The 144,179-nt window shown below is 49.5% G+C and overlaps 3 protein-coding genes across 3 annotated transcripts in view; 2 read left to right on the top strand and 1 right to left on the bottom strand.

Moving 5' to 3' along the window:
• LOC140404110 (glycogen [starch] synthase, muscle-like) overlaps positions 1 to 33,393 on the bottom strand; it is a 122,336-nt gene extending 88,943 nt beyond the window's left edge. The window contains exons 1-8 of the mRNA XM_072492530.1: positions 33,348 to 33,393; positions 33,086 to 33,267; positions 28,101 to 28,292; positions 27,263 to 27,451; positions 8,189 to 8,333; positions 6,112 to 6,229; positions 4,313 to 4,433; positions 1 to 4 (exon numbers count right to left, since the gene is read on the bottom strand). The exon at positions 1 to 4 is cut by the window's left edge and continues 103 nt beyond it. Coding sequence (XP_072348631.1) covers positions 1 to 4; positions 4,313 to 4,433; positions 6,112 to 6,229; positions 8,189 to 8,333; positions 27,263 to 27,451; positions 28,101 to 28,292; positions 33,086 to 33,196 — 880 coding nt within the window. The 5' untranslated portion in view covers positions 33,197 to 33,267; positions 33,348 to 33,393. The remainder of the gene's footprint in view (positions 5 to 4,312; positions 4,434 to 6,111; positions 6,230 to 8,188; positions 8,334 to 27,262; positions 27,452 to 28,100; positions 28,293 to 33,085; positions 33,268 to 33,347) is intronic.
• Positions 33,394 to 60,379: 26,986 nt separating this feature from the next.
• pth2 (parathyroid hormone 2) lies at positions 60,380 to 118,031 on the top strand. Its single transcript, XM_072491962.1, has 4 exons — positions 60,380 to 60,400; positions 77,161 to 77,394; positions 112,921 to 113,030; positions 117,471 to 118,031. Exons 2-4 carry the CDS (start codon positions 77,173 to 77,175, stop codon positions 117,934 to 117,936), a joined length of 798 nt encoding a protein of 265 aa, XP_072348063.1. The 5' UTR covers positions 60,380 to 60,400; positions 77,161 to 77,172; the 3' UTR covers positions 117,937 to 118,031.
• Positions 72,530 to 76,593, top strand: LOC140404158 (uncharacterized). Its single transcript, XM_072492575.1, has 2 exons — positions 72,530 to 72,653; positions 75,449 to 76,593. Exons 1-2 carry the CDS (start codon positions 72,530 to 72,532, stop codon positions 76,591 to 76,593), a joined length of 1,269 nt encoding a protein of 422 aa, XP_072348676.1.
• Positions 118,032 to 144,179: the final 26,148 nt, after the last annotated feature.

The raw sequence follows: 144,179 nt of genomic DNA, 5'->3' as shown, positions 1-144,179 counted from the left end.
GAACCTGCAACAAAAAAGATATTTTTAAAGTGCGTCATCCTCATAAAACTAACAAGAGATGAAGAGATATCATTGCTAGAAATTAGGACAAATTTCACATACAAATCAGCAGTCTCACTCTTACTGAGGTGCCAGCTACAACAAAATAAAAGATAAATGCACTGGGAGGTATGGACAGGTGACATTTATTTCTCTGGGGTCTCCATGAACAAGAACACTTGGCAGACGGAACAGAGCTCACAATTTATCAGCAGGTTCATTTTATTTCACCTTTTGCAAAATGTATTCATGGGATGATGTCAGTACCAGTGGCTAGGCCTGTACCTATTACCCATCTGTAATTGTCCATTCAGTGAATGGTGATAAGCTGCTTTCTTGAAACACTGCATTCCATTTGGTGTAGGTACACCCATAGAGCTATTAGGAAGAGAGTTCTGAGACTTTGACCCAGGGACAATGAAATAACAGTGATATTGATGAATGTGATATTAAATAGTTACTTTAGAGATATTAGTTACTGTAATGTAGATAGGCTGGTCTGATTTTATTAGTTTACAGACAAAGGATTTCAGAATGCATGGCAAAGCAAGGGGGAGGGGTGTCCAGCTATGGAGGAGAAAAGGATGCTGGGTAATAGGGGGCCAGAGGAAGGGAGGGGAAGTGAGCCAATGAGGATGTATGGCCAGGTCAGGAGGGGTATAGGATGACCTATGGGAATCATGTATGTGAAACTTGATGCCATTTGAATGTATCAGTAGAGATTTCTTTGTTCTACAGACTCACTCGATTCCAGAGGTACAGAAAGCAGGATGTGTTTTGTACCGCTGTGAACTGAGTCAGGCTTGCAAGTCAAATGAAATAACTAATGCTATACCTGCAAATCCATCTCGACTTTCATTGAGGCCAGACTGACGGGTAAAGAAATTTATATTTGTCAATATATTCTCAGTCATGATGGTGTTTGAGGGGAATTTTCAGGTGATGATGTTCTCATGTAACTGTTGTCCTTGTAGGTGGTAAAGGTTGTGGGTTTGGAAGGAGCTGTCGAAAAATCTTTGGAGAGTTATTAAGTGCATCTTATGGATCAACAAAATAAAGATGGAAGGTGATGTGTTGCAGCTGTAGCATGAGGACTGGTGGACAGCAGTGTGACCCAAAGCAACTATATCTGCAATAAGAGTGTGAAAGCTCACAAACTTTGACTCAGAGTTAGAGTTCCCCATTCCCTCTTGACCCTTGGTTTTCTAGTATTTCTGGGAGGTTTTCTTGTATCTTTCCCAGTGACAACAGACGTAAAGTAATTGTTTAGTTTCTCTGCCATTCTTTATTCCCCATTATAAATTCTCCTCTCTGTCAGTGATGGGCCCACATTTGTCTCTGCTAATCTTTTCCTGTTTACAAACCTAGAAAAACTTTCACAAGCACTTTTTATGTCTCACTAGCTTACTCTCATTATGTTTTCTCTTTTTTTATTACTTTCTTGGTTCTTTGGTGATTTACAAATTACGACTTGTTTGGGCAACTTTATCTAAATCTTCCATTTCCCTTGCTAGTTCCTCAATAAACTAATCTCTAAAACCAGACTGTATACATTCAGGAATTTGTTTTTCACAGTATTAGTAATAATTTGTTTTTCACAGCCTGTACATAAAGTCCTCAAAGATGACTGTATTGACCTTGTCACATGCAACCTCAATTTCCTGGGGGTCATGTGGGTCCCAACGACATAGGTAGGACTAAGAAAGAGGCTCTGCTGAGTTTGAACAAATACACTAATGAACAGAATCACAAAGGTAATAATTTCTGGATTACTTCCTGGGCCATGAGCAAATTGAAATTGGGTAAATAAGATCAGAAATTTAAACTTGTGGCTCTGTGTGGGAGAACTAGGTTGCAACACATAGAGTGCTGTCATCAGTACTGGGAAAAGAGGGAGCTGTACCATCAGAGCAGACTTCACTACAACTGCATAGGGGCCAGTTTACCAACAAGTCACATAACTAGGACTGCAGAGATTCTTTTCAGCTAAATAGTGAGGGGGAGGTTTCATCGAATGAGAAAGGGCAAGGCATAGGTTTTAACTGCTAATGCCTATCTAGTTAAGGGTAGCAACATGGGGAATGATAACCACAACATAGTGGCACAGTGGTTAGCACTGCAGCCTCACAGCACAGGGACCCGGGTTCAGTTCCAGTCTTGGGTCACTGCCTGTGCGGAGTCTGCACGTTCTCCCCGTGTGTGCGTGGGTTTCCTCCGGGTGCTCCGGTTTCCTCCCACAGTCCAAAGATGAGCAGGTTAGGTGCGCTGGCCGTGCTCAATTGCCCTTAGTGTCCAGGAATGTGCAGGTTAGGTTACGGGAACATGGTGGGGCAATGGGCCTCGATGGGGCGCTCTTTCAGAACATTGGTACAAACTTGATGAGCCGAATGGCCCCCTTCTGCACTGCAGGAATTCTTTGAGAGGAAGGGACAGAGTATTGTAGTCGGCTATTTACAGCCTGATACAAAATGGCCACGCAAAGAAAGGACACTACTGTGGCCTGATGGGAAATGTGACTAACTTGCAGCAGGAAGAAGTGACCCATGTGATTTACCACAAATGTCTTTGACTTTACAACCGGCCATAAAGAGTCAACTGGATACTGGACAATAAATGTCTTCATGAGAAAGGCTGACCATGATGAATTAGCAGGATGGAAAGCAACATATGTCCCCGATACTAAACATATCCTAATCGATCAAATGGACAGGGAAAAGGAAGGAATTACTAAAGTAATCAAAGACAATGGGTGGGATTCTCCCGCACTTGGCGGGACGGCCCGACGCCGGCTCCAAGAGCAGCGCGACCCACTCCGGCGTCCGGGGCTAGGCGGGCACCGGAGGGGTTGGCACCGTGCCAAAGGGCCGGCGTGTTCCTGCGCATGTGAAGGGGGGTTACTCTCCGCGCCGGCCATGGCGGAGCCCGATAGAGGCCAGCACGGAGGGAAAGAGTGACCCCACGGCCCAGGCCTGCCCGCAGATCGATGCACCCCGATCGCAGGCAAGGCCACCGTCGCCCCCCCCCCCCTCCCCCGGGCCGAATCCCCGTGCACCCCCCCGAAGACCCCGCTAGACAGCCGACAAGCCAGGTCCTGCCGTGATGGAGAATCGGCGGGGGTTCGGTGAATCCCGCCCAATGGCTCTAAGGGCAGGAATCCTGCAATAAACCAATTTGAACACAGACTCTTGCCTGTCGTGCTGCAAAGAAGAAATACGACCCGAGTGAGTCACAACTCTTTGAACATTCCGACCAGAACAAACAGTGATTGGTTAGTGTTGTTCTGTGAGTGCATAACTGGGAGTGCCAGCGAAATCTGGATGAGGAGAGACAAAATGATTTCATCAGCGAATCTTCGGGGAACAACATTACAGAAAAAATCTCAAGCTAAAGATTGATGAAGTCCCAACCCTCTCTATGTCCAGCCAGTGCAAGCAGGTAGTGGAGCCCCGACAGGTCAACTAGATAACCATTAGTAGTTAAAATCTATGCTTGCTGGTAGACTGGTAGACTTGGACTTAAAGGGGAAATAGAAGCACTTACGTGTGTGACACAGTGTAACAGAATCAGTCTTGTAACAGTCATAAGTCTTGAAGTTTTTACATTTTCTGAATAAAGAGGTGATTTGATTTGAAGATGAAGTTATTGTGTCTATCAATTGACTGGAGTAAGGATCCTGGTCAACAGCATAGAAAAACTGGGAACTGAATATTCAAGGACATATTCAAAAGTTAGGAAGAAAGGAGGTGCAAAATTAAAGATGACAATTTCTTATATTCATCACACATGATCACCCTGAAGGAGATTATTAAATACTTGAATTTAAATATCACCAGCTGCCCTGGTGGAATTTGAACTTTGCCTCTGATGCATTAATCTCGGCCCCTAGTCTCATGATTTGTACGAGGGGCCACTAAGTACTGCTACACCTCACTGGCTGTTCATTCTTCACACTGACGTCTCTCAAGAGCTTCAGAGGCAATCATGATACTGTCCTCAATGTTTTGATACTCAACACAGACTAAAGATCCAACTATGGACTTTCCTGCTCTGTACGGTTCAGCATCTGTTGGTCTTGACCCAGGGCCTATCCCTGAGTTTTTGTTTCATTGAGTGGTAACTTCAAGAACAAAACTTCCTAAAATTACACAATTAATTCCAGGACAGAATGAGCCACACAACCCAAACCAGCCAACAGAGCTCCTTCATTCCTCAATCGTCATATTAATACATTCGGATCCAAGGATAAAATTTGAAAGCAGAAAGATGCCTTTACCCGGAGGAGATAGTTGAGACGTGCTAATGCTTCCAGAAACACATCTGCACCTTTGTTGGTAAATTCGTAACGGCCAGCAATGAAGAAAAAGACGGTTTTATCCAGATCAAAATCCAAATGACTAGAAAGAATCAAGATAAAAACATTTTAAAGTTAATGCCGAATACTTAGGCAGTACAAATATAAGGTGGGAAGTCCCTCATGCCAAGGTCAGGACATGACTATACTTAAATAGCTGAAATAAAAACAATATGTGCTGAAAGTACAGAGATGAGTTCGCACAGGTGAGGAGCTTCAGTCCTTCATTAGGATAGAATTATGAATAGAATTAGAAAAGGGGCAGGCGACATAGAACAGCCATTTCTGATAAGGTAAAGTGCGTCCAACACCAACAGATGATGTCACATCAGACAATGAGAAGGTAGACTGGAGGTTGGAGATCAGGCAGCTCCAGTGGGAGTCATTGTGCGAGATTCCCAGTCCTCCAGCCGTATGTTCTCGGGGAGGCGCCGTTCTCTGACAGCGGCAATCTATCTTCCCGCCGCTTGTCAATGGGATTTCCCATTGAAACCATCCCAAGCCGCCGGGAAACCCAATGATGGGGATGCACTGCCATTACCTTTGCCTCTGCTAGCTTCATTTTCTTCTCTGCGTCAATGTCTCCGGATTTTCCGGATATTCCCATTTTAATTTGAGGCCCATATTTCACCGTTCAAAATCTACCTTTCCAATTTTGGACAATACAATACAGCAAGGATATTAGAGCCATGAGATGAGTACATTCACTCGAATGATACCAACAATGACAGAGAGACACAGAGAGAAAGAGAGAGGGGGGAGAGAGAGAGAGAGAGGGAGGGAGAGAGAGGGAGGGAGAGAGAGAGAGGGGGAGGGAGAGAGAGAGGGGGAGAGAGAGAGGGAGAGAGAGGGGGGGAGAGAGAGAGAGAGAAAGAGAAAGGGAAGGAGAGAGAGGGAGAGAGAGGGAGAGAGAGAGAGAGGGAGGGAGATAGAGGGAGGGAGAGAGCGAGAGAGGCAGGGAGAGAGAGAGAGGGAGGGAGAGAGAGACAGTGAGAGGGAGGGAGAGAGAGAGAGGGGGAAGAGAGAGAGAGAGGGGGGGAGAGAGAGAGAGGGGGAAGAGAGAGAGAGAGAGAGGGGGGGAGAGAGAGAGAAAGAGAGAGGGAGGGAGAGAGAGAGAGGGGAAGAGAGAGAGGGAGAGAGAGAGGGGGGGGAGAGAGATAGAGAGAGAGGGGGGGGAGAGCGAGAAAGAGAGAGGGAGGGGGAGGGAGGGAGAGAGAGAGGGGAGAGAGAGAGAGGGAGGGAGAGAGAGGGAGAGAGAGGGAGGGAGAGGGAGGGAGGGGAGAGAGAGAGAGAGAGTAGCAGATAGAGATAGAGGGAGGGGGGAGAGAGCGAGAGAGATAGAGAGAGGAGAGAGGGGAGAGAGAGAGAGAGAGGGAAGGAGAGAGAGAGAGAGAGTAATTAAGGCATTGAGGAGGGTACGAGGATATAACAGAAGTTTTCAAAATTGTGAGAGTTTGATAGATTAAAAAGTGAGAGGTTATTTAATACGGGTCACAAACCTGCATCAATACTCAAAGCCTAATTAAATTTGGAATTTTTCACATAATGAGTTATTGGAATATAGAGTATCGTATCAATCATGACATTGCACAAAACTAGATAAATACAAAGAGAAAAATCTTACCAGATATGATAAATATCTGCCATTTAGTGGGAGCATAGCAGAGAGGGCACAGTGTCACATTACACATAAAACTGACTAAAGAAATTCCTTGTCCTACCCATAAAAATGACCCCTGATAAACTCCTGAATTCGCATCTTGTTCTTTGAATGTAAATTCTGAAATTCATGCATTGCGGAAAATTTCTTCAAATTCAGTCCATTTGGTGTCACTACATCTATGGAAAGAAAATTGAAACTGCATATTGAGCGATTAGACACTCTGAGGGATAATTAACTGGAAGCGTCACTGTGACCTTAGCAATCCTGTGAAGGTACTTCACAATTGAGCTATTCTGTACCTGAATTTACACCATTTGCTACATAACTTATTGGACACTAGAGCCAACAAACACCCAGGGAGCCAATCACAAGGCTCTTACATATCACATGAGCAAGAGTAGAACCAAATGAAGCCATTCCAGAGATGTACGATGGGGGAATCGGATTTAAAGTGGGTGATCAGGTTGTCAATGTCTAATCAACTGTTACAGGCAAAAAAAACCCACACCACAATCATAAAGAACATGGTTTGTGGCTGCACAGTGTCACAGTGGCTGCTCGCCACAACTCCCCAGTGCAGCGAGAAAGCGGGACGCCATTTTTAAATGTCGTCCCAATCTCTGAGGCCCCACAAGCAATCCCAGACCCCCCCCCCCCAATCACATTATGTGAGGGTCTCTAACTCCCCCCCAAAAAAAAAATACAGGGCACACCAGCCCGATCGCACCCACAGAAAAAAATGCCAGCTTGGCACTTTGGCAGGGTCCATGCCAGCTGACAGTTCCAGGGTGCCAGGCTGACAATGTCTGGGTGTCCAACTGGCACCAGCAGTCCCAGGGTACCACCCTGCTCAAAGGGCATGCACCTGGGGGCCTCCAATCCCCTGGGAGACCCCCATGAGTACCATTCCGTCTGGTTCCTGTTTTTGGAGACCAGGACCGAACGGCGCTCATGTGTGGTCTCCGAGGCCAAGGAGATAAATCCCAAAGCTTCAGATACTTCGGAAATCTACACATTAAAGTCAGGCTAGCTGCTCACTTTAATATGCAGATTTGCCAAAATGTGATCCGCCCACAATGGCTCGAGCAGTTACTAACGGGGTAGATCTTGGGAGCAGTCTCCTGGCTTCTATCGGCCATGCTGCTTTTTGGGAGCAGCGTGGCTACTGGCTCACACCCCAAGTGTCATTTTGGGCGGGTTTAGCTGAGATCCACACCCGCTTTACACCCACACTTGGAAAGTTTTTCTGTCACTGGGGAGCTGCTCAGAGATCGGGCAGCTATTGCGAAAGGATTCCCGATCTCGGAGTGAGTTTGTGGCTCTCCCACGCCCCCCCACCCACTGGCAATGTCACCCCCCACACATATGGCCATTAGCCCCCCCCCACCAAATGAGGACATCCCATTATGGGCTCGCTGAGGGCCCCCTTTTCCAGGTCTCCCAACCCCGCCCTTTCAAGTTTCCACCTTTAACCCCCCAACCTTTATGAGGCCCCTTCATACCCACTCTTCATCCCTCTCAGCCTTCATAACCTTCCTTTTTCCCCTTTCATGGACATGGCCCCCCGTAGGCCCAGAGCTACCAGTCACTGCCACCCAGGAAGTGCCCCAGCCAGCCTGACAGTCTGACCTGGGCACCTTGGCAGTGGCAGGTGGCAGTGCCAAAGTACCCAGGAGACAGAGGGCTCCCTTTCCTGTCGCTGACCACACAGGTCTCCAATGGCCTGGGAGAGCTCCTCAGATGCCGTTACCCTGGTCCATGTTTGGTTCATTTAAACATGCTGCTGGATCTCGCTCAGCAAGGGTGAGATCCATATTGTGACATCTCACGAGTTTCAGTTCAATCTGGCGAGACGTTTCAAGTGTCACAAATCTCGTGAGAAGCCTTTCGCAAGATCCAACGGCCTTGGCCTGTCACCACGGAGGGCACCGAGAGGCCGGTAAATTGCAGCCAATGTATTATCGGCATTTGATACAGTGAAAGTTAAAGACCTGAGTTAGCGAGGCCGTGACTGGGTGCTGTTTGATACGAGAGCGATATATCCTTTCCTCAGTCTAACATTAAAATGAAATATTGATGTTTCATCCAGTATCCGAGCCACTGTTGGCTGTGTGCTGGGACAGGAACACACTCACCAGGTTTGCATTTGAGTAGATGTTCTGCCTCCACAGCTGTGATTTGTGACACTGTGGTGAAGACATGAGTGCAATGGACAGCTGCCCGCTCCATGCAGTACCGATGATAGATCTGCCTCTCTCCCGCCTCGCGATCTACATCAAACTGAAACAAGACCATCAGTATCACATCACAGGTTCCTGCAGCGTTCCAATGTTCAATAACTGAAATCAGTTACTTTCAGAGTTGAAGAAATACAACCTCAGCAACTCTGCTGGGAATCCGGAATTGTTTCCTTCAGTCAACAGGAGAAAGTGAAGGAAATCTTCCAAATTGCTAATAAAGCACCAGAAATATCTCCAACAAATAAATTAAGAGTTGAATCTCACAATGTTGACTGATAAACAACTGATAAAACTCCAAAACCATTTAGCACACACCCCTGATCGTCCTCATGAGCAAAACAGAGAGACGCCATTTTTAGTAACATATAACTAAAGAAAGACAAATGTTTCACATTTGTTCAACAAACAATAAAATCAGACAGCAACTGACAGGGTGTGGTAGTATGCATTAGGGGTCATGTGGGACTGTGAAGCCATGATGTCATTGGCTGACAGATCCCGGGTCCTGGTTGGACGTTGACCTCTAGCTCCGCCCTGAAGGCGGAGTATAAGTACCTGGAGCCCTCCCCCGCAGGTAGTCTACTACTGAACTACGGGGGAAACAGTCACGCTTAATAAAGCCTCATCGACTTCACTCTATTCGTCTCTCGGAGTCTTTGTGCGCTACAATTTATTAAGCGTGACTGTTTCCCCCACAGTTCAGTAGTAGACTACCTGCGGGGGAGGGCTCCAGGTACTTATACTCCGCCTTCAGGGCGGAAACGACAAGATCTTAAGGTGGAGGATCGAGCTCTCCACCTTCAACTACGAGATCTTGTATCGCCCCGGAAAGCTGAACGAGCCGTCCGATGCCCTATCCCGCGGCACATGTGCCAACGCACAAATTAACCGCCTCCAAACCCTCCACGAGGACCTCTGCCACCCGGGGGTCACTCGGTTTTTCCACTTTATCAAGTCCCGCAACCTCCCATACTCCTTAGAGGAGGTCCGTACAGTCACAAGGAACTGCCACATCTGCGCAGGGTGCAAACCGCATTTTTTCAGGACGGATGGTGCACACCTGATTAAGGCTTCCCGCCCCTTTGAACGCCTTAGTCTGGATTTCAAAGGACCCCTCCCCTCCACCGACCGCAACATATACTTCCTTAATGTGGTGGACGAGTACTCCCGCTTCCCATTCGCCATCCCCTGTTCTGACATGACCGCGGCCACAGTCATTAAAGCCCTGAACACCATATTCACACTGTTCGGTTGCCCCGCATACGTCCACAGCGACAGGGGGTCCTCTTTCATGAGCGACGAGCTGCGCCAGTTCCTGCTCAGCAACGGGATAGCCTCGAGCAGGACGACCAGCTACAACCCCCGGGGGAACGGGCAAGTAGAGAGGGAGAACGGCACGGTCTGGAAGACCGTCCTACTGGCCCTACGGTCCAGGGACCTGCCAGTTTCCCGGTGGCAGGAGGTCCTTCCGGACGCCCTCCACTCCATCCGGTCACTACTGTGTACTAGCACTAATCAAACGCCTCATGAGCGCCTCCTTGTCTTCCCCAGGAAGTCCTCCTCTGGAACGTCGCTGCCGACCTGGCTGGCGGCCCCAGGACCCATCTTGCTCCAAAAGCACGTGCGGGCGCACAAGTCGGACCTGTTGGTTGAAAGGGTTCACCTCCTTCACGCGAACCTGCAGTACGCTTACGTGGAGTACCCCGACGGCCGACAGGACACGGTCTCTCTGCGAGATCTGGCGCCCGCCGGCAACACACACACCCCCCCGACACCATTCACCCAACCCCCCCCTTCCTGCCACCGCCGCACCCCGCGACAGCCCCCTTCCCAGGAGGATCGGTCCTCCTCCCAGGCCCGACCAGGAATAAAGCCCAAGCTGAAACCGTAAGGCTCCCGGAGACGACAACACCGGAACAAGCACCACCACCACCGGGGCCGAGGCGATCGACACGGATGACCAGACCGCCCGACCGACTCGTGGCGTCGATCTAACAGTATAATGTGGACTTTTAACGAGAACATTTTGTCTTTTCCTGACGATTACTGTAAATAGTTTGAAACAAAAAAAAAACCTTGTACATACTGTTATAACATGTGAAAGTTTTCCTCCCAGGACCAGCCTTGTAAACCCTTACCACCATGCGAAGCATCACCCCGCCGGGTTCATTTTTAACAAGGGGTGAATGTGGTAGTATGCATTAGGGGTCATGTGGGACTGTGAAGCCATGATGTCATTGGCTGACAGATCCCGGGTCCTGGTTGGACGTTGACCTCTAGCTCCACCCTGAAGGCGGAGTATAAGTACCTGGAGCCCTCCCCCGCAGGTAGTCTACTACTGAACTGCGGGGGAAACAGTCACGCTTAATAAAGCCTCATCGACTTCACTCTATTCGTCTCTCGGAGTCTTTGTGCGCTACACAGGGTTAATAAGAAAATATCTAAACTGTAAATAGACAGAAGAAAGAATACATTGGCCATAACCTATTCAGAATGGTAAGCTCCGATAGACTGTCCCTCTGGACTGACTGGTCCATATTGCCATTTCAAAGCCCCAGTCTCGTCCAACTTTCCTCACTCAGGCTGGGTGAAACAGGAGCAAAGTGCCCCCCCCCCCCAACCCCATTCCCTCCGGCTACATCAGCGAGGGTTAACTGGGGCACAGAGGTAAGAAACGCCCCTTTTGTACAGCACCACCTGTCATAAAGGAGGGGCTTTATGGGACAATTAAAAGGTAAGTGTTTCAGACAACGAGGTTGGAGAGCGGACAGGGAAGGGGGGGGGGTCATGTGGGGAGCCTGTGTGAGGTTGGATCTGGGTCTTTTTAAATGGTTACTATGGAGGTCAAAGGTGGGCGGCACGGTAGCACAGTGGTTAGCACTGTTGCTTCACAGCACCAGGGTCCCAGGTTTGATTCCCCGCTGGGTCACTGTCTGTGCGGAGTTCTCCCCGTGTCTGCGTGGGTTTGTACCATGTGCTCCGGTTTCCCCCCACAACCGAAAGACGTGCTTAGATGAATTGGACATTCTTAATTTTCCCTCAGTGTACCTGAACAGGTGCCGGAATGTGGCGACTAGGGGATTTTCACAATAACTAAAGATCATTAAAAAAATTCCAAGTGTTTTTTTCCTTTTAACATCAGGGTAAATTCTGGCAGAACCATCCAAAGTTAAGGATGTAAATCGCAATTCATTGCATAATGTTATTTGAAATCACAATAACAGCTGTTAACCATTTCCTGCGTAGTTCTTGGGTTCAAGTACCGACCATTACCATCTGTTTGTCGTCCTGATTCTCAAATGGGCTAATACTGTGACAATCTTCACATTACCTCCATTCTTGGCAAGACTAGAATTGCCTATATTTGATTTGAAAGTAGCTAAAAACTGCTTCCTCAGAACCATTTTAGGGCAGCAGCCTTTTGGTTCAGGAGAGGTTTTTTTCCATGAAATTGAACCATTGTCAATACTCAACGTCCATATATATGTGACATCTGTGCAGAATCCAGTAACTATAATAGAAGCACAGACCCAGGCTACCTAGGTCAAACTTTGGCAATCCCTTATACAACCTGACAAAGTCTATAATCTACTCCTCCATCAGCTGATTATCTTAAAATTGGTCAAAAATAGACCATACTTTGCAAGCTTCCAACAAATCACCTTTCTTGTAAACCCTATCCATAAATTATAATTGAAGCGTTAATGCCTCTGCAGTATCCAAGTCATCCGTATTCAGCTGCAAAAATACTTTACCTCTAATTTTACTTTCTCCTGATAATAATAAATTTCTATCTTGCAATTTATGATCCATCATCACTGAGACCAGCTTTAAATTCCAGATTTGCTGAATTAAATTCAAATTCTACCAGCTGCTGTGAGATTTGAACCCACATCCAGACCATTCACTTGGGTCTCTGGATTATTAGTCCAGTGACATTATCATCTCCTCCCAAGCTTTAAATGAATACCTACAAAGGCAAGGAGCTGATCAGAAATCTCTGACAGTTGTACCAGGAGAGTAGTCATGTGATTACAAACATAATAGAATATTTCGAGAGAATAAAATGTGAAGCCAAAGGAACTGTTCCATCTGGATTTCCAACAGGCATTTCAGAAACTGGTTGAAAATGACATGTGGTGGAACAGACGGAGAAATGGTTGAAGGGAGACTGCAAATGGATTGGATTAATGAATGTCTCATAAATATACAGGTAGGTATTCGGTGCAGGGACCATTTTTACTTCAGTAAATATAAATCAAAATAAACGCGCTGGAGATATAGGGCTGGATATCAACTTGATCATGATATCATGTTTTAAGTAGCAAACTGCACGTTGAGATGAAGTAAATGACTGGAGGATATAAATTGTCTGATAGTCTCTGTTTCCAATCACAAACTATTTCTTCACCGTTGTCTGAGGCCAAACAAAATCACAAGGAACTTTGGTGTGTTGATCCCAAGGTGACCCTCATATACTCTCTTCATCCTTCTGGGCTCTGTGGAAGGCCAATTTTTATCACATCAGCTTTGAGCTGCTAGGCTGTAAGCTCTGGGATTCACTCCCTAAACCTCTTTGCTTTCTCTCTTTTGCATTCAGACACTCTTCAAAATCCATTTTTATTTTTACCAAGCTGGTCACCTAACCCAATATTTCCTCTGTGGTTCCATTTGCAATGTCCATACCTGGTATTGCTCCAATGAAGCATCTCAACGCATTTTAGTTTTGTTAAAGTCACTTTATAAAGTTTCAAACTAGAACATGCTTGGTAATACATTTTATGAAAAAGATTAATGAATGCAAATATATTTAAACGGTAAATAGTCAATGGAATAGCTAATCAGTTGGGTCCAAGTTACAGAAACGTGAATCTCGGAGATTTGGTCACTGGTTCAAAAATGGTCATGAAGGAGGAAAATGAGATTTGGAGATGTTCATGGAGATGGGGCAGATAGAAAAGAAACGTCACAATGACCATTCCATGGCCAGCTGTGGACTCCTTATTGTGGCAGGAATGTAACAAGATTGGGCCTCCATTCACTGAGATCATCATTGATCGCAATCGAGCTGCATGTACCTCCTTTGTCTTTATATCCCTTAAAATCTGTGGTTAACAAATATAGTTTGAATATCCTTTACCAGGAAATCCAAAAACTGAACATCTGCAAAACCTCCGTGTGAATTTTGGACCTCATCGATCTTTAATGTGGGAAATCTCTGAGCCAACCTTCAGAGAATCTCTGACACGAGCTCCACACAGCCCAAATGCACAACACCCATCTCCTAAAAGCAGGATCGCAACTGGCAACCAACCCAAGCTTCTGAGCGGAATCACAAATGGAGCCACAGATTAGGAGGTATTACAGGTATTACCCTGTATTTATTATTTAATTGTACACCTTACTTTCCCAGCCATTGTATTGACTTTAACTGATAGCCAGCCTACCCTTCACCCATGGGGGTCTTAGCTTACATGAGATATTCAAAAAACAAAATCACCTGAAATCCAAACGCATTCAGCCCGAGGATAACGGGCATTCTGCTTATAAATATCAATTTCAATTTTAAAATTGGCAACTTATGCAGCATCGTGAGACGGTTATTAAATCTAACATGATATCCCCTCTAGTTGGTTCAAGGACGTATTGTTGCAACAGACTAACTTGGACACATAGAATTCCTACAGTGCAGGAAGCCATTTGGCCCATCGAGTCAGCACTGACCCCCCTTAAAGTGCCCCCTACCTTGGCCCACTTTCCCGCTCTATTCCCATAACCCCAACTAACCTGCCAAGAGGCAATTTATCATGGCCAATCCACTTCACCTGCACATCTTTGGACTGTGGGAGGAAACCGGAGCACCCGGAGGAAACCCATGCAGACATGGGGAGAACGTGTGAACTCCACACAGAGGGTGACCCAAGCCGGGAATCGAGTCCGGGTCCCTGGCATTGTGAGGCAGCAGTGCTAACCACTGTGCCACCTTGCTGCCCAGAAATTCACCAGAATTGTATGTTCTAATCTGTTTGTTTCGGTCTATGTGAAAGTTAACATCTCATTAAAACAAGAGAATATTTGCGCCATGCTTGTCTAATCTTTATTTATTTGCAATCTACCATCTCACAACTGCTATCTGGAGACGGTCACTTCAGTTTGAAATCGTTTCCTGTTTCTGAATTCTACCGCCTCTCGGTTGAAATGATTTCATCCTTAGTGATCAATGATTAAGTTTACTCATTCCCTCTCCATTTCCTGCAGACTTTATAATCTGTGTATATCATGTTTCTAATTTTATGTTTCCATCGACACCTATTTAGAGGCCACCATCTTTTTGCTGTCAGTAAATCTGGGTGTGCCTATCCATCCCGTCATCTAACTTGTTCATGAATATAGTGAATGGGTCACCCTACCAATTATAGCATTGACCAATTATCCCTATTTTGTGTCTATTATCAATCGGCTAATTTCCTACAGAGTTATTTGAACAGATGAAAGTTGTTCAAATATTTAAGAAAAAGTACAGTGAATTCAATGTTTAAACAGGACACTGAATCATCTGCTGTATCTTCTACAGAGATTGTAGAGCTCCCAGAACACCTGTGGGACTGGCTGCTTCATGTCCTTTCTCCTGGGATTCACCATGTCCCTTTGTAGAATTCCTGACAAATCCCAGAGGAGATTGAAGGAAGCAGAGTTGTGGAACCTCATTGAAATTGAAAGTAAATCATTGACCAGGACAGCACGAATGTGACCAAATCAAATATCGAGACTGTTGACAAATGGATTTTAAAACTCATTTAATGTAGACTCACTCAATTTTGTTTCAATTTAACACCATTTGCCAGAGACATCCTCTTCTCCGACCTGTCTGTTCATGACTTTTCCTGTAGTGCTTCCACCCTCACCCTCACCCCCTCTGCCTCCCACCCCTGACCTTGTCAACTCATGCCTTGGCCAACTCCCAGTGTTCCCAACCTCAGTAATTCCCACCCTTGTCTCCTGGCCTCTATTCTTCCCCAAGTCCTCATGGTCTGTTCTTCAGTGGTTCCCAACTTCTGGCTTCGCTCCAGAACTCACACTGATGTCCTGGGCTCCATCATGGGGCTGAGAGGTGAGACAGTGCAGAAATTCGCAGAACTTCAGTCGCATCAACCAACCTTTGCCACTAGATGGGGCCTGTGTCCAGCTTTTCCATGTGGGGCTCAGTCAGATTTCTCTCACCTTCGGGGTAGGGGGAGAGCAGCAAATTTCGCAGGAATCACGTTTAACACATTTCCCATGAAGCTCAGAAAGGAAACAGAACAATTTACTCATCAACACAAAAAGAATTGACAACTGAAAAACTGAGGAACAAGACGAACAAGATAGTGTGAAAGAGACCAGCTCACTGAGTGCTACCTCCCTCCCTCCCACACTCACTCACTCCCCCCATCCCTCCCTCACTCACTCCCTCCATCCCTTGCTCCCTCTGTCACTCCCTCACTCATTCCCTCCCTCACTCACACCATCCCTCCCTCCCTTACTCCTCCTTCTCCCCTCCCTCCCTCACTCCTCACTTCCTCCCCCTCACTCCCTCCGTCACCCCCGCCCTCACTCCCTTCGTCCCTCACTCACTCACTCGGCAAGCCTGTTGGTGAGTCAGGGGTGAGCGTGAATGAGACCCCGAGACTGATAGTGAGCCAGACACACACACACACACACCCACACATATACACACACACACCCACACATATACACACAAACCCACTCACATATACACACACACACCCACACATATACACACAGACCCACCCACACATATACACACAAACCCTCTCACATATACACACAAACCCAGCCACACATATACACACAACCCCACTTACATATACAAACAAACACACTCACATATACACACAAACCCACTCTCCCCTCACATATACACACAGACCCATTCTCCCCTCACATATACACACAAACCCACTCACATATACACACAAATCCACTCACCCCTCACATATACACACAGACCCACTCACCCCTCACATATATACACAAACCCACTCACCCCGCACATATATATATTTTTTTAAAATATATTTTATTGAAATTTTTTTTCCCTGAGCAACATTTTTCCCGCTTACAAAACAAGCGAAACGATAACAGTAACAAAACAGAAATGTTAAAACTTTTTAACAATTATAATAATAATATACAAGTAACAAAACCTCGTACTCTATTGCCCTATACTCAACTGCCTCCCCCCCTCTCCCCCCACCCCCCCCCCCCCCCCCTGCCCCCCGGGTTGCTGCTGCTGGTCATCCGTCTTCCCTCTAACGTTCCCCTAGGTAGTCGAGAAATGGCTGCCACCGCCTGGTGAACCCTTGAGCCGATCCTCTCAGGGCAAACTTTATCTGCTCCAGTATTATGAACCCCGCCATATCGTTTACCCAGGTCTCCAGTCCGGGGAGTTTCGCCTCCTTCCGCATAAGTAGGATCCTGCGCCGGGCTACTAGGGACGCAAAGGCCACGACATCGGCCTCTTTCGCCTCCTGCACTCCCGGCTCTTCCGCAACTCCAAATAGAGCTAACCCCCAGCCTGGTTTGACCCGGGCCTTCACCACCTGCGAAATCACTCCCGTCACTCCCTTCCAATACCCTTCCAGTGCCGGGCACGCCCAAAACTTATGTGCGTGGTTTGCCGGGCTCCCACCACACCTCCCACATTTGTCCTCCACTCCAAAGAACCTGCTCAATCTTGCCCCCGTTATGTGTGCTCGATGTAGCACCTTAAATTGAATCAGGCTAAGCCTGGCGCATGAGGAAGAGGAATTTACCCTGCTTAGGGCATCAGCCCACATACCCTCCTCTATCTCCTCCCCTAATTCTTCTTCCCACTTTCTTTTTAGTTCGCCCACCGACTCCTCCCCCTCTTCCCTCATCTCTCTATAAATCTCTGACACCCTCACCCCACACATATACACACAGACCCACTCACCCCTCACATATACAGACCCACTCACCCCTCACATATACACACAGACCCACTCACCCCTCATATACACACACACCCACTCACATATACACACAAACCCACTCACATATACACACAAACCCACTCACATATACACACAAACCCACTCACATATACACACAAACCCACTCACCCCTCACATATACACACAGACCCACTCATCCTTCACATATACACACACACCCACTCACATATACACACAAACCCACTCTCCCCTCACATATACACACAGACACACTCACCCCTCACATATACACACAGACCCACTCACCCCTCACATATATACACTGTGGTAGTCGGTATTAGAGGTATTACGGTACACTGTAATGCTGTAAGACCATTGGTGTAGAAGGTACTGTTTTCATTGGTTAAGTCTGCCTGCTGGTTCCGCCCAGTAAGGCGGAGTATAAGAGCCTGTGTCACCCCAGCAGCTGCCTTCTGTACCTGCGCTGCTGGGGAAACATCTAGTGCAATAAAGCGTTCAATTGTCTCCAATCTCGCTTCTGGAGTTATTGATCGAGCATCAATTTATTACACTAGATTTTAAAGAATGGAGCTCCGAATCAAGCTGGAGTGTCTGCAACTCAGCCCCCACGTGGCAAACTCAGCGGCAACCTTCACGCACTGGCTGGTGTGTTTTAATGGATATCTCAGGACGGCCACAATTCACCCATGGAGGACCAGAAAATACAAGTTCTGCACTCGAGAGTGAGCCCAGAGATCTACACTCTCACCGAGGTCGTGGACGATTTCGAGGCCGCAATGAATCTGCTAAAAGGACACTATATTCGCCCTGTAAACCAGGTCTACGCCCGACATCTACTAGCGACGAGGCGACAAATCCCTGGGGAATCGCTGGAGGAGTTCTACCATGCGTTCCTGGTGTTGGGGAGGAACTATAACTGCCTGCAAGTTTCGGCCAGCGATCATACAGACCTTCTGATCCGGGACGCATTTGTTGCAGGTATGCTGTCCTCCCAAATCTGCCAGCGATTGCTGGAGAAAGAGACACTAGGCCTCAAGGAGGCATGGGCCCTTGCTAGCTCCCTGAATGTGGCCTCCTGAAACACCCGCGCTTACGTCCCTGACCGCATGGCAGCCCCTTGGGCAGTGTGGAACGCCCCCCCCCCCCCCCCCCCCCGCGACCGACTCCGATGCATCCCCCCACAAGCTTGTACTGCGAGACTGTCAGGCAACCGCGGGGGGCCCGCTGCTATTTTTGCGGGCAAGCCAAGCACCCCGACAGTGCTGTCCAGCTCACTCATCCCTCTGCAAAGGATGCGGCAAAAAGGGCCACTTTGTGGCGGTATGCCAGGCCCGGGTGGTCGCTGCGGTCTCCGGAGGCGAATCGGGACCGCCAACCCAACCCTCTCCATGGGCCACGTGCGGCCAGCGGGCACCACCATCTTCCTCCTTCAGGGCCACGTGTGGCCTCCGGGTGCCGCCATCTTGTCTCTCGGACACCACGTGTGATGGATGGGCGCCGCCAGCCATGTGTGACCAGTGGACGCCACCATCTTGGCTGGACTCTCAGGACCCTGACTCGGATGACCACACACCGCCCGAGGAGAATATCCAACTGCTGCCACGACTTGCCTCGGTGACCCTGGACCAGTCTCGGCCCCGAACATTCCCGACTGCAACGACGACCGTGCTCATCAATGGACATCCTGTCTGATCGACTCTGGGAGCACGGAGAGCTTCATACACCCCAACACGGTAAGGCGCTGTTCTCTCCCCGTCCACCCCGTTAATCAAAAAATCTCCTTGGCCTCCGGGTCTCATTCAGTGGAGATCAAGGGGTTTTGTACAGCGAACCTCACGGTCCAGGGAAGGGAGTTTAAGAATTACCGGCCTTATGTCCTTCCCCACCTCTGTGCTGCCACACTCCTAGGGTTAGATTTTCAATGCAACCTCCAAAGCTTAACCTTCCCATTCGGCGGCCCTATACCCCCCTCACTGTCTGCAGCCTTCCCTGTTTGCGAACCTCACCCCGGATTGCAAACCCGTCGCCACCAGGAGCAGACGGTACAGTGCCCAGGACCGGATCTTTATTAGGTCAGAGGTCCAGCGATTACGGAGGGAAGGTGTAATTGGGGCCAGCAACAGTCCCTGGAGAGCTCAAGTAGTGGTTGTAAAGACCGGGGAGAAGCATAGGATGGTCATCGATTATAGCCAGACCATCAACAGGTATACGCAGCTTGATGCGTACCCTCTCCTCCGCATATCCGATCTGGTCAACAGGATCGCAAAATACAAGGTCTTTTCCACGGTGGATCTAAAGTCCACCGACCACCAGCTCCCCATCCGCCCTAGCGACCGCAAATACACTGCTCTTGAAGCAGATGGACGGCTCTATCAGTTCCTAAGGATTCCCTTCGGTGTCACTAATGGAGTCTCGATCTTCCAACGAGAGATGGACCGAATAGTTGACCGGTACGGTTTGCGGGCCATGTTTCCGTACCTCGATAATGTCACCATCTGGGGCCACGACCAGCAGGATCACAACAGCAACCTCCGAAAATTCCTCCATACCGCAAAAATCCTTAATCTCACCTACAACGAGGAAAAATGCGTGTTCAGCACCGACCGTCTAGCCATCCTCGGCTACGTAGTGTATGATGGAGTTATAGGCCCAGACCCTGAACGGATGCGCCCCCTCATGGAGTTCCCCCTCCCTCACTGCTCCAAGGCCCTGAAACGCTGCCTGGGATTTTTCTCTTATTTTGCCCAGTGGGTCCCCAACTATGCGGACAAGGCCCGCCCGCTGATCCAATCCATGGTTTTCCCCCTGTCGACAGAGGCCCGCCATCAGAGCGACATCGGAAAGGCCACGATGCACACCATCGACGGGTCCCTTCCCTTCCAAGTCGAGAGTGACACGTCCGATGTAGCTCTGGCGGCCACCCTCAACCAAGCGGGCAGACCCCTGGCCTTCTTCTCACTCACCCTCCACGCCTCCGAAATCCGCCATTCCTCAGTGGAAAAGGAGGTCTAGGCCATAGTAGAAGCTGTGCAGCACTGGAGGCATTACCTGGCCAGCAGGAGATTCACTTTCCTCACTGACCAACAGTTGGTGGCCTTCATGTTCGATAATGCACAGCGGGGCAAGATTAAAAAATGACAAGATCTTGCGGTGGAGGATCGAACTCTCCACCTACAACTATGAAATCTTGTAAGGTCCGGGAAGCTAAATGAGCCTCCTGACGCCCTGTCCCGCGGCACATGTGCCACCGCACAAGTGGACCGCCTCCGAGCCCTCCACGAGGACCTCTGCCACCCGGGGGTCACTCATTTCTTCCACTTCATCAAGACCCGCAACCTGCCCTTCTCCATCGAGGAGGTCAGGACAGTCGCCAGGGACTGCCAAATCTGCGCGGAGTGCAAGCCGCACTTCTACCGGCCAGAGAAAGCGCACCTGATAAAGGCTTCCCGTCCCTTTGAGCGCCTCAGTATGGACTTCAAAGGGCCCCTCCCCGCCACCGACCGCAACACGTACTTCCTGAACGTGATTGACGAGTACTTCCGGTTCCCATTCACCATCCCCTGCCCCGACATGACCGCAACCACCGTCATCAAGGCCCTCCATAGTATCTTTACGCTGTTCGGTTTCCCCACCTACATACACAGCGATAGGGAGTCCTCCTTTATAAGCAACGAACTGCGTCAATTCCTGCTCAGCAAGGGCATTGCCTCGAGCATGATGACCAGTTACAACCCCCGGGGAAACAGACAGGTAGAGAGGGAGAACGGAATAGTCTGGAACACCGTCCTACTGGCAGGAGGTCCTCCCAGATGCCCTCCACTGCATCCGGTCACTGCTGTGTACCACGACCAACCAAACACCTCCCGAACGTCTCCTTGTCTTCCCTAGGAAGTCCTCCTCCGGGACCTCGCTCCCAACCTGGCTGGCAGCTCCTGGACACATCCTGCTCCGCAAACACGTGCGGGCACACAAGTCGGATCCATGGTCGAGAGGGTCCATCTCCTCCACGCTAACCCTCAGTACGCCTACGTGGCGTACCCCGACGGCCGACAGGATACGGTCTCCCTACAGGACCTGGTGCCTGCTGGATCCCCACACATACCCCCACCACCAATCCCACCTTCCCTCCCACCGGCGCACCCCACAGCCGCCCCCTTCCCAGGTGGATCGGTCCTCCCACCGATCCCGTCTAGGGGTGATGAAGCTGCCGATGAAGCCGAAGTCACGCTCCCGGAGCCAGGGATGCCCGAGCCGGCGCCTGCATCACCACCGAAGCTACGACGATCGCAGAGGACGACCATGGCTCCCGATCGACTAATTGCTTCATTCTGAACTGTAAATAAATTTTGTAAATAGTTGCGATGTAACGAGGCAAAACCACTGGACTGATGTATACCGGGTACCTCCATAACCTTAACCTCTACCACTGTGTAATGCGAGGCCACCACCCCCGCCGGACTCTTTTTTTTAAACAGGGGTGAATGTGGTAGTCGGTATTAGAGGTATTATGGTACACTGCAATGCTGTAAGACCATTGGTGTAGAAGGTACTGTTTTCATTGGTTAAGCCTGCCTGCTGGTTCCGTCCAGTAAGGCGGTGTATAAGAGCCCTTGTCACCCCAGCAGCTGCCTTCTGTCCCTGCGCTGCTGGGGAAACATCTAGTGTAATAAAGCCTTCAATTGTCTCCAATCTCGCTTCTGGAGTTATTGATCGAGCATCATACACAGACCCACTAAAGCAGTCGAAACACTTGTCAAGAGGAAGAAGGAGGCTTATGTAAAGATGAGACATGAAGGTTCAGTTAGGGCGCTCGAGAGTTTCAAGTTAGCTTGGAAGGACCTAAAGAGAGAGCTAAGAAGAGCCAGGAGGGGACATGAGAAGTCTTTGGCAGGTAGGATCAAGGATATCCCTAAGGCTTTCTATAGATATGTCAAGAATAAAAGAATGACTCGGGTAAGAGTAGGGTCAGTCAAGGACAATAGTGGGAAGTTGTGCGTGGATGTATACCAGGTACCTCTATAACCTTAACCTCTACCACTGTGTAATGCGAGGCCACCTCCCTGCCGGACTCTTTTTTTGAAACAGGGGGTGAATGTGGTAGTCGGTCTTTGAGGTATTATGGTACACTGCAATGCTGTAAGACCATTGGTGTAGAAGGTACTGTTTTCATTGGTTAAGCCTGCCTGCTGGTTCCGTCCAGTAAGGCAGAGTATAAGAGCCCTTGTCGCCCCAGCAGCTGCCTTCTGTCCCTGCACTGCTGGGGAAACATCTAGTGTTATAAAGCCTTCAATTGTCTCCAATCTCGCTTCTGGAGTTATTGATCGAGCATCATACACAGACCCACTAAAGCAGTCGAAACACTTGTCAAGAGGAAGAAGGAGACTTATGTAAAGATGAGACATGAAGGTTCAGTTAGGGCGCTCGAGAGTTTCAAGTTAGCTAGGAAGGACCTAAAGAGAGAGCTAAGAAGAGCCAGGAGGGGACATGAGAAGTCTTTGGCAGGTAGGATCAAGGATATCCCTAAGGCTTTCTATAGATATGTCAAGAATAAAAGAATGACTCGGGTAAGAGTAGGGTCAGTCAAGGACAGTAGTGGGAAGTTGTGCTTGGAGTCCAAGGAGATAGGAGAGGTGCTAAATGAATATTTTTCATCAGTATTCACACAGGAAAAAGACAATGTTGTCGAGGAGAATACTGAGATTCAGGCTACTAGACTAGAAGGGCTTGAGGTTCATAAGGAGGAGGTGTTAGCAATTCCTTCAGCCCGGAATGCCACATCGAACTCCTTCTTGGAAGCACCCAGCTCAGTCTTGGAGTTCCAATGCGGCAGAGAACAGTATCAGTGCCCGGCGCCAACCTGTTTCCAATGTCCCATCCCCCGCTGGCGGCAGCATCTTTTTTTTAATAAAATATTTTATTGAAGCATCCTCACTCCCCACACTCCTCATCTTTAACTGCTAAATCTGAATCTTCCCACTCTTTTGTGAAGATAGTTATGAAGTATTCCCAATTCTACTGCCCATTCGATATGTTCATTTTTTGGTCTTTTTAAGTCCTATTCTTTCCTTAGTTACCCTCTATCTTTTTTTGAAAATATGTTATTGAAGCATTTGTAATTTTCACAATTTAACCTATTGACATTTCTAAAACAACCGCATGGGTCGACGTGGGGGGGGGGGGGGAATGACCGAAATCATGGAGACTTTGGGTGATTTTCAGGCTGTAAGTTAAACATGGGAAAAAGCGAGATGTTTGTGATTCAGGCACGGGGGCAGGAAAGGAGGCTGAAGGAGCTACCTTTTTAAGTGGTTGGGAAGAGTTTTAGGTATCTGGGGATTCAAGTGGCCAAGGATTGGGGGCAGCTTCACATGTTAAATTTGGGCAAAGCAGTGGATCAAATGAGAAGGGATTTTTGTAGATGGGACATGCTCCCACTAACGCTGGCGGGGAGGGTTCAGACGGTGAAGATGACGGTCGTTCCGAGACTGCTTTTCTTTTTTCAGTGTCTCCCGATTTTTGTCCCAAAGATTTTTTCAGAAGTATGAATGTGGCGATATCGAGGTTTATATTGGGCAGCACGGTAGCATTGTGGTTAGCACAGTTGCTTCACAGCTTCAGGGTCCCAGGTTCGATTCCCGGCTTGGGTCACTGTCCGTGCGAAGTCTGCACGGTCTCCCGGTGTGTGCATGGCTTTCCCCCCGAGTGCTCCGGTTTCCTCCCACAGTCCAAAGATATGCAGGTTAGGTGGATTGGCCATGATAAATTGCCCTTAGTGTCCACAATTGCCCATAGTGTTGGGTGGGGTTACTGGGTTATGGGGATAGGGTGGAGGTGTGGGCCTGAGTAGGGTGCTCGTTCCAAGAGCCGGTGTAGACTCGATGGGCCGAATGGCCTCCATCTGTACTGTAAATTCTATGATTCTATATGGGCGGGTAAAACCCCGAGAGTAAAGAGGACACTCCTGGAACGGGCCCGCGGGGAAGGGGGATTGGCTCTCCCGAGCTTTATTAACTATTACTGGGCTGCCAACATATCGCTAGTCAGGAAGTGGGTAGTGGGGGAGGGGTCGGTCTGGGAGTGGATGGAGGCAGCATCCTGCAAAGGTACGAGTCTGGAGTCTTTACTGACGGTGCCCCTGCCATTATCGCCGGCTCGGTACTCCTCAAGCCCTGTGGTGGTGGCAGCCCTGAGGGTGTGGGGGCAATGGAGGCAGCATATGTGACTGGAGGGGGCATCGGTGTGGTCACCGATCTGTTCCAATCACCGGTTTGTCCCGGGGGGGGATGGATGGGGGCTTTAAGGTATGGCAGCGGGCAGGGATTGTACGGAGACAGGTCCCAAGCTTTCCTCGCCTCCCCCCTGAGGGGACTACAGGATAAAGGGTTGGACGTGGGAAGGTTTCAGACATATACAGGGAATTGTTAGAGTGGGAAGGGGCCCCCTGTCAGAGAGCTGAAGAGGAGTTGGGAGGGGAGCTGGAAACTGAACTGTGGGAAAAGCCTTGAAAAGGGTAAATGCATCCTCGTCCTGTGCTAGGCCCAGCTTGATTCAGTTCAAGGTGGTCCACAGGGCCCACATGGCGGTAGTTCGGATGAGTAGGTTCTTCGAGGAGATGGAGGACAGATGTGGGCGGTGTGGGGGTAGCCCGGCCAACCATGTTCATATGTTGTGGGCATGTCCGAAACTGAGGGAATTCTGGCAGGGATTCGCAGGTGTTATGTCGGAAGTCCTGGAAGGTAGGGTAACTCCGAGTCCAGAATTAGCAATATTTGGGGTGTCGGAAGATCCGTGGGGCAAAGTGGGGGAGGGAGGCCGATATCCTGGCCTTCTCCCTGGTGGCCCGGAGACGGATCTTGCTGAGATGGAGGGACTCGGAGCCCCCAAAATCAGGAGTGTGGGTCAGCGATATGGTAGAGTTTCTCAGTCTGGAGAAAATCAAGTTCGCTCTAAGAGGATCAGTCCAGGGATTCGCCCGGAGTTGGCGGCCGTTCATCGATTTCTTTGACAAAAACTGAACGTCAGCAGTAAGGGGGGAAAGGGAAAGGGTGGGGGAGGAAAATAGGAAGCATGGTAATGTTAAATAAGGACAGGGAATCTAGTATACGGGTAATTGGGGATAGGGTGGGAGAAGTGGGGTACGTGGTTTATTGTTTGTTGTTATTTTAGGGGGTATTTTGTGCGTCAACCTGCGCGGTTGTTTTGGAAATGTCAACATGTTAAATTGTGAAAATTACAAATGCTTCAATAAAATATTTTTTTTTAAAGAAAGAGGACTGAAAACACTCAGGTGATGAACTTGCGAAACACATTAAACAAACAGAGATCTTCAATTAAAACTTACGCATCAGAAGTCGCTAATAAGCATTGGTCAAGAACAAGAGAAAGAATTGCCAATGCATCAGAATGATTGCTTCGAAGCAGAATTAACAACCAAAACTCATTAACTTCTTGAACTTCATTCCATTCTCAACAACATGAAGGTTGAGATGTAAAATATCAAAAAGAAAAATAAATTCTACAAGCAGACTGATAATCTAACAAGTGAATTGAAAGAGTCCAAGGAGCAGTCAGTGACAATGGAAGACACATTCCAGGGCTTCGTGCCCAGGTTACGTTCTCAAATGTCTATAAGAGTTCGCAGGTATCTCCGAAAGACATCGCATCTTACCAGAGAGCAACTGCAGAGCTGAATGAAGATTCATCAGCTCCAAAAAAAATACTCAAAAGGTTTGGGTAAAATTGTGGAAACAAGGGATGCGATTTTGAAACATAACTTCCACTTACATCAAGATGACCCAAACGACAACAGAAGAAGCAAAATAAATGACAAGTAGATGACTAGAAAGACAAGATATCCAGAATGGTCGCCCACTCCACAAGAAAGGACTTAGCATAGCTGCCACCAACTAGTACAACAGCCACACCAACCAAGTGCAGTACAACACGAAAGAATGGAAGAAAAGGATGAAAACATACCCAAATACCAGAACAACCTCCAAACCTACTGAAAAAAAGCAGTGAAAGAGCCTCCTCCTCCAACAGGAGTGCAAAAGAGATATGAAAGGGTTTTCAGACCTCCAGACCACCTAAACCTTTGAATTCAACAACTTGAAGGGGAAAATGGGGTAGTGATAATGTAGGAATGACAATGTAAATGTATGATGGTAATAACAATGTGAAACATAACGTAAACTATTATCACTTAAAATACACTGGATAAGGGGGGCGGCACGGTGTCGCAGTGGTTAGCACTGCTGCCTCACAACACTGAGGACCCGGGTTCGGTCCCGGCCCACTGTCCGTGTGGAGTTTGCACATTCTCCCCGGTCTGCGTGGGTTTCACCCCCACAACCCAAAGATGTGCAGGGTAGGTGAATTGGCCACGCTAAATTGCCCCTTAATTGGAAAAAAATAATTGGGCACTGTAAAAAAAATTTTAAAGAAAAAAAACATTGGATAAGGACTTGGGGTGGGGGGGGGGGGGCGTGGAGGTGTAGTATAAGGGTCTGGCAATAAAGGGCTAATGTGGCACTGAGGACAATGGTACCCGTACACTGAAGTAAAAGAGCACATATCCAGGGTCAGTGAGCTGTTAACAGAGCTCTGTATATCAGCAAGCACGGAGATAGCTGCTAGCTCATACACCTGACTGTACATTCGTAAATGCTTCTAAGAATCAAAACAGACTTACAGTTAACCAATATCTTCAGACCAATCAAACTGTGACCAACACCTACAAGTCTCAATAATTACTTACAGAATGTGTAACTGCATGAACAAAAGGTGGAAACTTGGAATTCTAAGAATCTGTCCTCCAGAGCAGACAACAAAGTTCTGAGTGACCGCGTCCTCTGCTCCAGCAGATATAGTGAAGATATATATTTGTACCTTTAACTGAAGAAGCATTGTGAGCATGAGGATATTTGGAAAAGTTTCGAAATGTCCCTAACTTAATGAACTAGTTACGCACATTGGCAAGGTTGTTGTAGAAGTCGACGTTTCCAGCACATAGGTAGCGTCCCAGTAAGGTTGCATGTGTGGTAAAGATCGTGGCGACAGGAATCTTGCGGGTTCGACACATGATCAGACCAACGCCAGACAGCCATTCATGGAAGTGGGTGATGATAAACGGACATTTCCCCCCACACTGAGAAACAAACTAAACAGAAAAGAAACCAGATTAGTCAGGCACGGGGGAATAACAGCTCTCCAAATATTTAATTTCATGCATCATGTTTTTCTGGGTCAGCACTAAGCAGGTAAAAGGGATCATTTATTCATATTTGGGATTGTGTGCTTCATAAACGTCTCAGAATTATTTCCAAAACAGTAAATAGAATCAGAGAAGGCAGACTCGCCGGAGTCAGTTTCGGCTCACACTGAATTCAGTATCTAAATTATCAACTCTTATTTCCTGCTCTTTCCCTGAACCCTTCATTATTTTTGCAACTGTTCATCCAGTCCTGTAAAATATAGGGATTGCTTTTCAATACAGTCCTGTATTCCAGGTCCTAATACATAAACTCGATGATATTTGACCTGGATTCATCACCATTGGGCACCTCCATATACAGATCCTGCAGCCCCGATTTCTTATCTGGAATGCAAGCAAGCAATAGCAACAATCATTGCCAATCCTGGATCCTGGAACCAGAATCCTGGAACAGAGTGGGTTATTCAGCCTCTCGATCCTGTCCCAATCATTCGATTAGATCATGACTGACCAGTATGTCAACTCAATTTATCCTTCTGTTTTAGTAGCATGTAGTTAGGATCTAGATAAATAATCCCACGTGGGTTTCACTGACCTCTTCCAGGAACCAGCTGATGAGAAAACCAAAGACAACGGCATCGTTCGCTTCTCGATCGTACCAGGGAATCCCAATGGAACAACAATCCCACAATTCTGCTTTCCAGCGATCCAGGCTCCAAGCCGTAGCTCCCACATCGAACAGGATGACACACGGATTGCCCTCAATCAGCCATCGGCCAAAGTAAACCTGGAGAGACAGAGAAAGATACAAATTGGAAAACAGATTTGATTATTGTGGGACTGTGAAGATCAAGCAGCTCCCTCCCGATGTGACTTTCAGCCATTGGGTCACATCAGCTTTTGTTCCTGAGCGAGAAGGTTGTAAATCCTAGTCCAGGATATAAATTCTTTTTAAAAATATTTTTATTGAAATTTTTACATTTTACACTCTGTACATTCGGAGAGAATAAATGTGACAGCTGTCCAAAACCGGACAACTCTGGGACACACCGAACGCTGAGTGTGGTTTCCCGGGCCTCCCTGGCACTGTTCACATTTGTCCTCCACCTCCGAGAAGAACCTGCTCATTCCGGTTCTTTCAGCTGCACGAGGCTTAGCCCAGAGCATGAGGAGGCGGAGTTGTCCCTGCTCAGTGCTTCGCTCCAGAGTCTTCACCCTATTACCAACCCTGCATCCATCTCTCCTGTGCCCTGTTGTCGATTGTTGTTAAACCCCTTCAAGTTCACTAATGCCCTTTAGGGAAGGAAATCTGCCATCCTGTCCTGGTCTGGCCTACATGTGACTAAATTGGAGAGACTAAACGCAGACCGGGTGACCGCTTTGCAGAACACCTCCGGTCCGTCCGCAAGCCAGAACCAGACCTTCCTGTCACTGCCATTTCTACTCCCCGTCCTGCCCTCACATGTCCGTCCTTGGCCTGCTGCAACGTTCCAGTGAAGCCCAACGCAAACTGGGGGAACAGCACCTCATCTTCCGATTGGGAACGTTACAGCCTTCCGGACTTAAACATTGAGTTCAACAACATCAGACTGTGAACTCTCTCCTCCACCTTCACCCCATTTTTATTTCTATCAATTTATCTTCATTTCTTCCATTGATCTGTTTTTCCCTCACCATTGCCCCCCCCCCCCTCCCCCCACTCCACTTGGGCCAACTGTTGGGCAAATAGATAGTAAAAGTTTCTACAAATACAGAAAACAAAAAAGAGTGGCTAAGGTAAATATTGGTCCTTTAGAGGATGAGAAGGAAGATTTAATAATGGGAGATGAGGAAATGGCTGAGGAGTTGAACAGGTTTTTTGGGTCGGTCTTCACAGTGGAAGACACAAATAACATGCCAGTGACTGATGGAAATGAGGCTATGACAGGTGAGGACCTTGAGAGGATTGTTATCACCAAGGAGGTAGTGATGGACAAGCTAATGGGGCTAAAGGTAGACAAGTCTCCTGGCCCTGATGGAATGCATCCCAGAGTGCTAAAAGAGATGGCTAGGGAAATTGCAAATGCACTAGTGATAATTTACCAAAATTCATTAGACTCTGGGGTGGTCCCGGCGCATTGGAAATTAGCAAACGTGACACCACTGTTTAAAAAAGGAGGTAGGCAGAAAGCGGGTAATTATAGGCCAGTGAGCTTAACTTCGGTAGTAGGGAAGATGCTGGAATCTATCATCAAGGAAGAAATAGCGAGGCATCTGGATGGAAATTTTCCCATTGGGCAGACGCAGCATGGGTTCATAATGGGCAGGTCATGCCTAACTAATTTAGTGGAATTTTTTGAGGACATTAACAGTGCGGTAGATAACGGGGAGCCAATGGATGTGGTAGATCTGGATTTCCAGAAAGCCTTTGACAAGGTGCCACACAAAAGGTTGCTGCATAAGATAAAGATGCATGGCATTAAGGGGAAAGTAGTAGCATGGATAGAGGATTGGTTAATTAATAGAAAGCAAAGAGTGGGGATTAATGGGTGTTTCTCTGGTTGGCAATCAATAGCTAGTGGTGTCCCTCAGGGGTCAGTGTTGGGCCCACAACTGTTCACAATTTACATAGATGATTTGGAGTTGGGGACCAAGAGCAATGTGTCCAAGTTTGCAGACGACACTAAGATAAGTGGTAAAGCAAAAAGTGCAGAGGATACTGGAAGTCTGCAGAGGGATTTGGATAGGCTAAGTGAATGGGCTAGGGTCTGGCAGATAGAATACAATGTTGACAAATGTGAGGTTATCCATTTTGGTAGGAATAACAGCAAAAGGGATTATTATTTAAATGATAAAATATTAAAACATGCTGCTGTGCAGAGAGACCTGGGTGTGCTGGTGCACGAGTCGCAAAAAGTTGGTTTACAGGTGCAACAGGTGATTAAGGTGGCAAATGGAATTTTGTCCTTCATTGCTAGAGGGATGGAGTTTAAGACTAGGGAGGTTCTGCTGCAATTGTATAAGGTGTTAGTGAGGCCACACCTGGAGTATTGTGTTCAGTTTTGGTCTCCTTACTTGAGAAAGGACGTACTGGCACTGGAGGGTGTGCAGAGGAGATTCACTAGGTTAATCCCAGAGCTGAAGGGGTTGGATTACGAGGAGAGGTTGAGTAGACTGGGACTGTACTCGTTGGAATTTAGAAGGATGAGGGGGGATCTTATAGAAACATATAAGATTATGAGGATAACAAACTGGCTAACCGATAGAAGTCAGAGAGTGGTAGTGGATGGCAAATATTCAGCCTGGATCCCAGTTACCAGTGGCGTACCGCAGGGATCAGTTCTGGGTCCTCTGCTGTTTGTGATTTTCATTAATGACTTGGATGAGGGAGTTGAAGGGTGGGTTAGTAAATTTGCAGACGATACGAAGATTGGTGGAGATGTGGATAGTGAGGAGGGCTGTTGTCGGCTGCAAAGAGACATAGATAGGATGTAGAGCTGGGCTGAGAAGTGGCAGATGGAGTTTAACCCTGAAAAGTGTGAGGTTGTCCATTTTGGAAGGACAAATATGAATGTGGAATACAGGGTTAACGGTAGAGTTCTTGGCAATGTGGAGGAGCAGAGAGATCTTGGGGTCTATGGTCAAACATAGAATCATAGAATTTACAGTACAGAAGGAGGCCATTCGGCCCATCGAGTCTGCACCGGCTCTTTGAAAGAGCAAATCTTTGAAAGTTGCCACTCAAGTGGATAGAGCTGTGAAGAAGGCCTATGGTGTGCTCGCGTTCATTAACAGAGGGATTGAATTTAAGAGCCGTGAGGTGATGATGCAGCTGTACAAAACTTTGGTGAGGCCACATTTGGAGTACTGTGTACAGTTCTGGTCGCCTCATTTTAGGAAGGATGTGGAAGCTTTGGAAAAGGTGCAAAGGAGATTTACCAGGATGTTGCCTGGAATGGAGAGTAGGTCTTACGAGGAAAGGTTGAGGGTGCAAGGCCTTTTCTCATTAGAACGGAGAAGGATGAGGGGCGACTTGATAGAGGTTTATAAGATGATCAGGGGAATAGATAGAGTAGACAGTCAGAGACTTTTTCCCCGGGTGGAACAAACCATTACAAGGGGACATAAATTTAAGGTGAATGGTGGAAGATATAGGGGGGATGTCAGAGGTAGGTTCTTTACCCAGAGAGTAGTGGGGGCATGGAATGCACTGCCTGTGGAAGTAGTTGAGTCGGAAACATTAGGGACCTTCAAGCAGCTATTGGATAGGTACATGGATTACGGTAGAATGATATAGTGTAGATTAATTTGTTCTTAAGGGCAGCACGGTAGAATTGTGGATAGCACAATTGCTTCACAACTCCAGGGTTCCAAGTTTGATTCTGGCTTGGGTCACTGTCTGTGTGGAGTCTGCACATCCTCCCGGTGTGCGCGTGGGTTTCCTCTGGGTGCTCCGGTTTCCTCCCACAGTCCAAAGATGTGCAGGTTAGGTGGACTGGCCATGATAAATTGGCCTTCATGTCCAAAATTGCCCTTAGTGTTGGGTGGAGGTGTTGACCTTGGGTAGGGTGCTCTTTCCAAGAGCCAGTGCAGACTCAATGGGCCGAATGGCCTCCTTCTGCACTGTAAATTCAATGATAATCTATGATTAATCTAGGACAAAGGTTCGGCACAACATCGTGGGCTGAAGGGCCTGTTCTGTGCTGTATTTTTCTATGTTCTGTGTTCTATGTTCTATGTCTTTAGTTAAAGCTAGTATCGTGTTGACCCACAGGCAGAGTATGTTACAACAGTTACTGACTCAATAAAATAGTGTTGCACTATTTCAAGTGTTGGTGACCTGTATGTGTTCCACGGATCCAGAGCACCCAACACAACAGTCATTTTCTCCTCCACCTGGTCAACCACCACCTTAATCGAGGCTTACATCTGGGTTACATCTTCTGTACGCTCCTTGCGATGCCGGGTGAACATCTCATCCAGGTACTCGCCCCATTGCTCCATCGGCCAGTGAGCGGGCGTGGACACGCTTTGTCTTGTTACCATTGAGCTCGATGACCTCTGATTCTTGCTTTCACTCATCTTTTGGTATCTCCTTTTTCGACTCTTATTTGGACACAATTCCATAAATTGAGGGTCACCTCCTTTTCCTCTCCCTTCGATCAACTTATGTTGAGAAATTTTCTGAAAAATCCGGCTTAAACACCATTAAAAAATCACTAAGGGTGAGAGCTGCTGAATGTGCGACCGTTTACTCCCTGGCCGCCACCGGAAGTCGTTACCCTCTATTTTAACAGATTGATAAAGTGTTGTTGGATTCTCCCTGATTGGGCTTCCTGATATTGTTTTAAATTCCCTCTTTGCTTTCCGAATTTTCTTTTTGATTTCACCTCCCGCTCGCTTGCTGTCTATTTTACCCTGTAACTTATTGACATCCAGGGGTCTCCAGACTACACCCCTGCCCCTATTTCTACTGTATGTTGAATAGTGAATCAATTCTTTTGTATATATTTTTTACGTTAGTATTGTTGAAGTTATCAATCTCAATGTCTCATGGATTAAGCTTGATGTGAGTTAGTTTCACAGCTGTTAGTGTCATACCTTACAGCCTTTCGAGTTCATTGAATCAATGGTCCGCTTGATAGCTGCATTCTGTGGTTCAACCAGCTCCACCTGTGATCTTACGTTATGCTCAAAGTAGGGCCCCATCATCACGTAATTCTCGCCCCATTCGTCAATTGTTATCTTTGCCTTGGTTTGAATCACAGTGTAGATACCTCCAACTATTGAAAGAGATAAAACTGTCTGTGAGACTGCCAGAGCAGTGAGACTGTTTCTGACACAGAGCTGGACAATTCCTTACCTTTGTTGGTCACTTCCCAGGCCACTTCAATCAGGATGATATCGTCATGGGACACTGTCACTGAGTCATCCAGCTGACCGCTGGGCCTTCTCCCAGGATTGGACATCTCCGGACCACTGGAAAAAGTCATCAAAATGCATCAGAATTATAATGTGATAGAATTGAAGGGGTGCTGAGTCAAATTTCATGAGGAGGGGTTGCCCCTACACAGTGTGATGCCAGGTCTTGGGCAAGGTTATGAGCCAGGATAGGTGCCAGGTCCTGGACAGTGTTACACTGTAACCCAGGACAGTGTTACACTATAACCCAGGACAATGTTACACTGTAACCCTGGATAATGTTACACTGTAACCCTGGACAATGTTACACTGTAACCCTGCATAATGTTACACTGTAACCCTGGACAATGTTACACTATAACCCAGGACAATGTTACACTGTAACCCTGGATAATGTTACACTGTAACCCTGGACAATGTTACACTATAACCCAGGACAATGTTACACTGTAACCCTGGATAATGTTACACTGTAACCCTGGATAATGTTACACTGTAACCCTGCATAATGTTACACTGTAACCCTGCATAATGTTACACTGTAACCCTGCATAATGTTACACTGTAACCCTGGACAATGTTACACTGTAACCCTGGACAATGCGACACTGTAACCCTGGACGATGTTACACTGTAACCCTGGATGATGTTACACTGTAACCCTGGCAATGTTACACTGTAAACCTGGACAATGTTACACTGTAACCCTGGACAGTGTTACACTGTAACCCTGGATAATGTTACACTGTAACTCTGGACAATGTTACACTGTAACCCTGGACAATGTTACACTGTAACCCTGGACAATGTTACACTGTAACCCTGGATAATGTTACACTGTAACCCTGGACAATGTTACACTGTAACCCTGCATAATGTTACACTGTAACCCTGGACAATGTTACACTGTAACCCTGGACAATGTTACACTGTAACCCTGGACAATGTTACACTGTAACCCTGGACAGTGTTACACTATAACCCAGGACAATGTTACACTGTAACCCTGGATAATGTTACACTGTAACCCTGGATAATGTTACACTGTAACCCTGCATAATGTTACACTGTAACCCTGGACAATGTTACACTGTAACCCTGGAGAGTGTTACACTGTAACCCTGGATAATGTTACACTGTAACTCTGGACAATGTTACACTGTAACCCTGGACAATGTTACACTGTAACCCTGGACAGTGTTACACTGTAACCCTGGATAATGTTACACTGTAACCCTGGACAATGTTACACTGTAACCCTGGAGAGTGTTACACTGTAACCCTGGATAATGTTACACTGTAACTCTGGACAATGTTACACTGTAACCCTGGACAATGTTACACTGTAACCCTGGACAGTGTTACACTGTAACCCTGGATAATGTTACACTGTAACCCTGGACAATGTTACACTGTAACCCTGCATAATGTTACACTGTAACCCTGGACAATGTTACACTGTAACCCTGGACAATGTTACACTGTAACCCTGGACAATGTTACACTGTAACTCTGGACAATGTTACACTGTAACCCTGGACAATGTTACACTGTAACCCTGGATAATGTTACACTGTAACCCTGGACAATGTTACACTGTAACCCTGCATAATGTTACACTGTAACCCTGGACAATGTTACACTGTAACCCTGGACAATGTTACACTGTAACCCTGGACAATGTTACACTGTAACCCTGGACAGTGTTACACTATAACCCAGGACAATGTTACACTGTAACCCTGGATAATGTTACATTGTAACCCTGGATAATGTTACACTGTAACCCTGCATAATGTTACACTGTAACCCTGCATAATGTTACACTGTAACCCTGGACAATGTTACACTGTAACCCTGGAGAGTGTTACACTGTAACGCTGGATAATGTTACACTGTAACTCTGGACAATGTTACACTGTAACCCTGGACAATGTTACACTGTAACCCTGGACAGTGTTACACTGTAACCCTGGATAATGTTACACTGTAACCCTGGACAATGTTACACTGTAACCCTGCATAATGTTACACTGTAACCCTGGACAATGTTACACTGTAACCCTGGACAATGTTACACTGTAACCCTGGACAATGTTACACTGTAACCCTGGACAGTGTTACACTATAACCCAGGACAATGTTACACTGTAACCCTGGATAATGTTACACTGTAACCCTGGACAATGTTACACTGTAACCCTGCATAATGTTACACTGTAACCCTGGACAATGTTACACTGTAACCCTGGACAATGTTACACTGTAACGCTGGATGATGTTACACTGTAACCCTGGCAATGTTACACTGTAAACCTGGACAATGTTACACTGTAACCCTGGACAGTGTTACACTGTAACCCTGGATAATGTTACACTGTAACCCTGGACAATGTTACACTGTAACCCTGGACAATGTTACACTGTAACCCTGGACAGTGTTACACTGTAACCCTGGACAATGTTACACTGTATCCCTGGACAATGTTTCACTGTAACCCTGGATGGTGTTACACTGTAACCCAGGATAATGTTACACTGTAGCCCTGGACAATGTTTCACTGTAACCCAGGACAATGTTGCACTGTAACCCAGGACAGTGTTACACTGTAACCCTGGATAATGTTACACTGTAACCCTGGATAATGTTACACTGTAACCCTGGACAATGTTACACTGTAACCCTGGATGGTGTTACACTGTAACCCAGGACAATGTTACACTGTAGCCCTGGACAACCTTTCACTGTAACCCAGGACAGTGTTGCACTGTAACTCTGGACAATGTTACACTGTAACCCTGGACAATGTTACACTGTAACCCTGGACAGTGTTACACTGTAACCCTGGATAATGTTACACTGTAACCCTGGACAATGTTACACTGTAACCCTGCATAATGTTACACTGTAACCCTGGACAATGTTACACTGTAACCCTGGATAATGTTACACTGCAACCCTGCATAATGTTACACTGTATCCCTGCATAATGTTACACTGTAACCCTGGACAATGTTACACTGTAACCCTGGAGAGTGTTACACTGTAACGCTGGATAATGTTACACTGTAACTCTGGACAATGTTACACTGTAACCCTGGACAATGTTACACTGTAACCCTGGACAGTGTTACACTGTAACCCTGGATAATGTTACACTGTAACCCTGGACAATGTTACACTGTAACCCTGCATAATGCTACACTGTAACCCTGGACAATGTTACACTGTAACCCAGGACAATGTTACACTGTAACCCTGGATAATGTTACATTGTAACCCTGGATAATGTTACACTGTAACCCTGCATAATGTTACACTGTAACCCTGCATAATGTTACACTGTAACCCTGGACAATGTTACACTGTAACCCTGGAGAGTGTTACACTGTAACGCTGGATAATGTTACACTGTAACTCTGGACAATGTTACACTGTAACCCTGGACAATGTTACACTGTAACCCTGGACAGTGTTACACTGTAACCCTGGATAATGTTACACTGTAACCCTGGACAATGTTACACTGTAACCCTGCATAATGTTACACTGTAACCCTGGACAATGTTACACTGTAACCCTGGACAATGTTACACTGTAACCCTGGACAATGTTACACTGTAACCCTGGACAGTGTTACACTATAACCCAGGACAATGTTACACTGTAACCCTGGATAATGTTACACTGTAACCCTGGACAATGTTACACTGTAACCCTGCATAATGTTACACTGTAACCCTGGACAATGTTACACTGTAACCCTGGACAATGTTACACTGTAACGCTGGATGATGTTACACTGTAACCCTGGCAATGTTACACTGTAAACCTGGACAATGTTACACTGTAACCCTGGACAGTGTTACACTGTAACCCTGGATAATGTTACACTGTAACCCTGGACAATGTTACACTGTAACCCTGGACAATGTTACACTGTAACCCTGGACAGTGTTACACTGTAACCCTGGACAATGTTACACTGTATCCCTGGACAATGTTTCACTGTAACCCTGGATGGTGTTACACTGTAACCCAGGATAATGTTACACTGTAGCCCTGGACAATGTTTCACTGTAACCCAGGACAATGTTGCACTGTAACCCAGGACAGTGTTACACTGTAACCCTGGATAATGTTACACTGTAACCCTGGATAATGTTACACTGTAACCCTGGACAATGTTACACTGTAACCCTGGATGGTGTTACACTGTAACCCAGGACAATGTTACACTGTAGCCCTGGACAACCTTTCACTGTAACCCAGGACAGTGTTGCACTGTAACTCTGGACAATGTTACACTGTAACCCTGGACAATGTTACACTGTAACCCTGGACAGTGTTACACTGTAACCCTGGATAATGTTACACTGTAACCCTGGACAATGTTACACTGTAACCCTGCATAATGTTACACTGTAACCCTGGACAATGTTACACTGTAACCCTGGATAATGTTACACTGCAACCCTGCATAATGTTACACTGTAACCCTGCATAATGTTACACTGTAACCCTGGACAATGTTACACTGTAACCCTGGAGAGTGTTACACTGTAACGCTGGATAATGTTACACTGTAACTCTGGACAATGTTACACTGTAACCCTGGACAATGTTACACTGTAACCCTGGACAGTGTTACACTGTAACCCTGGATAATGTTACACTGTAACCCTGGACAATGTTACACTGTAACCCTGCATAATGCTACACTGTAACCCTGGACAATGTTACACTGTAACCCTGGACAATGTTACACTGTAACCCTGGACAATGTTACACTGTAACCCTGGACAGTGTTACACTATAACCCAGGACAATGTTACACTGTAACCCTGGATAATGTTACACTGTAACCCTGGATAATGTTACACTGTAACCCTGCATAATGTTACACTGTAACCCTGGACAATGTTACACTGTAACCCTGGACAATGTTACACTGTAACCCTGGATGATGTTACACTGTAACCCTGGCAATGTTACACTGTAAACCTGGACAATGTTACACTGTAACCCTGGACAGTGTTACACTGTAACCCTGGATAATGTTACACTGTAACTCTGGACAATGTTACACTGTAACCCTGGACAATGTTACACTGTAACCCTGGACAATGTTACACTGTAACCCTGGACAGTGTTACACTGTAACCCTGGACAATGTTACACTGTATCCCTGGACAATGTTTCACTGTAACCCTGGATGGTGTTACACTGTAACCCAGGATAATGTTACACTGTAGCCCTGGACAATGTTTCACTGTAACCCAGGACAGTGTTGCACTGTAACCCAGGACAGTGTTACACTGTAACCCTGGATAATGTTACACTGTAACCCTGGATAATGTTACACTGTAACCCTGGACAATGTTACACTGTAACCCTGGATGGTGTTACACTGTAACCCAGGATAATGGTACACTGTAGCCCTGGACAACCTTTCACTGTAACCCAGGACAGTGTTGCACTGTAACTCTGGACAATGTTACACTGTAACCCTGGACAATGTTACACTGTATCCCTGGACAGTGTTACACTGTAACCCTGGATAATGTTACACTGTAACCCTGGACAATGTTACACTGTAACCCTGCATAATGTTACACTGTAACCCTGGACGATGTTACACTGTAACCCTGGATGATGTTACACTGTAACCCTGGCAATGTTACACTGTAAACCTGGACAATGTTACACTGTAACCCTGGACAGTGTTACACTGTAACCCTGGATAATGTTACACTGTAATCCTGGATAATGTTACACTGTAACCCTGGACAGTGTTACACTGTAACCCTGGATAATGTTACACTGTAACCCTGGACAATGTTGCACTGTAACCCTGCATAATGTTACACTGTAACCCTGGACAATGTTACACTGTAACCCTGGACAATGTTACACTGTAACCCTGGACAATGTTACACTGTAACTCTGGATAATGTTACACTGTAACCCTGGACAATGTTACACTGTAACCCTGGATAATGTTACACTGTAACCCTGGACAATGTTACACTGTAACCCTGCATAATGTTACACTGTAACCCTGGACAATGTTACACTGTAACCCTGGACGATGTTACACTGTAACCCTGGATGATGTTACACTGTAACCCTGGCAATGTTACACTGTAAACCAGGACAATGTTACACTGTAACCCTGGATAATGTTACACTGTAACCCTGGATAATGTTACACTGTAACCCTGCATAATGTTACACTGTAACCCTGCATAATGTTACACTGTAACCCTGGACAATGTTACACTGTAACCCTGGAGAGTGTTACACTGTAACGCTGGATAATGTTACACTGTAACTCTGGACAATGTTACACTGTAACCCTGGACAATGTTACGCTGTAACCCTGGACAGTGTTACACTGTAACCCTGGATAATGTTACACTGTAACCCTGGACAATGTTACACTGTAAACCTGGACAATGTTACACTGTAACCCTGGACAGTGTTACACTGTAACCCTGGATAATGTTACACTGTAACTCTGGACAATGTTACACTGTAACCCTGGACAATGTTACACTGTAACCCTGGACAATGTTATACTGTAACCCTGGACAGTGTTACACTGTAACCCTGGACAATGTTACACTGTATCCCTGGACAATGTTTCACTGTAACCCTGGATGGTGTTACACTGTAACCCAGGATAATCTTACACTGTAGCCCTGGACAATGTTTCACTGTAACCCAGGACAGTGTTGCACTCTAACCCAGGACAGTGTTACACTGTAACCCTGGATAATGTTACACTGTAACCCTGGATAATGTTACACTGTAACCCTGGACAATGTTACACTGTAACCCTGGACAGTGTTACACTGTAACCCTGGACAATGTTTCACAGTACCCCTGGATGGTGTTACACTGTAACCCAGGATAATGTTACACTGTAGCCCTGGACAACCTTTCACTGTAACCCAGGACAGTGTTGCACTGTAACCTGGACAATGTTACACTGTAACCCTGGACAATGTTACACTGTAACCCTGGATGGTGTTACACTGTAACCCAGGATAATGGTACACTGTAGCCCTGGACAACCTTTCACTGTAACCCAGGACAGTGTTGCACTGTAACTCTGGACAATGTTACACTGTAACCCTGGACAATGTTACACTGTAACCCTGGACAGTGTTACACTGTAACCCTGGATAATGTTACACTGTAACCCTGGACAATGTTACACTGTAACCCTGCATAATGTTACACTGTAACCCTGGACAATGTTACACTGTAACCCTGGATGATGTTACACTGTAACCCTGGCAATGTTACACTGTAAACCTGGACAATGTTACACTGTAACCCTGGACAGTGTTACACTGTAACCCTGGATAATGTTACACTGTAACTCTGGACAATGTTACACTGTAACCCTGGATAATGTTACACGGTAACCCTGGACAGTGTTACACTGTAACCCTGGATAATGTTACACTGTAACCCTGGACAATGTTACACTGTAACCCTGCATAATGTTACACTGTAACCCTGGACAATGTTACACTGTAACCCTGGACAATGTTACACTGTAACCCTGGACAATGTTACACTGTAGCCCTGGACAGTGTTACACTATAACCCAGGACAATGTTACACTGTAACCCTGGATAATGTTACACTGTAACCCTGGATAATGTTACACTGTAACTCTGGACAATGTTACACTGTAACCCTGGACAATGTTACACTGTAACCCTGGAGAGTGTTACACTGTAACCCTGGATAATGTTACACTGTAACTCTGGACAATGTTACACTGTAACCCTGGACAATGTTACACTGTAACCCTGGACAGTGTTACACTGTAACCCTGGATAATGTTACACTGTAACCCTGGACAATGTTACACTGTAACCCTGCATAATGTTACACTGTAACCCTGGACAATGTTACACTGTAACCCTGGACAATGTTACACTGTAACCCTGGACAATGTTACACTGTAACCCTGGATAATGTTACACTGTAACCCTGGACAATGTTACACTGTAACCCTGCATAATGTTACACTGTAACCCTGGACAATGTTACACTGTAACCCTGGACAATGTTACACTGTAACCCTGGACAATGTTACACTATAACCCAGGACAATGTTACACTGTAACCCTGGATAATGTTACACTGTAACCCTGGATAATGTTACACTGTAACCCTGCATAATGTTACACTGTAACCCTGCATAATGTTACACTGTAACCCTGGACAATGTTACACTGTAACCCTGGAGAGTGTTACACTGTAACTCTGGACAATGTTACACTGTAACCCTGGACAATGTTACGCTGTAACCCTGGACAGTGTTACACTGTAACCCTGGGTAATGTTACACTGTAACCCTGGACAATGTTACACTGTAACCCTGGATAATGTTACACTGTAACCCTGGATAATGTTACACTGTAACCCTGCATAATGTTACACTGTAACCCTGGACAATGTTACACTGTAACCCTGGACAATGTTACACTGTAACCCTGGATGATGTTACACTGTAACCCTGGCAATGTTACACTGTAAACCTGGACAATGTTACACTGTAACCCTGGAGAGTGTTACACTGTAACGCTGGATAATGTTACACTGTAACTCTGGACAATGTTACACTGTAACCCTGGACAATGTTACGCTGTAACCCTGGACAGTGTTACACTGTAACCCTGGGTAATGTTACACTGTAACCCTGGACAATGTTACACTGTAACCCTGGATAATGTTACACTGTAACCCTGGATAATGTTACACTGTAACCCTGCATAATGTTACACTGTAACCCTGGACAATGTTACACTGTAACCCTGGACAATGTTACACTGTAACCCTGGATGATGTTACACTGTAACCCTGGCAATGTTACACTGTAAACCTGGACAATGTTACACTGTAACCCTGGACAGTGTTACACTGTAACCCTGGATAATGTTACACTGTAACTCTGGACAATGTTACACTGTAACCCTGGACAATGTTACACTGTAACCCTGGACAATGTTACACTGTAACCCTGGACAGTGTTACACTGTAACCCTGGACAATGTTACACTGTATCCCTGGACAATGTTTCACTGTAACCCTGGATGGTGTTACACTGTAACCCAGGATAATGTTACACTGTAGCCCTGGACAATGTTTCACTGTAACCCAGGACAGTGTTGCACTGTAACCCAGGACAGTGTTACACTGTAACCCTGGATAATGTTACACTGTAACCCTGGACAATGTTACACTGTAACCCTGGACAGTGTTACACTGTAACCCTGGACAATGTTTCACTGTAACCCTGGATGGTGTTACACTGTAACCCAGGATAATGTTACACTGTAGCCCTGGACAACCTTTCACTGTAACCCAGGACAGTGTTGCACTGTAACCCTGGACAATGTTACACTGTAACCCTGGACAATGTTTCACTGTAACCCTGGATGGTGTTACACTGTAACCCAGGATAATGTTACACTGTAGCCCTGGACAACCTTTCACTGTAACCCAGGACAGTGTTGCACTGTAACCCAGGACAGTGTTACACAGTAACCCTGGATAATGTTACACTGTAACCCTGGATAATGTTACACTGTAACCCTGGACAATGTTACACTGTAACCCTGGACAGTGTTACACGATAACCCTGGACAGTGTAACACTGTAACCCTGGATAATGTTACACTTTAACCCTGGATAATGTTAAACTGTAACCCAAAACATAGAACATAGAACATTACTGCGCAGTACAGGCTCTTCGGCCCACGATGTTGCGCCGACCTGTGAAACCACTCTAAAGCCCATCTACACTATTCCCTTATCGTCCATATGTCTATCCAATGACCATTTGAATACCCTTAGTGTTGGCGAGTCCACTACTGTTGCAGGCACGGCATTCCACACCCTTACTACTCTCTGAGTAAAGAACCTACCTCTGACGTCTGTCTTATATCTATCTCCCCTCAATTTAAAGCTATGTCCCCTCGTGCTAGACATCACCATCCGAGGAAACAGGCTCTCATTGTCCACTCTATCCAATCCTCTGATCATCTTATATGCCTCAATTAAGTCACCTCTTAACCTTCTCTAACGAAAACAGCCTCAAGTCCCTCAGCCTTTCCTCATAAGATCTTCCCTCCATACCAGGCAACATTCTGGTAAATCTCCTCTGCACCCTTTCCAATGCCTCCACATCCTACCTATAATGAGGGGCTGTTTAGCACAGGGCTAAATCGCTGGCTTTGAAAGCAGACCATGGCAGGCCAGCAGCACAGTTCAATTCCCGTAACAGCCTCCCCGAACAGGCGCTGGAATGTGGCGACTCGGGGCTTTTCACAGTAACTTCATTTGAAGCCTACTTGTGACAATAAGCGATTTTCATTTCATTTTTCATTTCAGAATTGCACGCAATACTCCAAATGCGGCCGCACCAGCGTTTTGTACAGCTGCAACATGACCTCATGGCTCTGAAACTCAATCCCTCTACCAATAAAAGCTAACACACCGTATGCCTTCTTAACAACTCTCTCAACCTGAGTGGCAACTTTCAGGGATCTATGTACATGGACACCGAGATCTCTCTGCTCATCCACACTGCTAAGAATCTTACCATTAGCCCAGTAATCTGTCTTCCTGTTATTCCTTACAAAATGAATCACCTCACACTTTTCTGCATTAAACTCCATTTACCACCTCTCAGACCAGCGCTGCAACTTATCTATGTCCCTCTGTAACTTGTAACATCCTTCCGCACTGTCCACAACTCCACTAACTTTAGTGTCATCTGCAAATTTACTCACCCATCCTTCTACGCCATCCTCCAGGTCATTTATAAAAATGACAAACAGCAGTGGCCCCAAAACAGATCCTTGTGATACACCACTAGTAACTGGACTCCAGTCTGAACACTTCCCATCAGCCACCACCCTTTGTCTTCTTCCAGCTAGCCAATTTCTGATCCAAACTGCTAAATTTCCCTGAATCCCATGCTTCCGTATTTTCTGCAGTAGCTTACCATGGGGAACCTTATCAAACGCTTTACTGAAATCCATATACACCACATCAACTGCTTTACCCTCATCCACCTGTTTAATCACCTTCTCAAATAACTCAATAAGGTTTGTGAGGCACGACCTACCCTTCACAAAACCGTGTTGACTATGTCTAATCAAATTATTCCTTTGCAGATGATTATACACCCTATCTCTTATAAACCTTTCCAAGATTTTTCCCACAACAGAAGTAAGGCTCACTGGTCTATAGTTACCGAGGTTGTCTCTACTCCCCTTCTTGAACAAGGGGACAACATTTGCTATCCTCCAGTCTTCTGGCACTATTCCTGTTGACAAAGATTACTTAAAGATCAAAGCCAAAGGCTATGCAATCTCCTCCCTAGCTTCCCAGAGAATCCTAGGATAAATCCTATCTATTTTCACCCTTTCCAGAATTGTTAACACCTCCTCCTTATGAACCTCAAGCCCTTCTAGTCTAGTAGCCTGAATCTCAGTATTCTCCTCGACAACATTGTCTTTTTCCTGTGTGAATACTGACAAAAAATATTCATTTAGCACCTCTCCTATCTCCTCGGACTCCAAGCACAACTTCCCACTACTGTCCTTGACTGGCCCTACTCTTACCCTAGTCATTCTTTTATTCCTGACATATCTACAGAAAGCTTTATGGTTATCCTTGATCCTACCTGCCAAAGACTTCTCATGTCCCCTCCTGGCTCTTCTTAGCTCTCTCTTTAGGTCCTTCCTAGCTAACTTGTAACTCTCGAGCGCCCTTACTGAACCTTCATGTCTCATCTTTACATAAGCCTCCTTCTTCCTCTTGACAAGTGTTTCGACTGCCTTAGTAAACTACGGTTCCCTTGCTCGACCACATCCTCCCTGCCTGACAGGTACATACCTATCAAGGACACGCAGTAGCTGTTCCTTGAACAAGCTCCACATTTCCATTGTGCCCATCCCCTGCAGTTTTCCTCTCCATCTGATGCAACCTAAGTCTTGCCTCATCGCATCATAATTGCCTTTCCCCCAGATATAACTCTTGCCCTGCGGCATATACCTATCCCTTTCCATCACTAAAGAAACGTAATCGAATTGTGGTCACTATCACCAAAGTGCTCACCTACCTCCAAATCTAACACCTGTCCTGGTTCATTACCCAGTACCAAATCCAATACGGCCTCACCTCTCGTTGGCCTATCTACACACTGTGTCAGGAAACCCTCCTGCACACATTGGACAAAAACGGACCCATCTAAAGTACTCAAACTATAGCGTTTCCAGTCAATATTTGGAAAGTTAAAGTCCCCCATAACAACTACCCTGTTGCTTTCGCTCCTATCCAGAATCATCTTTGCAATCCTTTCCTCTACATCGCTGGAACTTTTCGGAGGCCTATAGAAAACCCCAAACAGGGTGACCTCTCCTTTCCTGTTTCTAACCTCAGCCCATACTACCTCAATCGACGAGTCCTCATCAAACGTCCTTTCTGCCACCGTAATACTGTCCTTGACTAACAATGCCATCCCTCCCCCTCTTTTACCACCTTCCCTGAGCTTACTGAAATATCTAAACCCCGGCACCTGCAACAACCATTCCTGTCCCTGCTCTATCCATGTCTCCGAAATGGCCACAACATCGAAGTCCCAGGTACCAACCCATGCCGCACGTTCACCCACCTTATTCCGAATGCTCCTGGCATTGAAGAAGACACACTTTAAACCACCTTCCTGCCTGCCGGTACACTCCTGCAACTTTAAAACCTTACTCATGACCTCACTGTATACTGGAGCTACAATTCAGGTTCCCAAGCCCCTGCTGAACTAGTTTAAACCCTCCCGAAGAGCATTAGCAAATTTCCCCCCCAGGATATTAGTATCCCTCTGGTCCAGTGTAGACCATCCCGTTTGTAGAGGTCCCACCTACCCCAGAATGAGCCCCAATTATCCAGAAATCTGAAACCCTCCCTCCTGCACCATCCCTGAAGACACGCGTTCAACTCCTCTCTTTCCCTATTCTTCGTCTCGCTATCACGTGGCACGGGTAACAACCCAGAGATAATAACTCTGTTTGTCCTAGATCTAAGTTTCCACCCTAGCTCCCTGAATTCCTGCCTTACATCCCTATCCCTTTTCCTACCTATGTCGTTGGTACTTATGTGGACCACGACTTGGGGCTGCTCCCCCTCCCCTTAAGGATACCAAAAACACGATCCGAGACATCACGCACCCTAGCACCTGGGAGGCAACAATCAATTTGGCTGGAGACGAAGTTGAATTCAAACTGAGGCTTTATTAGTATCTGAAGTGTGGCCTCCCACAGCAGCTGACGAAATGGCTGCGAGCTGAAGGCCACGCATATTTATAACCCGGCTCATGGGCGGAGCTAGCATGCAGGGGCCCAGGTGAACCTGTAGTGCAGGTTCTACCGTACAACCCTTAATATAGGAACACAGCGGTTTACCACATTCACCCCCTGTTAAAATTGAGGCTGGCAGGGGTGGTGGATACCTATATACAATTCACAATCTTTAATATTTACAGAACAGTGAAAAAAATGTCTCTGGTCATCCGGTGGGCCGGTCAGAGTTTCAGCCGGTCCGGCGCCTTGATGGTCCTTTGAGATCGACGAAGTGGAGCCGGCGATGTTGGTGCTGTCGTGGTCGAAGTTGACTCCGGGAGCGTGCCAAAATCCTCTTCATCAATGGGGGTGGGCAGGGGGAGGACGGACGGTCCTAGGGGGGGTGATGGAGGCGGCGGGGGAGGGGAGGGTGGCGCCGGGGGGCCCGGGGGTGGTGTGGGGGTGGAACCTGCTGGTGCCAGGTCCCTGAGGGAGACGGTATCCTGGCGGCCGTCGGGGAACGCCACGTAGGCGTACTGTGGGTTTGCGTGGAGCAGGTGCACCCTTTCCACCAACGGAGCCGCCTTGTGGAGCCGCACATGTTTACGGAGAAGCACGGTTCCCGGAGCTGTGAGCCAAGTTGGGAGCGATACCCCAGATGTGGACTTCCTGGGGAAGGCAAAACGACGTTAGTGTGGTGTACTGTTAGTGGCAGTGCAGAGTAATGAGTGAATGGAATGTAGTGCATCAGGGGGGACCTCTTGCCAGCGGGAGGCCGGGAGATTTCTGGACCGTAGGGCCAGCTGGACGGCCCTCCATACTGTCCCATTCTCCCTTTCTACCTGTCCGTTTCCCCGGGGGTTGTAGCTCGTCGTTCTGCTGGAGGCGATACCCCTGCTGAGCAGGAACTGACGTAGCTCATCACTCATGAATGAGGATCCCCTGTCACTGTGGATGTAGGTGGGGAAGCCGAACAGCGTGAAGATAGATTAAGGCTTTAATGATAGTGGCAGACGTCATGTCGGGGCATGGGATGGCGAAGGGAAAACGGGAGTATTCATCGATCACACTGAGGAAATACGTGTGTCAGTCGGAGGAGGGGAGGGGGCCTTTGAAATCTACGCTGAGGTGTTCAAAGGGGCGGGAGGCCTTCACCAGGTGCGCGTGGTCCGGCCGGTAGAATTGCGGTTTGCACTCCGCACAGACCTGGCAGTCCTTGGTGATCGTCCTTACTTCCTCGACGAAGTAGGGCAAATTTTGTGGCTTAATGAAGTGGTACAACCGAGTGACCCCTGGGTGACAAAGGCTGTCGTGCAGGGTCCGGAGTCGGTCCACTTGTGCGCTGGCACATGTACCTCGGGAGAGGGCGTCTGGGGGCTCGCTGAGTTTGCCAGGGCGATACTTAATCTCGTAGTTATAGGTGGAGAGCTCGATTCTCCACCGCAAGATTTTGTCATTTTTGATTTTGCCCCGCTGTGTGTTATTGAACATGAAGGCTACCGACCGTTGGTCAGTGAGGAGAGTGAATTTCCTGCCGGCCAGGTAATGCCTCCAATGTCGCACAGCCTCAACGATAGCCTGGGCCTCCTTTTCGATGGACGAGTGCCAAATTTCGGAGGCATGGAGGGTGAGGGAAAAGAATGCCACGGGCCTGCCTGCCTGGTTGAGGGTGGCGGCAAGGGCGACGTCCGATGCGTCACTTTCTACTTGGAATGGAAGTGTTTCAGCGACAGCGTGCATTTCAGCTTTGGCAACATCAGCTCTGATCCGGGCAAAAGCCTGTTGGGCCTCGGCCGTCAAGGGGAAATGAGTGGACTGTATGAGTGGGTGGGCCTTGTCCGCATAGTTTGGGACCCACTGAGCGTAATACGAGAAGAATCCCAGGCAGCGTTTGAGGGCCTTGGGGCAGTGGGAGAGGGGAAGCTCCATGAAGGGGCGCATGTGGTCAGGATCGGGCCCCAGAACTCTGTTCTGGACAACGTAGCCGAGGATGGCTAAGTGGTTTGTACGGAACACACACTTCACCTTGTTATACGTGAGGTTGAGGAGAGTGGCGGTGCGGAGAAATTTAGCGAGGTTGGCGCCATGGTCCTGCTGATCATGGTCGCAGATGGTCACTTTGTCTAGGTATGGAAACGTGGCCTGCAAGCCGTACCGGTCGACCATTCGGCCCATCTCCCTTTGGAAGACTGAAACCCCTTTGGTGACGCCGAAGGGGACCCTAAGGAAGTGATATAGTCGGCCGTCTGCCTCGAAGGCGGTGTATGGCCGGTCCGATTTACGGATGGGGAGCTGGTGGAAAGCGGATTTCAGGTCCACCGTTGAGAAGACCCGGTACTGTGCAATCTGGTTAACCATGTCAGATATGTATGGGAGGGGATACGCGTCGAGCTGCGTGTACCTGTTGATGGTCTGGCTGTAGTCCACGACCATTCAATTTTTCTCCCCAGACTTAACCATTACCACTTGAGCTCTCCAGGGGCTGTGGCCTCGGTGACTCCCTCCTGAAGCAGCCGCTGGATCTCGGACCTGATGAAGGCCTTATCCTGGGTGCTGTACCGTCTGCTCCTGGTGGCGATGGGTTTGCAATCTGGAGTTAGATTGGCAAAGAGGGAACGAGGGTCGACCTTTAGGGTCGCGAGGCTGCACACAGTGAGGGGTGGTAAGGGTCCGCCGAATTTAAGGGTCAGGCTCTGGAGGTTGCATTGAAAATCCAGGCCAAGGTTAAGTGCAGCGCAGAGGTTAGGGAGGACGTAGAGGCGAAAACCGTGGAACTCTACGCCCTGGACTGTGAGCGTGACCGTGCAGTACCCCCGGATCGCTATGTGATGGGATCCGGAGGCCAGGGAGATACTTTGATTGGTAGGGTGTACCTTAAGGGAGCAGCGCCTTACCGTATTTGGATGCACAAAGCTCTCGGTGCTCCCGGAGTCCAGTAGGCAGGAGGTCACGTGGCTGATGACTTTCACACTGGTGGATGTGTTGGTCAGAGTATGTGGTCTGGACTGGTCGATTACCATGGCTGCGGGGTGGACAAGATGGCGGCGTCCAGAGATCCTGGGGGTCACAAAATGGCAGCACCCATGGAACGCACGTTGCGGGGGTGGAGCCCATGAAACGCACATGTTGTGCGGGGGAGAAGATGGCGGTGCCCATTGCTCGCACATGGCCTGGGAGGAGGGGAGGAGAGCGGCGCCCATTGTCTGTGACGGGGGGGGGCGCGACCGCTGCCACTGAGCGGGCCTGGCACACCGCTGCGTAGTGGCCCTTCTTCCCGCAGGCCTTACAAAGGGCAGCGCGGGCCGGGCAGCGTTGGCGGGGATGTTTTTGCTGGCCGCAAAAATAGCATTGGGGCCCCCCAGAGATCACCGGCTGGCGCGTAGCGCAGGCGTACTGGGTGGGTAGCGCCCCCGCTGGGGCGGCTGCCTGTGGGGCCCATGAAGCGTAGGAGGAGTGGGCCGCGCGGTGGGGGGCGTAGGACTGTACATTGCGCAGGGCGACCGTCATGGAAAGCGCTAGTGTTTTAGTCTCTGCGAGGTCGCGCGTGGCCCCTTCTAGGAGCCGCTGCCTGATAACATCGGACCCAATCCCAGTTACAAAAGCGTCCCTCATAAGGAGATCTGAGTGTTCCTTAGCTGTAACGTCCTGGCAGTCACAGTCCCGAACTAGTGGGATCAGGGCCCTCCAGAAGTCCTCGATTGACTCACCAGGTAGTTGAGTACGCGCTGCGACCGCATGTCTGGTGAAGAGAGTGTTCGTCTTCTGCTCATAACTCTCTTTGAGTCGAGTCATAGCGCCAGCGTAATTGGGCGCATCCTGGACCAGCGGGAAGATTTTGGAGTTGAGTCTGGAGTACAAGATTTGAATCTTCTGAGCCTCTGGAACAGGGGTCGGCGCCGCTTCAAAACAAGCTAGCCAGTGCTGGAAGTCCTTTCTGGCGTCGCTTGCGTGTGGATCCAGCTGCAGGCGATCTGGTTCAATCCAGATGTCCATCTTCTGAATCAGAGACTAATAAATTGAGGCACGATCAATTTGACTGGAGACGAAGTTGAATTCAAACTGAGGCTTTATTAGTCTCTGAAGTGTGGCCTCCCACAGCAGCTGACGAAATGGCTGCGAGCTGGAGGCCACGCATATTTATAACCCGGCTCCTGGGCGGAGCTAGCATGCAGGGGCCCAGGTGAACCTGTAGTGCAGGTTCTACCGTACAACCCTTAATATAGGAACACAGTGGTTTACCACAAGTGTTAAACTGTAACCCTGGACAATGTTTCACTGTAACCTGGCACAATGTTGCACGGTAGCCCTGGACAGTGTTACTCTGTAACCTGGGTCACAGTTCAGGGTCCTGGACAATGTTACACTGTAACCCTGGATGGTGTTACACTGTAACCCTGGACATTGTTACACTGTAACCCCAGATAATGTTACACTGTAACCCGGGACAATGTCACACTGCAACCTGGGACACTGTTACACTGTAACCTGGGTCACAGGCAAGGTCCTGGACAATACTACACTGTACCCCGGGACAGTGTTACACAGTAACCCAGGTCACAGGCAAGGTCCTGGACAATGTTACACTATAACCCTGGATAATGTTGCACAGTAACCCAGGACAATGTTACACTGTAACCGGGGACAATGTTACTCTGTAACCTGGGACACGGTTACACTGTAACCCGGGACAATGTTACACTGTAACTCGGGACAGAGACCAGGTCCAGGACAATGTTACACTGTACCTTGGGACAGTGTTATTCTGTAACCCAGGACAATGTTACACCTTAACCCTGGACAATGTTACACTATAACCCAGGACAATGTTACTCTGTAAGCCGGAACAATATTACTCTGTAACCTGGGACACTGTTACACTGTAACCCGGACAATGTTACACTGTAACCAGATCAGAGGTAGGTCCTGGACAATGTTACACTGTAACTTGGGCAGTGACAGGTTCTGGACAACGTTACACTGTAACCCGGGACAATGTTGCACTGTACCCCAGGACAGTGCTACACTGTAACCCTGGACAATGTTACACCGTAACTCTGGACCATGTTACACAGTAACCCGGTACAATGTTACTCTGTAACCTGGGACACTGTTACACTGTAGCCCAGACAATGTTGCACTGTAACTGGGTCAGAGGCAAGTCCTGGACAATGTTACATTGTAACCTGGGCCAGAGACAGGTCCTGGACGATGTTACACTGTAACCTGGGACATTGTTACACTGCAACCCTGGACAATATTACACTGTAACCTGGGACAGTGTTACACTGTAACCCGGGACAATGTTACACTGCAACCTGGGTCACAGGCAAGGTCCTGCACAATGTTACACTGTAACCCGGGACACTGTTACACTGCAACCCGGTCACAGGCAAGGTCCTGGACAGTGTGTGGTAATACCAGGTATTGCAGTACCTGAGAGGTGGATGACCATTGGCTAGACCCAGGAGTCTACCATTGGCTAACGCACATAGCTCCGCCCTGAGAGGCGGAGTATAAGAACCGATGCCATCCCAGCAGCCTTCACTGTCTGTGTCGAAGCTGCTGGGGACCAGTTCTAGCAGATTAAAGCCTATTAGTTATGACTCACCTTGGCTCGAGAGTAATTGATTGCGCATCACAGTGTTACACTGTAACCCGGGACAATGTTACACTGTAACCTGGGACAATGTTAAACTGTAACGCTGGACCATGTTACACAGTAACCCAGTACAATGTTACTCTGTAACCTGGGACACTGTTACACTGTAACCCGGGACAATGTTACACTGTACCTCGGGACAGAGACCAGGTCCTGGACAATGTTACACTGTACCCCGGGACAGTGTTACACTGTAACCTGGAACAATGTTACACTGTAACCCTGGACATGTAACCCTGGACAATGTTACTCTGTATCCCAGGACAATGTTACTCTGTAACCCTAGACGGTGTTACTCTGTAATCTGGACAGTGTTACTCTTTAAGCCAGAACAATGTTACAGTGTTGTGGTAGGATATATTAGGGGTATCGCGGTACCTAGGTGGGATGTACCTTATACTGTAGTATGAGTGGTGGAACCTGCCTGCTGGTTCCGCCCAGCAGGCGGAGCATAAGAGTCTGTGTTTCACCCACAGCAGTCATTCTGTACCACAGCTGCTGGGGTAACTACTTGTTCATTAAAGCCTTCAATTGGACTACAATCTCGCTTCAGTAGTGATTGATCGTGCATCAATTTAATGAACAAGAATTGAAGAATGGCTGCTCTCCACATCAAGCCAGCGTGTCTACAAATCAACACCCATGCGGCAAATGCAGCAGCAACTTTTAAACATTGGCTGGCATGTTTCAACGGGTACATTAGGACTACCCCCACGGAGGAACAGAAAATGCAAGTCCTCCACTCAAGGGTGAGCCCAGAAATCTACAAGCTTATCGAAGACGCGGACGGTTTTGAGGACGCAGTGACTTTGTTAAAAGAGCACTACGTCCGCGCTGTGAATCAGGTATACGCTCGGCATCTTTTAGCTACCAGACGGCAGATCCCAGGGGAATCACTGGATGATTTTTACCGCGCATTGTTAGTGTTAGGTAGAAACTGCAACTGTCCACAAGTCTCAGCCAATGACCACACTGAACTCTTAATATGGGATGCTTTTTTTGCGGGCATGCTGTCCTCTAAAATCCGCCAGCGACTGCTGGAAAACAACACACTAGGGCTTAAAGAGGCACGGAAACCTGCACACTCCCTTGATGTAGCCTCCCGCAAAGCCCAGGCCTACGTTCCCGACCGTGCGGTACCCGCATGGACAGGGTGGACCCCACCCATGGCTGATTCCAAAGCACCCCTAAATTCCCCACAAGCTTGTGCAGTGCGGCAGCCAGGAAACCCCCGGGGGGGGGGGGGGGGGGGGGGGCGGTGGCCGATGCTATTTTTGCAGGCAAAACAAACACCCCCGGCAATGCTGCCCTGCCTGATCAGCAATCTGCAAGAGCTGCGGGAAGAAGGGACACCTCGTGGCAGTATGCCAGGCCCGGTCGGCCACCGCTGTCTCCACAGGCGAACCGGGCCCGCCATTCCTCTCCGCACAGGCCATGTGTGATTCATGGGGGCAGCCATCTTGGATGACGTCTCAGGACCCCGACTCGGCTGGCCATGTATCGCCTGATGAGATCTCCCAGCCGGCCATGTGCAATTCATGGGGGAAGCCATCTTGGATGACGTCTCAGGACCCCGACTCAGGTAGCCGTGTATTGCCCGACGAGATCTCTCAGCTTCTGCCACAACATGCCTCAGTTTCACTGGACCAGTCTCGGCCCCGAACGCTTTCAACCGCAACAACGTCGGCGGGCACAAGACATCCTGCTTGATCGACTCTGGGAGCACGGAGAGCTTCATCCATCCCAATACGCTAAGACACTGCTCCCTTGCTGTACACCTGATTAAATAAAAGATCTCCATGGCCTCTGGGTCCCACTCTGTGGAGAGCCGGGTACTGCATAGCCAACCTCACGGTCCAGGGCATGGAGTTCAATAACTTCTGACTCTACGTCCTCCCCCATCTCTGTGCTGCCACACTTCTGGGACTGGACTTCCAGTGTAACCTGCAAAGTTTAACGTTCAAATTCGGCGGCCTCATACCCCCCCTCACTGTCTGCGGCCTCAAGGTTGACCCGCCTTCCCTGTTTGCAAACCTTACCCCCGATTGCAAACCCGTTGCCACAAGGAGCAGATGGTACAGTGCCCAGGACCGGACGTTCATTAGGTCAGAAGTCCAATGGTTACTAAAGGAAGGCATTACCGAGGCCAGCAACAGCCCCTGGAGAGCTCAAGTGGTGGTTGTAAAGACCGGGGAGAAACATAGGATGGTCAGGTCGGCGTAACATTGAGGGCCGAAGGGCCTGTACTGCGCTATAATGTTCTATGTTCTATGTCAGTCCATCAACAGGTATACGCAGCTCGATGCGTACCCTCTCCCCCGCAGAGTTGTGCTACTCCTCTGTTAGGGAGAATATCACAGCTGTACTGCGGGAGGACACCTCAGAGGGCAGTGAGGCTATATGGGTAGAGATCAGGAATAAGAAGGGTGCAGTCACAATGTTGGGGGTATACTACAGGCCTCCCAACAGCCAGCGGGAGATAGAGGAGCAGATAGGTAGACAGATTTTGGAAAAGAGTAAAAACAACAGGGTTGTGGTGATGGGAGACTTCAACTTCCCCAATATTGACTGGGACTCACTGAGTGCCAGGGGCTTAGACGGGGCGGAGTTTGTAAGGAGCATCCAGGAGGGCTTCTTAAAACAATATGTAGACAGTCCAACTAGGGAAGGGGCGGTACTGGACCTGGTATTGGGGAATGAGCCCGTCCAGGTGGTAGATGTTTCAGTAGGGGAGCATTTCGGGAACAGTGACCACAATTCAGTAAGTTTTAAAGTGCTGGTGGACAAGGATAAGAGTGGTCCTAGGATGAATGTGCTAAATTGGGGGAAGGCTAATTATAACAATATTAGGCGGGAACTGAAGAACATAGATTGGGGGCGGATGTTTGAGGGCAAATCAACATCTGACATTTAATAGTGACATAAAGGGGCATCTTGACAAATACATGAATAGGATGGGAATAGAGGGATACGGACCCAGGAAGTGTAGAAGATTGTAGTTTAGTCGGGCAGCATGGTCGGCACGGGCTTGGAGGGCCGAAGGGCCTGTTCCTGTGCTGTACTTTTCTTTGTTTTGTTCTTGTTCTATATCTGAAATGGTCAACCAGATAGCGCAACACAAGGTTTTCTCCACAGTAGACCTTAAATCAGCCTACAACCAGCTTCCCATTCGCCCGGACGACCGCAAGTACACTGCATTCGAAGCAGATGGGCGGCTCTACCACTTTCTAAGGGTTCCCTTTGGTGTCACAAATGGGGTCTCGGTCTTCCAGCGGGAGATGGACCGAATGGTTGACCGGTACGGTCTGCGGGCCACGTTCCCGTACCTCGACAATGTCACCATCTGCGGCCACGACCAACCTCCGCAAATTCCTCCATACCGCAAAAATCTTTAACTTAACCTATAACAAGGACAAATGCGTGTTTAGCACCGATCGTCTAGCCATCCTCGGCTACGTAGTGCATGATGGAGTCATAGGCCCAGATCCCCAAACGCATGCGCCCCCTTCATGGAGTTTCCCCTCCCCCACTGTCCCAAGGCCCTGAAACGTTGCCTGGGCTTCTTTTTTTATTACGCCCAGTGGGTCCCCAATTATGCGGACAAGGCCCGCCCACTAATCCAGCCCACGGTTTTTCCCCTATCGGCAGAGGCCAGGCTTTCAGTCGCATCAAAGCAGACATCGCCAGGGCGACGATGCACGCAATCGATGAGTCCCTCCCCTTCCAGGTCGAGAGCGACGCATCAGACGTCGCTCTGGCTGCCACCCTCAATCAGGCGGGCAGACCCGTGGCCTTGTTTTCCCGCACCCTCCACGCCTCAGAAATCCACCATTCCTCCGTCGAGAAGGAGGCCCAAGCCATCGTCGAAGCTGTGCGGCATTGGAGGCATTACCTGGCCGGCAGGAGATTCACTCTCCTCACTGACCAACGGTCGGTAGCCTTCATGTTTGATAATGCACAGCGAGGCAAGATCAAGAATGATAAGATCTTAAGGTGGAGGATCGAGCTCTCCACCTATAATTACGAGACCTTGTATTGTCCCGGGAAGCTCAACAAGCTCCTGATGCCCTGTCCCGCGGCACTTGTGCCAGTGTACAAGTAGACCGACTCCGGACCCTCCACGACAACCTCTGCCACCCGGGGGCACCCGGTTCTTCCACTTTGTTAAAACCCGCAATCTGCCCCACTCCATCGAGGAGGTCAGGGCCGTAACCAGAAACTGCCAAATCTGCGCGGGGTGCAAGCCGCACTTCTACAGGCCAGAGAAAGCACACCTGGTGAAGGCTTCCCGCCCCTTTGAACGCCTCAGCGTGGATTTCAAATGGCCCCTTCCCTCCACCAACCGCAATATGTATTTCTTAAACGTGATTGATGAGTACTCCCGGTTCCCTTTCGCCATCCCCTGTCCTGACATGACGGCTGCCACCATCATTAAAGCCCTCCACAGCATCTTTACCCTGTTCGGTTTCCCCGCCTACATCCATAGCGATAGGGGGTCCACCTTCCTGAGTGACGAGCTGCGTCAATTCCTGCTCAGCAAGGGCATCGCCTCCAGCAGGACGACCAGTTACAACCCCCGGGGAAACGGGCAGGTAGAGAGGGAGAACGGGACGGTCTGGAAGGCCGTCCTACTGGCCCTACAGTCTAGGAATCTCCCAGTGTCCTGATGGCAGGAGGTCCTCCCCGATGCACTTCACTCCATCCAATCACTACTGTGCACTACTCCCAACGAAACACCTCATGAACGTCTCCTTGCCTTCCCTAGGAAGTCCTCCTCGGAGACCTTGCTCCCAGCATGGCTGGCCCGCCCTACTCCACAAACACGTACGGGCCCACAAGTCGGACCCACTGGTCGAGAGGGTACATCTCCTCCATGCTAACCCCCAGTACGCCTATGTGGCACACCCCGACGGCCGACAAGACACGGTCTCCCTCTGGGGTCTGGCCCCCGCTGGATCCCCCCTCTCACCCCCACCCCCCCACCTCCCCCCCCATCAACTCCAACCATTTTTTCACCGGCGCACACCACCACAGCCCCCTTCCCAGGAGGATCCGTCCTCCCACTGGCCCCATCCGGATGCGATGAAGCTGAAGACGACTCGCTCCCAGAACCACGGATGCCCGAGCCGACGCCAGCATCACCGCCGGGACTGCGACGATCATTGTAAAATGAACTTGTAAATAATTGTCTGTAAATATGTGTATTGCATGTAAAGGCACCGAAGGGTACCGCTATAACCTCTACCACTGTAAAAGCAAGGCCACCACCCCTACCGGACTCTTTTTTAAACAGGGGCTGAATGTGGTAGGCTATATTAGGGGTATCGCGGTACCGAGGTGGGAAGTACCATGTACTGTAGTATGAGTGGTGGAACCTGCCTGCTGGTTCCGCCCAGCAGGCAGAGCATAAGTGTCTGTGTTTCACCCACAGCAGTCATTCTGTATCGGAGCTGCTGGGGTAACTACTTGTTCGTTAAAGCCTTCAATTGGACTACAATCTCGCTTCACTCGTGATTGATCGTGCATCAAGTGTAACCCGGGACAATGTTGCTCTGTAACCCTGGACAAAATTACACTGCAACCTGGGGCAATGTTACACTGTAACCCTGGACATTACACTGCAACCCGGGACAATGTTACACTGCAACCCGGGACAATGTTCCTCTGTAACCCTGTGCAATGTTACACTATAACCTGGGACATTGTGACATTGTAACCCGGGACAATGTTATTCAGTAACTCTGGACAGTGTTACACTGTAACCCGGGACAACGTTATTCAGTAACTCTGGACAGTGTTACACTGCAACCCGGGACAATGTTATTCAGTAACTCTGGACAGTGTTACACTGTAACCCGGGACAATGTTACACTGTAACCCTGGACAATGTGACTATGTACGCTAGACAATGTTACTCTGTAACCCGAAATAATGTTATTCTGTAACCATGGACAGTGTTACACTGTAACACGGGAATGTGTAACTCTGTAATCCGGGACTATGTTCCTCTGTAACCATGGACAGTGTTACACTGTAACCCTTGATATTGTTACTCTGTATCCTGGGATAGTGTCACTCTGTAACTCTGGACATTCGTACTCTGTAATCCTGGACACTGTAACTCTGGACAATGTTACACTGTAACCCGGGACAGTGTTACACTGTAACCCTGGATAATGTTGCACAGGAACCCAGGGCAATGTTACACTGTAATCCGGGACAATGTGACTATGTATGCTAGACAATGTTACTCTGTAACCCGGAATAATGTTATTCTGTAACCATGGACACTGTTACACTGTAACACGGGAATGGGTAACTCTGTAACCCTGCACAATGTTACACTGTAACCCGGGACAGTGTTACTCTGCATCCTGAGACCATGTTCCTCTGTAACTCTGGACATTCGTACTCTCTAATCCTGGACACTGTAACTCTGGACAATATTACTCTGTACCCCGGGACAGTGTTACATTGTAACCCAGGTCACAGGCAAGGTCCTGGACAAGGTCCTGCACAATGTTACACTGTAACCCGGGACAGTGTTACACTGTAACCCTGGATTATGTTGCACAGGAACCCAGGGCAATGTTACACTGTAATACGGGACAATGTTACACTGTAACCTGGGAAACTGTTACGCTGTAACCTGGGAGAGTGTTACACTGTAACCCTGGACAATGTTACTCTGTAACCCGGAATAATGTTATTCTGTAACCATGTACAGTGTTACACTGTAACATGGGAATGTGTAACTCTGTAACCCTGTACAATGTTCCTCTGTAACCCTGTACAATGTTACTCTGTACCCCGGGACAGTGTTACACTGTAACCCAGGTCACAGGCGAGGTCCTGGACAAGGTCCTGGACAATGTTACACTGTAACCCTGGATAATGTTGCACAGGAACTCAGGGCAATGTTACACTGTAACCTGCGACACTGTTACACTGTAACCCGGGAGAGTGTTACTCTGTAATCCGGGACAGTGCAAATCTGTAACCCGGTACAGTGTATCCCGGGCTGGGGTTGGGGTGGGGTCGGGCTGCGCCTGTGGTCGGGTTGGGGCTGGGGTCGGGCTGGGGCTGGGGTTGTGGCTGGGGTCGGGTTGGGCTGCGGTTGGGGCTGGGACTGGGGTCGGGTTGCGCTGGGGTCGGGTTGGGGTCGGGGCTGGGGTTGGGGCTCGGGTCGGGGTCAGGTCGGGTTGGGGCTCGGGTCGGGTTGGGTTGGGGTTCGGGTCTGGGGTCGGGCTGGGGCTCGGGTCGGGTTGGGTTGGGGTCGGGTTGGTTTGGGGTCGGGTTGGGGCTGGGGTCGGGTCGGACCGGGGCTGGATTTTCCTCCTGGTGAAGACGCCACAATCAGGTTGACAATGGGGGGGCGGGTCTGATTATTGTGAGTGACAGAACCCGCCGCCAATCACCAGCGCGGCTCAGAATGTCTAACCAATCAGATACCGGGGGACGGACTTACTTCAAGCGGCTCCGCCCTCTTGTGACTCTCGCGTCAAATCAGAGAAAACCTCATAAAACTGGGCGGGGCTCACCTCTTAAAGGCGGATTTTCAGTTGTGCAACGATATTAGCGGAGATGCGGCAATAATCTTGTCAGCTGTTGATGCGGGAATGAGTTTGCGGCTGGACTGTTCCCGAGGGTCAGTGAACTGAGGCACATCCCCACCGGCCGCAAGAACCCCCCCGAACTAACCCGAACTAACCCAGCTGCCAGAAAACAAGCCAATGTTTTATTATTTCACAGAGTGTGACCATCGCCAATTACCCTGCAGTCCCGGAGGTGTAGGTGCACCCACTGTGCTGTTAGGGAGGCAGGTGCACCCACTGTGCTGTTAGGGAGGTAGGTGCACCCACTGTGCTGTTAGGGAGGCAGGTGCACCCGCCGTGCTGTTAGGGAGGTAGGTGCACCCACTGTGCTGTTAGGGAGGCAGGTGCACCCGCCGTGCTGTTAGGGAGGTAGGTGCACCCACTGTGCTGTTAGGGAGGCAGGTGCACCCACTGTGCTGTTAGGGAGGCAGGTGCACCCACCGTGCTGTTAGGAATGGAATTCCAGGACTTTGCCACAGGAAACTATCGGCCGGTGAGTCTCACGTCGGTAAATTATTGGAGAGAATTCTCAGGGACAGGATTTATACACATTTGGAAACAAACAGACTCATTACTCAGACAAAATGGCGAGCATTAGTGGGAAGCCAGACGATCGGGAATCCTTTAAAAGCGAGCAGAGGGCAACTAAAAAGCAGTAAGGGGAGAAAAGATGAAATATGAGTGCAAGCTAGCTAGTAACATAAATGAAGATAGGAAGAGCAATTTATCATGGCCAATCTACATAACCTGCACGTCTTTGGACTGTGGGAGGAAACCGGAGCACCCGGAGGAAACCCACGCAGACACGGGAAGAACGCGCAGACTCCGCACAGACAGTGACCCAAGCCGGGAATCAACCCTGGGCTGTGAAGCAACAGTGCTAACCACTGTGCAACCGTGCTGCCTCCTATGGCTGTTCCAGTTCAGTTTCTGGCCAATGATAATCCCCAGAATGTTGATGGGAGAAATTCAGTGATGGAAATGCCTTTGAATGTCAAGGGATGTGGTTGGATTCTCTCTTGTTGGACATAGCCATTAACTGGCATTTGTGAGGTGTACCGTAACTTGCCCCTTATCAGCCCAAACCCAGTTATTGTCCCGTTCTTGCTGCACTGTCATGGACTGCTTCACCAATCATCACCAAGCACCCCCACTTCTACCTTATAGAACATTACAGCGCAGTACAGGCCCTTCGGCCCTCGATGTTGCGCCGACCTGAGAAACCACTCTAAAGCCCATCTACACTATTCCCTTATCGTCCATATGTCTATCCAATGACCATTTGAATGTCCTTAGTGTTGGCGAGTCCACTACTGTTGCAGGCAGGACATTCCACACCCTTACTATCCGAGTAAAGAAGCTACCTCTGACAACTGTCCTATATCTATCTCCCCTCAATGCAAAGCTATGTCCCCTCGTCCGAGACATCCGAGGAAAAAGGATCTCACTGTCCACCCTATCCAATCCTCTGATCATCTTGTATGCCTCAATTAAGTCACCGCTTAACCTTCTCTCTAACGAAAACAGACTCAAGTCCCTCAGCCTTCCCTCCATACCAGGCAACATTCTGGTAAATCACCTCTGCACCCTTCCAATGCTTCCTATAATGCGGCGACCAGAATTGCACGCACTACTCCAAGTGCGGCCGCACCAGAGTTTTGTACAGTGGCAACATGACCTCATGGCTCCGAAACTCAATCCCTCTACCAATAAAAGCTAACACACCGTACGCCTTCTTAACAACCCTCTCAACCTGGGATCTATGTACATGGACACCGAGATCTCTCTGCTCATCCACACTTCCAAGAATCTTACCATTAGCCCAGTACTTTGTCTTCCTGTTATTCCTTCCAAAATGAATCACCTCACACTTTTCTGCATTAAACTCCATTTGCCACCTCTCAGCCCAGCGCTGCAGCTTATCTATGTCCCTCTGTAACTTGTAACATCCTTCCGTACTGTCCACAACTCCACCGACTTTAGTGTCATCTGCAAATGTACTCACCCATCCTTCTACACCCTCCTCCCGGTCATTTATAAAAATGACAAGCAGCAGTGGCCCCAAAGGTCATTGCTAAGCAGCTGAAGATGGTTAAGTCGAGGACTAGCTGAGGAGTTCCTGCAGTGAAGTCCTGGGGCATACGAACATACAAATTAGGAGCATGGGCAGGCCATTCAGCCCCAAGTCAATCCCACTGTTCAATAAGATCATGATGTGGAGATGCCGGCGTTGGACTGGGGTGAGCACAGTACGAAGTCTTACAACACCAGGTTAAAGTCCAACAGGTTTGTTTCGATGTCACTAGCTTTCGGAGCGCTGCTCCTTCCTCAGGTGAATGAAGAGGTATGTTCCAATAAGATCATGGCTGATCTGATTGGAACTTCAACCACAAATTCCTGCTCACCCCCTGATAACCGTTTGCCCCCTTGCTGATCAAGAATCTAGCCAGTTCGAAATTAAAACTCGGCTTACCCTGAATTTTGAGGAAGTGAGTTTTCCCCCATTCCCATTGGCTCGCTCGGTTTTGCCCCTTGATGCTTCACTGAGGCCAAACCAATTTCAAATGCAGTGACGCACCCAATTCAGCTCATCCTTACCTGGAAAAATACTGAAATGAGGCGGGGGCCGTGTGGTTGTGACAAAACCCAAACAGACTGTTGGTGATGATCAGGTATTTCTGCTCGGTAGCACTGTCTATGACCCCTTTCCAGCATGTTGGTCCAGAGGAGACTGATGGAGCAGGAATTGGCCAATGTAATGCTTGGCTAAGGAAGCAACTATTTGCAGAGCATAAGTCTTCAGTGCTATTGATGGAATGTTGTCCGAGCCTCTCGGCTTTGGAGTATCCAGTGATTCTTAATGTTGTGCAGAGTGAAGCGATGCTGGGCACCTCCAGAGGAGGCCCTGGCTGAAGATTGTGGCAAATGCTTCAGCAGGTTAACATCTCTTACCCGGCCTGCCCTCTACTGGTGGGGGGTGGGGGCAGAGGGACGCAGATGGACTAGGCCATAGGGTTATAAATTGTGGTTGTCCAGATATGATGCTTTGACCATGATGCTTTGACCCTGCTACATCAGAGCAAGTTTGTGGAGCCAACCACAGTGACTGTAGCAGAGTAAAAGTATTCAATGTTTTCCTATATATTGATAATTGGAAAGTGACTATTTGTCCCCAGCTGTACCACACGAACTACAGAGTGGTGAGTGCAACAAGTGTAAATAGGAAAGTAGAATTTAATTACAAGCAACACTGACAAGATCAGTAATTGTTGCACCGAATTCCAGGATGGTCATGTGTTAACAATGATAATTCATATACACCCAAAATTCTCTCATCCATGGGTCACAAAAACTCCCCACTTTCATAGAAACCTATCAACTCGCAAATAGTTTCATATCACCCTTCATTCATACCGCCATTCATAGAATCCCAACATTTGGGCCATTCTGCACAGACCCTCTGAAAAGGACCCACTCCCCTAGCCCCATAATGTCACCTAACCTACACCCCTTTGTACTGTGGGAGGAATCTGGTAGATATCCATTTCAACAGCTGGAGAATATGCAAATTCCACATTCACCCAAGGCCAGAATTGAATCTTGCTCCCTGGCACTGAAGCAGCAGTGCTATTAGCTTTGTGATCAGTTGAAGCTAGTGAGAGAACCATCAGAGCAAGATATGGAGGAGGGTTTGAAGATATGAACTTCTGGTCCTAGTTATAAGATCTAGGAGAATTAAAGTAAATCATTTATGTCAGCAACAGCTGCCTAGTATAACCACATGTTAGACAAATACTGTGGGTACATAGAACGATACAGCGCAGTACACGCCCTTCGGCCCACGATGTTGCACCAAAACAAAAGTCATCTAACCTACACTGTGCCATATCATCCATATGTTTATCCAATAAACTTTTAAATGCCCTCAATGTTGGCGAGTTCACTACTGTAGCAGGTAGGGCATTCCACGGCCTCACTACTCTTTGCGTAAAGAACCTACCTCTGACCTATATCTATTACCCCTCAGTTTAAAGCTATGTCCCCTCGTGCCAGCCATTTCCATCCGCGGGAGAAGGCGCTCACTGTCCACCCTATCTAACCCCCTGATCATTTTGTATGCCTCTATTAAGTCTCCTCTTAACCTTCTTCTCTCCAACGAAAACAACCTCAAGTCCATCAGCCTTTCCTCATAAGATTTTCCCTCCATACCAGGCAACATCCTGGTAAATCTCCTCTGCACCCGCTCCAAAGCCTCCACGTCCTTCCTACAATGCGGTGACCAGAACTGTACGCAATACTCCAAATGCGGCCGTACCAGAGTTCTGTACAGCTGCAACATGACCTCCTGACTCCGGAACTCAATCCCTCTACCAATAAAGGCCAACACTCCATAGGCCTTCTTCACAACCCTATCAACCTGGGTGGCAACTTTCAGGGATCTATGCACATGGACACCTAGATCCCTCTGCTCATCCACACTTTCAAGAACTTTACCATTAGCCAAATATTCCATATTCCTGTTATTCCTTCCAAAGTGAATCACCTCACACTTCTCTACATTAAACTCCATTTGCCACCTCTCAGCCCAGCTCTGCAGCTTATCTATATCCCTCTGTAACCTGCTACATCCTTCCACACTATCGACAACACCACCGACTTTAGTATAGTCTGCAAATTTACTCACCCACCCTTCTGCGCCTTCCTCTAGGTCATTGATAAAAATGACAAACAGCAACGGTCCCAGAACAGATCCTTGTGGTACTCCACTTGTAACTGTACTCCATTCTGAACATTTCCCATCAACCACCACCCTCTGTCTTCTTTCAGCTAGCCAATTTCTGATCCACATCTCTAAATCACCCTCCATCCCCAGCCTCCATATTTTCTGCAATAGCCTACCGTGGGGAACCTTATCAAACGCTTTGTTGAAATCCATATACACCACATCAACTGCTCTAGCAGTTGTTAGCACTATTACTTCACAGCACCAGGGACCCGGGTTCGATTCCCGGCTTGGGTGGCTGTCTGTGCAGAATCTGCATGTTCTCCCCATGTCTGCATGTGTTTCCTCCCACAGGTCCCGAAAGATGTGCTTGTGTGGTTAAATGAACTGAATTCTCCCCATGTACCCGAACAGGCGCTGGAATGTGGTGACTAGGGGATTTTTACAGTAACTTCATTGCAGTGTTAATGTAAGCCTACTTGTGACACTAAGATCTATAAATTGAGCATCTCATTAATAATAATAATAATAATAATAATAATAATAATAAAAGTGTTGAATGAGTAGTAGGGCATTACTGTGACTCAGTTGGTGACAAGACTCAGTATCTAGATTCACCACCCTCAGTGAGTCACATATCACAAAACCTGTAGCAACCATGGCTGGACTATGAAACTCATTAGAAAGTACATTTTTCAGTCAGGAGAGACATTGCAATTTGGGTTGATTACAACCTGGCCTGAATAGATTCATTTTAGGCAGAGGGGCAAAAAAAAAAAACGAAGCTAAAAGCAGAAAACACATGAGCTTCCAGTACAGCCGTGTGGCATTGAGTCAGATTAATATGCACAGTATCAACAACTGATCTAGTCCAATAAAAGTAAATTTATTTCCATTCAACAGTCATAGTGACAGCAAACCCAACAAACAGGAGGGAAAGTGTCACTACCAGCAGCACAGTGATCACAACCATATTGCCAGATCGCATTCCAACGTCCCAAACATGGATAGAACGATAGCTTGGAGGGTCATCTGCAGAAAGAGAACACAAAGGTTTAGTTGGTGCTCTAGTTTCATGGGAGCAGGATGCATAGAATGAAAAAGGACCTGCGCATGGGCAAAGATTTCCTTCAGCCACTTTCAAAATACAAAATCAAATTTTGGCAGGTTAAAGATGAAAACCTTTTACCATCTTCCAGCTTAGTGACAGAATATTCTTTGGGATCAACTTTATTCCGGAACAAAATTTGGAGCTGCCAACTTGCCTCTAGTGGTTATGGATTCAGACCATCGTGTCATCACCAGGGGATTTGCAGAAGAGTCTAAAACAATGTAACGCACCCTGAAAAGACAGTGGAATTTAGTGGAGATAAAGCTTCACTGCACTCATTGAAATAAATCAAATGAAATCCAAGAAGAACCAAAATCATGAACGCCTTTAAATTTTGCAGTTAAAGACCACAGATCACATCACCACTAGCGAGTTGAAAAGTTTCTTACTGGCTCCCTTCGTTTAAAGAATTGTTCAATAAGAGAGGAAAGGTCTGTCTTAAGAACAAAGAACAAAGAAAATTACAGCACAGGAACAGGCCCTTCGGCCCTCCCAGCCTGCGCCGATCCAGATCCTTTATCTAAACCTGTCATCTATTTTCCAAGGATCTACTTCCCTCTGTTCCCCGCCCGTTCATATATCTGTCTAGATCTTGAATGATGCTATTGTGCCCGCCTCTACCACCTCTGCTGGCAAAAAGTTCCAGGCACCCACCACCCTCTGTGTAAAAAAAACTTTCCACACACATCTTCCTTAAAACTTTCCCCCTCTCACCTTTAAATCATGACCCCTTGTAATTGACACCCCCATTCTTGGAAAAAGCTGGTTGCTGTCCACCCTGTCCATACCCGTATAGACTTCAATCAGGTCTCCCCTCAACCTCAGTCTTTCCAACGAAAACAATCCTAATCTACTCAACCTGGTCCCCCCTCAACCTCCGTCTTTCCAACAAAAACAATCTACTCAACCTTTCATAGCTAGCACCCTCCATGCCAGGCAACATCCTGGTGAACCTCCTCTGCACCCTCTCTAAAGCATCCACATCCCTCTGTTAATGTGGCGACTAGAACTGCACGCAGTATTCCAAATGTGGCCTAACCAAAGTCCTATACAACTGTAACATGACCTGCCGACTCTTGTACTCAATACCCTGCCTGATGAAGGCAAGCATGCTGTATGCCTTCTTGACCACTCTATCGACCTGCGTTGCCACCTTCAGGGTACAATGGACCTGAACTCCCAGATCTCTCTGGACATCAATTTTCCCCAGGACTCTTCCATTGACCGTATAGTCCGCTCTTGAATTCGATCTTCCAAAATGCATCACCTCGCATTTGCCTGGATTGAACTCCATCTGCCATATCTCTGCCCAACTCCAATCTATCTATATTTTGCTGTATTCTCGGACAGTCCTCCTCACTATCTGCAACTCCACCAATCTTAGCCCTTCCCTCATCAATTAATTTTGTCACTTCCTCAAAGAATTCTATTAGGTTTGTAAGACATGACCTTCCCTGCACAAAACCATGCTGCCTATCACTGATAAGTCTATTTACTTCCAAAGGTGAATAGATCCTATCCCTCAGTATCTTCTCCAACAGTTTGCCTACCACTGACGTCAAGCTCACAGGTCTATAATTCCCTGGATTATCCCTGCTACCCTTCTTAAACAAAGGGACAACATTAGCAATTCTCTAGTCCTCCGGGACCTCACCCGTGCTCAAGAATGCTGCGAAGATGCCTGTTAAGGCCCCAGCTATTTCATCCCTCGCTTCCCTCAGTAACCTGGGATATATCCCATCCAGACCTGGGGACTTGTCCACCTTAATGCCTTTTAGAGTACCCAAAATTTCCCCCTTCCTTATGCCGACTTGACCTAGAGTATTTAAACATCCATCCCTAGCCTCAACATCAGTCATGTCCCTCTCCTTGGTGAATACCGATGCAAAGTACTCAATAAGAATCTCACCCATTTCCTTTGACTCCACCCTTAAATTTCCTCTTTTGTCTTTCAGTGGGCCAATCCTTTCTCTAGTTACCCTCTCGCTCCTTATATACGAATAAAAGGCTTTGAGATTTTCCTTAACCCTGTAAGCCAAACATACTTCACAACCCCTTTTAGCCCTCTTTATTGCGCGTTTAAGATTTGTCCTACTTTCCGATATTCCTCCAAAGCTTCGTCAGTTTTAAGTCGCCTAGATCTTATGTATGCTTCCTTTTTCATTTTAGCTAGGCTCACAATTCCACCAGTCATCCATGGTTCCCTAATCTTGCCATTTCTAGCCCTCATTTTCACAGGGACATGTCTGTCCTGCACTCTAATCAACCTTTCCTTAAAAGACTCCCACATTTCCAATGTGGATTTACCCTTAAACAGCTGCTCCCAATCCACATTCCCTAGCTCCTGCCGAATTTTGTTATACTTGGCCTTTCCCCAATTTAGCACTCTTCCTTTAGGACCACTCTCGTCTTTGTCCATGAGTATTCTAAAACGTACAAAATTGTGATCGCTATTCCCAAAGTAATCACCGACTGAAACTTCAACCACCTGGCCGGGATCATTCCCCAATACCAGGTCCAGTATGGCCCCTTCCCGAGTTGGACTATTGCTCTAAAAAACTCTCCTGGATGCTCCTTACAAATTCTGCTCCATCTACACCTCCAACACTACACGAGTCCCATTCAATGTTGGGGAAGTTAAAATCTCCCATCACGACCACCCTATTGCTCCTACATTTTTCTATAATCTGTCTACATATTTGTTACTCTACTTCACGCTCACTTTTGGGAGGCCTGTAGTAAAGTCCCAACAATGTTACTGCACCCTTCCTATTTCTTAGCTCTACCCAGTGCCTCAGTGCTCGAATCCTCCATCGTGCCAATCACAGCTGTGATATCATCTCTGACCAGTAATGCAACTCCTCCACCCCTTTTACCTCCCTCTATCCCTCCTGAAGCATCTATACCCTGGGATATTTAGTTGCCAGTTTGGCCTTCCCGCAACCAAGTCTCAGTAATACCAATAACATCATATTCCCAGGTACTAATCCAAGCCCTAAATTCATCTGCCTTACCTGCTACACTTCTCGCATTAAAACAAATGCACCTCAGACCACCTGTCCCTTTGCGTTCATCATCTCTTCCCTGTTTACTCTTCCCCTTAGTCACACGGAGTTTATTATCTAGTACCTTGCTGGCTTTAGTTGCTGCCTCTTTACTGACCTCTAACTTCCTAATCTGGTTCCCATCCCCCTGCCACATTAAAGTTTAAAACCTCCCCAACAGTGTTAGCAAGAGCACCCCTGAGGACATTGGTTCCAGTCCTGCCCATGTGTAGACCATCTGATTTGTAATGGTCCCACCGCCCCCAGAACCGGTTCCAATGTCCCAAAAATCTGAACCCCTCCCCTCCCTTTTATGGAGAGATTCAGTTCAGATAAGGAGATCTAATTGAGGTCTCCAAGATGAGAAAAGATATTGACAAGTAGACGCTTCCTCTGGTGGGGGAACCTAGACGAGATCGTCGGATAAGACGGAAAACAGAAGAGAGAAGAAATTCCTTTTCCCAAATGGTCAGGAATCTGTGGAATCCACCACTCGAGTGCAGTGGATGCATTTGAGGAGACAGATTTTTAATTCATGGATTGAAGGGCTTATACAGGAGACGAGATCAGGCGTGATCATACTGAATGGCGGAGCCAAGTTGCGGACTCCTTCTTGAAAGGGCCCTGTTAGATCCCAATTCTACTCTGGGGAGACAGGGTGGGGCCCACAAGCCCCATTTCTCACTGATGGCAGCTTTCTCCAGCACAAACAGACCATTCAACCCATCGGTCCAGGCTGTTCTTTATCCTCCACTCAAGCTTCCTCCCACCCATTTTCTCAAACTTCATTCCCCATTTGGCTAACAACCAACCACTCCCCGAGAACAGGCATTCTCAATTCTCAACACAGTTAAAATTAGAGGTATTTGCCATTTAATTCCTTGGTGACCGCCTTGCATTGATGATCTTTAGTTATGGTCTCCCTCACAAAAAGGAAACATCTGTATCCACCATCAAAACCTTCCAACTTGGCAGCAAACTTTGCATCTGTCAGATGTTGTGAAGATGGGAGTTCACAGCAGGTTTTTCAGCTTGGACACACTTACCTGAAGCTCTGCCCTGGCAACACATGTTCAATGCAGCTTCCATTCTTGCAAGCAATGCTAGGTCCCATCTGATAGGCCAATTCCGCTGGCTCAGGAGAGAAGTTGGTGCAAGGGGGTACAGAGTACTTCCGAGTCAAAACAAAAGTGCCGTTATCTAGCGAAAGAGAGTGGAATCGGTGAAAGTTGGGATTTTGTTAACTTGGCACCTTAGGTAATGTGAACTGATTGAACCCAGTCTTAATGCTTAGTTTCCCCACAATGTTAAAGAGGGAAAAGTGAGCCACGGGTTAATAACAGGTCAATCCAGGAGCAGGTTAATAATATCAGTTGTACAAAGGACCAGAGATCACATTAATAGGGCATCTGTTTCAAGCTCACCTTAGCATAAAATCAAACAGTTTGATGCCAATTTACTCAATCCTTTACAAGCACCAGGAATACCAAATACACAGGCTTCAAAAAAACCCCAACAGTAAACAAACTCCCGCCTTCTCTACTCTTGTTCTTATTATATTGCTTACAAGAACCATCAACAGTTTTGTTATTTATTCGGATAGTTTGGGAGTGAGAGAATGAATTCAGCACAAGAGTATCTGGGTATCGGTGGCAGCCTTGAGGTTTGCAGTACATAAAAATGTTTCAGAAGCTTAAAAGCACGAAAGCAACCTCACCTCCTCTTAAAATCTCCACAGTAATGGATGCAGAGGATGGGCGAGTGGCTATTTTGTCAGCTCTCTGTGCAGCCCACATTTCGAACAGACAGTGGGCAGGTTGCAGCCAGACCAGTGTAGCAAGTCGTGACAAATCACCATTGCAAAGCACAACATTGTAATCTGAAGAAAAAAAAATGGCACAATAGCCAAGTCAAAGCAGAGATGTTACTCAAGGTCTACCAAAACTGATATACTTTAGACAACTGATATACTTTAGACAAGGTGCAAACACTGCTAAACAAGTATATGGATCACTAAATGAGACACATCTAAATACTTAGCATTTACAGGATTAACCAAAACACAAACCAAGACACTAAACGTTGCTAATGTAGAAAGTGCAGTGTTACAATCCTTGCAGAGATTAACATTTAAGAGAAATTATGAAGCCACAAGGTTCCAATACATTAATTTTACAATTCTAATAGCAAGTAAAACAAGCATCACCTCAAGTAATTACTTCTATTCTACATCAATGAAACAATTTATACTTGCAAACTTCTCAACCAAATCCTTGTAGAAACACACCCGGTTTCTAATCCTTGTAGAAACACACCCGGTTTCTAATCCCACTATTCCCCGCTCCACAACTCAATAAATTATTTTCTGTTCTTCTCTGGATTCAGGGCCTAACACCTACACCCACCAACTTAGCTTTTGTTCAAAAGCTTCAAGCTTCCCCAAGCTGAAACTGCTCAACCTGAGAACATTAAAGAAGCCACAAAAGAACAGTTCCTGAAAATTACCACCATGTTAATGTGGACAACCCAGCATATTCCAAACAGACATTTAAATTATATTTCACCTTCAAACAACCCCTTTGATTGTGATGCATGTAAACAATTGCTCTATTGGCATGAACAGCCCGTTTTCCACGATTATTGGTCCCACCAAGCTACTCCCGTGTTTACAACACGACTTTAACAATTTTTCAATCGAGAATAGTTTAACTCTGGGACAAGTGTAGATCTCCTGAATCAACAAAAAGTTCAGAGGTGACCTAGTTATTACTGAATTCATTCCCTTCCAATTCTGGCCATTAACAAAATGCAGGGCACCCTTTGAACTGCCACTACTTGACATTCAGCAGTTCCTAAAGTCCAGCATTTTAATTATCTTACCCATTCACATTTAATTTTGCCCAAACTAAAAATAACCTTGAACACAATAAGTCAAATTTTGACAGCAATAAATTTGCACTTTTGACAGATCCACAAATAGAAGAGGTGATAATATATTCCATTTAGATGTTGGTTGAGGGACAACTAGGATGTTAATCACATACCCCTGTTCTTCAAACAGTGAGCTGGGATCCTTAACAAATCACTTCAAGGACTAGGAACAGCCTCATTTAATATCTAATCCAATCATTGCAGAGGAGCCAGCCTAAATTATGCACTGCAGGCTCTCAAACAGGGCTTGAGTTCATGGTCTTTGTCCTCAGATAATAAAAGGTTTCCTCAGTTAAAGGGCAAAAGAAAAATAGGATTCTCAGGTGTTATTTTCTAAGGCGTCTCTGATTTTTAGGGGTTTTCCTCCAGAATTTCAATTTAGGTCAGATGATATCACGAGGTGATTCAGAACCAACAATAATTTAGTGGAAGGTTATTGTTCAGAATTCCCAGGCCTATATTACACTTTTAAAAGAGGGGTTGTCAGGACCTATAAATCCCTCCCACACTTAAATCCTACAGCCCTTCTCATGCTTTATGACAAAAGCAGCAAAAAATAATAATTGAAATGTAAATTTTAATTCAAACATCTGTCAGCAGCTTCACAAGATCAGTCCATGGATTTGTACCCCGTTGTCAAATGCTTCTTACCTACAAGAAGTTGTGAATTACAAGAATAGAAAAGCATTATGAATCCAGTCAGCCTCCTGAAAGATTCCATCATCATTACTGACTCAAAAACAAATACCATTGACACTCCTCAATTTATCCAAATCCAGTTTGTGATTAAACAGATTCAGCTGGCGAATAACAGCAAGTCCACATGAGGAGTAATCAATTGCTTCAGTGTTGCCATGGGACACTGCAAAGTTTGACCCAGCAGACACTCACGGTCTCATGGCTCCGCAGACTCCGCACAGACAGTGACCCAAGCCGGGAATCGAACCTGGGACCCTGGAGCTGTGAAGCCACAGTGCTAACCACTGTGCTACCGTGCTGTCCAATTTGTTACCATTTAATCTGTTAAAGAAATGCAAAAATCAATTGAGGAATATTGGCCTCATCCAGTCTGCCCACATTCTGCCCACTGCCAGTTCACTGCCCATCCACTGCCTGCCCACTGTCAGCCCACTGCCAGTTCACTGCCCATCCACTGTCCACCCACTGCCCACCCACTGCCAGTTCACTGCCCATCCACTGTCCGCCCACTCGCGCCCACTGCCAGCTCACTGCTCATCCACTGCCTGCCCACTGTACCCTTGCATTTTGAGTTAGAAGCTCTTGGTTCAAACCCCCAGTCCAGGGCTTGTTGGCTGTGGAAGGGGAGTTTACTATTTCCCACCTGTGAAAGAAGCAAACCCCAATGTTTATTTGAAGGGGTTTTCACTTTATTTGATTGTTTAATTTGCCCATTTACAGAGAACATAGAACATACAGTGCAGAAAAGGCCATTTGGCCCATCGAATCTGCACCGACCCACTTAAGCCCTCACTTCCACTCTATCCCCGTAACCCAATAACCCCATCTAACCTTTTTTGGTCACTAAGGGCAATTTATCACGGCCAAACCATCTAACCTGTACGTCTTTGGGACTGTGGGAGGAAACCGGAGCCCCCGGAGGAAACCCACGCAGACACGGGGAGAACGTGCAGACTCCGCACAGACAGTGACCCAAGCCGGGAATCGAACCTGGGACCCTGGAGCTGTGAAGCCACAGTGCTAACCACTGTGCTACCGTGCTGTCCAATTTGTTACCATTTAATCTGTTAAAGAAATGCAAAAATCAATTGAGGAATATTGGCCTCATCCAGTCTGCCCACATTCTGCCCACTGCCAGTTCACTGCCCATCCACTGCCTGCCCACTGTCAGCCCACTGCCAGTTCACTGCCCATCCACTGTCCACCCACTGCCCGCCCACTGCCCACCCACTGCCAGCACGCTGCCCATCCAATGTCCACTCGCTGCCTAGCCAATGCCCACTGCCCACCCACTGCCAGTTCACTGCCCATCCACTGTCCGCCCACTGCCCATCCACTACCCGCCCACTGCCCATCCAATGTCCACCTGCTGCCTAGCCAATGCCCACTGCCCGCCCACTGCCCACCCACTGCCAGTTCACTGCCCATCCACTGTCCGCCCACTCGCGCCCACTGCCAGCTCACTGCCCATCCACTGCCTGCCCACTGTCGGCCCACTGCCAGTTCACTGCCCATCCACTGTCCGCCCACTGCCCGCCCACTGCCCACCCACTGCCAGCCCGCTGCCCATCCACTGTCCACCCACTGCCCACCCACTGCCAGCCTGCTACCTATCCACTGTCCACCCACTGTCTAGCCCGCTGCCCATCCACTGTCCGCCCACTGCCCACCCACTACCCGCCCACTGCCCACTCAATATCCACCCGCTGCCTAGCCAATGCCCGCCCATTGTCCATCCACTGCCCACCCACTGCCAGTTCACTGCCCATCCACTGCCCTCCCATTGCCTAGCCAATGCCCGCCCATTGCCTAGCCAATGCCCGCCCACTGCCCATCCACTGTCCGCCCACTGCCCGAACAGCACCTCCACCCCCCACCCTCCCATGGTGGCCCATCCCTGTGGAGAGTCCCTCACCCCCCCCCCCCCCCCCCCCGCCGAGCAGTGGGGCGGCAAGCCCAGCGCCCCCGGGCTCTTTGCCTGTGAGCAAAGATGGCTACTCACCCCCTGGCCTTCCGCCAGATTCACCTTTTCCAAAAGGAGTACTGATCGGCACCAGCGTGAGCACTCGCTGGGGAGGCCGCTGAATGACGGGAGGCTGCTGGATATGGGGTGGCTCCCGTTAATTGTATGGAAATGGAGCTTGAGTGGTGATAATTGATTTCTTGTCATGCGTCAGCGAGATCCCGATTTCGCCGAGGGGAGCGGACCAGTTACATCATTGGCGCCTGACGCGGTTCTTGTTTTTGGCCTCGCCCGCTATTCACCGGCCTCGTTCTGCCCGAGTGAGATTGCAGCGTGGCCGGAGATTCGGCCTCAATAGTTCTGAAACATTTTTCAAATGGATTAGTAATTCTGAAAACCCATCTAAAATGTAATCTAAATTGTAAAACGATATACTACGCAATATTAAAGTGCTGCATATATAAGAATGTTTTAACAATACTTTTATTGAAATAAATACAGGTATCAGCTTCTGCTTCGAGCTGTAGACTCTTCCTGTCGATGGAAGCAAATTCCTGCAGAGGCTGGAATCTGAACCAAAAACAGAAAAGCCTGGCCAATCTCAGCAGGTCTGACCGCATCTGTGGAGTGAGACGGGAGCGAATGTTTTGAGTCTTTACGCAGACTCTCCCTGTTCTTTGGTTTAATGCTAGCAGTGATTCTTGTAAATTATTCTGGGTAAAATTCCATTTTAATTTTTAAGGACAGTTGATGGAATTGCAGAATGTAGTCCCCAAAAAGCTTTTAAAGATCCCACATAATTAAAAATAAAATTTGGTTTATTCAGTCTGGTAAAGCGAGGGCCCCACAGGAAGGATGGTCTCCGACTGGTTTCACAGTTTTGTGAGTCTCTACTGAGTGGCACTGCCTGTGCCAGTGCTAGTGCCTGTTCCAGTGCCTGTTCCAGTGCCAGTGCTAGTGCCTGTTCCAGTGCCTGTGCCAGTGCCTGTGCCAGTGCCAGTGCCTGAGCCAGTGCCAGTGCCTGAGCCAGTGCCTGTTCCAGTGCCTGAGCCAGTGCCTGTGACAGTGCCAGTGCCTGTGCCTGAGCCAGTTCCTGTGCCAGTGCCTGAGCCAGTGCCAGTGTCTGTGCCAGTGCCAGTGCCTGAGCCAGTGCCTGTGCCAGAGCCAGTGCCAGTGCCTGAGCCAGTGTCTGTGCCAGTGCCTGAGCCAGTGCCTGTGCCAGTGCCAGTGCCTGAGCCAGTGCCAGTGTCTGTGCCAGTGCCTGTGCCAGTGCCTGTGCCTGTGCCAGTGCCAGTGTCTGTGCCCGTGCCAGTGCCTGAGCCAGTGCCAGTGCCTGAGCCAGCGCCTGAGCCAGTGCCTGTGCCAGTGCCTGTGCCAGAGCCAGTGCCAGAGCCAGTGCCTGTGCCAGTTCCTGTGCCAGTGCCAGTGCCTGAGCCAGTGCCTGTGACAGTGCCAGTGCCTGAGCCAGTGCCTGAGCCAGTGCCTGTGACAGTGCCTGTGACAGTGCCAGTGCCTGTGCCAGCGCCTGAGCCAGCGCCTGTGCCAGTGCCTGTGCCAGAGCCTGAGCCAGTGCCTGTGCCAGAGCCAGTGCCTGAGCCAGTGCCTGTGCCAGAGCCAGTGCCTGAGCCAGTGCCAGTGCCAGTGCCAGTGTCTGTGCCAGTGCCTGTGCCAGTGCCAGTGCCTGTGCCAGAGCCTGAGCCAGTGCCTGAGCCAGTGCCAGTGCCAGTGCCTGTGCCAGAGCCAGTGCCTGAGCCAGTGCCTGTGACAGTGCCTGAGCCAGTGCCTGTGACAGTGCCAGTGCCTGTGACAGTGCCAGTGCCTGTGCCTGAGCCAGTGCCTGAGCCAGTGCCTGAGCCAGTGCCTGTGACAGTGCCAGTGCCTGTGACAGTGCCAGTGCCTGTGCCAGTGCCTGTGCCAGTGCCTGAGCCAGTGCCAGTGCCTGTGACAGTGCCTGTGACAGTGTCTGTGCCAGTGCCAGTGCCAGTGCCTGAGCCAGTTCAGAGGCTGCTCACTCTCAACACATTTCATATCATTCCAAATGCGGCTTTTGACCAAATATTGCAGTGGCCCTGGGTGACGACATGGCCGTAACCATAGTGACCGGACGGTCACCCAAATGGCCCACCTGTAACAGTCACCGTATTTTGTGGCCCCCCCAGTTGGAAAAACACTGCTGTAATGATTGAAACGCTTGCTTTGCTGTACTGCAGTCTAGGGACAACAGATTACTTATTCGTTCATGTGATATGGACGTTGCTGGGTCGGCATTTATTGACCATCCCCGAGGCATTGAAGAGTCAACCACATTGCTGGAGTCTGGAGTGACATGTAGGCCAGACCGGGTAAGGACGGCAGATTTCCTCCCCTAAAGAACATTAGTGAATGTTTTACAACAATCGGCAATATTTTCATGGTCATCATTAGACTTTTAATTCCAGATTTTTCTTGAATTCAAATGTCACCATCTGCCCTGGTGTGATTCGAATCCAGGACCCCACAGCATTACTCTGGTCTCTGGAATACTCGTCCAGTAACAATTACCACTACGCGACTGCCCTTTTTAAAAGCTTATCTCTTTTGATCTCAAATGGTTGGAGCCTTAATTTTGGAATTTCATTGATCTGTTGGTAACATTTTATTTCCTGTTGCTTTCTGCAGGATTTTTCAGAAATGGTGATATGGCAGGAATGGGTGGAGATCATGTCGCTGTTACTCATGGTGGTCCATACAGCACTGGGCCATGTGGCAGAGGAAGGCAGGACCAGCTCCAAGTTACCACAGCCCCAGTCTTCAGACCAAACCCGCCTCACACAGACCTGTCATAACTGCACAAAGGCCCCGGGGAACCATTGCCGATCTCCCGTTGGGACTCGTGGAGTACGAGCTTCACAGGTCGGGGCAGAGACCACCCAGCTGGAACTAGTTAAAGACTACACATAAAGGCTGCCCCAAACAGGGCGCGCATTTGTTGGTTGTCCCAATAAGAACTGGATTGGGAGAGTTATTGCTGTGAGCTGTACATATATATATAAACCAAACACAGCCGAGAACATGGGGGAATGATAAGTAAGTTTGCAGATGACACCAGGATTGGTCGGGTGGTTAACAGTGAAGAAGAGGGTGATAGGTTACAGGAGGATATAGATGAGTTGGTCAGATAGGCAGAGCACTGGCAGATGGAGTTTAACCCTGATAAGTGCGAGGAGATGCACTTTGGAAGAAGAAACAGGACAGGGGAGTATGTAATGAGGCATATGGGACAGTTGCCTTTATCAGTCATGGCATAGATTATAAGAGCAGGGAGGTTGTGACGGAGCTGTATAAAACGCTGGTGAGGCCACAGCTGGAGCACGGGGGGCAGTTCTGGTCACCACACTAGAGGAAGGATATGATTGCACTGGAGGTGGTGCAGAGGAGACTTACCAGGATGTTGCCTGGGATGGAGAATCTGACCTATAAGGAGAGACTGGATAGGCTGGGATTGTTTTCTTTGGAGCAGAGAGGCTGAGGGAGATAATCCTGCCTGTGGCAGCTAAAGTGGTTGCAACTCTCAACTTTATGGATTCCTTGCCAGTGACGCTACTTAGGTTCGAGCATGGGCGCAACGGGATCCGAGATTGTCCAAACTCCGCCACGTGCTTTTGAGCGGCGAAATGCAGGGAGCACTTCCTGTAGCCCAACAGCCATTTGCTCAGAGCTGAGCTTGAGAACAGTGTCATATTGTGGGGAGCTCAGGTAGCCACCCCCCACAGGGCCAGGAATCCCTGCACAGGGGCACCCATGTACCTCCACGAAGAAGACATTGGCCTACAGTTATGTCTGACGGGCCAGTATTGATGGGGACATTGAGAGGGTCCTACGCAGCTTCCCAGCACGCTAGGAGCACAGGAAGCTCCCGCTGGCAGCCTCCCTTCATCCATGGGAATGGCCAGGGTGCTCATGGGTGCATGACGACCTCACAGGGCCTTTCATGGGGTCCATGGTCCTCATCCTGGTAGATGCCCAGAGAAGTGGTTGACATGTACAAGATTACCTTGATGGGACTTCCGGGTGCGGCGATGACCAGCTGAGTCGCACGTTTCGGCAGCTCCCGGTGGAACGGACTTTTGGGCTCTTAATAAGAGCCCCAACGGCAATTTTAACGGCTAAAAGCACTGTGCGGTAAACCAGAAGGGAATCCCCCCTGGATACGGATGGAAAAAGGAGGAGAAAGTGGCCGGATTGTGGTGGATCCTTTAGAGCAGCGGCAAGGAAGGCAAGCAAAAACCAAGATGGCGTCGGAAGGTGGCAGTTTAATATGGGGCCCTGAACAACACGAGTTTTTGAAACGCTGCGTGGAGGAGATTAAAAAGGAGATGAAGAAGGAGCTGTTGGCCCCGATATTACAGGCGATTGAAGGGCTAAAAGATGAGCAAAAGACCCAGGAGCGGGAGCTTCGGGTCGTGAAGGCAAAGGCTGCCGAGAATGAGGACGATATACAGGGCCTGGTGGTGAAGACGGAGATGCACGAGGCACACCATAAACGATGTGTGGAAAGGCTGGAGGTGCTGGAGAATAATGCGAGGAGGAAGAATTTAAGGATTCTCGGTCTTCCTGAAGGTGCAGAAGGGGCGGACGTCGGGGCATATGTGAGCACGATGCTGCACTCGTTAATGGGAGTGGAGGCCCCGACGGGTCCATTGGAGGTGGAGGGAGCATACCGAGTGATGGCGCGAGGACCGAGAGCAGGAGAAATTCCCAGAGCCATAGTGGTGAGATTCCTCCGTTTTAAGGACAGAGAGATGGTCCTCAGATGGGCAAAGAAAACTCGGAGCAGTAGGTGGGAGAACGCGGTGATCCGCGTATATCAAGACTGGAGTGCGGAGGTGGCGAGAAGGAGGGCGAGCTTTAATTGGGCCAAGGCGGTGCTTCATAAAAAGATTAAATTTGGAATGCTGCAGCCGGCAAGACTGTGGGTCACATATCAAGGGAAGCACCACTACTTTGAAACGGCGGATGAGGCGTGGACATTTATTGTTGAAGAGAAATTGGAATAAGCGGGTTATTAAAAAAGAACGTTTGAGACAAAGTGGTGGGGCGAACATGGGGGGCGAAGAGGGGGGAAAAAGGGGGGAAGAGATGATTTTTATGTTGTTAATCCTGCGACCCGGTAACTTTTCTCTCTTCCACAGGTTGTGGGGGAGGGAGGAAGGGAGGTGGAGAAGCTGGGGGCGTTGGCCATTGGGGGCGGGGCCAAAAGGGAAGCGCGGGCTTTGTTCCCGCGCTATGATAATTATGGCGGGACTAGGGAAGCAGGAAGGAGGGGGCGTCGCACGGTGCGAGCCGAGGTCACGGGGGGAAGCCGAGGTCGGCCAGAGGTTGCTGACTTCTGGGAGCAACATGGGGGGTGTAACTACGCTAGTGGGGGATCTAGCGGGGGGGGTGGGAGGGGGGATTTACTGGGTTGCTGCTGCTGGGGAGAAGGGGGAGCTGGTATGGGGTGGGGTGGGCGGGGCGGGAGGGCACCTCCTGGGGGGGACACAGCTGCGTGGGAACCGGGTGAGGAGCTGGATAAAAGGGGATGGCTAATCGACAAGGGGGGGGGTAAAGAGCCCCCCAACCCGGCTGATCACGTGGAATGTGAGAGGGCTGAACGGGCCGATAAAGAGGGCACGGGTACTCGCACACCTTAAGAAACTTAAGGCAGATGTGGTTATGTTACAGGAGACGCATCTGAAACTGATAGACCAGGTTAGACTACGCAAAGGATGGGTGGGGCAGGTGTTTCATTCGGGGCTAGATGCGAAAAACAGGGGGGTGGCTATACAGGGAAGCGGGTAATGTTTGAGGCAAAGACCATAGTGGCGGATAGTGGGGGCAGATACGTGATGGTGAGTGGCAAATTACAGGGGGAGGCGGTGGTCTTAGTGAACGTATATGCCCCGAACTGGGATGATGCCAACTTTATGAGGCGCATGTTAGGACGTATCCCGGACCGAGAGGTGGGGAAGTTGGTAATGGGTGGAGATTTTAACATGGTGCTGGAACCAGGGCTGGACAGATGGAGGTCCAGGACTGGAAGGAGGCCGGCAGCAGCCAAGGTGCTTAAAGATTTTATGGAGCAGATGGGAGGAGTAGACCCATGGAGATTTAGTAGACCTAGGAGTAAGGAGTTTTCGTTTTTCTCCTATGTCCACAAAGTTTATTCGCGAATCGACTTTTTTGTTTTGGGAAGGGCGTTGATCCCGAAGGTGAGGGGGATGGAGTATACGGCTATAGCTATTTCGGATCACGCTCCACACTGGGTGGACTTGGAGATAGGGGAGGAAAAAGAACAGCGTCCACCCTGGAGAATGGACATGGGACTAATGGCGGATGAGGGGGTGTGTCTAAGGGTGAGGGGGTGTATTGAAAAGTACTTGGAACTCAATGATAATGGGGAGGTCCAGGTGGGAGTGGTCTGGGAGGCGCTGAAGGCAGTGGTTAGAGGGGAGCTGAAATCAATCAGGGCACATAAAGGAAAGCAGGAGAGTAGGGAACGGGAGCGGTTGCTGCAAGAACTTCTGAGGGTGGACAGGCAATATGCGGAGGCACCGGAGGAGGGACTGTACAGGGAAAGGCAAAGGCTACACGTAGAATTTGATTTGCTGACAACAGGTACTGCAGAGGCACAGTGGAGGAAGGCACAGGGTTTATTAGTACGAATGTGGGGAGAAGGCGAGCAGGTTGCTGGCCCACCAATTGAGGAAAAGGGGAGCAGCGAGGGAAATAGGGGGAGTGAGGGATGAGGAGGGAGAGATGGAACGGGGAGCGGAGAGAGTGAATGGAGTGTTCAAGGCATTCTATGAAAGATTATATGAAGCTCAGCCCCCAGATGGGAAGGAGAGAATGATGTATTTTCTGGACCAGCTGGAATTTCCTAAGGTGGAGGAGCAGGAGAGGGTGGGACTGGGAGCACAGATCGAAATGGAGGAAGTAGTGAAAGGAATTAGGAGCATGCAGGCGGGGAAGGCCCCGGGACCGGATGGATTCCCAGTTGAATTTTACAGGAAATATGTGGACTTGCTCGCCCCGCTACTGATGAGAACCTTTAATGAGGCGAGGGAACGGGGACAGCTGCCCCCGACTATGTCAGAGGCAACGATATCGCTTCTCCTAAAGAAGGAAAAAGACCCGCTGCAGTGCGGGTCCTATAGGCCCATTTCCCTCCTGAACGTGGACGCTAAGATTCTGGCCAAGGTAATGGCAATGAGGATAGAGGATTGTGTCCCGGGGGTGGTCCATGAGGACCAAACTGGGTTTGTGAAGGGGAGACAGCTGAATACGAATATACGTAGGCTGCTAGGGGTAATGATGATGCCCCCACCAGAGGGGGAAGCGGAGATAGTGGTGGCGATGGATGCCGAGAAAGCATTTGATAGAGTGGAGTGGGATTATTTATGGGAGGTGTTGAGGAGATTTGGCTTTGGAGATGAGTATATTAGATGGGTACAGCTGCTGTATAGGGCCCCGATGGCGAGCGTGGTCACGAATGGACGGGGGTCTGCGTATTTTCGGCTCCATAGAGGGACGAGGCAGGGATGTCCTCTGTCCCCATTATTGTTTGCACTGGCGCTTGAGCCCCTGACAATAGCATTGAGGGGTTCCAGGAAGTGGAGGGGAGTACTCAGGAGAGGAGAAGAACACCGGGTGTCTCTGTATGCGGACGATTTGTTGTTGTATGTGGCGGACCCGGCGGAGGGGATGCCAGAGATAATGCGGATACTTGGGGAGTTTGGAGAATTTTCAGGATATAAACTGAACATGGGGAAAAGTGAGTTGTTTGTGGTGCATCCAGGGGAGCAGAGCAGAGAAATAGAGGACTTACCGCTGAGGAAGGTAACAAGGGACTTTCGCTACTTGGGGATCCAGATAGCCAAGAATTGGGGTACATTGCATAGGTTAAATTTAACGCGGTTGGTGGAACAGATGGAGGAGGACTTCAAGAGATGGGACATGGTATCCCTGTCACTGGCAGGGAGGGTGCAGGCGGTTAAAATGGTGGTCCTCCCGAGATTCCTCTTTGTGTTTCAGTGCCTCCCGGTGGTGATCACGAAGGCTTTTTTCAAAAGGATTGAGAAGAGTATCATGAGTTTTGTGTGGGCCGGGAAGACCCCGAGAGTGAGGAAGGGATTTTTGCAGCGTAGTAGGGATAGGGGGGGGCTGGCACTACCGAGCCTAAGTGAGTACTACTGGGCCGCCAATATCTCAATGGTATGTAAGTGGATGGGAGAAGAGGAGGGAGCGGCGTGGAAGAGATTGGAGAGGGCGTCCTGCAGGGGGACTAGCCTACAAGCTATGGTGACGGCGCCGTTGCCGTTCTCACCGAAGAAATACACCACAAGCCCGGTGGTGGTGGCTACTCTGAAAATTTGGGGGCAGTGGAGACGGCATAGGGGAAAGACGGGAGCCTCGGTGTGGTCCCCGATAAGAAATAATCATAGGTTTGCTCTGGGGAGAATGGATGGGGGATTTGGAACATGGCAAAGAGCAGGGGTAGCACAATTGAGAGATCTGTTTGTAGATGGGACGTTTGCAAGTCTGGGAGCGCTGACCGAAAAATATGGGTTGCCCCAAGGGAATGCATTCCGGTATATGCAACTGAGGGCTTTTGCGAGGCAACAGGTGAGGGAATTCCCGCAGCTCCCGACGCAGGAGGTGCAGGACAGAGTGATCTCAAAGACATGGGTGGGGGATGGTAAGGTGTCAGATATATATAGGGAAATGAGGGACGAGGGGGAGATTATGGTAGATGAGCTGAAAGGGAAATGGGAAGAAGAGCTGGGGGAGGAGATTGAGGAGGGGCTGTGGGCTGATGCCCTAAGTAGGGTAAACTCATCGTCCTCGTGTGCCAGGCTAAGCCTGATACAATTTAAGGTGTTACACAGGGCGCATATGACTGGAGCACGGCTCAGTAAATTTTTTGGAGTAGAGGATAGGTGTGCGAGATGCTCGAGAAGCCCAGCGAATCACACCCACATGTTCTGGTCATGTCCGGCACTACAGGGGTTTTGGGTGGGGGTGACAAAGGTGCTTTCGAAGGTGGTGGGGGTCCAGGTCGAACCAAGCTGGGGGTTGGCTATACTCGGGGTTGCAGAAGAGCCGGGAGTGCAGGAGGCGAGAGAGGCCGATGTTTTGGCCTTTGCGTCCCTAGTAGCCCGGCGCAGGATACTGTTGATGTGGAAGGAAGCCAAGCCCCCGGGTGTGGAGACCTGGATAAATGACATGGCAGGGTTTATAAAGCTGGAACGGATTAAGTTCGTCCTAAGGGGATCGGCTCAAGGGTTCACCAGGCGGTGGCAACCGTTCGTCGAATACCTCACAGAAAGATAGAGGGAATGGAAAAGAAGAAGACAGCAGCAGCAACCCAGGGGGGGGGGGGGGGAAAAGAGGAACCAGAGAGATTCTCAGGGATGTTAGTGTATATGTATAATATGTATAGGTTGTTGTTATAGGTAATTGTATACGGGACTGCTGAATTGTATTTTTGGAGAGTATTTATTTGGGACAAGGCAGTTGCCATTTAGTTTTGTTTTTTAATTTTGATGTTTATATATTATTTATTTCTTGTTTAAAAAACTGGCCATTGTTATTTATATTGTTATATTACTGTGTAAAAGATACACAATGTACTGTTATGGTTGGCCAAAAATTTTGAATAAAATATATTTAAAAAAAAAGATTACCTTGATGGTGTCCAGGGCCTTGGTAGCAAAACTCAGCCGCCCGTTCAGCACCTGGTAATGGATAGTGGGACGCCCTTCACGAGAGAGGAGTTTTCTTACGTTTATAAAGCTGAACAGTATCCATCTTATTAGAAATGCCACGTACAGGCGGCATGTGGCCCCATGGTTAGCACTGGGACTACGACGCTGAGGTCCCGGGTTTGAATCCTGGCCCTGGTTCACTGTCTGTGTGGAGTTTGCACATTCTCCCCATGTCTCCATGGGTTTCATCCCCATAACCCAAAGATGTGCTGGGTAGGTGGATTGGCCCCTTAATTGGAAAAAAATAATAATTGGGTATTCTAAATTTACTTAAAAAAAATAAATGCCTCATCCAATGGCCTGGAGGAATGGGCGCCCCAGACTTTAAAAAGGGGTATAGAAAAAAACCCACAGGCTCCATGCACATGGAACTGTCGCGGTTCCTTCTTAACTCCGCCCAGCGTCACATGTGACAATGGGAACCACTCTTGTGGAGCTGCTGATAGACCGATGGCTTCGAACATGTTGGGAATATTCAGGGCTGGGTAAGGAAGAAAAGGGAGGCTTTTAGCAGATAGATAGTGGAAAACCCAGCGGAAGCCTTGGCGGAGTCTAGAAAGTGCAGGGGCAACTTAAGAAAGCAATTAGGAGGGCAAATAGAGGGCGTGAGAAAGCACTGGCAGGTAGGATTGCGGAGAACTCCAAAATATTCTAGAAGTATATTAAAGGAAAGAGAATAACCAGGAAAAGAGTAGGACCCATTACGAACCAAGGGAGTAATCTCTACGTGGAGTTAAAGGACATTGATAGGGTGTTAAACGAGCATTTTACATCTGTCATCACTCGGGAGATGGAAGATGTAGGTACAGAATTCGGGTACAGGGACTGGAATATATTTTTTAAATGCTGTTGATGTACTTGGACTTTCAAAAGGCACTTGGTACAGTTTCATGAGAATAGTTATAGATCATGGAATAAGAGGGACATTTGCAATATGGATACAAAATGAATAATAAGAAGCGAAGAGTAAGGTCAATGGTTAATTTTCAGACTGGAGGAAGGTTTGTAGATGTGTTCCCCAGGGTTCAATATTGGGATATTTGCTTTTCCTGATATATATTAACAATCTAGATCTTGTTGTGCAGGGGAAAATTTTGAAGTTTGCAGATGATACAAAATTTGTAAGCATTATAAACTTTGTAGAACATAGACAAGTCAGTGGAATGGGCAGATAGGTGGCAGATGAAGTTTAGTTTGGAGAAATGTGAGGTGTTGCATTTTGACAGGAAGAACATGGAGAGACAATTAAAATAAGGCATAAAATTCTTAACGGGTGCAGGAACAAAGAGAACTGGGTGAATTTGTGCATCAATCATTGAGATGGCAAAGCAGGTGGAGAGAGCAGTTAATAAAGCGGATAGCATCCTGGGCTTTACTAATGGAGCACAGAGTACAGGAGCAAGGAGGTGATGCTGAACTTATAGAAGACACTAGTTAGCCCTCAGCTGAAGTATTGTGTACAGTTCTGAGCACCACACTATAGCAGGGATGTGAATGTATTGGACAGAGAGCAGAAGAGGTTTACAAGAATGGTTCCCGGGATGTGAAACTTTGTTATGAGGATAGATTGGAGAGGTTGGGGCAATTCTTCTTGGAGAGAAGAAAGTTGAGAGGAAATTTGATAGAGATGTTCAAAATCATGCGGGGGATGGACAGAGTAGACAACGAGAAATGTAAAAGGATGAGAAAGAGAGGGCACAAATTTAAGTGATTTGCAAAAGAAGCAAATGTGATGAGAAAAATTCACACAACGAGCAGTTTGGGTCTAGAATATGTTGCCTGGCAGTGTGGAGGAGGCAGGTTCAAACGAGACATTTAAGAGGCCATTAGATGATTATTTGAATAGAAACAATGTGCAGACGATTAGGGAAAAGGCAGGGGGATGGCACTAAGTCATAATTTTCATTTGGCGAGGTGCTGTCATAATTCTGTGGTATTGTGATTCTGCAATCTGTTCACTCAGTGTACTATCACACTCGGTCACATTGTACTGCAGCTGCTGAACTCTGGTAAGGGGACAAATGGGCTCTAATGAGAAGAGTGGTGACTTTGGGAGTTACAACGAGTTCAATGTTGTTGGCTTAGGCTCAAACCCAACCAGCATCACCCATTGTCTTGTGTCACGTGGAGCTGGGAGGGTGTATATTGTGATGTCAGAGGTTATGTCAGGCGGTGTCTCTGACTCCCAGCTTCCTCCTCCTTCAATAAGCTTCAGTTAAGGGATGTTTCCAATAAACCCCTTTGCTGATGGTTAGAGTCAGGGGCAGGAATGGAAGATCCAACAGAGGATAAGCAACAACTGTGGAAGCATTTTCTAATCATGAAGAACATGATAACACCCTTGTTAACTAAAGATTTCAACGTCATTCAGTCCCCTCGATATTTCTGAGCTCCAAGCAGTGATATTATTCTTAATAAGACCATTAACCATGTTCAGATAATATGAGACAGTAACACTCACAAGCTATCACCATCCCTGTTTACCCCTTTCTGCAGCATTATTGCCAATGAGAGAAATACTGGTTCAGTTGAAGATAAGATTGAGCTGACCTGTGAACAGTTAAGCTGTCTTCTGACCTTATCGTTACCCGATTTCCCCTTCTCAGTCAGGGTACTCCCCAGGAGTTACTCTCCAGAACCAGGACATAATAGTGAGGGAAGATTGAAAAAGTGTGGTTTGAAACTCCAACATCTCCTCCCTTACTTCTTTTAACAGCACCCTATCAGGACAATTACCTTGTCTACAATTACCTTGAACAATTATTCCAGATTCTCCACTTCTTCAGCTCTATCCTGACTCCTACGAACATTTCTAAATCCTGATGCAAAATATTTATTTAAAATCTCCCCATATCTATCCTCTCTTTAATTTACTTCTTTATTTTAATATGTTTCTATATGTCCAAATTGAAAAACAATAAATTTGAAGAATTAAATATTGAAGATGTAGAGTTTTGTGTTCAGTCATCGTATAAAGTAACAGCCTCATTCACAATTCTCTCAACCCAAATAGATAAATTCTTCACCCCCCCCCCCCCCCCACCCCCCCGCCCCCCCGGCCTCAGTTTAACAATTCCTAGAGACAGGTGAGAGGGAAGGGGTGGGTCGATATTAGAATGCAGTCTGAAAGTGGTGACAGGAGAATTAATGGAACAGTCAGTTACAGTCAGTTCAGCCCTACCTGATACCTAACCCGTGCGACAGAGACGTGAACATTGTCTCACTGTCATCACTGATTGAACATCAGGACCTCACTTTCCATCATTCAGCCACTTTCCTTCCAACAATTTCACTTTCTCGTCTTTTTCCTGTTGGTATTGTTCGAACGAGAGGAAGACGCTATTCTGCTATATCACCAGGAAAATACCGTAAGGTTTAACTTGCTTGTATTTCTATTTTAGAAAATAAATTGTATTGTTTTGCAGGACTTGTTATCTCAGCCGAGGCTAGTGGTAGTTAACCACTGGTAGTTAACCAGGAGACAGTTAACTAATGGGCACTTAATTAACTGCTAAATAATTAATAGCAGCTCATTAACAGGTAGTTAACTAGTAGCAGTTAACCAGCACACAGTTAATTAGCAGGCAATGAACAAGCAGCAGCTAACCAGTGAATAGTTAATTAGTGAGTAGGTAACCAGCAGTTTGCCACCACCTTTATGTCAATTGGGATGAGCACTAACTACCGATCTTGCCAGTGACATCCCATGAACAAATTTTAAAAAGCAAGTAGTTATCAAATAGGCAGTTAGCCATTGGGAACTGAACTAGAGGGCAGTAAATTAGCAGTTAATTAATGGACAGTTAATTAGAAGCCAGTTAACCAACTGTGGTTAATTAATGGACAGTTAACCAGCGACAGTTACCCAAAACACAGTTAACCAACAGCAGGTAACCAGCAGGGAGTTAATTAGTAAGATGTTAATTAAAGGTGATGAGCTAGTGATCAGCTAATTAGTCAGCAGTTAAGCAGTGTCTGTGGATCCAGCTGTGGGACACCGGCTCCAGATGTTGATGGCAGCAGCAGCAGCATTTTGATTGTTTGATTCGACAGAGCAGGTCAACATTCTGATCTTCTCTGTTCCAGATCAACACAGACATTATGTTTAATTACTAATTTATAGCAAGTCACAAATAATGTGCAGGGTTAAAGTCTGAAGGACTAGTTTCCAAATTAAATTCTGTTCAAGATGTGCCCCTACTTTTTCAAACTCTTGTATATATGAATTTAAAAGGTTTAAATTGTGGATGCAATCAGATAAGGTCAGTGAAAGAGTAACAGACACGAAGTTCGAGCCTCTGTAATGTTATAACCCTTTTGTACACTCAGTGTGTAACCCACCCCACTGAACTAAAATAATAAATCACAGAATAATCTAGAACGAGAAACCCATTTGATCCATTGTACAGGCTCTATGATAAAGATATTAAATTAATCCTACTCCCCTACTTTATCCATATATTCCTGTACTCAGAATTGCTGCCCACACCAGGACTTCAGCCCTGCCAGACACTGGGCTGATCTCACTCACTTCAGGGATCAGCTACCTACCCACTAACTACCAACACCAGTCAGTCATTGTCAGCAGTCATTCTGAACAGTTTATTGATTGCTCAGTTTCACACTGGTGACAATTTTGCTGGTTGAAGTGGGGACAAGGAAGTTTGGGGGGGGGGGGGAGTTACTGACTGCCTTGTGCCTCTTTGAGATTAATAACATGTGCTGAATCTATGAGCGTACCGAATGTTCAGTCCTGAGAAGGCAGACTCTGGATTGCTCTAACATTTCTATTTACTGGTTCACAGAGACCATTGTTAAACACAGGTCACTGTTTGTATCACTGGAAGGCTGTGAAGGCTTAGATGTAGAGGCCAACACCGTCCTTGGGTAGGTCTGTGCCTCCAGGCGAGACAGACCAGCCAGAGAGAGTGGCATTATTGTATATGCTCAAGATAAAGGCCTGGCTCAGGCAAGTAAACCACCTGCTGAATTAAACCTGCCACCCATCAGTTGATGGGCTAGCAAGACGTGGAAGAAACATTGAGGGTAGCAAGATCACAGACCTGATGGGATGGGCTTGGTGACCTGGAATGTAGAAGCTACTAGGTAGTAGAAACCTCCCACTGTGTTGTTACAACCAGGCCAGCAAGAGTGAGCTCACTCCTCTTCATTGGTTGGTTATAGCAGAGTTTGCATTTATTTCGAGAGGGCTAGAATACAAAGCAGGGATGTACTGCTGAGGCTCTATAAGACTCTGGTCAGACCCCATTTGGAGTATTGTGAGCAGGTTTGGGCCCTGTATCTAAGGAAGGATGTGCTGGCCTTGGAAAGGGTCCAGAGGAGGTTCACAAGAATGATCCCTGGATTGAAGAGCTTGAGGAGCGGTTGAGGACTCTGGGTCTGTACCCGTTGGAGTTTAGAAGGATGAGGGGAGATCTTATTGAAACTTACAGGATACTGGATAGAGTGGATGTGGAGAGGATGTTTCCACTTGTAGGGAAAGCCAGAACCTGAGGCCTCAGAGTAAAGGGACGATCCTTGAAAACTGAGATGAGGAGGAATTTCTTCAGCCAGAGGGTGGTGAATCTGTGGAACCCTTTGCCGCAGAAGGTTGTGGAGGCCAATTCACTGAGTTTAAGACAGAGATAGATAGATTCTTGATTAATAAGGGGATCAGGGGTTATGGGGAGAAGGCAGGAAAATGGGTATGAGGAATAGATCAGCCATGATTGAATGGTGAAGCAGACTTGATGGGCCGAATGGCCTAATTCTGCTCCTATATCTTATGGAGTGATGGCCTACTATTTTTTTTTATATGATATTGTCAATTCAACTGTGCATAGTTTGGTTTAAATATTAAGCCAGCCAGATTCCTTGATTTACACAAACATGCGCACACACACACACACACACACACACACGTGCGCAAGCACACACACCTTCCCAAGACATGCGCAAAAAATGAATAAAACTTGAGAGTTTCAAATGTTAAAATTTAGCTCAGTAAATAAAGATAAAGTTATTTTTAAAATCTTCAGAGATTGTCTGAAACTCGTTCCCACCCAGAGATCACATTCCCTGAGGGTCAACCATTGGCTGGGTCTCTTTTCTCTTGAACACAGTTGGAATCCTCCTTTAAGAACTCTCTGTGCAGCAATGAATTCCTCTGGTGGTTTCAAACCACAAACGGGGCTCAGTTCTGTTGAGAGAAGTTTTGGGCGGGGGGATTGGGGGGGGTGGGGCAGGTTGTTATCCCCATTGTCTTTGTGGCAGTTTCTGTCCGTTTATATTTTACAAGAGCCGGTTCATGTGGCCTCTCTCTGGTTTCAGTCTGGGATTTATTTTGACCACTGTCTCTGAGAGCTCCGTTGACTCTGGACGTGATCTGACGGCTGCGCTGTACCCGTTGTGGATCCGAGCGAGCCGGGGTGAAAGCAGGATCGGCACCGAGCGCCGATCGGTTTCCTGTGTAACCGGCCCGCTGCCGTTGGCAAGATCCGGATGCCAGCGCGGCCAGTACCAATAATCACCGATTAAGGCCAATCTCATATTGTTAACGGGAAGGACCCCCTCTCGAATGTCCAGCGACAGGTCACACAGACACTCTACTTAAAAACATGAGGCCAGTGAAATGGCTACTGTGAGTAATTACCTTCGAACCCAGGCATCAGCCCGGAGCACTGGGGCTGCTGGGGGGTAATGGGCTCGGTGTGGGAGGGGGGGGTCGCTGCTGGGCTGGGGGTAATGGGCCCGGTGTGGGAGGGGGGGGTCGCTGCTGGGCTGGGGGGTAATGGGCCCGGTGTGGGAGGGGGGGGTCGCTGCTGGGCTGGGGGTAATGGGCCCGGTGTGGGAGGAGGGGGGGTCGCTGCTGGGCTATGGGGTAATGGGCCCGGTGTGGGAGGGGGGGGTCGCTGCTGGGCTGGGGGGTAATGGGCCCGGTGTGGGAGGGGGGGGTCGCTGCTGGGCTGGGGGGTAATGGGCCCGGTGTGGGAGGGGGGGGTCGCTGCTGGGCTGGGGGGTAATGGGCCCGGTGTGGGAGGGGGGGGTCGCTGCTGGGCTGGGGGGTAATGGGCCCGGTGTGGGAGGGGGGGGGTCGCTGCTGGGCTGGGGGGTAATGGGCCCGGTGTGGGGAGGGGGGATCGCTGCTGGGCTGGGGGGTAATGGGCCCGGTGTGGGGAGGGGGGGTCGCTGCTGGGCTGGGGGGTAATGGGCCCGGTGTGGGGAGGGGGGGTCGCTGCTGGGCTGGGGGGTAATGAGACCGGTGTGGGGAGGGGGGGGGTCGCTGCTGGGCTGGGGAGTAATGGGCCCGGTGTGGGGAGGGGGGGGGGGTCGCGGCTGGGCTGGGGGGTAATGGGACCAGTGTGGGGAGGGGGGGGTCGCGGCTGGGCTGGGGGGTAATGGGCCCGGTGTGGGGAGGGGGGGTCGCTGCTGGGCTGGGGGGGTAATGGGCCCGGTGTGGGGAGGGGGGTCGCTGCTGGGTGGGGGGGTAACAGGCCCAGTGTGGTGAGGGGGTTGTTGCTCGGCTGGGGGGGGGGGGGTGATGGGGTCAGCACCCGTGAGCCCCCAGATAGTCTATAACCATACCAGGGGCAACTTCAGCTGCTGCCTGTCCGTCCCACCGAACCTGACCCTCCCAGGACACAGCCCAGTCCGTGGCCGGTTGGTGCAGTCACTTCAGCTCCCAATGACTGTGGCGGTCTTTGGTTCCGCAGCTGGAGGCTATCGCGAATAGAGGACTGGCAATGGTACCACAGCTCTCGAGTGGAACCCCGGAGGAGGACGAGCCACTTTGCAGGTGTGTGTTGCTGCTCAGCCGTCCCAATCAGACTGTGAGGCCTGGACACTGGAGGCATGAACCCCACAGAGACAGCAGCCAACGATCCAACAGCCAGGAGCTGGGCCTCAGCATTGGGGCCATCTCCGCGGGCGGAATTGGGGCGGGAAGCTGTGCCCGGCTGAAGTCATGTTCCCAGCGGGGGTCCAGGGTCTGGGGTCCGGTGCCCAGGGGGCCCTGCTGTGGCTGGGGGTGTCTGTGGAGGGCGGAGCCCACAAGCACAAGGGGCTCCTTGGATGGTACCCTGGGAGACGGCGGGGAATGTAAGGGTGAAGGGGGGCTGGAGGGTCCCGGGGTGGAGGCCCAAACTGATTGTCTGTCCCTCACCCCTGCAGTTCGTTACAGATATCACCTGATGGATGGGATCGTGGACCAGCAGCAGCTTCCCTCGGAGTCCTGGTGGGCCCTGTGGCCAGACGCCAGAGAAGGCAGCAACCTCGAGGCAGGCACGAGGTGGCAGCCCGGTGCAGGACCCCCCCCAGAACCACCCCAGCCCCCCAGGACCTCGCCAGGTACCCCCCAGGATCCCCCCAGGACCCCCAGGACCACCCCAGGACCCCCTCACCACCCCACCAGGAACCCCCCAGGACCCTCCCAGGACCCCCCAAGAACCCCCAGGAAACCCTCCGGGATCCCCCCGTACCCCTCCAGAACACCCCCAGGACCCCACCCCATCTCCTGAGGTCCCAGCCGCCCATCAGGCCAGGGAGGGGCCCAGAGGGGGAGGCCAGCCCAAGGTGTACAGGCATCGCTGCTCATTCAAGGAGGTGCCGCCAGAGGCTCCGCCCCAACAAGGCGACGGTGAGGCACCTGATCCATGTCCTTGTGCACCATGTGGAGGAGGTGGATACCCCCCCCCCTCCACCACCCCCGTGGCCGTCAATGTCACCGCAGCCTGAACCTCTGCATCTCAGGATCATTCCAGGGCTCCAGCGGGGATTTCCCAAAACACAGCTGACAAGTGGATCTGTGAGGTCACTGATGCCCTCTTTTCCCGGGAAGCTGACTCTATAAACTCTGACCTGGACCAGGCTCATCGAAATGCCCGGGCAGCAGGATTCTCCCCCATCACCGGGATGCCCCTGGTCCAGGGGGTAAGAGATGGCTCGCGGGTCACCTTGCGTCGGGCGGTCCGGCTGTGTCTTCATCAACAAGAAGGGGGCGACCAACACGGGTGCGACTACCACCCGAAGATCAGGCACGTGTGTGCACGCTTCCCAGAAAGTGTGCACGACAGCTACATCCTGGGACACTCGGAGATCCCCGGGTCTTTGAGGAGACCCCAGGTTGACCGGATGGCTTATGGGGATAAGGGGTACCTGCTTAGATCCTAGCTAATGGCGCCAGTATGGAGGCTGGTGACCAATGCGAAGACCCGATACAACGAGACCCATGAGGCCACCCGGGCTCTCATTGAGCGGAGCAGGGACTGCTGTAAATGCGATTCCGATGCCTTGACCACATTGGTGGTGACCTGAGGGCACCCCCTGGAGGGGCGCCCAGTTTATGGTGGTCTGCTGTGCCTTCCCCAACTTGGCACAGCAGTGTGGTGACATGCTGGAGGTGGAGGTGGAGGTGATGAAGGTGGAGGTGGAGGTGGTGACGGTGGACGTGGAGGTGGAGGTGAAGGTGGAGGTGGAGGTGGTGAAGGTGGAGATGGAGCTGGTGAAAGTGGAGGTGGAGGTGGAGGTGAAGGTGGAGGTGGAGGCGGAGGTGGAGGTGAAGGTGGTGGTGGAGGTGGAGGTGGAGGTCAAGGTGGAGGTGGAGGTGGAGGTCAAGGTGGAGGTGGAGGTGATGAAGGTGGAGGTGGAGGTGGACGTGGTGGTGGAGGTGGAGGTGAAGGTGGAGGTGGAGATGGTGGTGGAGGTGGAGGTGAAGGTGGAGGTCAAGGTGGAGGTCGAGGTGGAGGTGGAGGTGGAGGTCAAGGTGGAGGTGGAGGTGATGAAGGTGGAGGTGGAGGTGGACGTGGTGGTGGAGGTGGAGGTGAAGGTGGAGGTGGAGGTGAAGGTGGAGGTGGAGGTGAAGGTGGAGGTGGAGGTGGAGGTGAAGCAGGAGGTGGAGGTGATGAAGGTGGAGGTGGAGGTGGTGGTGGAGGTGGAGTTGGAGGTGGAGGTGATGAAGGTGGAGGTGAAGGTGGTGGTGGAGGTGGAGGTGGAGGTGGAGGTGAAGGTGGAGGTGGAGGTGGAGGTGAAGGTGGAGGCGGAGGTGAAGGTGGAGGCGGAGGTGAAGGTGGAGGTGGAGGTGAAGGTAGAGGCGGAGGTGAAGGTGGAGGTGGAGGTGGAGGTGATGAAGGTGGAGGTGGAGGTGAAGGTGGAGGTGGAGGTGGAGGTGAAGCAGGAGGTGGAGGTGATGAAGGTGGAGGTGGAGGTGGTGGTGGAGGTGGAGTTGGAGGTGGAGGTGATGAAGGTGGAGGTAAAGGTGAAGGTGGTGGTGGAGGTGGAGGTGGAGGTGGAGGTGAAGGTGGAGGTGGAGTTCAAGGTGGAGGTGGAGTTGGAGGTGGAGGTGGAGGTGGAGGTGAAGGTGGAGGTGGAGGTGAAGGTGGAGGTGGAGGTGGAGGTGATGAAGGTGGAGGTGGAGGTGAAGGTGGAGGTGGAGGTGGAGGTGAAGCAGGAGGTGGAGGTGATGAAGGTGGAGGTGGAGGTGGTGGAGGTGGAGTTGGAGGTGGAGGTGATGAAGGTGGAGGTAAAGGTGAAGGTGGTGGTGGAGGTGGAGGTGGTGAAGGTGGAGGTGAAGGTGGAGGCGGAGGTGATGAAGGTGGAGGTGGAGGTGGAGGTGGTGAAGGTGGAGGTGGAGGTGGTGGTGGAGGTGGAGGTGGAGGTGATGAAGGTGGAGGTGGAGGTGAAGGTGGAGGTGGAGGTGGAGGTGATGAAGGTGGAGGTGGAGGTGAAGGTGGAGATGGAGGTCAAGGTGGAGTGGAGGTCAAGGTGGAGGCGGAGGTGGAGGTGATGAAGGTGGAGGTGGAGGTGAAGGTGGAGATGGAGGTCAAGGTGGAGGCGGAGGTGAAGGTGGAGGTGGAGGTGGAGGTGGAGGTGGAGGTTAAGGTGGAGGTCAAGGTGGAGGTGGAGGTGGAGGTCAAGATGGAGGTGGAGGTGGAGGTGGAGGTGGAGGTCAAGGTGGAGGTCAAGGTGGAGGTGGAGGTGGAGGTGGAGGTGCAGGTGGAGGTGGAGGTGGAGGTCAAGGTGGAGGTCAAGGTGGAGGTGGAGGTGGAGGTGGAGGTCAAGATGGAGGTGGAGGTGGAGGTGGAGGTGGAGGTGAAGGTGGAGGTGGAGGTGGAGGTCAAGATGGAGGTGGAGGTGGAGGTGGAGGTCAAGGTGGAGGTGGAGGTGGAGGTGGAGGTCAAGGTGGAGGTGGAGGTGGAGGTGGAGGTGGAGGTGGAGGTGGAGGTGGAGGTCAAGGTGGAGGTGGAGGTGGAGGTCAAGGTGGAGGTGGAGGTCAAGGTGGAGGTGGAGGTGGAGGTGAAGGTGGAGGTGGAGGTCAAGGTGGAGGCGGAGGTGAAGGTGGAGGTGGAGGTGGAGGTGGAGGTGGAGGTGGAGGTGAAGGTGAAGGTGAAGGTGGTGGTGGAGGTGGAGGTGGAGGTCAATGTGGAGGTGGAGGTGGTGGAGGTGGAGGTCAAGATGGAGGTGGAGGTGATGAAGGTGGAGGTGGAGGTGGAGGTGAAGGTGGTGGTGGAGGTGGAGGCAGAGGTGGAGGTGATGAAGGTGGAGGTGGAGGTGGAGGTGGAGGTGATGAAGGTGGAGGTGGAGGTGGAGGTGGAGGTGATGAAGGTGCAGGTGGAGGTGAAGGTGGAGGTGGAGGTGGAGGTGAAGCAGGAGGTGGAGGTGATGAAGGTTGAGGTGGAGGTGAAGGTGGTGGTGGAGGTGGAGGTGGAGGTGATGAAGGTGGAGGTGGAGGTGAAGGTGGTGGTGGAGGTGGAGGTGGAGGTGGAGCTGGAGCTGGAGGAGAAGGTGGAGGTGGAGGTGGTGAAGGTGGAGGTGGAGGTCAAGGTGGAAGTGGAGGTGGAGGTGGTGAAGGTGGAGGTGGAGCTGCAGGTGGAGGTGGAGGTGGTGGTGGAGCTGATGAAGGTGGAGGTGGAGGTGGAGGTGGAGGTGGAGGTCAAGGTGGAGGTGGAGGTGGAGGTGGAGCTGGAGGTGGAGTTGGAGGAGAAGGTGGAGGTGGAGGTGGTGAAGGTGGAGGTGGAGGTCAAGGTGGAATTGGAGGTGGAGGTGGTGAAGGTGGAGGTGGAGCTGGAGGTGGAGGTGGAGGTGGTGGTGGAGCTGATGAAGGTGGAGGTGGAGGTGGAGGTGGAGGTCAAGGTGGAGGTGGAGGTGGAGGTGGAGGTGGAGGTGGTGGAGGTGGAGGTGAAGGTGAAGGTGGAGGTCAAGGTGGAGGTGGAGGTGGAGGTGGTGGTGGAGGTGGAGGTCAAGGTGGAGGTGGAGGTGGAGGTGGAGGTGGAGGTGTAGGTGTAGGTGGAGGTGGAGGTGGAGGTGGAGGTCAAGGTGGAGGTGGAGGTGGAGGTGGTGGAGGTGGAGGTGAAGGTGAAGGTGAAGGTGGAGGTCAAGGTGGAGGTGGAGGTGGTGGTGGAGGTGGAGGTCAAGGTGGAGGTGGAGGTGGAGGTGGAGGTGAAGGTGGAGGTGGAGGTGGAGGTGGAGGTGGAGGTCAAGGTGGAGGTCAAGGTGGTGGTGGAGGTGGAGGTGGAGGTGGAGGTGGAGGTCAAGGTGGAGGTGGAGGTGGAGGTGGAGGTGAAGGTGGAGGTGGAGGTCATGGTGGAGGTGGAGGTGAAAGTGGAGGTGGAGGTCAAGGTGGAGGTGGAGGTGGAGGTGGAGGTGGAGGTCAAGGTGGAGGTGGAGGTGGAGGTGGAGGTGGAGGTGGAGGTGGAGGTCAAGGTGGAGGTGGAGGTGGAGGTGGAGGTGAAGGTGGAGGTGGAGGTCATGGTGGAGGTGGAGGTGAAAGTGGAGGTGGAGGTGGAGGTGAAGGTGGTGGTGGAGGTGGAGGTGGAGGTCAAGGTGGAGGTCAAGGTGGTGGTGGAGGTGGTGGTGGAGGTGGAGGTGGAGGTCAAGGTGGAGGTCAAGGTGGAGGTGGAGGTGGAGGTGGAGGTGAAGGTGGAGGTGGAGGTCAAGGTGGAGGTGGAGGTGGAGGCGGAGGTGGTGAAGGTGAAAGTGGAGGTGAAGGTGGAGGTGGAGGTGGAGGTGAAGGTGAAGGTGGAGGTGAAGGTGGAGTTGAAGTTGGAGGTGGAGGTGAAGGTGGAGGTGAAGGTGGAGGTGGAGGTGATGCAGGTGGAGGTTGAGGTGGAGGCGGAGGTGGAGGTGGAAGTGGAGGTGGATGTGGAGGTGAAGTTGGAGGTGAAGGTGGAGGTGGAGGTGGAGGTGAAGGTGGAGGTGATGAAGGTGGAGGTTGAGGCGGAGGTGGTGGTGGAAGTGGAGGTGAAGGTGGAGGTGGAGGTGGAGGTGATGAAGGTGGAGGTGCAGGTGACGTTGGAGGTGATGAAGGTGGAAGTGGAGGTGGAGGTGGAGGTGAAGGTGGAAGTGGAGGTGGACGTGGAGGTGAAGGTGGAGCTGAAGGTGGAGGTGATGAAGGTGGAAGTGGAGGACCATGGCCCTCTGAATCTCATGGCTGTACCTGAGAGTCTGCATCATCTCTGGGATAACCTTGCCCAGAGACTTGGCATCGGACAGGGACGCAGCTGGGTCCTGGGATGCAGCAGACCTCTGACTCCTGCCTACCCGGAACTTCCTGCTCCACCTGATCTGCATCAGCAACTGTGAATAGATCTTTTTCTCTGCCATAAATCTCTCTCTGTTTCTATGTTTAAAACAAACCAAAGTCCATCAGGTTCACTTCCTGTTGTGGAATCAGTCACAGAATGCAATGTTGACTCCTTAATACCATCAACCTGTGGAAGAATCCATAAGAGGCCCAGACATGAGGAGAGGAATACTCCCAGCGGTGGAGAGGTTTGGCTGATATTGGTCCAAAGTTACCACCAAGCTCCATTCATTACACATCATGTCTCAAATTAGCCAGATACTATCATCCAAAAATGTTATTTTCAGTTTCAGACCAGGAAGGCTTCTGAGGGTTGAGTGTTGTGGATCTAGAATGAGGATCATGAGAGTGCCTTAAGGCTCCTCATAACCTGACCGCCTACCCCAACAATCTGGTCACCTCACAACATGGTCCCCCCACAACCTGGTCCCCCCTCAACATGGTCTCCGCACAACCTGGTCCCCCCTCAAGATTGTCCCCCCCACAACCTGGTCCCCTCACCTGACCATCTGGTTCCCCCCCCCCCCGACCAACTGGTCCCACCACCTGACCACCTGCCCCCCCATCTGACCACCTGCCCCCCACCTGACCACCTGCCCCCCCCACCTGACCACCTGCCCCCCCACCTGACCACCTGCCCCCCCCCACCTGACCACCTGCCCCCCCCCCACCTGACCACTTGGTGCCAGCACTTGGCAGGTGAGTGAAAATCCTCATGGTGCCAGGCAGTGGTTGGTTTTCTGCCCATGTCCAGCCCCAGTTAAAGTTCCAGCTTTTGTCAACACATTCAGACCACGACCTTTGAATCAAAACCTGCCCCAGCACAAACCCAACATCTACTCAGGTATTTTCCACATGGACCTTGGCTGCCATTTGTCATCTGTAGCTGAGGATATTGAGGTCTATTCTGAGACTGCTGTCTGGTGAGCTGTGGGACTTTCAATGAGGTCTTGTTTCAATGATCTTTCAGAGTCACTTATACAAAGTTAAAAATGTAAATCCTGCAATAGCAACATGAACTTTTCAGAATGAAACTGCGCAACCTTTCTGCGGAAAATATGTTCAGCTCGTCTCCACTTCATTATAAACCGAATATCATTCTGAAGAAACATGAATTAATGAACAGGGTAAATATAATAATGTCGAGAACCTGAACGAACTCCAGACTGAGTGTCTCTTCCTCTCGTTAATGGCAATGAATCATCCTTTCTTCACATATCCAAAACTCGAAAGACAGCTCTCAATTCTAACAAAATGCAGGCGTGCAAAACAATTTTTAATGAGATATAATAAGATCTTTCACCATCACTGACTCCAAGACTTGGGACAACCTTCACTCCATGTTTTTATCAAAAATTTAAACAAAATTGTTCCTGCTTCTATTTCAAGCACCAGTTAGGATCTGAAATATTGCAAACCCATTAAAATAACGGTAAAAATTGTCCAAGGTCAGGGACGTTTATAATAAATGACCCTGACTCTCCTCCCACAGGAAGTCCCACAGTTGCCCCATCATCTTGTTGCGTCTCAGTTGCCTTTTGAAATTTGTTTCCTTAAGCTGTAAAGCATGTCATTGTTAGCAATTTATTTCCCTTATGAAGACATTGATGTCATTACCCTGGAGTCTTATATAAACCGAGCAGAGCAGAGAAAGTCAGGTCTGATCGAACAAACAACGACCAACATCACTTGTACCGAAACACGAAACAAAACGTGATTTCTGCGGTGAGTAAAATTATTTTCTTCACTCAACTTAAACAATAAGGGTGAGAGTAAAAATCAATAAGAGGTGAATGAGATATATCGCAGAGGTCCAATCGGGAGGCTCATGTGAAACCATTGACCGCCAGAAATGGAGCTTTAGCCGTCTGTTCAATACCCAGCTCCCCACACACTAACCCATTTATCCCCAACTTCTTCAAACAAAGCCACCCAATAACAACTCTCATTATTCAATATTGTGAAGTTGTCTCTGCCGAGAATGGATTGGATTCATATTCCAGAGTTGCTTTGTCCTGAGTTATCTGTTGTCTCCAGAAGGAAGCATGTTGTTGGTAAGTTCCATTATGTTGGGTGTTGGGAGTTTGGGTGCGGTGAGTAAAAATGGGGCAGGGCTTTGGTTCCTCATAACAAGTGACACCTCTTAGAAATTGCTAGTGGATACCCTGAGAAGATAGATTGTGTTTATGAAATTTATCATAGTTTAGTCGTTTTTCTGTTGGCTGTTAGTGTCTCGCACATTACAAGTTCTGCTATGTTTTGAAATGTACAATTAACACAAAGTAAAACAGAAAATCCCGACAACACCTAAACTCAGAGACATGCCCATGTGATCTGGTTCCATGGAGAAAGAAACTCAAAGCCATTGACATGTGACAGCAGTAACTGTCAGGAAAACATGTGATTACTTTAAAATGTTTGGAGAATCCATGATTGTTTACAAAAATGTTTTTAAAAAGATCTTTAAAGAATTTGTATCAATTGTAAAGGTTTCAATTATAATTCATGGATAATAGGAAATACTGATCACCTTTGACGTGCAAGCTGTATTCACAAGTTGGAAAATAAAATATGGAGGCTGTGTGGTACATACACAAAGTACATACACTAAGTCCTTGAAGGAAAGGAACTGAAACCCTGATGCAAGAACTTTGGCGGTGAAAATGTTGGCCACGCAGGTGGAATGGGGCTGCCTCAGAATTCCATGAAAAATAGAGCCCGATTCTCCAGCCTAGTTTGCCCAGTCACAGGAAATCCCCATCCAAGGTTAATGGACCTTTACATGGTCCACACCCCACACATGGCGAGGTGGAAGAATCCAACCCATGGTTTTTATTGTATCTGCTATTCTGTTGTTTAATTTATATTGTGTACTGACCATCTTTACCTGTTACTTCAAATTTAATTTGCAATGCTTTGATTCATATTGAAGTAAAGTAACAAAAAGTGGAATCTTCTTTGGCAATTTCTTCATGCAGGGATCACTCAATAAATTTGGTTATTTTGCCTGATGAATCCCCAAGAGGATCATAACAGGCTTGTGAGAGCAGCCTAGATTCAGTGATTCACTGCAATCCACTGTGGGTAGAGGAACGATGATATAGTTCCAGGTCAGGATGGTGTGTGACTTGGAGGAGAACTTACAGGTGGTGGTGTTACCAAGGATCTGCTGCCCTTGTTCTGTAAGGTGTCACAGGCCATTGGTTTGGAAGGTACTATAGGAGGTGTCTTGGTGAGTTGCTACAATGCACTTTGTACTGTACCTGCTGCTGTCACTGTGCATCAGTGATAAAAAGAATATATTTTTAAGGTGGTGATAGGTTGTCCGTCAAGCAGGCTGCTTGGTTCTGGATGGTGTTGAATCTCTTGAGTATTGTTGGAGCTGCACCCATCCAGGCAAGTGGAGAGTATTCCATTATACTCGTGACGTGAGCCTTGGTGATGGTGGACAGGCTTTGGGGGGGTCAGGAGGTGAGTTACTCACTACAGAATTCCCAGCCTCTGATCTGCCCTGTATCCTCAGTATTTGTATGGCTGGTCTAATTAAGCTTTCAATCATTATTAACCCCCAGAATATTGATGGTGGGGTTTTCATAATAGTTATACTGTTGGAAGTCAAGCAGAGATGGTTAGATCCTCTCTTGTTGTTGATGCTCAGTGCTGGCACTTATATCGTGTAAATGTAACTTGCCACTTGTCAGCCCAAGCCTGGATATTGTCCAGGTCTTGCTGCATTTGGACATGGATTGCTTCAGTATCTGAGGAGTTGTGAATGGTGCAGGACATTGTGCAGTCATCAGTGAATATCCCACTTCTGACCTTATGATGGAAGGTCATTGATGAAGCAGCTGAAGATGGTGGGGCCGAGGACACTACCCTGAGGAACTCCTGCAGTGATGTCCTGGAGCTGAGATGATTGACGTCCAATCACCACAACCATCTCCCTTTGTGCCGGGTATGACTCCAACCAGCGGAGAGTTTCCCCCCTGATTCCCATTGACTCCAGTTTTGCTCAGACTCCTTGATGCCGCACTCGGTCAAATGCCACTGTTGTTGTATTGGATCAACTTCTGGAGCACGTGTCTTCAGTATTATAGCTGGAACAATGTCAGGGCCCATAGCCTTTGCTGTCTCCAGTGCCATTAACCAGCCTGAGGACTGGAATCTATGATGCTGAAATCTCAAGAGGAGGCTGAGATGGATCATCACCTCACTGTTTCTGGGTGAGGATAGTTGCCAATGCTTCTGTCTTACATTTTGCACTGATGTGCTGGGCAACCCATTGTTGAGAATGATGATATCTGCGGAGTCTCCTCTCCCACTTAGTTGTTTAATTATCCATGGATATTCCTGCCTGGATGTGGCAGGTCTGCAGACGTTTAAGGCGGACCATTTGTTGTGGGACTCTGTTTAGCTCTGTCTGCAGCTTGTGCTGTTTAGTGTGTCTGTAGTCCTGTGTTGTAACTTCACCAGATTGACACCTCATTATGTCTGGTGCTTCTCTCAGCATGTTCTCCTTCACTAAGGTAAAAGCATAATACTGCAGATGCTGAAAATCTGAAATAAAACCAGAAAATGCTGGAAATCTCTGCAGATCTCGCAGTATCTGTGGAGAAAGAAACAAAGACGGTGATTTTTTGGCTCCTACATGTTGCGATTCACCAAGGCAGATAAGAACATAAGAACTAGGAGCAGGAGGCGGCCATCTGGCCCCTCGAGCCTGCTCCACCATTCAATGAGATCATGGCTGATCTTTTGTGGACTCAGCTCCACTTTCCGGCCCGAACACCATAACCCTTAATCCCTTTATTCTTCAAAAAACTATCTATCTTTATCTTAAAAACATTTAATGAAGGAGCCTCTACTGCTTCACTGGGCAAGGAATTCCATAGATTCACAACCCTTTGGGTGAAGAAGTTCCTCCTAAACTCAGTCCTAAATCTACTTCCCCTTATTTTGAGGCTATGCCCCCTAGTTCTGCTTTCACCCGCTAGTGGAAACAACCTGCCCGCATCTATCCTCATAATCTCATATGTTTCTATAAGATCCCCCCTCATCCTTCTAAATTCCAACGAGTACAGTCCCAGTCTACTCAACCTCTCCTCGTAATCCAACCCCTTCAGCTCTGGGATTAACCTAGTGAATCTCCTCTGCACCCCCTCCAGTGCCAGTGCGTCCTTTCTCAGGTAAGGAGACCAAAACTGAACACAAGACTCCAGGTGTGGCCTCACTAACACCTTATACAATTGCAGCAGAACCTCCCTAGTCTTAAACTCCATCCCTCTAGCAATGAAGGACAAAATTCCATTTGCCTTCTTAATCACCTGTTGCACCTGTAAACTAACTTTTTGCGACTCATGCACTAGCACACCCAGGTCTCTCTGCACAGCAGCATGTTTTAATATTTTATCAATTAAATAATAATCCCTTTTGCTGTTATTCCTACCAAAATGGATAACCTCACATTTGTCAACATTGTATTCCATCTGCCAGACCCTAGCCCATTCATTTAGCCTATCCAAATCCCTCTGCAGACTTCCAGTATCCTCTGCACTTTTTGCTTTACCACTTATCTTAGTTTCGTCTGCAAACTTGGACACATTGCCCTTGGTCCCCAACTTCAAATCATCTATGTAAATTGTGAACAGTTGTGGGCCCAACACTGATCCCTGAGGGACACCACTAGCTACTGATTGCCGACCAGAGAAACACCCATTAATCCCCACTCTTTGCTTTCTATTAATTAACCAATCCTCTATCCATGCTACTACTTTCCCCTTAATGCCATGCATCTTTGTCTTATGCAGCAACCTTTTGTGTGGCACCTTGTCAAAGGCTTTCTGGAAATCCAGATATACCACATCCATTGGCTCCCCGTTATCTACCGCACTGTTAATGTCCTCAAAAAATTCCACTAAATTAGTTAGGCACGACCTGCCCTTTATGAACCTATGCTGCGTCTGCCCAATGGGACAACATCCATCCAGATGCCTCGCTATTTCTTCCTTGATGATAGATTCCAGCATCTTCCCTACTACCGAAGTTAAGCTCACTGGCCTATAATTACCCGCTTTCTGCCTACCTCCTTTTTTAAACAGTGGTGTCACGTTTGCTAATTTCCAATCCGCCGGGACCACCCCAGAGTCTAGTGAATTTTGGTAAATTATCACTAGTGCATTTGCATTTTCCCTAGCCATCTCTTTTAGCACTCTGGGATGCATTCCATCAGGGCCAGGAGACTTGTCTACCTTTAGCCCCATTAGCTTGCCCATCACTACCTCCTTGGTGATAACAATCCTCTCAAGGTCCTCACCTGTCATAGCCTCATTTCTATCAGTCACTGGCATGTTATTTGTGTCTTCCACTGTGAAGACCGACTCAAAAAACCTGTTCAGTTCCTCAGCCATTTCCTCATCTCCCATTACTAAATCTCCCCTCTCATCCACTAAAGGACCAATATTTACCTTAGCCACTCTTTTTTGTTTTATATATTTGTAGAAACTTTTACTATCTGTTTTTATATTCTGAGCAAGTTTACTCTCATAATCTATCTTACTCTTCTTTATAGCTTTTTTAGTAGCTTTCTGTTGCCCCCTAAAGATTTCCCAGTCCTCTAGTCTCCCACTAATCTTTGCCACTTTGTATGTTTTTTCCTTCAATTTGATACTCTCCTTTATTTCCTTTGACATCCACGGTCGATTTTCCCTCTTTTTACCTTCCTTCCTTTTCGTTGGTAAAACTCTTTGCTGAGCACTTTGAAAAATCACTTGGAAGGTTCTCCACTGTTCCTCAACTGTTTCACCATAAAGTCTTTGCTCCCAGTCTACCTTAGCTAGTTCTTCTCTCATCCCATTGTAATCTCCTTTGTTTAAGCACAAAACACTAGTGCTTGATTTTACCTTCTCACCCTCCATCTGTATTTTAAATTCCACCATATTATGATCGCTCCTTCCGAGAGGATCCCTAACTATGAGATCCTGAATCAATCCTGTCTCATTACACAGGACCAGATCTAGGACCGCTTGTTCCCTCGTAGGTTCCATTACATACTGTTCTAGGAAACTATCACGGATACATTCTATAAACTTCTCCTCAAGGCTGCCTTGACCGACCTGGTTAAACCAATCGACATGTAGATTAAAATCCCCCATGATAACTGCTGTACCATTTCTACATGCATCAGTTATTTCTTTGTTTATTGCCTGCCCCACCATAATGTTACTATTTGGTGGACCTATAGATTACTCCTATCAGTGACTTTTTCGCGTTACTATTCCTGATTTCCACCCAAATGGATTCAACCTTATCCTCCATAACACCGATGTCATCCCTTACTGTTGCCCGGATGTCATCCTTAAATAACAGAGCTACACCACCTCCCTTACCATCCACTCTGTCCTTTCGAATAGTTTGATACCCTCGGATATTTAACTCCCAGTCGTGACCATCCTTTAACCATGTTTCAGTAATGGCCACTAAATCATAGTCATTCACGATGATTTGCGCCATCAACTCATTTACCTTATTCCGAATACTACGAGCATTCAGGTAAAGTACTTATGTTGGTTTTTTTACCTCTGTTCTGAATCTTAACAGCTCGATCAGTAACCTCTCCTAAGTTATATTTCCTCTTACCCTTTCTCCTAATTTTTCTTGTCGTTGAACCCATATCTTCCTGTAACAACCTGCCGCGTCGCTTACCATTAATGTTTTCACTTCCCGTTTTATTCCTTTTAGTATTACTGGGCCTATTCACTGAGCTCCCCTCAGTCACTGTACCTTGTACTGTCGCCATTTTTGATTTTTGACTATGGCTTCTCTGCCTTACACTTTCCCCCTTACTGCCTTTTGTCTCTGTCCCTGTTTTACTACCTTCCAACTTCCTGCATCGGTTCCCATCCCCCTGCCACATTAGTTTAAACTCTCCCCAACAGCTCGAGCAAACACCCCCTAGGTCAAGCCTGTGACAAGCCAACCAAATTTCCGTTGAATTCGGCGGGACAGATCCCGCCAGTGGGTGGGGCCAAAGATCACGACCAGAGTTAATGTTTTGAGTTCAATGTAACTTTTCGTCGGAAGTGGCTGCTCCTGGTTGTCCAGTGTTGAGTTGCTCGATCTGTTCTGGAGCTATCCTGGTTTGCAAAGTGGTATTCCTACACACCATTCAGAACATCCTCAATGTGAACATGGTACTTTGCTTTTGCAAGGACTGTGTGGTGGGCTCACCTACAATAAGTTGTCACAGACAACTTGATCTACGACAGGTAGACTTGTGAAGACAAGGTCAAGTGTTGGTTCTCTCATGATTTACCGTAGTGTGGCCCAATCAGACTTGAGAAGACGCAATGATAATGAGCCACTCATGGAGGCAGACAGCCAGATTACATCCTGCGCCCTTGCTCTAATCATCAGCTGAGGGAGGGCTGGAGGCGATTATCAGCTGAGGGAGGGCCGGAGGCGATTATCGGCTGAGGGAGGGCCGGAGGCGATTATCAGCTGAGGGAGGGCCGGTGGCGATTATCAGCTGAGGGAAGGCCGGAGGCGATTATCAGCTGAGGGAGGGCCGGAGGCGATTATCAGCTGAGGGAGGGCCGGTGGCGATTATCAGCTGAGGGAAGGCCGGAGGCGATTATCAGCTGAGGGAAGGCCGGAGGCGATTATCAGCTGAGGGAAGGCCGGAGGCGATTTTCAGTGGGATTATGTTTGGCCTGATGGAAAGAGAATTAATTGAGTGCTACTCCCTCCCGATTTATGTGTTCATGTGGGTGTCACCGGCTGGGCCAGTATTTATTGCCCATCCCTAAGGCCATTTAAGAATCAAGCCCACTGTATACCACTGAGCTAGAATGTCTGCTGTACATATGCAGCCTGTGAGGAATGACATGCACAGGGCTGGTGATGGAGGAGTCTGATACATTGTCTGCAAGGTTTGATTCAATCAGCATACAATGTTCGAGTGCTTGATTAGTCTGAGGGACAGCCCTCTCAATTTGGGAGCAGATCCTCACACTTTAGTGAGGAGTCTTGTACAGGGTTGGCTGAGCAGAATGTGCCTGGGCTAATGTCAGCTGGTCCATCTTGTTTTATTCCTCGTTGATTTTTTGCGGTGATTTAATGTAATGGAGTCGCTGACTAGGATCTCTCAGAGATCAGTTGAGAGCATTTTACATTTGTGGGTCTGGATTCACATGGAGATCAGACTGGACAAGGAGTGCAGATTTTCTTCCCTAAAGGACATTAGTGAAGAGCTGGATTTTTACAGCAATCCAGTAGTTTCATGGGTTTCAAGGGAAAATTTGCAAATCTATTGGGATGAGGCACAAGGTCACCTTCAGAGGGTCAACAGAAACACCCCATTGAGCTCGCCTGACTCTTTGACTAGATATCAAAGAACAAAGAACAATACAGCACAGGAACAGGCCCTTCGGCCCTTCAAGCCTGTGCCGGTCATGATACAAACCTTTGCCAAAACCCTCAGCACTTCCTTGTGCCGTATCCCTCTATACCCATCCTATCCATGTGTTTGTCAAGATGCCTTTTGAACGCTGTTAATGTCTGGGGCTATTTGAATGAAAATCGCTTATTGTCACGGGTAGGCTTCAATGAAGTTACTGTGAAAAGCCCCTAGTCGCCACATTCCGGCGCCTGTTCGGGGAGGCTGGTACGGGAATTGAACTGTGCTGCTGGCCTGCCTTGGTCTGCTTTAAAAGCCAGCGATTTAGCCCAGTGTGCTTTGTCTAGACCAACGTGTGGGTGTTTTGTAAAATTCTTTCACAGTATATGACTGTCAGTGGCTGGGCCAGCATCTAATTATAGGCCAGTGAGCTTAACTTCGGTAGTAGGGAAGATGCTGGAATCTATCATCAAGGAAGAAATAGCGAGGCATCTGGATGGAGATTATCCCATTGGACAGACGCAGCATGGGTTCATAAAGGGCAGGTCGTGCCTAATTAATTTAGTGGAATTTTTTGAGGACATTAACAGTGCGGTAGATAACGAGGAGCCAATGGATGTGGTAGATCTGGATTTCCAGAAAGCCTTTGACAAGGTGCCACACAAAAGGTTGCTGCATAAGATAAAGATGCATGGCATTAAGGGGAAAGTAGTGGCATGGATAGAGGATTGGTTAACTAACAGAAAGCAAAGAGTGGGGATGAATGGGTGTTTCTCTGGTTGGCAATCAGTAGCTAGTGGTGTCCCTCAGGGATCAGTGTTGGGCCCACAACTGTTCACAATTTACATAGATGATTTGGAGTTGGGGACCAAGGGCAATGTGTCCAAGTTTGCAGACGACACTAAGATAAGTGGTAAAGCAAAAATTGCAGAGGATACTGGAAGTCTGCAGAGGGATTTGGATAGGCTAAGTGAATGGGCTAGGGTCTGGCAGATGGAATACAATGTTGACAAATGTGAGGTTATCCATTTTGGTAGGAATAACAGCAAAAGGGATTATTATTTAAATGATAAAATATTAAAACATGCTGCTGTGCAGAGAGACCTGGGTGTGCTAGTGCATGAGTCGCAAAAAGTTGGTTTTCAGGTGCAACAGGTGATTAAGAAGGCAAATGGAATTTTGTCCTTCATTGCTAGAGGGATGGAGTTTAAGACTAGGGAGGTTCTGCTGCAATTGTATAAGGTGTTAGTGAGGCCACACCTGGAGTATTGTGTTCAGTTTTGGTCTCCTTACTTGAGAAAGGACGTACTGGCACTGGAGGGTGTGCAGAGGAGATTCACTAGGTTAATCCCAGATCTGAAGGGGTTGGATTACGAGGAGAGGTTGAGTAGACTGGGACTGTACTCGTTGGAATTTAGAAGGATGAGGGGGGATCTTATAGAAACATATAAGATTATGAAGGGAATAGATAGGATAGATGCGGGCAGGTTGTTTCCACTGGTGGGTGAAAGCAGAACTAGGGGGCATAGCCTCAAAATAAGTGGAAGTAGATTTAGGACTGAGTTTAGGAGGAACTTCTTCACCCAAAGGGTTGTGAATCTATGGAATTCCTTGCCCAGTGAAGCAGTAGCGGCTCCTTCATTAAATGTTTTTATGATAAAGATAGATAGTTTTTTGAAGAATAAAGGGATTTAAGGGTTATGGTGTTCGGGCTGAAAAGTGGAGCTGAGTCCACAAAAGATCAGCCATGATCTCATTGAATGGTGGAGCAGGCTCGAGGGGCCAGATGGCCGACTCCTGCTCCTAGTTCTTATGTTTTTATGTCCATCACCAATTGCCCTTGAGAAATTGGTGAGTGTGATGTGCGTACCAGATGTTGGGGTGTGTGTATGGGTGCGTGCCTGGGTGTGTGTCTGGGTATATGTCTGGGTGCGTGTCTGGGTGCGTATCTGGGAGAGTCTCTGGGTGTGTGTCTGGGTGTGTGTCTGAATGTGTGTATGGGTGTGTGTCTGGGAGAGTGTCTGTGTGTGTGTCTGGGAGAGTCTCTGGGTGTGTGTCTGGGTGTGTGTCTGGGTGTGTGTCAGGGTGTGTGTCAGAATGTGTGTATGGGTGTGTGTCTGGGAGAGTGTCTGTGTGTGTGTCTGGGAGAGTCTCTGGGTGTGTGTCTGGGTGTGTGTCTGGGTGTGTGTCAGGGTGTGTGTCAGAATGTGTGTCTCGGTGTGTGCCTGAGTGTATGTCTGGGTGTGTGTCTGGGTGTGTGCCTGGGTGTGTGTCTTGGTGTGTGTCTGGGTGTGTTTCTGGGTGTGTGTCTGGGTGTGTGTCTGTGTGTGTGCCTGGGAGAGTCTCTGGGTGTGTGTCTGGGTGTATGTCTGGGTGTGTGTCTGGGTGTGTGTCAGAATGTGTGTCTCGGTGTGTGGCTGAGTGTATGTCTGGGTGTGTGTCTCGGTGTGTGTCTCGGTGTGTGTCTGGGTGCGTGTCTGAGTGCATGTCTGGGTGTCTGTCTGGGTACGTGTCTGGGTGCGTGTCTGGGAGAGTCTCTGAGTGTGTGTCTGGGTGTGTGACTGGGTGTGTGTCTGGGTGTGTGTCTGGTTGTGTGTCTGGGCGAGTGTCTGGGCGTGTGTCTGGGTGTGTGTCTGGTGTGTGTCAGAATGTGTGTCTGCTTGTGTGTCTGGGTGTGTGTCTGGGTGTGTGTCTGGGTGTCTGTCTTGGTGTGTGTCTGGGTGAGTGTCTGGGTATGTGTCTGGTAGAGTCTCTGCGTGTGTATCTGGGTGAGTGGCTGGGTGTGTGTCTGGGAGAGTCTCTGGGTGCGTGTCTGGATGTGTGTCAGGGTGTGTGTCTGGGTGTGTGTCTGGGTGTGTCTCTGGGAGAGTCTCTGGGTGTGTGTCTGGATGTGTGTCTGGGTGTGTGTCTGGGTGTCTGTCTGGGCGTGTTTCTGTGTGCGTGTCATGAGAGTCTCTGGGTGTGTGTCAGAATGTGTGACTGGGTGTGTGTCTGGGTGTGTGTCTGGGTGTGTGTCTGGATGTGTGCCTGTGTGTGTGTCTGGGTGCTTGTCTGGGTGTGTGTCGAATGTGTGACTGGGTGTGTGTCAGAATGTGTGTCTGGGTGTGTGTCTGGGTGTGTGTCTGGATGTGTGTCTGGGTGTGTGTCTGGATGTGTGCCTGTGTGTGTGTCTGGGTGCTTGTCTGGGTGTGTGTCGAATGTGTGTCTGGGTGTGTGTCTGGGTGTGTGTCTGGATGTGTGCCTGTGTGTGTGTCTGGGTGCTTGTCTGGGTGTGTGTCGAATGTGTGTTTGGGTGTGTGTATGGATGTGTGACTGGGAGAGTCTCTGGTTGTGTGTCTGGGTATTTGTCTTGGAGAGTCTCTGGGTGTGTGCCTGGGAGGGTCACTGGGTGTGTATCTGGGTGTGTGGCTGGGTGTGTGTCTGGGTGTGTGCCCGGAAGTGTGTCTGGGAGAGTTTCTGGGTGTGTGTCTGGGTGTGTGTCTGCGAGAGTCTCTGGGTGTGTTTCTGGGTGTGTGTCTGGGTGAGTCTCTGGGCGTCTGTCTGGGTGTGTCTGGGAGCGTTTCTGGGTGTGTGTCTGGGTGTGTGTCTGGATGTGTGTCTGGGTGTCTGTCTTGGTGTGTGCCTGGGTGTGTGTCTGGGTGTGTGTCTGGGTGTGTGTCTGGGAGAGCCTCTGGGTGCGTGTCTGGATGTGTGTCAGGGTGTGTGCTCGGTGTGTGTCTGGGTATGTGTCTGGGTGTGTGTCTGGGAGAGTATCTGGGTGTGTGTCAGAATGTGTGTCTGGGTGTGAGTCTGGGTTTGTGTCTGGGAGAGTCTCTGGGTGTGTGTCTGGGTGTGTGTCTGGGTGTGTGTCAGAATGTGTGTCTGGGTGTGTGTCTGGGAGAGTCTCTGGGTGTTTGTCTGGGAGAGTCTCTGGGTGTGTGTCTGGGTGGGTCTCTGAGTGTGTGTCTGGTTGTTTGTCTGGATGTGTGTCTGGATGTGTGTCTGGGAGAGTCTCTGGTTGTGTGTCTGTGTTTGTGTCTGGGTGTGTGTCTGGGTGTGTGTCTGGATGTGTGCCTGGGAGAGTCTCTGGGTGTGTGTCTGGATGTGTGTCTGGGAGAGTCTCTGGATGTGTGTCTGAGTCTGTGTCTGGGTCTGTGTCTGGGAGAGTCTCTGGGTGCGTGTCTGGGTATGTGTCTGGGTGTGTGTCTGTGTGTGTGCCTGGGAGAGTCTCTGGGTGTGTCAGAATGTGTGTCTGGGTGTGTGTCTGGGTGTGTGTCTGGGAGAGTCTCTGGATGTGTGTCTGGGAGAGTATCTGGGTGTGTGTCTGGGTGTGTGTCTAGGTGTGTGTCAGAATGTGTGTCTGGCTGTGTGTCTGGGTGTGTGTCTGTGAGAGTCTCTGGATGTGTGTCTGGTTGTGTGTCTGGTTGTGTGTCTGGGTGTGTGTCTGGGTGCGTGTCTGGGAGAGTCTCTGGGTGTGTGTCTGGGTGTGTGTCTGGGTGTGTGTCAGAATGTGTGTCTGGCTGTGTGTCTGGGTGTGTGTCAGAATGTGTGTCTGGGAGAGTCTCTGGGTGCGTGTCTGGGTGAGTCTCTGGGTGTGTGTCTGGGTGTGTGTCTGGGAGAGCCTCTGGGTGTGTGTCTGGATGTGTGCCTGGGAGAGTCTCTGGGTGTGTGTCTGGATGTGTGTCTGGGAGAGTCTCTGGATGTGTGTCTGGGTCTGGGTCTGTGTCTGGGAGAGTCTCTGGGTGCGTGTCCGGGTATGTGTCTGGGTGTGTGTCTGGGAGAGTCTCTGGGTGTGTGTCAGAATGTGTGTCTGGTTGTGTGTCTGGGTGTGTGTCTAGGTGTGTGTCTGGGAGAGTCTCTGGGTGTGTGTCTGGGAGAGTATCTGGGTGTGTGTCTGGGTGTGTGTCTAGGTGTGTGTCAGAATGTGTGTCTGGCTGTGTGTCTGGGTGTGTGTCTGGGTGTGTGTCTGTGAGAGTCTCTGGATGTGTGTCTGGTTGTGTGTCTTGGTGTGTGTCTGGGTGCGTGTCTGGGAGAGTCTCTGGGTGTGTGTCTGGGTGTGTGTCTGGGTGTGTGTCTGGGTGTGTGTCAGAATGTGTGTCTGGCTGTGTGTCTGGGTGTGTGTCTGGGCGTGTGTCAGAATGTGTGTCTGGGAGAGTCTCTGGGTGCGTGTCTGGGTGAGTCTCTGGGTGTGTGTCTGGGAGAGACTCTGGGTGTGTGTCTGGGTGTGTGTCTGGGAGAGACTCTGAGTGTGTGTCTGGGTGTGTCTCTGGGAGAGACTCTGGGTGTGTGTCTGGGAGAGACTCTGGGTGTGTGTCTGGGAGAGACTCTGGGTGTGTGTCTGGGTGTGTGTCTGGGAATGTGTCTCGAAGAGTATCTTGGTGTGAGTTTGTGTGTGAGTTTATGTGTCTGGTAGAGTCTCTGGGTGTGTGTCAGGTTGTGTGTTGATGTGTGTGGGGGTATGTCTGGGTGTGTGTCAGGTTGTGTGTGTTGATGTGTGTGGGGGTATGTCTGGGTGTGTGTTTACACCCCTGTTTAAATATCAGCCCCATTTCAGACACCATCTGGTTTTAACTCAATTGTGTTCACACAATGCGCATTTTCCAAATGTTGTCTCAGGTTTTATAAGACGACAGGGATCTAAATAATATTTGGGTGGATTTTAACTTTCTGTCTTTTCTCCTCAGGATATGGAGCCTCTGCCCACTGGCCGTGTATTACTGGTGGGACTGATCCTGAGCCACGTGGTGGCTCCTTGTCCCGGAGCTGTCCCACCCATGATCCGGCAGAATCAACGGTAAAACACACTGTCAGAACATTGGATCATTCAATATAAATTGTCTCCTTTATCTCAAAATATTTGGTGAAGTTTGAGTTTTCTTTGGTCTGAAATTCTGTCTGAGATAAGACCATAAGATATAGGAACAGGATTAGGCCACTCGGCCCATCGAGTCTGCTCCGCCATTCAATCATGGCTGATATTTTCTCATCCCCATTCTCCTGCCTTCTCCCCATATCTCCTGATCCTCTTATTAATCAGGAACCTATCTATCTCTGTCTTAAAGACACTCAGTGATTTGGCCTCCACAGCCTTCTGCGGCAAAGAGTTCCACAGATTCACCACCCTCTGGCTGAAGAAATTCCTCCTCATCTCTGTTTTAAAGAATCGTCCCTTCAGTCTGAGGCTGTGTCCTCTGGTTCTAGTTTTTCCTACAAGGAGAAACATTCTCTCCACATCCACTCTATCCAGGCCTCGCAGTATCCTGTAAGTTTCAATAAGATCCCCCTCATTCTTCTAAATTCCAACAAGTACAGATCGAGAGTCCTCAACCGTTCCTCATACGACAAGTTCTTCATTCCAGGGATCATTCTTGTGAACCTCCTCTGGACCCTTTCCCAGGCCAGCACATCTTTCCTTAGATACGCGGCCCAAAACTGCTCACCATACTCCAAATGGGGTCTGACCAGAGCCTTATACAGCCTCAGAAATAAATCCTTGCTCTTGTATTCTAGTCCTCTCGACATAAAAACATAAGAACTAGGAGCAGGAGTCGGCCATCTGGCCCCTCGAGCCTGCTCCGCCATTCAATGAGATCATGGCTGATCTTTTGTGGACTCAGCTCCACTTTCCGGCCCGAACACCATAACCCTTAATCCCTTTATTCTTCAAAAAACTATCTATCTTTATCTTGAAAACAATGCTTTATCGTGACATGAATGCTAACATTGCATTTGCCTTCCTAACTGTCGACTGAACCTGCACGTTAACCTTAGGAGAATCGTGAACAAGGATTCCCAAGTCCCTTTGTGCTTCTGATTTCCTAAGCATTTCCCCATTTAGAAAATAGTCTATGCCTCCATTCCTCCTTCCAAAGTGCATAACCTCACATTTTTCCACATTGTATTCCATCTTCACTCCATTGCCCACTCTCCTAGCCTGCCCAAGTCCTTCTGCAGCCCCCTTGCTTCCTCAATTCTACCTGTCCCTCCACAGATCTACTTTTGGAAAGTGCCTTCAGTTCCTTCTTCCAGATCATTAATGTATATTGTGAAAGGCTGTGGTCCCAGCACAGACCCCTGAGGTACACCACTAGTCACCGGCTGCCATCCCCAAAAAGCCCCCTTTATCCTCACTCTCTGCCTTCTGCCAGTCAGCCAATCCTCTATCCATGCCAGGATCTTGCCCTTAACACCATGGGCTCTTGTGAGGGAATGTGAGGGAAAGTCATGCTTGATAAATCTACTGGAATTCTTCGAGGATGTAACTAGGAGGGTTGATGAGGGGTAGCCAGTGGATGTGGTTTATTTGGACTTTCAGAAGGCTTTTGACAAAGTCCCACATAAGAGATTAGCGGGTAAAATTAAAGCACACGGGATTAGGGGTATTGTATTAAGATGGATAGAAAACTGGAAACAAAGAACAACAAAGAACAAAGAAATGTACAGCACAGGAACAGGCCCTTCGGCCCTCCAAGCCCGTGCCGACCATACTGCCCGACTAAACTACAATCTTCTACACTTCCTGGGTCCGTATCCTTCTATTCCCATCCTATTCATATATTTGTCAAGATGCCCCTTAAATGTCCCTATCGTCCCTGCCTCCACTACCTCCTCCGGTAGTGAGTTCCAGGCACCCACTACCCTCTGCGTAAAAAGAGTAGAAATTGATGGGTCTTTTTCCAAATTGGCAGGCAGTGACTAGTGGGGTCCCGCAGGGATCGATGCTGGGACCCCAGCTATTCACAATATATATTAATGATTTAGATGAGGGAACAAAATGTAATATCGCCAAATTTGCAGATGACACCAAGTTGTGTGGGAGGGTAGGCTGTGAGGAGGATGCAGAGATCCTTCAGCAGGATTTGGACAAGTTGAGTGAGTAAATGAATGGCAGATGCTGTATAATTTGGAGAAATGCGAGATTATCCACTTCGGTAGCAAAAACGAGACGGCAGATTATTATCTGAATGGCCATAAATTAGGAGAGGGGAATGTGCAGCGGGACCTGGGTGTCCTCGTACACCAGTCGCTGAAGGTAAGCATACAGGTACAGCAGGCGGTAAAGAAGGCAAATGGTATACTGGCCTCTGTTGTGAGAGGCTTCGAGTACAGGAGCAGGGATGTGTTGCTGCAATTACACAGGGCCTTGGTGAGGCCACACCTGGAATATTGAGAGCAGTTTTGGTGTCCTTATCTGAGGAAGGATGTTCTAGCTATAGAGGGAGAGCAGCGAAGGTTTACCAGGCTGATTCCTGGGATGACAGGACTGACATATGCGGAGAGATTGAGTCGGTTAGGATTGTATTCGCTGGAGTTCAGAAGAATGAGGGGGGATCTCATAGAAACTGGACAGGGTAGATGCAGGAAGGATGTTCTTGATGGTGGGTGTGTCACAGTCTGAGGATACGGGGTGGACCATTTCGGACAGAGATGAGGAGAGATTTCTTCACCCAGAGAGCGGTCGGCCTGTGGAATTCGTTACCACAGGAAGAAGTTGAGGCCAAAACATTGTATGTTTTCTAGAAGCAGTTAGATATAACACTTAGGGTGAAGGGGGTCAAAGGATATGGAGAGAAAGCGGGATTAGGCTATTGAGTTAGATGATCAGCCATGATGGTGATGAAAGGCGGACCAGGCTCGAAGGGCCGAATGGCCTCCTCCTGCTCCTATTTTCTATGTTTCTCTGTTTCTAACTTTGGAGATGAAAATGGTCGTTGACAAGTAGCTAATCAGGAAGTAATTAATTTATTTTGCATGTGTAGCATGAATTTCAGGGAGCTGGTGGCTAGTATGAAGAATGGATTCCCAGAACTGCATTACAGCCTGGAACCATAATCAAGGAAGGTGTAGGAGGAAATTAGGAGGAAGTCCCATTGCCCAAGTTCAAACTGATGCCATGAGATTTTATTGGGTCTCAGTCAAAATTGAGATGTCCTGGGGCCGCTCCAACAGTCTGACTGTTTGGGAGATCTCTCCCAATTTTGAGACAAGTCTCCAGATGATAGTGAGGATGGTTTTACAGATTTGACTGAGCACGGTGCACATTTATCAAGTCCGGTGCCTGGTCTGACTGGTCAGAACTATCTGATTTCTATTAAAACATAAAGTTCTGGAAAACCTCAGCTGGTCTGGCAGCATTTGTAGCGAGAGAAACAGAGGTACGTTTCGAGTCCATTCGACTCTTCTTCAAATCTGAAGATCTGCTTTTGACATTCCCTGCATTGTGACTCCTTCACTTCACCGCTAGTTCTTCAGCCAATCACCTTAAATCTGCACCCCACTGCTGAGTGACTCTTCTGTCACCAAAAAGATTTATTTATTTTATCAAATAAAATATGGGCAGCACGGTAGCACAGTGGTTAGCACTGTGGCTTCACAGTCCCAGGGTCCCAGGTTCGATTCCGGCTTGGGTCAGTGTCTGTGCGGAGTCTGCACGTTCTCCCCGTGTCTGCGTGGGTTTCCTCCCACAAATGTAGAAGACTTTAGTTCAGTCGGGCAGCAGGGTCGTCACAGTCTTGGAGGGCCGAAGGGCCTGTTCCTGTGCTGTACTTTTCTTTGTTCTTTGGCCCGAAAGACGTGCTGTTAGGTGAATTGGACATTCTGAATTCTCCTTCTGTGTACCCGAACAGGTGGCGGAATCTGGTGACTAGGGGATTTTGAACACCTAATTAATATTTTTTAACCATTCCTGTTCTAAGGGTAACAATTCCAGACTCTCCAATCTGTTTCATTGGATTGGATTGGATTTGTTTATTGTCACGTGTACCGAGGTACAGTGAAAAGTATTTTTCTGCGAGCAGCTCAACAGATCATTAAGTACATGGGAAGAAAAGGGAATAAAAGAAAATACATAATAGGGCAACACAACATATACAATGTAACTACATAAGCACTGGCATCGGGTGAAGCATACAGGGTGTAGTGTTAATGAGGTCAGTCCATAAGAGGGTCATTTAGGAGTCTGGTGACAGTGGGGAAGAAGCTGTTTTTGAGTCTGTTCAGACTTCTGTATCTCCTGCCCAATTCATCAATTACAGGCCCGTGCAATTCTTTGCCTCTTGCAGGTGGCATCGGGGTGGGGGTGGGTGGGGAGTCTACTGAGAAGTGTAGGAGTCTGTGTGATCTTGGCAACCATTACTTAACATAATATTTAGAATAATGAAACATGGGACAAAGAGCCTAGAATCTAATTGAGAGTTTGGATATATTGATGGTAAATGATTTTGTATTATTGTAGTTCCCTACCTAGGTCATGGAAAACTGGAAATTTGCTGGGACTGGCAGGAGGTAAACAAGCGGAGAACAGTTTACAGCTGGTCCCAGGTTGGAATCCGTCTGGCTCCTTGCATGATTGGATCATTGAGATGATGTCATCATTTCCCACACTCAGAGGACTCCCAGACTCCTGGTGGATTCCCGCTTTAAGAAGACGAGGTTGGTTTGCAAACTTCCCAATAGATTCCAGAAATCGTGATGGTCAATCACACACAGCACTTATGGATGGTGCAGGTCTGACCAGGGTTACCCTGGGCAAAAGCTGGTCATCTGATTGGCTGGAACCAAGCACCAATGAAGAAGCCAAGAGAAGCGTTGTTGTGGCTGATGATGTCGCTTTTCGAGAAAAGAGCAAGTTCCTGACGGCGATGCAGAGGCAGAAATGGCTGAGCTCTGTGATGAGAAAACTTGTGATTAACAAAAAGTAGATGTAGCACAATTTATGGATCATTGGTGTTTGTGGTGTTTCAACTGCAGAAATGTAATTCACTATTTAACTGCAATAAACTTCCCTGAAAAAACTTGTAAGTTTTATATTTTCAACAGTCATCTTATGGAAACACCAAATTTCACATGACGGTTTGATTGACATTGAGGGCTTGATCCCCTGGGTACGGCAGGGGTCAGAGTTATTGGGATGCAGGAAATTAGGTTCAGGGTGTCAGTGTGGGGTGGTGGGGTCACAAGAGACAGGGGAGGCTTTAGTGAATTTACTACAATGATCCTGAGATATTGAACTTCACTTATGTGTCAAGCTGGAGAACTGGAGCTGTTCTTATTTGAGTAGAGAAGGTAAAGATGTGTTTACATTTTAAAAATACCTGTAGATCGGGAGAAACTGTACAGGCATCAGGGTCAAAGTACACAAAGGGTCCAGGAGGAAGATGAAACAATTTTTTAAATGTGGATTGTATTCATTGAAAGGGGTGATCAAAAGGACAAATTAATTGGACAATTTGGAGGGATATAGGGAAAGTTCAGTGGGATGAATAGGATAGCTAACATAGACACAATGGGCTGAATAGACCATAGAACATTACAGCGCAGTACAGGCCCTTCGGCCCTCGATGTTGCGCTGACCTGTGAAACCACTCTAAAGCCCATCTACACTATTCCCTTATCGTCCATATGTCTATCCAATGACCATTTGAATGTCCTTAGTGTTGGCGAGTCCACTACTGTTGCAGGCAGGGCATTCCACGCCCTTACTACTCTCTTGAGTAAAGAACCTACCTCTGACATCTGTCCTATATCTATCTCCCCTCAATTTAAAGCTATGTCCCCTCGTGCTAGACATCACCATCCGAGGAAAAAGGCTCTCACTGTCTACCCTATCCAATCCTCTGATCATCTTGTATGCCTCAATTAAGTCACCTCTTAACCTTCTTCTAACGAAAACAGCCTCAAGTCCCTCAGCCTTTCCTCATAAGATCTTCCCTCCATACCAGGCAACATTCTGGTAAATCTCCTCTGCACCCTTTACAATGCTTCCACGTCCTTCCTATAATGCGGCGACCAGAATTGCACGCAATACTCCAAATGCGGCCGCACCAGAGTTTTGTACAGCTGCAACATGACCTCATGGCTCCGAAACTCAATCCCTCTACCAATAAAAGCTAACACACCGTACGCCTTCTTAACAACCCTCTCAACCTGGGTGGCAACTATCAGGGATCTATGTACATGGACACCGAGATCTCTCTGCTCATCCTCACTACCAAGAATCTTACCATTAGCCCAGTACTCTATCTTCCTGTTATTCCTTCCAAAATGAATCACCTCACACTTTTCTGCATTAAACTCCATTTGCCACCTCTCAGCCCAGCGCTGCAGCTTATCTATGTCCCTCTGTAACTTGTAACATCCTACCGCACTGTCCACAACTCCACCGACTTTAGTGTCATCTGCAAATTTACTCACCCATCCTTCTACGCCCTCCTCCAGGTCATTTATAAAAATTACAAACAGCAGTGGCCCCAAAACAGATCCTTGTGGTACACCACTAGTAACTGGACTCCAGTCTGAACATTTCCCATCAACCACCACCCTTTGTCTTCTTCCAGCTAGCCAATTTCTGATCCAAACTGCTAAATCACCCTGAATCCCATGCCTCCGCATTTTCTGCAGTAGCCTACCGTGGGGAACATTATCAAATGCTTTACTGAAATCCATATACACCACATCAACTGCTTTACCCTCATCAACCTGTTTGGTCACCTTCTCAAAGAACTCAATAAGGTTTGTGAGGCACGACCTACCCTTCACAAAACCGTGTTGACTATCTCTAATCAAATTATTCCTTTCCAGATGATTATACATCCTATCTCTTATAAACCTTCCCAAGACTTTGCCCACATCAGAAGTAAGGCTCACTGGTCTATAGTTACCGGGGTTGTCTCTACTCCCCTTCTTGAACAAGGGGACAACATTTGCTATCCTCCAGTCTTCTGGCACTATTCCTGCAGACAAAGATGACTTAAGGATCAAAGCCAAAGGCTCAGCAATCTCCTCCCTAGCTTCCCAGAGAATCCTAGGATAAATCCCACCCGGCCCAGGGGACGTATCTATTTTCACACTTTCCAGAATTGCTAACACCTCCTCTTTATGAACCTCAAGCCCTTCTAGTCTAGTAGCCTGAATCTCAGTATTCTCCTCGACAACATTGTCTTTTTCCTGTGTGAATACTGATGAAAAATATTCATTTGGCGCCTTTCCTATCTCCTCGGACTCCAAGCACAACTTCCCACTACTGTCCTTGACTGGCCCCACTCTTACCCTAGTATTCTTTTATTCCTGACATATCTATAGAAAGCTTTAAGGTTATCCTTGATCCTACCTGCCAAAGACTTCTCATGTCCCCTCCTGGCTCTTCTTAGCTCTCTCTTTAGGTCCTTCCCAGCTAACTTTAACTCTCGAGCGCCCTAACTGAACCTTCACGTCTCATCTTTACATAAGCCTCCTTCTTCCTCTTGACAAGTGTTTCGACTGCTTGAGTAAACCACGGTTCCCTCGCTCGACCACTTCCTCCCTGCCTGACAGGTACATACTTATCAATGACACGCAGTAGCTGTTCTTTGAACAAGCTCCACATCTCCATTGTGCCCATCCCCTGCAGTTTTGCTCTCCATCCGATGCTTCCTAAGTCTTGCCTCATCGCATCATAATTTTCTTTCCCCCAGATATAACTCTTGCTCTGCGGTATATACCTATCCCTTTCCATCACTAAAGTAAACACAATCGAATTGTAATTACTATCACCAAAGTGCTCACCTACCTCCAAATCTAACACCTGTCCTGGTTCATTACCCAGTACCAAATCCAATATGGCCTCACCTCTCGTTGGCCTATCTACAGACTGTGTCAGGAAACCCTCCTGCACACATTGGACAAAAACGGACCCATCTAAAGTACTTGAACTATAGCGTTTCCAGTCAATATTTGGAAAGTTAAAGTCCCCCATAACAACTACTCTGTTGCTTTCGCTCCTATCTAGAATCATCTTTGCAATCCTTTCCTCTACATCTCTGGAACTTGTCGGAGGCCTATAGAAAACCCCTAACAGGGTGACCTCTCCTTTCCTGTTTCTAACCTCAGCCCATACTACCTCAGTAGACGAGTCCTCATCAAACGTCCTTTCTGCCACAGTAATACTGTCCTTGACTAACAATGCCACCCCTCCCCCTCTTTTATCACCTTCCCTGAGCTTACTGAAATATCTAAACCCCGGCACCTGAAACAACCATTCCTGTCCTGCTCTATCCATGTCTCTGAAATGGCCACAACATCGAAGTCCCAGGTACCAACCCATGCCGCAAGTTCACCCACCTTATTCCGGATGCTCCTGGTATTGAAGAAGACACACTTCGAACCACCTTCCTGCCTGCCGGTACACTCCTGCAACTTTAAAACCTTACTCATGACCTCACTACTCTCAGCCTCCTGTATACTGGAGCTACAATTCTGGTTCCCAAGCCCCTGCTGAACTAGTTTAAACCCTCCCAAAGAGCATTAGCAAATTTCCCCCCCCCCCCTGCCCCCCCCAGGATATTGGTACCCCTCTGGTCCAGGTGTAGACCACCCCGTTTGTAGAGGTCCCACCTGTTTGGATAACAGAATGATTCTATTATCCAAACAAAACCAATGTGGGTTAACACAGGGTCACTCATCTCCTGATCTCATTGCAGCCTCGGTCTAAAACTGGACTAAAGAGCTTAATTCAAGAGGTGACGTGAGAGTGATTGCCCTCGGCATCAAGACAACATTTGACCGGGTTGGCATCAAGGTCCCCACCAACCAGGCTCTGCTGTTTGGAGTTATACATATCACAAATAAAGGTGGTAATGGTTGTTGGAGGCTAATCATCTCCGTCCCAGAATATTCCTGCAGGTCCTAGACCCAATCATCTTCAGCCAACTCATCAATCACTTTCCCTCATCATAAGGACAGATGTGGAGATGATTACTGATGATCGGAATGTTCCGTCCCATTTGTGACTGACATGCAATGTGTATTATCGCTAAAAAACACACCCTGGCTCCTTCAGCAGCACCTACCAAACTCCCCCCTCTACCTGTTGGAAGGACAATAGCAGCAGATACATGGGATGTCACTTTGCAGATTCCCCTCCAAGACACTCACATTGACTGTAAACGACATCACTGTTCCTTCACTGTTGCTGGGTAAACATCCTCGAGCTTCCTCTCGAACAGCAACATCAATGCAACAGTTCAAGAAGGCAGCTCACCTTCCCAAGGGAAGGGGCAGTGAATTGTTATTCAGCCAACAATCCTCTCGTCTTGTGTAAGAATTTAAAAAATTTGCTAGACAAAAAATGAGATCCATCCAACTCACCTTTGACCATCCTAATAGTCACATGATGCAACATGACTAACAAATTGTCAACTAATCAATTTCTACAAATTATTCTAAAACAGGCCCAGGTATGTTCTGGTAGAAAACTTTGGGAACTAAATATTCAGCTCCGTAATGCCAGCTTCAGCCAGGTGGGGGCAGAATTTCCCGCCATTTCTGATGCAGCCTGTGTGATGCCCCAAGTTTAAAAGGATGAGAGTGAGGATCCATTCATTCACTGGAAAGAGGGCAGATGTGATGTAAAAAAAGCCGCTCGGCTGATTGGACACATGTTTGATTATTTGAACCAAGTCAGTACAGTTAATGGTCCCATCTAATCACTCACAGCTGTGTGATCATACAGCTGTGCCAAACCCCTGGCCCATCTGCGTTAAGGTTGTTTTGACCGGTCAGGCCATGGGAAGAATGTCAGTGGTGTGTTTGCCATGGATTAAAGTTGGAGGTCCGTGGTGGCCGCGAGAGGTGGGAAGGAAGCTGGCATCATTAATGAGTGCAGAAAGGTGAGATGGAATATCTGAATCCTAGGCCAGCTGCTGGCGATTCTGCTGGCGAGTGATCTGAGTGCAGTGCATCAAACAGTGTGAGGGGCTGGTGTCGTTGGCAGGAGATGCCAGTTGAAGATGCATTAAAGTACCCTGGCCACGCACTGAGCTCATCCCACTGGGGGGGGGGGGGGAGGGAATAGACTTTGGGGTGAACCTCAGTTATGCACTAACCCCCCCCGACCCACCTTGGGGCCCACCGGGCTCGGTCCACGCTTGCACAAAAGCCGAACCGGTGAATTTCCCACTGTGGGGGTTGGTACATATCAGTGGGAGGGGGTGAATCAAACTTCCAGCCCGTTAATCAAATTGAAATGGATGCACGGGGCAGGTAGCGCACTAATCCCCGGCAGGGGGTCGGAGCATCGTAACCGTATCGTAACCATTCTCCGTCTGATCAGGAATCCCGACGCAGGGACAAGCAGCAGAATCCGGCCCACAGGACATAGGATCAGAATGAGGCCACTTGGCCCATCGAGTCTGCTCCACCATTCAATCATGGCTGATAAGGACAGCACGGTGGCACAGTGGTTAGCACTGTTGCTTCACAGCGCCAGGGTCCCAGGTCCGATTCCCGACTTGGGTCACTGTCTGTGCGGAGTCTGCCGGTTCTCCCCGTGTCTGCGTGGGTTTCCTCCGGGGGCTCCGGTTTCCTCCCACAAGTCCCGAAAGACGAGCTGTTGGTGAATTGGAAATTCTGAATTCTCCCTCTGTGTACCCGAACAGGCGCCGGATAGTGGCGACTAGGGGCTTTTCACAGTAACTTCATTGCAGTGTTAATGTAAGCCTACTTGTGACACTAAACATTATTATTAAGATTGTTATTATTCTCATCCCCATTCTCCTGCCTTCTCCCCATAACCCCTGATCCCCTTATTAATCAGGAACCTATCGATCTCTGTCTTAAAGACACTCAGTGATTTGGCCTCCACAGCCTTCTGCGGCAAAGAGTTCCACAGATTCACCACCCTCTGGCTGAAGAAATTCCTCCTCATCTCTGTTTGAAAGGATCGTCCCTTTAGTCTGAGGCTGTGCCCTCGGGTTCTAGTTTTTCCTACAAGTGGAAACATCCTCTCCACGTCCACTCTATCCAGGCCTCGCAGTTAGGTGAGGAGGGAGTAAGGTGCTGCTTTCATTTTGTTTCCGACATTTCCGCAAAGAGTGAGAAGAGAGCCAGGAGTTTACAGAAAGTGTAGCTGACTGGGAGCAGGGTCGGAGGGCGGAGATCTAGTTAGTCCACAGGGCAGCTATATTCTGTCAGGTAAGAGGGGATGGAGGCTAGGCCAGTTACATGCTCCTCCTGTAGGATGTGGGTGGTGAGGGATACCACCGGTGTCCCCGCTGACTATACCTGCGGGAAGTGCACCGAACTCCAGCTCCTCAAAGACCGTGTTAGGGAACTGGAGCTGAAGCTGGATGAACTTTGGATCATCCGGGAGGCAGAGGGGGTGATTGAGAAGAGTTACAAGGAGGTAACCACACCCAAGGTACAGGACAAGAATAGCTGGGTTACAGTCAGGGGGAAAAAAACAAACAGGCAGACAGTGCAGGGATCCCTCGTGGCCGTTCCCCTTCAAAACAAGTATACCGTTTTGGATGCTGTTGGGGGGGATGACCTACCGGGGGAAGGCCCTAGCGGCCAGGTCTCTGGCACTGAGTCTGGCTCTGGGGCTCAGAAGGGAAGGGGGGGGAGAATAGAAAAGCAATAGTTGTAGGAGATTCAATGGTTAGGGGAATAGATAGGAGATTCTGTGGTCGCGAGCGAGACTCCCGGAAGGTATGTTGCCTCCCGGGTGCCAGGGCCAGGGATGTCTCGGATCGTGTCTTCAGGATCCTTAAGGGGGAGGGGGAGCAGCCAGAAGTCGTGGTGCACATTGGTACCAACGACATAGGTAGGAAAAGGGGTGTGGAGGTAATAAACAAGTTTAGGGAGTTAGGCTGGAAGTTAAAAGCCAGGACAGACAGAGTTGTCATCTCTGGTTTGTTGCCGGTGCCACGTGATAGCGAGGCTAGGAATAGGGAGAGAGTGCAGCTGAACACATGGCTGCAGGAATGGTGTACAAGGGAGGGCTTCAGGTATTTGGATAATTGGAGCGCATTCTGGGGAAGGTGGGACCTGTACAAGCAGGACGGGTTGCATCTGAACCAGAGGGGCACCAATATCCTGGGAGGGAGGTTTGCTAGTACTCTTCGGGAGGGTTTAAACTAATTTGGCAGGGGAATGGGAACCGGATTTGTAGTCCAGCAACTAAGGTAGCCGATATTCAGGACGCCAAAGCATGTAATGAGGCAGTGGGGAAGGGAACACTGACAAAGGAGAGTATTTGCAGGCACGGAGATGGGTTGAAGTGTGGATACTTCAACGCAAGAAGCATCAGGAATAAGGTGGGTGAACTTAAGGCATGGATCGGTACTTGGGACTACGATGTGGTGGCCATCACGGAAACTTGGATAGAAGAGGGGCAGAAATAGTTGTTGGAGGTCCCTGGTTATAGATGTTTCAATAAGATTAGGGAGGGTGGTAAAAGAGGTGGGGGGGTGGCATTATTAATTAGAGATAGTATAACAGCTGCAGAAAGGCAGTTCGAGGAGTATCACCCTATTGAGGTAGTATGGGTTGAAGTCAGAAATAGGAAAGGAGCAGTCACCTTGTTAGGAGTTTTCTATAGGCCCCCCAATAGTAGCAGAGATGCGGAGGAACAGATTGGGAAACAGATTTTGGAAAGGTGCAGAAGTCATAGGGTAGTAGTCATGGGCGACTTTAACTTCCCAAATATTGAGTGGAAACTCTTTAGATCAAATAGTTTGGATGGGGTGGTGTTTGTGCAGTGTGTCCAGGAAGCTTTTCTAACACAGTATGTAGATTGTCCGACCAGAGGAGGGGCAATATTGGATTTAGTACTGGGTAATGAACCAGGGCAAATGATAGATTTGTTAGTGGGGGAGCATTTTGGAGATAGTGACCACAATTCTGTGACTTTCACTTTAGTAATGGAGAGGGATAGGTACGTGCAACAGGGCAAGGTTTACAATTGGGGGAAGGGTAAATACGGTGTTGTCAGACAAGAATTGAAGTGCATAAGTTGGGAACATAGGCTGTCAGGGAAGGACACAAGTGAAATGTGGAACTTGTTCAAGGAACAGGTGCTACGTGTCCTTGATATGTATGTCCCTGTCAGGCAGGGAAGAGATGGTCGAGTGAGGGAACCATGGTTGACAAGAGAGGTTGAATGTCTTGTTAAGAGGAAAAAGGAGACTTATGTAAGGCTGAGGAAACAAGGTTCAGACAGGGCATTGGAGGGATACAAGATAGCCAGGAGGGAACTGAAGAAAGGGATTAGGAGAGCTAAGAGAGGGCATGAACAATCTTTGGCGGGTAGGATCAAGGAAAACCCCAAGGCCTTTTACACATATGTGAGAAATATGAGAATGACTAGAGCGAGGGTAGGTCCGATCAAGGACAGTAGCGGGAGATTGTGTATTGAGTCTGAAGAGATAGGAGAGGTCTTGAACGAGTACTTTTCTTCTGTATTTACAAATGAGAGGGGCGTTATTGTTGGAGAGGACAGTGTGAAACAGATTGGTAAGCTCGAGGAAATATTTGTTAGGAAGGAAGATGTGTTGGGCATTTTGAAAAACTTGAGGATAGACAAGTCCCCCGGGCCTGACGGGATATATCCAAGGATTCTATGGGAAGCAAGAGATGAAATTGCAGAGCCGTTGGCAATGATCTTTTCGTCCTCACTGTCAACAGGGGTGGTACCAGGGGATTGGAGAGTGGCAAATGTCGTGCCCCTGTTCAAAAAAGGGACTAGGGATAACCCTGGGAATTACAGGCCAGTTAGTCTTACTTCGGTGGTAGGCAAAGTAATGGAAAGGGTACTGAAGGATAGGATTTCTGAGCATCTGGAAAGACACTGCTTGATTAGGGATAGTCAACACGGATTTGTGAGGGGTAGGTCTTGCCTTACAAGTCTTATTGAATTCTTTGAGGAGGTGACCAAGCATGTGGATGAAGGTAAAGCAGTGGATGTAGTGTACATGGATTTTAGTAAGGCATTTGATAAGGTTCCCCATGGTAGGCTTATGCAGAAAGTAAGGAGGCATGGGATAGTGAGAAATTTGGCCAGTTGGATAACGAACTGGCTAACCGATAGAAGTCAGAGAGTGGTGGTGGATGGTAAATATTCAGCCTGGATCCCAGTTACCAGTGGCGTACCGCAGGGATCAGTTCTGGGTCCTCTGCTGTTTGTGATTTTCATTAATGACTTGGATGAGGGAGTTGAAGGGTGGGTCAGTAAATTTGCAGACGATACGAAGATTGGTGGAGTTGTGGATAGTGAGGAGGGCTGTTGTCGGCTGCAAAGAGACATAGATAGGATGCAGAGCTGGGCTGAGAAGTGGCAGATGGAGTTTAACCCTGAAAAGTGTGAGGTTGTCCATTTTGGAAGGACAAATATGAATGCGGAATACAGGGTTAACGGTAGAGTTCTTGGCATTGTGGAGGAGCAGAGAGATCTTGGGGTCTATGTTTATACATCTTTGAAAGTTGCCACTCAAGTGGATAGAGCTGTGAAGAAGGCCTATGGTGTGCTCGCGTTCATTAACAGAGGGATTCAATTTAAGAGCCGTGAGGTGATGATGCAGCTGTACAAAACTTTGGTAAGGCCACATTTGGAGTACTGTGTACAGTTCTGGTCGCCTCATTTTAGGAAGGATGTGGAAGCTCTGGAAATGGTGCAAAGAAGATTTACCAGGATGTTGCCTGGAATGGAGAGTAGGTCTTACGAGGAAAGGTTGAGGGTGCTAGGCCTTTTCTCATTAGAGCGGAGAAGGATGAGGGGCGACTTGATAGAGGTTTATAAGATGATCAGGGGAATAGATAGAGTAGACAGTCAGAGACTTTTTCCCCAGGTAAAACACACCATTACAAGGGGACATAAATTTAAGGTGAAAGGTGGAAGATATAGGAGGGATATCAGAGGTAGGTTCTTTACCCAGAGAGTAGTGGGGGCATGGAATGCACTGCCTGTGGAAGTAGTTGAGTCGGAAACATTAGGGACCTTCAAGCAGCTGTTGGATAGGTACATGGATTACGGTAAAATGATATAGTGTAGATTTATTTGTTCTTAAGGGCAGCACGGTAGCATTGTGGATAGCACAATTGCTTCACAGATCCATGGTCCCAGGTTCGATTCCGGCTTGGGTCATTGTCTGTGCGGAGTCTGCACGTCCTCCCCGTGTCTGCGTGGGTTTCCTCCGGGTGCTCCGGTTTCCTCCCACAGTCCAAAGATGTGCGGGTTAGGTGAATTGGCCAATGATAAATTGCCCTTAATGTCCAAATTGCCCTTGGTGTTGGGTGGAGGTGTTGAGTTTGGGTAGGGTGCTCTTTCCAAGAGCTGGTGCAGACTCAAAGGGCCGAATGGCCTCCTTCTGCACTGTAAATTCAATGATAATCTATGATTAATCTAGGACAAAGGTTCGGCACAACATCGTGGGCCGAAGGGCCTGTTCTGTGCTGTATTTTCTATGTTCTATGTTCCACCGGGAGGCACTGAAACACAAAGAGGAATCTCGGGAGGACCACCATCTTAACCGCCTGCACCCTCCCTGCCATTGACAGGGATACCATATCCCATCTCTTGAAATCCTCCTCCATCTGTTTAACCTATGCAATGTGCCCCAATTCTTAGCTATCTGGATCCCCAGGTAACGAAAGTCCCTTGTTACCTTCCTCAACGGTAGGTCCTCTATTTCTCTACTCTGCTCCCCTGGATGCACCACAAACAACTCACTTTTCCCCATGTTCAATTTATACCCTGAAAAATCCCCAAACTCCCCAAGTATCCGCATTATTTCTGGCATCCCCTCCGCCGGGTCCGCCACGTATAGTAGCAAATCGTCCGCATACAAAGATACCCAGTGCTCTTCTCCTCCCCTAAGTACTCCCCTCCACTTCTTGGAACCCCTCAACGCTATCGCCAGGGGCTCAATCGCCAGTGCAAACAATAATGGGGACAAAGGGCATCCCTGCCTTGTCCCTCTATGGAGCCGAAAATATGCAGATCCCCGTCCATTCATGACCACGCTCGCCACTGGGGCCCTGTACAACAGCTGCACCCATCTAACATACCCCTCTCCAAAACCAAATCACCTCAACACCTCCCACAAATAATCCCACTCCACTCTATCAAATGCTTTCTCGGCATCCATCGCCACTACTATCTCCGTTTCTCCCTCTGGTGGGGCCATCATCATTACCCCTAACAACCTCCGTATATTCGTGTTCAGCTGTCTCCCCTTCACAAACCCAGTTTGGTCCTCGTGGACCACCCCCGGAACACATTCCTCTATTCTCATTGCCATTACCTTGGCCAGGACCTTGGCATCTACATTTAGGAGGGAAATAGGTCTATAGGACCCGCATTGTAGCGGGTCCTTTTCCTTCTTTAAGAGAAGCGATATCGTTGCTTCAGACATAGTCAGGGGCAGTTGTCCCCTTTCCTTTGCCTCATTAAAGGTCCTCGACATCGAACACTCTCAACAGCAACGACGACGGTCTTCATCAACGGCCACGAGACGTCCTGCCTGATCGACTCTGGGAGCACGGAGAGCTTTATACACCCCGACACGGTAAGGCGCTGTTCACATTTTACCCACCCTGTAAATCAAAGAATCTCTCTGGCCTCCGGTTCCCACTCAGTGGAGATAAAGGGGTTCTGCCTCGCAAACCTCACAGTTGCGGCTATGCCGAGGTAGGCCGCACATTCGGCAGCTCCCGCCAAGAACGGACTTTTGGGCTTTCTAGAGGAGCCCCAATGGCAATTGTTCAACGGCTTCCAGTGTGGGAAGGTGACAGCAAAGTCCCCCCCGGAAGTATATGGATTGGACCAGGAGTGGAGCGGTGAAAAAGGTGATCTTGGAGCAGCGAAAAGTGCGAGGGAGGAAAAGCAAGATGGCGGCGGGTGGAGACCAAGCAGCATGGGCGCAGTGGTCGCAGGAGCAGCAGGGGTTTCTTAAACGCTGCTTTGAGGAGCTGAAGACCAAAATGCTGGCGCCAATGAAGTCGGCGATTGAGAAGCTTGTGGAGACCCAGAAGGCCCAAGGGGCGGCGATCCAAGAGGTGCGGCAAAAAGCCTCGGAGAACGAGGACGAGATCTTGGGCCTGGCGGTGAAGGTGGAGGCGCACAAGGCGCTGCGCAAGAGGTGGGCGGAAAGATTTGAGGACCTGGAGAATAGGTTGAGGAGGAAGAATCTTTGGATTCTGGGTCTCCCTGAGGGAGTGGAGGGGCCCAATGTCGGGGCATACGTGAGCACGATGCTCAATTCGCTGATGGGCGCAGGAGCCTTCCCGAGGCCCCTGGAGCTAGATGGGGCTCACCGGGTCCTGGCAAGGAGACCCAAGGCCAACGAGCCGCCAAGGGCTGTAGTGGTGAGGTTTCACCACTTTATGGACAGAGAGAGTGTCCTGAAATGGGCCAAGAAAGAGCGGAGCAACAGGTGGGAGAACACGGAGATCCGAATCTACCAGGATCGAAAGGGGGTGAAGTTCGGTATGAAAATGAAAATCGCTTATTGTCACAAGCAGGCTTCAAATGAAGTTACTGTGAAAAGCTCCTAGTCGCCACATTCCGGCACCTGTTCGGGGAGGCTGTTACAGGAATCGAACCGTGCTGCTGGCCTGCCTTGGTCTGCTTTCGAAGCCAGCGATTTAGCCCTGTGCTAAACAGCTCCTGCTGCAGCCAGCGCGACTGTGGGTCACGTTCCAGGATCGACACCACTACTTCGAAACGCCTGATGAGGCATGGAGCTTTATCCGGACTGAAAAGTTGGGCTCAGATTGAGGATTTGGTGTGAGGGGATGTTTGTTGTGTTTGCCACGTTTGGGGAATGTTCTTTTTGTCAGGGTGCTGGGTGGGGATAGGTGAAGGGATTTGATGGGGAGACTGTGGGAGAGTGTGGGCGTCGGTACTGGAGGGGCAGACCCCCACGAGGGAAGAGGGGGAGTGGAGGCCCGGGGAGGGGAATTGGAGTAAGGCCGCAAAAGGAGCTGCGCCAGAGGGGGCGGGGCCAGCTCAGGAAAACACGGGCTTTTTCCCGCTCTAGAGACCCGCTCTAGAGAAGGCCCGGGGGGGGGGGGGGGGGGGGGTGCTGGAGGAGGGCGCACATTGACTGCCAGGGAGGGGGAGGGGGGATTCTCACACTGCTGGAGGGGGTCGATGGAATGGCGGGAGAGGCCGGGGTCAGCAGGAGTCAGCTGACTCACGGGAGTGTTATGGGGGGAGCAAAATGGCTAGATGTGGATCCAGCGGGGGGAGGGGGGGTAAAGGGGGCGGGGGGGGGATAGGGTTGATGCTGCATTGGCCAAAGGGGAGCTGGAAGTAGGAGAGGTGGTCGGGGCGGGGGTCTGCCGTCTGGGGGACGGGAGGAGGCGGGAGGCGCGGGCACGTGGCTGGCCTAGAAAAGGAGAGGGCTAGTCGGCGGGGGGCAGGGGGGGGGCGGCGAGCAACCCCCCAATCCGGCTGATAACTTGGAATGTGAGGGGCTTGAACGGGCCAGTCAAGGGGACCCGAGTGTTCGCGCACTTAAAGGGACTGAAGACAGACGTGGTTATGCTCCAGGAGACACATCTGAAGGTGGCAGATCAGGTTCGGCTGAGAAAGGGATGGGTAGGGCAGGTCTTTCATTCAGGGCTGGATGTGAAGAACAGAGGGGTTGCGATACTGGTGGGGAAGCGGGTGTCGTTCGAGGCGCTGAATATTGTGGCGGATAATGGAGGTCGATATGTGATGGTGAGTGGTAGGTTGCAGGTGGTGCGGGTGGTACTGGTAAACGTATATGCCCCGAACTAGGATGATGCCGGATTTATGAAACGCATGCTGGGTCGGATTCCGGATCTGGAGGTAGGAAGCTTGATAATGGGGGGAGATTTCAACACGGTGCTGGACCCAGCACTGGACCGTTCTAGGTCCAGGACGGGTAAGAGGCCGGCTGCGGCCAAGGTGCTCAGGGGGTTTATGGACCAGATGGGGGGAGTGGATCCATGGAGGTTTCTCAGGCCGCTGGCCAGGGAATTTTCCTTCTTTTCCCACGTCCATAGAGCCTACTCCCGGATAGATTTTTTCATTTTGAGTAGGGCGCTAATCCCGAAAGTGGAGGGAACGGAATATTCGGCCATAGCCATCTCGGACCTCGCCCCGCATTGGGTGGAGCTGGAGTTGGGGGGGGGGGGGAGAGGGACCAGCGCCCACTGTGGCGCCTTGATGTGGGACTATTGGCGGATGAGGAGGTGTGCGGGCGGGTGCGGGGGTGCAGTGAAAGATATTTGGAGGCCAACGACAACGGGGGGGTGCAGGTGGGGGTAGTCTGGGAGGCGCTGAAGGCGGTGGTCAGGGGAGAGCTAATCTCCATTAGGGCCCACAGGGAGAAGAGAGAGGGGAGGGAGAGGGAGAGGTTGGTGGGGGAGATTTTAAGGGTGGATAGGAGAGGAGGGGCTTTTCAGGGAGCGACGGAACCTCCAGATGGAGTTTGACCTGTTGACCACAGGGAAAGCAGAGGCACAGTGGAGGAAAGCGCAGGGGGCGGCGTATGAGTATGGGGAGAAGGCGAGTCGGATGCTGGCACATCAGCTTCGTAAGAGTGAGGCAGCGAGGGAGATTGGTGGAGTTAGGGATAGAGGGGGGGAATACGGTGCGGAGTGCGGTGAGAATAAACAAGGTATTTAGCGACTTTTATGGGGATCTGTACAGATCTGAGCCCCCAGCGGGGGAAGAGGGGATGCCACGATCCTTGGATCAGCTGAGGTTCCCGAGGGTGGAGGAGCAGGAGGTGGCTGGTTTAGAGGTGCCAATAGGGCTGGAGGAGCTGGTTAAAGGATTGGGGAGCATGCAGGCGGGGAAGGCCCTGGGGCCGGACGGGTTCCCAGTTGAGTTTTATAGGAAGTACGCGGATCTGTTAGGCCCGTTTCTAGTGAGGACTTTCAATGAGGCTAGGGAGGTGGGGACCTTGCCCCCGACAATGTCCGGGGCGCTGATCTCTCTGATCCTGAAGCGGGACAAGGACCCACTGCAATGTGGGTCGTATAGACCGATCTCGCTCCTCAATGTTGATGCTAAGTTGCTGGCAAAAGTGCTGGCTACGAGAATTGAGGACTATGTCCCGGGGGTAATTCATGAGGACCAGACGGGGTACGTAAAGGGCAGACAGCTAAATACTAATGTGCGGAGGCTCCTCAATGTGATCATGATGCCCTCGGTGGAGGGAGAAGCGGAGGTAGTGGCAGCTATGGACACGGAGAAGGCTTTCGACTGGGTGGAGTGGGAGTATCTTTGGGAAGTGTGCGGAGGTTTGGGTTCGGGGAGGGGTTTATCAGCTGGGTCAGGTTGCTATATAGAGCCCCGGTGGCGAGCGTGGCTACGAATCGGCGGAGGTCGGAGTACTTTCGGCTGCACCGAGGGACGAGGCAGGGGTGCCCCCTGTCCCCCTTGTTGTTTGCAGTGGCAATTGAGCCCTTGGCCATGGCACTAAGGGAGTCCAGGAAATGGAGGGGACTGGTCCGGGGGGGAGAGGAACATCGGGTGTTGCTATTTGCAGACGACCTGTTGCTGTATGTGGCAGATCCAGTGGAGGGAATGGCGGAGGTCATGCCGATCCTAAGGGAGTTTGGGGACTTCTCTGGGTATAAATTGAACGTAGAGAAAAGTGAGCTCTTTGTGGTGCATCCAGGGGACCAGAGAAGGGGGATAGACGAGCTACCGTTGAAAAGGGCGGAAAGGAGCTTTCGGTACTTAGGGATCCAGGTGGCTGGGAGTTGGGGGGCCCTGCACAAGCTCAATTTGACGCGGTTGGTGGAGCAGATGGAGGAGGATTTTAAAAGATGAGATGTGCTGCCACTCTCGCTAGCGGGCCGGGTGCAGTCGGTTAAAATGACGGTCCTCCCGAGGTTTCTCTTTGTGTTCCAGTGCCTTCCCATTATGATCCCCAAGGCCTTTTTCAAACGGGTAAGCAGGAGCATCATGGGATTTGTGTGGGAAAATATGACCCCGAGGGTAAAGAGGGTGTTTCTGGAGCTTAGCAGGGACAGGGAGGGCTGGCGCTGCCGAATTTGTGCGGCTATTATTGGGCAGCCAACGTGGTGATGATCCGTAAGTGGGTAATGGAGGGTGAGGGGGTGGCGTGGAAGAGGTTGGAGATGGTGTCCTGTGTGGGCACGAGCCTGAGGGCGCTGGTGACAGCACCGCTGCCGCTCTCACCGACAAGGTACACCACGAGTCCGGTGGTGGCGGCGACGCTGAAGATCTGGGGGCAGTGGAGGCGACACAGGGGCGAGGTGGGAACCTCGGTTTGGTCCCCGATTCGGGAGAATCATCGGTTCATCCCGGGAAGGATGGATGGGGGGTTTCGGAGCTGGTATCGGGCAGGGATTAGAAGAATAGGGGACCTGTTCATAGATGGGACATTTGCGAGCCTAGGGGCGCTGGAGGAGAAGTTTGAGTTACCCCCGGGAAACGCTTTTAGGTATATGCAAGTGAGGGCGTTTGTGAGGCGGCAGGTGAGGGAATTCCCGCTGCTCACGGCACAGGGGACCCAGGACAGGGTGATTTCGGGTGTATGGGTTGGAGAGGGCAGGGTCTCGGCGATCTACCAGGAGCTGAAAGAAGAGGAGGAGGCCTCGGTGGAGGAGTTAAAGGGCAAGTGGGAGGAGGAGCTTGGGGAGGAGATAGATGAGGGTCTGTGGGCTGATGCCCTGAGTAGGGTTAACTCTTCCTCCTCTTGCGCCAGGCTCAGCCTAATACAATTCAAAGTTACTCACAGAGCGCATATGACAGGGGCGAGGTTGAGTAGGTTCTTTGGGGTGGAGGACAGATGTGGGAGGTGCTCGGGGAGTCCGGCAAATCACGCCCATATGTTCTGGTCGTGCCCGGCACTGGATGGGTTTTGGAGGGGTTTCGCGAGGACTATGTCCAAGGTGGTGAAAGTCCAGGTCAAGCCGAGCTGGGGATTGGCATTATTTGGGGTATCGGACGAGCCGGGAGTGCAGGAGGCGAAAGAGGCCGGCATTCTGGCCTTTGCGTCCCTGGTAGCCCGGCGGAGGATTTTGCTACTATGGAAGGATGCGAAGCCCCCTAGTGTGGAAGCTTGGATCAATAACATGGCAGGGTTCATCAAGCTGGAGAGGATAACGTTTGCCTTACGAGGGTCTGTGCAGGGGTTCCTCAGGCGGTGGCAACCGTTCCTAGACTATCTCGCGGAGCGTTAGGAGGAGGTCAGCAGCAGCAGCAGCAGCCCAGGGGCGGGGAAGGGGGGGGGGGTTCTGTTTGGGGGGGAATGGGGGGGGGCGGGGGGGGGGGGCTTCCCCTACGAGTACCGTTAAATGTCATATGGGGGGGGCTATTGTACATGGGGAAACCCAATGTAAATGTTTTGTACAATGTACAATGTTAATTGTTGTGTTTGCGTTTCTTTTATCTTCTGTTATTGTCAAAGATTTTGTTGGAAAACTTGAATAAACATTTTTTTTTAAAACGGAAATTCAACAGTTTCCGCCTTTATGTCCTTCCACACCTCTGTGCGGCTACCCTCCTGGGGTTGGACTTCCAATGTAACCTGCAAAGTCTGACCTTCAAATTCAGCGGCCCAATAACCCCCCTTACTGTCTGCGGCCTCGCGACCCTTAAGGTCGACCCGCCTTCCCTGTTTGCGAACCTCACCCCGGAGCACACCAGGAGCAGACGGTACAGTACCCAGGACTGGATCTTTATTAGGTCAGACGTCCAAAGGTTGCTGGGGGAAGGGGTCATCGAAGCGAGCAACAGCCCCTGGAGAGCTCAAGTAGTGGTGGTAAAGACCGGGGAGAAGCATAGGATGGTCATCGACTACAGCCAGACCATCAACAGGTTTATTCAGCTGGACGCGTACCCTCTCCCCCGTATAGTCGACCTGGTAAACAGGATCACGCATTATAAGGTTTTCTCCACGGTGGACCTCAAGTCCGCCTAGCACCAGCTACCCCTCCGCACGAGCGACCGCAAGTACACTGCCTTTGAGGCAGATGCGCGGCTCTATCATTTTTTAAGGGTTCCCTTCGGTGTCACTAATGGGATCTCGGTCTTCCAGCGTGAGCTGGACCGAATGGTTGACTGGTACGGCTTATGCGCAACATTTCCGTATCTCGATAACATCACCATCTGCGGCCATGACCAGCAAGACCATGACACCAACCTCCAAAAATTTCTCCGGACCGCTAAAATCCTTAACTTAACGTACAATAAGGATAAATGCGTATTTAGCACCGACCGTCTAGCCATTCTCGGCTACGTAGTACGAAATGGAGTTATAGGCCCTGACCCTGAACGCATGCGCCCCCTCATGGAGATCCCCCTCCCTCACTGCCCCAACGCCCTGAAGCGCTGCCTCGGGTTTTTTAGTTACTACGCCCAGTGGGTCCCCAATTACGCAGACAAAGCCCAACCCCTAATCCAGTCCACAACCTTCCCCCTGACGACGGAGGCCCGCCAGGCCTTCAGCCGCATCAAAGCAGACATTGCAAAGGCCACGATGCGCGCCATCGACGAGTCCCTCCCCTTCCAGGTCGAGAGCGATGCGTCCGACGTAGCTCTGGCGGCCACCCTCAACCAAGCGGGCAGACCCGTGGCCTTCTTCTCCCGTACCCTCCATGCTTCCGAAATCCGCCATTCCTCAGTCGAAAAAGAGGCACAAGGCATAGTTGAAGCTGTGCGACACTGGAGGCATTACCTGGCCGGCAGGAGGTTCACTCTCCTCACTGACCAACGGTCGGTGGTGTTCACGTTTGATAACGCACAGCGGGGCAAGATTAAAAACGACAAGATCTTGCTGTGGAGGATAGAACTCTCCACCTACAACTACGAGATCTTGTACCGTCCCGGGAAGCTAAATGAGCCTCCTGACGCCCTGTCCCGCGGCACATGTGCCAACGCACAAATGGATACCTGATCATACCAAGTTGAATACAGTTGTAGCCGCTGGCCACCACCCCCGCCGGACTCTTTTTTAACAGGGGGTGAATGTGGTATTATCAGGTATTGCAGCACCCGAGAGGCTGAAGTTCCATTGGTCAAACCTGGGGGTTTACCATTGGCTGTATAGTATGTAGCTCCGCCCAGATAGGTGGGGTATAAGAGTCGGTGCCGTCCCAGCAGCCCTCATTCTGTACCTGAGCTGCTGGGGAACAGCAGGAAGTCGATGTTGTAGAATGAATCGTAAATTGTGCTGCATTCTGGAACTTTCTTCTCCTGTCTGAATAACACTGATGAGGAATAACATTTGTTGGAAGCAGAGACAGTGACATAGTGATCATGTCACTGGGCTAGTAATCCAGAGGTCCAGGCTATTGCTCCGGACAAATCCCAATGTACCAGCTGATGGGATTTCAATTCATCCAATCTCGAGTTTGTTTATAAAGCTTGTCTCAGTATTAATGACCATGAAGCTGTCATAAATTGTAAAAACCCATCCACTTCACGAATGCAGTGTTTTTAAAATTTCTTTGTCTGGGACCCATTTTTACCAACCGGCCGACCTTCGCGACCCACACCGGCCGACCTTCGCGACCCACACCAGCCGACCTTCGCCACCCACACCGGCCGACTTTCGCGACCCACACCGGCCGACCTTCGCGACCCACACCAGCCGACCTTCGCGACCCACACCGGCCGACCTTCGCGACCCACACCGGCCGACCTTCGCGACCCACACCGGCCGACCTTCGCGACCCACACCGGCCGACCTTCGCGACAAACACCAGCTGACCTTCGCGACCCACACCAGCCGACCTTCGCCACCCACACCAGCCAACCTTCACGACCCACTCCAGCCGACCTTTGCCACCCACACCAGCCAACTTTCGCCACCCACACCAGCCAACATTCGCCACCCACACCGGCCGACCTTCACGACCCACTCCAGCCGACCTTCGCCACCCACACCAGCCGACCTTCGCCACCCACACCAGCCAACTTTCGCCACCCACACCAGCCGACCTTCGCCACCCACACCAGCCGACCTTCACGACCCACACCGGCCGACCTTCACGACCCACTCCAGCCGACCTTTGCCACCCACACCAGCCGACCTTCGCCACCCACACCGGCCGACCTTCGCCACCCACACCAGCCGACCTTCGCCACCCACACCGGCCGACCTTCGCCACCCACACCAGCCGACCTTCGCCACCCACACCAGCCGACCTTCGCAACCCACACCAGCCGACCTTCACGACCCACACCAGCCGACCTTCGCCACCCACTCCAGCCGACCTTCACGACCCACTCCAGCCGACCTTCGCGACCCACACCAGCCGACCTTCGCAACCCACACCAGCCGACCTTCGCCACCCACTCCAGCCGACCTTCACCACCCACACCAGCCGACCTTCACGACCCACACCAGCCGACCTTCGCCACCCACACCAGCCGACCTTCGCCACCCACTCCAGCCGACCTTCACCACCCACACCAGCCGACCTTCACGACCCACACCAGCCGACCTTCGCCACCCACACCAGCCGACCTTCGCCACCCACTCCAGCCGACCTTCGCCACCCACACCAGCCGACCTTCACGACCCACACCAGCCGTCCTTCACGACCCACACCGGCCGACCTTCGCCACCCACACCAGCCGTCCTTCACGACCCACACCGGCCGACCTTCGCCACCCACACCGGCCGACCTTCGCCACCCACTCCGGCCGACCTTCACGACCCACACCGGCCGACCTTCGTGACCCACTCCAGCCGACCTTCACGACGCACCATTTTCGCTCACCTTTAATGCAACATGCGAACAGCTCGGTCCTCACAATCTCACTTGCTTTGTTATTCAATGTTACGTTTCTGATTGTGACTCCAGCTGATGATTTAAGATCTCACTGCGTCCATTGAAAAAGCAAGAGGTTTGAACTCGAACTCGCCATGCTTAGTCTTCACATGCCTTTGATGTTTTGAGGGTTTTAAACTTTAATTTGTTAGTGTTTCCCGGCATATAACACACACATGAACTTTGAATCCTGATTTGCATTGGCACAATTTATAAACCCACAGCTCAATAATCATCTTTATGCCGTTTTGTTCCTGTTTTTAGCTTCTCCATGGGTTGTTCACCAGAGGCCCAGCACTGCTGGCAGCTACAGTTCTGGTAGCCAGAACACGTGACGTCAGTGTAAGAGGCATGTGACCTGCTCTCTGCTGTCGCCTCCGATGGGAGGGTTCCATTGTTTGGTCAAAGAAACTGGCCCTGGAAAGTGTGGGATGGTCGGCTATCTTTAAAGTCCATCGCGGTCGTTGGGCGTCCCTCCCATGATCGGGAACGCCGCGACCGAGTGCTGCGACCCTCCCAAAACCTGTCCGTGACCCACCCGCGGGTCGCGACCCTGAGTTGGAAAATCCCTGCACTAACTTCCTTTAGTACGAAGTCTTACAACACCAGGTTAAAGTCCAACAGGTTTGTTTCGATGTCACTAGCTTTCGGAGCGCTGCTCCTTCCTCAGGTGAATGAAGAGGTGGGTTCCACAACATACATATTCTGGAACAGACCTCTTCATTCACCTGAGGAAGGAGCAGCGCTCCGAAAGCTAGTGACATCGAAACAAACCTGTTGGACTTTAACCTGGTGTTGTAAGACTTCATACTGTGCTCACCCCAGTCCAACGCCGGCATCTCCACATCATAACTTCCTTTAGAGAAGGAAGTCTGCCAACCTTACCCAGTGTGGCCGACAGAGTAATGTGGTTGACTCTAAAATGGGCAAGCTCAGTTGAAGGGCAATTAGGAATGGACAATAAGAGCTGGTTTTGCCAGGGATCGTCACATCACATGAAAGAATATATTTTAAAAATACAGTATTTTCCTGACAAATTATTGTTTATTTGGATGTTCATCAGTAAAAATTGTTGCAAAAGTGTTTCTTGCAAAATAAAATTGTTCTGCTCTATCACATCGCCTCAAACATTACCCTTTTCAACAACAGGCAGGGACCAAACATCAAATACATCAAAGACAAATGGATTTTGAAATTGCATGGGGGTGGGAAGGTTAAACATTGCCCTTTATAAAGGTCCCGCACTGATCATGGAACTGTCTGTCTTAGACAGACAGCCGAGCCCTCTCCTCACAATGTCCTTCCCCCAAATCTTTATTTTCATTCTCCAGTGTCCTGAGTTTGCTTCTGCCCAGCATTAAATATAAGAGAACAAAAACACAAAACGTTTGTGGATTTTATTATTCGATATAAAAGTGGCAATTGCACATGAAAAAAAAAAATCAGGAATCAGAGTACAAGACAAGATTCTGCTAACTTATTAAACATAATGACAGTTTTACAAACCTTAGTGGATCTGAGGAACTGACATAGAATCAAAGAGGCTTTAACAATTTAAAACAAATTAAGAATAAAACATTGAGAAAGAAAGGACAAAATGCAAAAGGCCGTTTGGGCAAATGGAGCAGATGCTCTGAGGTTAGGGGTTAATTTAGTTTATTACATAGGGGGTGGGATCCTCCCCTTCGCCGGCAATGCATTCACGCTCACAGAATTCCCGACGGTGTGAATGTGGCCACAACATTGGCCGGCTGCCGCGATGGAGGTCGGGATTCTCCGAAAATGGGGCTATGTCCCCACACCCGCCAGTAAATAGGCGCGAATCACTCCAGACTTTTTTCAAAAAGTCCGGAGTGATTCTCCAGTTTCAAGAGGGAAACCAGTGCCCCGGCGTGGGCCCTGCAGTTCCTGCCGCTGATACGGGGCCCTGCACATCTGGTCGCGGGTCCGCACGTGCCCGCGGAGGCCGTTTTCGTGCCAGCCCCCACGCAACGTGGTGGAGCCACACAGCGGGCCAGCGCGGAAGCCCCCAATCGAGGGCCTGGCCGTCATGGATGACCCCCTCCCCCCGGAGTCTGAATTCCCCACCAGGACGAACAGCGCAGCCGTGAGTCTGAGCTCCCGCCAGGTGGAACCAGGTTGGAACCCCGCCAGCAGAAGTCAGCGGGAACTTGATCGGTCGATCGCGGAGAATCGCCGCGGGGCCTCTTCCAACGGCGCATCGACGCGCGCATGCGGCTGGTGGGGCTTCTCTGGTCCGCGGGGAATCGCGTCCCAGCGTCAGAACCGATCGCAGGTCTGAGACCCCATTCTCCGCCCCTGCGTCGTGTGCGATTTCGGCGCAGAGGGTCGGAGAATCCCACTGCCAGTGGGGGCGCGCCGGGCCGGAAAACGGGAGCAGCAGGACGGAGGATCCAGCCCAGAACCTTTTGTTCGATTTCATCTTGTATCCAAGTGATGTGAATAATGTTTGTCGATGAAAATATTCCCGTGACTCAGTGCCCCACTGTCTCCAGATAGTCCAGGGGCGAGATTCTCCAAGCCCGCGCAGGGTCGGAGAATCCCCGGGGGGCCGCACGAATCCGCCACGGCGCTCCGCAGAGCGAAGAATCGTGCCATTGGTGCTGGCGCGGTTGGCGTGGCGGCGGTCGAGGGCTGCTGTACGCGGCCTCCCCGGTGATTTTCGGGCCGGGACACGGCAACCGCCCAGACAGAAAAACCAGAGTCCCACCGGCACCATTCCAACCTGGTCGGACCCGGCGGGACCTCAGCGTAAATGGATCCGGAGCGGTCTGGTGGGGAGGGGGGAAGGGGTGTCCGACCCCGGGGGGGGGGGCTCCACTGTGGCCTGGCCCGCGATCGGGGCCTACCGATCGGCGGGCCGGCCTCTCGGGCTGGGGGCCTCCTTTGTTCCGCAGCAGCCTCTGTAGCCCTGCGCCATGTTGCGTCGGGGCTGGTGCGGAGAAGGGAGCCACTGCGCATGCGTGTGTTGGTGCCAGTGCCACTGCGCATGCGTGTGTTGGTGCCGGTGCCACTGCGCATGCGTGTGTTGGTGCCGGTGCCACTGCGCATGCGTGTGTTGGTGCCGGTGCCACTGCGCATGCGTGTGTTGGTGCCGGTGCCACTGCGCATGCGTGTGTTGGTGCCGGTGCCACTGCGCATGCGTGTGTTGGTGCCGGTGCCACTGCGCATGCGTGTGTTGGTGCCGGTGCCACTGCGCATGCGTGTGTTGGTGCCGGTGCCACTGCGCATGCGTGTGTTGGTGCCGGTGCCACTGCGCATGCGTGTGTTGGTGCCGGTGCCACTGCGCATGCGTGTGTTGGTGCCGGTGCCACTGCGCATGCGTGTGTTGGTGCCGGTGCCACTGCGCATGCGTGTGTTGGTGCCGGTGCCACTGCGCATGCGTGTGTTGGTGCCGGTGCCACTGCGCATGCGTGTGTTGGTGCCGGTGCCACTGCGCATGCGTGTGTTGGTGCCGGTGCCACTGCGCATGCGTGTGTTGGTGCCGGTGCCACTGCGCATGGACAGACCCGTGACGCCCGTCTGACGCCGGGTCGGCACCTGGAGCGGGGGGGGGGGGGTCGCTCTCGTACTGTGCTGGCTCCCAGTTGGGGTCAGAATTGCTGCTCCTGAGGCCATGTTGACTGCGCCGGGAAACGCGATAGCGTTAACGACGGCGTCAACACTTTGCCTCTGGATCAGAGAATCCCGGCCCATGGTTTAAATTGCAGGTTTCTTATTGTCAGAATCTTGGGCTCTGATGATTTCTCCAGGATTGTCTAGTGGCACAGTGAACACAAAAACTGGGACCTGGTATATACAGGTTGGAACAGTACACAGACAGACCGGGGCAGTGTACATGCAGAATGGGTCAGTGAACAAGCGAATTGAGGCAGCATACATGTAGATTGGGAGTGTGTATTTTCTGACTGGGGTAGTGAATACAGAGACTGGATGTCTACATGCACACTGGGATGGTGTATATGCAAACTACAGACTGGGGCAATGTACATTTGAACTGGAATGGTGTATATGCAGACCTGGGCAGTGTATATGCAGACCAGAGCAGTGTATATGTGGACTGGAATGGTGTATATGCAGACTGGGGCAGTGTATATGCAGACTGGGGCAGTGTATATGCAGACTTGGGCAGTGTATATGCAGACTGGGGCAGTGTACATGTGGACTGGAATGGTGTATATGCAGACTGGGGCAGTGTATATGCAGACCAGAGCAGTGTATATGTGGACTGTAATGGTGTATATGCAGACTGGGGCAGTGTATATGCAGACTGGGGCAGTGTATATGCCAACTGGGGCAGTGTATATGCAGACTGGGGCAGTGTAAATGCAGACTGGGACAGTGTACATGTGGACTGGAATGATGTATATGCAGACTGGGGCAGTGTATATGCAGACAGGGGCAGTGCACATGTGGACTGGAATGGTGTATATGCAGACTGGGGCAGTGTATATGCAGACAGGGGCAGTGCACATGTGGACTGGAATGGTGTATATGCAGACTGGGGCACTGCATATGCAGACTGGGTATTGTATATGCAGACTGGGGCAGTGTACATGTGGACTGGAATGGTATATATGCAGACTCGGACAATGTATATGCACACTGGATCAGTGTATATGCAGACTGAGGCCCCGAAATCTGTTGCAATAATCATCCTCTGAGACATGGGGCGAAACTCTCCCCCAACGGCGGGATGTCCGCCGACTGGCGCCAAAAACGGTGTCAATCAGACGGGCTTACCGCCGGCCCAAAGGTGCGGAATGCTCCGCATCTTTGGCGGCCTAGCCCCAATATTGAGGGGCTAGGCCGGCGCCGGAGGGATTTCCGCCCCGCCAGCTGGCGGAAATGGCGTTTGTTGCCCCGCCAGCTGGCACGGAAATGACATGTCGGGGCGGCGCATGCGCGGGAGCGTCAGCGGCCGCTGACAGTTTCCCGCGCATGCGCAGTGGGGAGAGTCTCTTCCACCTCCGCCATGGTGGAGACCGTGGCGGAGGCGGAAGGGAAAGAGTGCCCCCACGGCACAGGCCCGCCCGCGGATCGGTGGGCCCCGCTCGCGGGCCAGGCCACCGTGGGGGCACCTCCCGGGGTCAGATCGCCCCGCGCCCCCCCCCAGGACCCCAGGGCCCGCCCACGCCGCCTTGTCCCGCCGGTAAATAGGTACTCTAACTTACGCCGGCGGGACAGGCAATTTATCGGCAGGACTTCGGCCCATCCGGGCCGGAGAATCGAGCGGGGGGGACCACCAACCGGCGCGGTACCGGAGACTTCGGCAACCGGCGGGGGCGGGATTCACGACAGCGAACAGCCATTCTCCGACCCGCTGGGGGGTCGGAGAATGATGCCCATGGTCTCACCCTCGCATGTTCCTCAACAGAAA

This window comes from Scyliorhinus torazame, chromosome 29 (assembly GCF_047496885.1).
Source record: "Scyliorhinus torazame isolate Kashiwa2021f chromosome 29, sScyTor2.1, whole genome shotgun sequence".
Taxonomy (NCBI): domain Eukaryota; kingdom Metazoa; phylum Chordata; class Chondrichthyes; order Carcharhiniformes; family Scyliorhinidae; genus Scyliorhinus; species Scyliorhinus torazame.
The sequence above is the reverse complement of the archived record's forward strand: the minus strand, read 5'-3'. Positions and strand labels throughout refer to the sequence as shown.

Coding starts and splice junctions, on each gene's coding strand:
- pth2 (XM_072491962.1), top strand. CDS start 77,173: ATGGTGATATGGCAGGAATGGGTGGAGATCATGTCGCTGTTACTCATG. Junction 77,395..112,920: donor GTGGAGTACGAGCTTCACAG/GTCGGGGCAGAG, acceptor TTTTCTCCTCAG/GATATGGAGCCTCTGCCCAC. Junction 113,031..117,470: donor ATGATCCGGCAGAATCAACG/GTAAAACACACT, acceptor GTATTATTGTAG/TTCCCTACCTAGGTCATGGA.
- LOC140404158 (XM_072492575.1), top strand. CDS start 72,530: ATGAATCCAGTCAGCCTCCTGAAAGATTCCATCATCATTACTGACTCA. Junction 72,654..75,448: donor GATTCAGCTGGCGAATAACA/GCAAGTCCACAT, acceptor TGCCTGTTCCAG/TGCCAGTGCTAGTGCCTGTT.